General features: G+C 44.4%; 2 protein-coding genes across 2 annotated transcripts; one reads left to right on the top strand and one right to left on the bottom strand.

Annotated features, from left to right (window-relative positions):
* Nucleotides 1-8,986: 8,986 nt before the first annotated feature.
* Nucleotides 8,987-11,221, bottom strand: LOC141171649 (uncharacterized). Its single transcript, XM_073655315.1, has one exon. The coding sequence runs from the start codon at nt 11,219-11,221 to the stop codon at nt 8,987-8,989; it is 2,235 nt and encodes a 744-aa protein (XP_073511416.1).
* A 29,021-nt stretch (nt 11,222-40,242) lies between these two features.
* On the top strand, nt 40,243-132,784 carry LOC141172985 (B-cell receptor CD22-like). The gene is made up of 9 exons (XM_073657595.1): nt 40,243-40,392; nt 41,105-41,210; nt 77,077-77,430; nt 79,786-80,076; nt 84,092-84,179; nt 106,722-106,758; nt 115,265-115,309; nt 129,967-130,023; nt 132,117-132,784. The coding sequence occupies exons 2-9, from the start codon at nt 41,168-41,170 to the stop codon at nt 132,216-132,218; spliced, it is 1,017 nt and encodes a 338-aa protein (XP_073513696.1). The 5' UTR covers nt 40,243-40,392; nt 41,105-41,167; the 3' UTR covers nt 132,219-132,784.
* The last annotated feature ends 11,395 nt before the right edge of the window (nt 132,785-144,179 follow it).

Below are 144,179 nucleotides of genomic sequence, written 5' to 3'. Positions count from 1 at the left end.
ACACAGCTGAGGAGTTGTGGTCAGCTCTGGAGAACCAATTTCATGAATGGTTGTCTCCACTGGACCTGAAACCAGGGAAGGCCGTGTGCAACAATGCTGCAAACCTGGGTGCGGCCCTTCGCCGGGGCAATGTCACACACGTGCCTTGTATGGCTCACGTGTTGAATCTGGTTGTCCAGCAATTTTTAGCCCACTATCCCAGACTAGATGGCCTTCTGCAGAGGGCACGGTCGCTGTGTGCTCACTTCCGCCGTTCGCATCCCGCAGCTCAGCGACTTACATCTCTACAGAAGTCGTTGGGCCTGCCACTTCACCGGCTAAAATGCGATGTGCCTACCCGGTGGAATTCAACTCTGCACATGTTGCAGCGACTGTGGCAGCACCGACAAGCCCTGGTGCAATACGTTCTGACGTATAGCCTGGGCCAACGAGATTCAGAGGTGGGGCAAATCACGCTGGAGGAGTGGTCTCAGATCAGGGACCTATGCACCCTTCTGCACAGTTTTGAAATGGCGACGAAGATGTTTAGTGCTGACGATGCCATTATCAGCATGACTATTCCGGTGATTTACATGCTGGAGCACATGTTAAACAGAATTCGGAGTCAGGTGGTGGCACAAGAGGAGGTGGAGGAAGTAGAGGAGGAGGAGTTGTATGCGGAAGGGCTAACATCTGCAAGGTCCAGACGGTCGGCAGCACCAAGGCGGCAGGCATGTGAGGGTCGGGGAGATGATTTTACCAGGGCGCATGGTAGCAGCCAAACTAGTGAGGAAGGTGCAGGAGCCCAGGAAGAAGTGGAGGACGAACTGATGGAAGACTCATCAGATGAGGGAGACCTTGATCACATTTCTGTTGTGCGAGGTTGGGGGGAGAGGACAGTGGAAGGAAGCATGATTGCTACCTCGCCACCAATGCAACAGGGACTTGGTGCTCCTGGATGCGCAAGACACATGAGTGCCTTCTTGCTGCACTACCTGCAACATGACCCTCGAATTGTGAGAATTAGAAATAATACTGACTACTGGGTTGCCACACTGTTAGATCCCCGGTACAAAAGTAAATTTGCAGAAATTATTCCTGCCATAGAAAGGGATGCACGCATGCAGGAGTATCAGCAGAGACTGTTGCAGAATCTTACATGTGCTTTTCCACAAAATACCAGTGGTGCACGTAGTGAATCTCACAGTTCCAACTTGCCAACCGTGGGACCGTCAAGTGTTCAGCACTCAAACCGTAACAGAACCACAGTATCTGCTGGTAACATCAATTTTGCGGAATCATTTCACCACTTTTTTAGCCCATCCTTTGCAAGGCCACAGGAGACAAGAAGTCTGACACATAGTCAACGCCTAGAGACGATGGTACAGGAGTATCTCCAAGTAAACATTGAAGCCACGACTGTGTCACTGGACCCTTGCTCTTTTTGGGCTTCCAATCTGGATAAATGGCCGGAGCTAGCCAATTACGCCTTGGAGATCTTGTCATGCCCCGCAGCCAGCGTTCTGTCTGAACGTGTGTTCAGCGCTGCTGGTGGTGTGCTGACAGATAAGCGCACGCGGCTCTCCACTGATAATGTAGACAGACTCACGTTCATAAAGATGAACAAATCATGGATCCGAAACGACTTTTCTACCCCTGTGTCATCCTGGGGAGAGTACAAGCTTGATGATTGGTTAAAATCACCCTACCAACCGTTTTAAGCTTTCAAATTACTAATCATGTTTATCTGTATCTTGACTGGAAAATAATTTGGGCTTTGTAGCAGTGTGCAGCACTGATCCTATTAGGCCATCTATAATAAGCTTCACCAGATTTAAAATTAAAAATAATTTTTAGCTGCATCTAGCCCGGAAAATAATTTTGGGGCTCCGAGATGCGCAAGACACATAAGTGCCTTCTTGCTGCACTACCTGCAGCATGACCCTCATATTGTCAGAATTCGAAGTAATCATGACTACTGGGTTGCCACACTCTTAGATCCCCCAAACTTTTCGATCAACCTTTTCATTTTAATAAAGACCAAAAAAATGGTCATTTTTGAAATTATAAGCATTAGCAGGTTGTTAGAAACTGAAATCAAACAGTTTTCAACTCAAAACTTTATTCTAGGTGATGTTACATTTTCACATAGGACCCCTTGTTCGAAAGGAGCTTCTGAACTCTCTCGTCCATTGAATTTGTCAGGTTTTGGATGGTTTCTGCTTCAATTGTTTTGCATGAGGACAGAATACCCTCCCAGAGCTGTTGCTTAGATGTGAACTGCCTCCCGCCATCATAGACACTCCTTTTAATGATGCTCCAAAGGTTCTGAATGGGGTAGAGGTCAGGGGAGCATGGGGGTCACACCATAAGTTTGTCCCCTTTTATGCCCATATCAGCCAGAGATGCAGATGTTTTATGTGCAGCATGAGATGGTGCATTATCATGCAGAAAAATGATCTTGCTGTGAAATACACGGTTCTTCTTCTTGAACCATGGCAGGAAGTGCTGTTTGAGAAAATCCACATACATTATGGAGTTCATCTTTAGCGCCTTCAGGGATCCTAAAGGGGCCGACAATCTCTCTCCCCATGATTCCAGCCCAAAACATTACTCCACCTCCTCCTTGTTGGCGCTGTAGCCGTGTTTGCGTGGGGTGTCCATCAACCAGCCATCCTCCACTCCATTCATCTGGACCATCGAGCGCTGCACGGCACTCATCCGTGAACAAAACAGTTTTGAAATCAGTCTTCATGTAATGTTTGGCCCACTGGAGCCGTTTCTGCTTGTGTGAAGTGGATAGAGGAGGTCGACAGGATGGCATATGCACAGCTGCAAACCTCTGAAGGACCCTGCATCTTGTTGTTCGGGGGACGTTGGAGGCACAAGCAGCTTCAAAAACTTGTCTGCTGCTATGACAAGGCTTTTTTGCCGCTGCTGTTTCAACCTGACGTAATTGCCTGTAGGAAAGAGTCCTCAATTTGCCCTTATCAGCACGCACACGTGTGTACTGTGAATCAGCTACATACTTCTTGATTGCCAAGACACTTCATCCTGATCATCGCACAATGTTGATTGTAGTCATGCCTTGACCTAAACACTCCACAATTTGTTGCTTCTCAGCAGCCGACACATCCTTTTTCTTTCCCATTTTGGCAGAAAATGTAGGCTGCTTAATAATGTGAGAGAGCCTTCTTAAGTAGTCTTGCCTTTCATTGGACACACCTGCCAAACTAATTAGCACAGGTGTCTGCAATTGCTTACAGTGATATAAAGAGCCCTGACACACATCACCATCAATGAGTTTAACTGACAAACAAACAAATTCTTCCCTTATCACTCCTAAACACTTTTTGCATAATAATTTGGAACGCGGTGTACATGTGCTTTTCCACAAAACACCAGTGGTTCACGTAGTGAATCTTACAGTTCTAACTTGCCAACCGTGGTCTGTATGGAATTGTTCAATAAAGGGCCCAAAATTAAGATAACATAGATGGGAGAGGTCTCTATGAATAGGAATTCCTAAGTATTTGATACCCTGTGAGGGCCAGGCAAAGGGAAAGTTGGACTGGATGGAATCCTATATGGATTTAGGGAGGGAGACATCGAGGGCCTCAGACTTCGCTGCATTGATTTTAAAATTTTACCATGTAACAAAGTGATCTATTTCAGCCATAACAGCAGGGATGGATATATGTGATTGAGTGATATATACTAGGACATCATCAGCAAATAGAGAGCACTTGTACTCGGTGCCTCCCACCTCAATCCACCTAATATTGGGGTTATGGCGAATTGATGAGAGCAGGTGCTCCGTCACTAGGATGTATAAGAGAGGGGACAGAGGACATCCCTGCCTTGTCCCATTGGTGATTGTGAAAGGTGATGAAAATGTTCTGACGCACCCCCTGGGCCTTGGGACACCCGGAGCCGGACCCTTTTTGGTGGATGCTGGTGGTTGTAGTCTTCGTGGCGGCGATCCGGTTCCGTGGCTCAGGGCGGTCAAACCAGTGGCGGAACTATTTATGTGGTTTTGATGTTTAAATGTCTGACTACGCCACCCGTGGATTGCGGTCAGAGTGAACCGCCGCTACAGGGCAGACCGCTAAGGCTGGTGTTGTGGGTGCAGCAGAGCGTAGCATAACTCCCCACGGGAGGAGTATAGCCTCAGGGCAGTGTATGCGGAGGATGGGGGTGATGGTGCAGGGCAGCAGCAGTAACGACACGGAGTCAGTGATGCAGTTCAGGGCCTTTACTCACAGTTCTTATTATCCAGACCACGTCTGCAGGTAACGGCTGCCCACGTCGTACTGTGCTCACCAGGTGAGGGGCTCAGACAACTCCCAGATAACTTTGGAGCGCTTCACAGGACCCCCTTTGTGTGTCCTTTGTCTGGCCTTTCTTACCAACACTTCTGTCCGGCTGCCTCGGGCCTCCTCTTGGTAAACTTGGCGCCAGTTTCCCTGACCCTATGTGGTGCCTTCCTAGCGGGTGGAGCAAGGGGCTGCGCCACATAAAATGTCAGAGCCTCCGGTTTCTAGCTGAGGGTCGTTTCCTGCCTCCACTAGTTCGGGGACCGGTCTCCCCCTTTGGCCTGACCCCTCCACGCAGGTGGATTCGGGCGTGCGGTGGCGACTCGCCCGTCCGCACCCCTGGGATCCCTTCATTCCTCGTTCCTGGAGCCTTCTCCGCTCCTCTTCCTTCCTTCTCCCTCTTGCAGGCCTGGGCCTCTGTTACTAGGCCCGCCTCCGGAGCAGAGCTCATGCAGAGCCCCTGCTCCCTGCCACTTCTGCTCAGACTTCTCTGCACTGAACTAAGATGGTGCCCACCTTTTATACTCCTTCTCAATGCACCCATCAACTGCTTCCTCCCTGCTCCTGCACTGCAGGGTTCCCCTTCCTCAGTGTTCCCTCCCCCCACTCCAGCCAGGGACAGGGACTGTCGTGCCCATCTCAGGGGCATATTGGTCGCCCTGCCCCACGGCAATGTGGTGTAATGCATGCAGGTGTCGGGTCCTGATCCACACTCCATCCTTATCTGAGAGTGAGATATCACACCTCTGGGTGAGGTGCAATACGTCTGTAGCAACCGAGCCCTCGGTGCTACAGTTCCATTTATCTTCAGCCTAGGTGACGTATTGTGATACAGGGCCGTGATTTTGGCTATAAAAGGGTCCCCTAGACCCCTACCCCAAGCTTTTTAATAGAATCATATATGGCGTGCCAGGAGACTCTATGGAATGCTTTCTCAGCATCCAACGAGAGTATCTACTTACAAATTTTTAACTGCATCTAGCCCAGGAAATACTTTGTGCCTAGTAGCAGTGTCTGCTAGTCAGCGGATTATCCCGGCTGTTAAGCAAGCTACACCACCTGTAGTTTGGACACTTAATTTTTTCAAAGGAAATGCTTCGGGACCACGGGATACTTAGTGAAGAGCATCAGGAGGCACCCCAAGGCATAGGGGCTGGGACTGGCACTAGGATGCCTTGCGGTGGACAGCCGAGCTCGATCCTTATAAAAGCTTTTTAACTGCAGCAGCTTTAGTGGACGCTACTGGAGCTGGAATTACGCGGCTGCTGGCATGAGACTTGCCCTCCAATAGATCCTTGTAAATGGATTTAAAGTGTATTCATTTAAATTAGAGGGACAATTTAAATTAAAAAGCTTAGAGCTGCCTCCACCACAGGGGGGCTCTCTCGACCCACCAGCGGACAGGCACCAGTATTGGGAGAGGGGGGCTGGCCGTCAGGGTTCACCGCGGCTCTGGCACAAACCCGGCGACACGGAGGTGGCACGGGCAGGAGCGGACTGGCCGTCTCGGCTTCTCACTTTTTGGATTTTAGAAGGGCATGACATGCCTATATCTGTGTCTCCCCCTCCTTTTACTCCTCCACCTCTTTTCTTTTCGCATGACTATATGTACTTGTCACTTTTCCATGTGTTAGTTGTGTCTTCTGAGCAGTTTGTCAGCTTTTGGACACCTTTGAAGGTGTTTTCTATGTGTTTCTATGTGTTTTTGTTTGCCTGCCATTGGTTTTAACGGTGTTCGAAGGTGTTCGACGAACAGTTCGACGAACAGTTCGGCGAACACACGGGTGTTCGACGAACCGAACCGAACTCGAACACTACGGGGGTGGCTCAACACTAATCCTGACATACTGGTCCTTCCTGGTCTTATTCTCAATTTCATACTTCTCTGCTCCCCACTTCTTCAGACACCTGAGACCATATTCCAGATACTGGGGGAGGTGGTCACCTGTCCATCTCCTCCTCTTGAGACTGCCGCCTCGCACCCAAGACTCTGCAAAAGGCAATATCCAATCCCTGATACTATTTACCCACAGGGCACTTGAATCCAGGTTACCAAAATTAACTTTCAGAAACATGGAGTCAAAGAAGACCCTCGGATTTAGCATATCCAGCCCACCCTCTCTCCGCTGCAGGTAAGTAATCCCTCTTTTTACTGGGTTCAACCTATTCCCCCACAAGAGTTGGAAGAACAGGCTGAGGAGCCTCGCTGAGAAAGATTCTGGCAAAGGAAAAATAACAGAGACGTACAAGAAGACGGGAACCAAGTAAGTCTTCAACATAGCGACCCTTTCTCTGTAGGTCAGTTTCTCTGTAGGTCAGCCTCCAGTTCTTCCATCGCTGAACCTTTGCATTTCCGGTTTCCAATTTCTCTTCCCAATTTAGCTTGCCATTATCATCCCTCCCAAATTTAACCCCTAGGATCTTAATATGGGTGGAGGCTTTGGCAAACTGTGGCAGATCAAAGCCTGGTTCAGAATCCAATGTCCACAGAGCTTGACTCTTTTCAAGATTGACCAGAGACCCAGAGGCCTCCGAGTAGCTTCTGATTGCCGCCGATAACATCCGCACCTCATGAGGATCAGATATCACCAACGTCACATCATCCGCGTAGGCGACAACAGTCAGAGGCAAGCAGTGGGGGACCGGCACCCCCTGAAAGTCACACTCCTGTAGTGACCTCAAAAACGGGTCTATGGCAAAAACATACAGGAGCGGACTGAGCGGGCAGCCCTGTCTCACTCCTGCCTCAACTCCAAAAGTATCACCCTGCCAACCATTAATCAGAGGAAAGCTCACCGCCTCTCTATACAAAGTCTTCAGCCAATCCACGAATTGTCCCGGAACACCGTACTTTGACAAAGTGGCCCACAGATAATCGTGATCAACCCTGTCAAAGGCTTTAGCCTGGTCCAGACTGACAACATATCTCCCACACCGCAGAACTTTACATCTCTCAAACATCTCCCGTATCGAGATGACTGCTCCAGAGATATTCCGCCCTTTTACTGTGCCAAACTGAGAGCCTGCCAACAATGCCGGGGACAAACAAACTAACCTAGAAAACAGGATCTTTGCCAGAATCTTCCTGTCTACATTCAAGAGGGCAATCGGCCTCCAGTTCTTGATATCGCTTGGCTCTTTACCTTTAGACAGGAGAATTAACGAAGACACTCTCATGGATGGAGGCATCAGGTGATTTTCTAGACAATTTTCGTAAACATCCACAAGAATTGGAGCCAGGAGGTCTCTGAATTTCTTATAGAATTCTGCTGTTAAACCATCTGGACCTGGTGCCTTCTTCAGATGTAACTTATTAATGGCCTCCTTAACTTCCTGCACCGTTAATTCTGCTGTCAAAGGAGAAAAGTCCAGATCGTTAGTGTCAGGCATTGGAGTTGCCTCCAAGAATTGAGCCATCTTGTCTTTATCCAAAACTTTCCTCTGAAACAAGTCAGTATAATAAGATCTCACGACCCCCAGGATACCCTCCCGAGATTCCTGCAATACACCCTGGGAGTTGGTGAGACCTGTGACCAATTTATTAGCCACCCGCTCCCGGCAATTCTCAAAGGGATCAGGTGCACCCAAGGTCCCATAATCCCGCTCAAGAACCAGGGAGGTATACCTGCTGTACTGATACTGCCTTATCTCAGATTTCAGCTGGTCAATCCTCTCTTTGTCATCCCCGCCCGCCGAATAGAGTGACTCCAATTCCTTACGCAGTCTTAGGTACTGGCTGTACTTGTTCCTCCCTTTATTAACTGACAGTCTCTTCAAGAGGGATCTGATATCATCCTTGACGTCCTCCCACCAGTCGGCCATGTTGTCATAGAAATTTACCCTCTGTAAATGACCCTGAAAAAGGACGCGGACACAACTCCGAACATGCATGTCATCCAGGAGGCTGGAGTTTAGCTTCCACAACCCTCTACCGATGTCAGGACGGTTAGTGGCCCCCAGGCAGAAACACAAGGCAAGGTGATCAGAGAAAGGAACGGTTTTCTCACTGATGGCACTGACAACTTCAGTAGGACTCACAAAAGCCAAATCTATCCTACTACTTCTGTTGGAACATGAGTAAGTAAATTTTGGCGTCCGACCTCTTTGCGTAAAAGCGTCAGTCAGTCCGGTCTGCAAAATTATGTTTTTTAAGACCTTGCCATCCCTGGTCACTGTCCTGCCTGAGATACTGTTACCAGATGTCATTATGGCATTAAAGTCACCCGCCATCACCACTGGGAGAGAGGTGAAGATATATGGCTTCACATTATTGAACAGCTGGATCCTGTCAGTCACTGTCTGAGGCCCATAGATGTTAATAAGCCGGAGCCGTCTACCCTGAACAGTGGCTTCCAGGACCAGACACCTTCCCATAACCACCTCCGTCATTCTATGTAAAGTCACATTATTGGTGTTAAACAGGATAGCGACCCCGGCATAAGGCTCCACAGCCAGTGACCAGAATGACGGACCAGATCTCCATTCCCTCTCAGCCTCTCTCATAAGCCCCAGAGATGTCAATCTTGTTTCCTGTAGGAAAAAGACATCTGCATCAAGGTATCTCAGATGGTCATACACCGCATGTCTCGTCCTCCTCACCTTAATGCTGTTCACATTACTTGATGTAAATTTTAGGGAAAATCCGGCCATAAGAACACAGTATAAGAGGAGCAGAGAAGTAGAACCCGTCATCATAACTCAGAGGTGTTCTGTCCACTACTGGTCTCCATGTCTGACGCTACATTAGAGTCTATAGGTAAGGGTTTCCGCTTTGTAGGCGAAGGGTCCTCTGTTTCCCTCTCACACTCGGCCTCTATTCTTTTCAATTCCTGATCAAAATCTCCATCTGACTCAGATAGAACTTCATATCTGTTAGATACGACCATCACACCAACACCACTGCTGACTTTTTTCTTGGCTTTATGGTCAGCATCATATTGTTCCTCGGGTTTACGGGAGGACGTGTCTTTTTTCCTCCTTTTGGTCTGCTTGCTGTTACTATTATCAGGTAGAGATGGTGATACAGATGTGCAGGCCTCTTGGGGCGGCTGGCCTTGAAGGACAACCTCCATGCTCCCCTGTGCACCCTCTTCACACTGCTGCTCTGGTGTTACATGGTCTGACCCTTGGTGGACCTCTGATCTAGTGAGTATCTCCCCTGACATTAAGGCCTCCTCCTCCTGAGCCTCTGCTCCTACCACCAAATCCTCATCAGGAAAGTCCCTGCAGATGTTATGCCAAGCATCGGGACAGTCCTTGTGAGGGTGGCCGATCTTCCCACACAGGTTACACCTTATATTCTGGCAGTCTGCAGCTACATGGCCTACTTCCCCGCACAGACTGCACTTGACCACAGTACAGGAATTTGCCAGGTGACCCGCTTTGCCACATTTAAAACACTTACGAGGCTGCCCAGGATAGAAGCAAACACCTTTCTCCCGCCCAATGAAGAAGGAGTTGGGTAAGTGGGCAGTGACATTGTTACACTGGCGCAGCTTCACCAGGACCTTCCACCCTCCCGTCCAGATACCATCAACGTCACGATTCTTGGTGAGGTCAGAGACGAGGTCACAATGCCTCCGGAGCCACACCACAATGTCCTGCGGGGGAACAGCCTCATTCCAGAAGATGATATTTACAGTGACTGTATCTGGCCTGGAAATGGGAACAAAGATAAATTTGTTCCATCCATCCGCGTCCCTGAACTTAGGGAAATTAGCCCAGAATCTGTCCAGATCAGGCAAGATTTTAAAACTGACATCATATCCCTGTCTGTCTGGAAGATTAATTACTGCCAAGATATTTAATGGCGCAAACCCCATCTGACGGCACAGTAGCTCCCTGACCACAAACCTCCTGTCCGGCAGATCCTCCTTGAGACCTCTATGCTTAAATCGCACCACGTTCCTTCTTTTGAAGGCCTGGCCGGTATAGTTGGTGCCAGAGGTGAAGGACGGAGCACCACGGCTCCAGGCATTACTGTGGGGAACCTGTGGGGTCACACTGGGCTGACTAACAGGGGGAGGGTCCGCTGCAGGGGGACCTGTCACCTCTTGTGCATTAGGTATCAAAGGGGGAAAATCACACACATTATTATCAACCACAATATCTTTATGAGGCAATGTGACATCCACCACAGACTGCGAGCCCCCTCCAGCCTCAGAGCCCCTGGGTACAGTGGGGTCATCCCCAGCCTGTGCATCAGCATTAGGACTGTGCTGTGCACCATCAATACACACAGTCATACATGCAATGTCCTGCTCTTGTGTTGAGCATTCTGGGACTTGTGGTGCCTCTACTGGATTCTGAGGTACATGTTGCTGCTCAGGCTCAGCTACAGTCTGCTGCTGCTGCAGTATTTGTCCCTCCTGGAAACAGAAACATGCAGCTTGTAACACAGGTCGTGTCTGCTGCTTCAGGGGTTCATCCTGTACAGTCTCTGACCCTAATCCAGCATCAGAGGTCCTGGACTCCACAACAAAGTCCTGCTTGTGAGAGGAGAACCGCTCCTGGTTTCTGTAGGTCTCTGCCAGGGGCCCCATCCTCTCCAGGATACAGTCTATGTCCCTGACCACATTCGCCAGCTCCACACCCAGTGAGTAAAGTCTCTGGTCACACATAGCATTACTGTCAGGATTAGCAGCCTTCAGTTTATAGATAACATCAATCTCCATTTGCAGCATTTGTTTTTGCTGCTGTAACTCACCCATCTTCTTTACCAGGCCAGGTATCTCCTCTGCCAGCTGCAGCTCGGGTGCACGCGCCGTCTCCTTCTGAGGCTTGGACAATGGCTCTGGGTTTTTGAACACAGAGGTCTCCTTTGGTTTTACCACAGATGACTTTATGGTACCACTGCTGGCTCCGGGCTCCACAGCACTCTTATTGCTGCCACTCGACTGTGCCCTTGTGCGTCCTGAGCGCGCCATGCTGGTCACCGTGTCTTGCTGCTGCAGGTTTTCCTGCAATGTCTGCCTCTCCAGAGATGTCCGTCTCTGCCTGTGTGGGGGAGTGAGCTGCACACCTGAGGCCGGTGATGGGAGCTGCCTCACCTTCTCTGCACCAGGCTGCCTCTGTTTGCTGACAGAAGATTCCTTTGGGGAATTACTTGTTTTTGGACTTTGCTGCATTTCTTTACTTACTGACAGTTTCACTTCAGGTTTCTTTGCTGTAACTGCAGCTGCTGTTCCTTCCATAACTTTACTCACATTCACTCTGATTTCTTCCTTCTTGGAAACAGTGGAGCTTTGGCTTGTTGCTTTGCATTGCTTAACGATGACTCTGGGATTTGTATTCCCATTAGAAGAAGCCTGGGAGTTGTCTCCCAGTGTAGGCCGGGAAGCCTGGGCCTTGCTTGGGGAGCTTCCCCGCCCAGGGTGGCCCCTCCCCGGGCTTGCTCCAGACATCAGGAGAGCTACTCAGACACGTCTTCACAGCTAGGAGGCAGTATTATAGTAGTTCTATTTTTGTACATGGGGCAGTATTATAATATTTATATTCTTGAACATAAGGAGCAGTATTAGTGTAGTTATGTTCCTGAACATAAGGTCAGTATTATTGTAGTTTAATTCTGGCACATGTGGGGCAGTATTATAGTACTTATATACCTATATAAGGGGCATTATTATAGTAGTTTTATTCCTGTACATAGGAGCAGTATCATAGTAGCTATATTTCTGTACATAGGCGGCACTATAATAGTAGTTATGTTCTTGTACATAAAGAACAATAGTATGGTAGTTATATTCTTGTGCATAAAGAACAATAGTATGGTAGTTATATTCTTGTACATATGGGCAGTATTATATTAGTTATTTTCTATTACATAGGAGCAGTATTATAGTAGTTATGTACTTGTACATATGGGGCAGTATTATACTAGTTTTATTCTTGTACATAGGGGCAGTATTATAGTAGTTATATTCTTGTACATAAGGAGGAGTATTATAGTAGTTATAATCTTGGACGTAGGAGCAGTATTATAGGAGTTATATTCTTGTACCTAGGGGCAGACTTATAGTAGATATATTCTTGTACACAGGGGCAGTATTATAGTTGTTATTTTCTTGTACATAGGAGCTGTATTGTAGTAGTTATATTTTTGTACATAGGGGCAGTATTAGAATAGTTATGTTTTTGTACATAAGGAGCAGTATTAATGTTGTTATGTTCGTGTACATAGGGGCAGTATTATTGTAATTTTATTCTGGTGCATAGGGGGCAGTATTATAGTAGTTTTATGATTGTACATAGGAGCAGTATTATATTAGTTATATTATTGTACATAGAGGCAGTATTAAAGTAGTTATATTCTTGTACATAGAGAACAATAGTATGGTAGTTATATTCTTGTACATATGGGCAGTATTATAGTAATTATTTTCTTGTGCATAGGAGAAGTATTATAGTAGTTATATTCTTGTACTTAAGGCCAGTATTATACTAGCTTTATTCTTGTACATAGAGAGCATTATTATAGTAATTATATTATTGTACATAGGGAGCAGTATTATAGTAGTTTTATTCTTGTACATAGGAACAGTTTTACACTGGTTATATTGTTTTACATGGGGGCAGTATTATAGTAATTATATTCTTGTACATAGGATCAGTATTATAGTAGCTCTATTTCTGTACATAGGCAGCACTATAATAATAGTTATATTCTTGTAAATAGGAGCAGTATTATAGTATTTATATTATTGTACCTATAGACAGTATTATAGTATTTATATTCTTGTACATAAAGAACAATAGTATGGTAGTTATATTCTTGTACATAAATAACAATAGTATTGTAGTTATATTCTTGTACATATGGGCAGTATTATAGCAGTTATTTTCTTGTACATAGGAGAAGTATTATACTAGTTATATTGATGTACATAAGGGCAGTATTATAGTAGTTATATTCTTGTACATAGGAGCAGTATTATAGTAGTTATATTCTTATACATAGGAGCAGTATTCTAGTAGTTATATTCTTGTACAAAGGAGCAGTATTGTAGTAGTTGTATTCCTGTACATAGGAGCAGTATTATAGCAGTATATTTTTCTATATAGGAGCAGTATTCTACTGGTTATATTCTTGTTTACAGAGGGCAGTATTATAGTATTTCTATTCTTGTACATAGGAGCAGTAATATAGTAGTTTAATTCTTGAACATTGGAGCAGTATTATATTACCTATATTCTTGTACATAGAGGCAGTAATATAGTAGTTATATTCTTGTACATAGGAGCAGTATTATAGTAGTTATATTCTTGTATATAGGGGCAGTATTATACTAGTTATTTTCTTGTACATAGGAGCAGTATTATATTAGTTATATTCTTGTACACAGGGGGAAGTATTATCGTAGTTATATTCTTGTACATGAGGGCAGTATTATAGTTGTTGTATTCTTGCACATAGGGGGCAGTATTATAGTAGTTATATTCCTATACATAGGGGCAGTATTATAGTAGTTATATTCTTGTACATAGGGGGAAGTATTATCATAGTTATATTCTTGCACATGAGGGCCGTATTATAGTTGTTGTATTCTTGCACATAGGGGGCAGTATTATAGTAATTATTTTCTTGTATATAGGAGCAATATTATAGTAGTTATATTCTTGTACATAGGAGCAGTATTATAGTAGTTTCATTCTTGTACATAGGAGCAGTATTATAGTAGTTATGTTCTTGTATATAGTTGGCAGTATTATAATAGTTATATTCTTGTACATAGGGAGCAGTATTATAATAGTTATATTCTTGTACATAGGGGCAGTATTATGGCAGTTATATTTTTGTACATTGAAGCAGTGTTTTTGTAGTTTTATGTTAGTATATAGAAATTATATCTTTCTCCACATGTGAAAACAGGGAGGGATGCAGTCGAAAATAAATACTAAACAATGTTTTCACTTTTCCTGTTCAGTTGTAATTCTGATATCTTTCTGATGGGATATAAGAAAGCTAGCAAAAGTATGAAAACCCAATATTACAATATTTGCAACTGCCAGCGATTATGTCCATTGTATGGGAGTTATGTTTAATGTTGCATTTAGGGAGGCATAAGGAAAAGATCCCCAGCTTGACTAGTATAGTGGAAATGATCCTACTGCAGACTTATTTTGATTATTTTGCATGTAAGATGCAGGACCTAACCTAAAAGGTAACTTTATTTAAAAGATAAAAGTGTTTATTTGTCGCATAAAGACTTGGTTGTAATAGAATCATAGGCCTATTTAGTTTTATGGTGACGATTTTGGAGGCATAGGGACCTGACAAGTTACCTTTAATTTCATTCTGTATAGTAAAATTTAAATTTTGCAACACAAAGTGCAAATTGTTAAATGATTGTAGATTCTAGTACCAAAAGTATTCTAAATAACTAATATAAACTTTGAATATTTTTTTGTTACATATCCATTTTTTATACAACTTTTCACATATTTTTTAAGTTGTATAAAAAATGGATATGTAACAAAAATATATTCAAAGTTTATATTTTTCCCCTCATTTCACAATTTCAAATTGAGAATAAGAAAAAACATATATGATATTTTTGCATGTGTTTAAATCTAATCTATGAAAATTAAATAATATGTAACCATTGTGGCAAACTATGCAGAGCAAAAAAAGGAATCATCAGAATTGCCTTCACTGGGTCACTACACCAACCGTATAAATGTAATAAAAAATGATCAAAATGTCTTACACCCACATGCAGCTCAACTGCCAGAAGATGGAAAGAGTCATGAGTCACAAAAAATAGAGAAACAATCCATTTTTTTGTTTTATTCAATTCCTAATTTTTAAACCGTTAAAATATAAATATAATTTATACTTTTTCTATATTAAAGTTTTTTCTTAAAATGTTTTTAAGAATCATATTGTCAGGCAACCCAACAAACAGAACAATTGCATTTTTTTAACCATTTTACCGCATATTAATTTTTTTTCTGATTTTTAGCACATTATATGGAAAAGTGAATATTTTCATTCAAAGCTGCAAAAAAAAAAAAATTAGCCAAAATAAGGAAATAGTGATAAAAAAGTAAAAAAGTTAGAAAAAATTAAGGATCTTGGAAAATTGGAAAAAAAATAACTAAAGCAGAAAAATTAAACATAACTCCAACGAGAATGTTTTAAAACCTTCACCCCTTTCTAAGCATATACAGTTGCACAGCAATTTTTTTTTTAATAGGGACAGCCAGTAGGAAGAATTTTAATTCTAATGGATATGGATATAATTTGGAGCTACTTATCAGAAAAATTAGTTTTCAGTCACAAGCAGAAAAAGAAAAATAAGAGATCAATTGTCAGGCAAAAGGTATTTTTGCCCGAGTTTTAAAAAACGAGAGATGTCTCAAAGAAAAAGAAACACCCCCACCCCCTATCCATTTGTAGAGAGTACATAGAACTCACTTTTGCTTTCCCCCAACCCAGGAATCTTTATGACCCACCATAAAACCTCAGTCCAGGGCAAGAACTGGTACAAACCGGAAAGTCCCTCCAAAAAACCCCATTGTTTAATTGTACAAGCGTTTTATGTCAATTTGAATAACGCACAGGTCGGTCAGAAACACTGGGACCACATTTTTGGAACGCTCACCTTTTTCCCATTACAATAGTATAACTTGCATAACTGAGGACTAACCGGGAACTGAGATAATGAATTCTGAGCTTCTGAGCATTATAGAGGTTTCATATTTAATATCAATCTTCATGAATATTGGTGACGGCCAACATGATGTCTCTATCTTGGATGTGGGACCCCCCCACACCATAATATGAAATCTGAAGGTTTCTATGTTCTATGCAGCTGGGTGGTTTCACAAAACCGAGCCCCCGTGTGAGGTAGACAATATATGTGGTTCCTAATAATTTGGCCCTGTTACTAAAAAGCAAATCGACAATTTTCAAGTCATTCCACCCAGGGACGTCAGACGCATGCACTACACGCTGCGTGGAGGAATCAAATCTAATTTCCGGGGAGCCGTCCCCCCCACAGAATCTGAGACCATCACATTGTGAAGCAGGTTTTGCTATTACTTATCCCTTTTATTTTAATAACTGTTTATGCATATATGTAAATTGTCTCCTTTATAATATCTTGTATATATTTTGTAAACACTGCCCCCCTTTTGGGAGTAAATCATTAATTATTTACCAGTTTCGTCCTTCTTGTCCTATGTCGAGCAAACACGTTTCTCACCCGCTAATTCACGTTACCTACCAGGTACCCGATCCACCTGTTAAGCGATCGGTGGTGGCAGCATACCAGTATTTATGTGATATTGTGGTTTGAGGGTGGCTGGTCGGAGGTATATATACGTTCCTGGAAGGAACTGGAGGTATGTGTGCGTCCTGTCACATCACGTGCCGCAATAGTCAACATAAATTAGAGCAGCTGCACCAGTGCTTATCCTCGGTCAATACCGTGTTTGACCAGCAGGATAAGGGGGCGCCAGAGCTGCAAGGTCTGACCCAAAAGTGGGTGTCGCTTTCCTGACAAATTGGTGGCAAGCGGTGGGATCATAGGACATTAGTGATCGGGTTTGAGCAATCATTCCTCTCACTAAAAACTTGCACGGTTCTTACCTGGACCCTGCATAAAAGTTTTGAAGATCGAACTCAGTGTTTATTAGATCTGGGACAATACTGTATGTGTAGCAGTTACCCCTACCCTTCTTCGTTTTTTCTTTTCTATTTTTATTTTGGTGATCATGGTCGTAGTTGGGGAGTCCTGGTACAACCAGCAGATAAAGGACACTCTTATTGGAATATGTATTTCCAGAGACATTGACCCCCACGGCAAAAACAGAGAACAAATGATTGCTGAACTGTTACAAGATGCTGCAGAGCCCGTCCGACAGCAGAGCCCTGATGATAGGGCGGCCAGCCAAGGCCCGGATGGCGCTGCTGCAGGGGTCCCACCTGTGATTGCCAGCCATACCCGCAACCAGGGTAGTGTGGACCCCCACCTGCAGATAGCCTTGGAGGAGTTTGCCGCAGACGATCGTGATGGACGACTGCAGCTGATCCTGAGATTCCAGGAGCGAGCAGAGCAACAGGCCCAAGCGGAGCGACAAGCCCAATCTGACCGATAGGCTGCTGAGTGACAAGCTGACTGACAACACCAGCTGGAGCTAGCCCGGATTCAGAAGGAGTCGCCCTCTATGCAGACCCGTGAGTCCAACAGTGCCAGCTGCTTTAAACCTCGTACTGAGCACTTCCCTGTGATGGAAAAGGATGGGGACTTGGACACATTTCTGTGAGGCTTTGAAAAGGCCTGCAGGCAGTATCAGCTGCCAACAGACGAGTGGGCAAAATATTTAACCCCAGGACTCCGAGGAAAAGCTTTGGAGGTGTTTGCTTCCCTCCCTCGAGAGCAAGATGGAGACTATGAGGCCGTCAAGCAGGCCCTTATAAAAAAGCATCAGCTGACTCCGGAGGTTTACCGGAAAAAGTTCAGAGCCCTCCAACGTGGACCACATGACACCTACAGCAATGTGGTAGACGGGCTCCGAACGAACTTTGAGCAGTGGATCCAAGGACTTACAGCGACCACCTTTGAGCAGCTAAAGGATCTGATGGTAAAAGACCAGTTCCTGCGTCTGTGTCCGACTGAGGTACGGCAGTTCGTGATGGATCGGGAGCCACCAGATGCCAATAAAGCAGCGCAGATCGCAGACACCTACGAGGCCAATGGGAGACCTGAGGTGCGGAAGCCGGTCGTCGCCAGCTGGAAAGGGGGTAAGCCGTCAACCACCATCCCTGCCCCTGCCATACGACCTTCCAGAGGCCTGTTCCGCGTTACCAGGCCCTGCCTGCATCTGATGCCCACAGGTGTTATTTCTGCTACCAGACTGGTCATCAGAGTGCCACTTGCCAAGAGAAGCAGAGGAAGAACCCCCCATCCAAGGCCCCAGGGCCTAAGGCATCAGTTCTTTTGGTGGGTGGGCTGGTTGGGAGGGCCTGTGAAAACTTGCAGTCTGTCAGGGTGGGGAACACTCTCACTGTAGGCCTCAAGGACACTGGGGCCGAACGAACCCTCATCCGACCCGAACTGGTGTCCACTGAAGAACTTATTCCGGGAAAGACCCTGACTGTCACCGGGATTGGGGGCGTCCGATGCCCCTTGCCCATGGCCCGGGTTTTTATTGATTGGGGTGCGGGGAGTGGGGTGAAGGAAGTGGGAGTATCCAAAAACCTACCGGCAAATGTTTTGTTGGGAACTGATTTGGGGAGGATGTTTGCTTATTATGTCCCTGACCCACCTCCCAGATCTGATGCGGTTGGTAAGGTTAATGCTGATAATGGGAACGTCAATGCTTTACATGATGATGATGATGATGATGATGTTGTATTGGAAGGTGCAGGAGAACTCAGCCATGTCACTCTGCGGGGTGATGTTGCTGAGGATCCCCTAGCAGGAGCAAAGGTCAGTGCCAAGGGTAATGGGGAGAGGCACGAGGACCATGAAGCAGGTGGTGCTGTGCCAGCGACCAGTGTCAGAACAGAAGCTGACCTGGCTGATAGTCGCTGTCCCATACGGAGCACTGTGCCTGAGGTAATGGAGGATGATGGAGAAGTAGTTCTCATGATCTCGCAGGCTAATGAGACGGTGTTATTCCCCGGTGAGATGGCCTATATAGCCACTGTTATCCGCAGTCAGAGTGCCCAGAACGCAAGTAACGCCCTGCCTTCTGGACCCTCCTCGGACAGAGGAATAACAGGATCATGTATGGACCCAGAGCCGGTCCCAGAGGGTCCCAGTGAGGACCTGGCCTTAACCTCACTTCTGGCTTCCTCCAACCAGGAGTTTCAGGCAGCTCTGCACTCAGATGCTAGCCTGGAGATGTTAAGGAGCCTCGCTGAGAAACCCACCTCCGAGTCGGATAAGTAGAGGGTATTCTGGCACCAAGGGAGGTTGTACCGGGAGACAGTTCCCTGTACACCCCAACAGGAGTGGCTGAGGGAAAGACAGCTGGTCGTCCTCTACCAATTCAGGGATGAGTTGTTGCGGATCGCCCATGAAATTCCACTCGCTGGACTCTTGGGGGTCAGCAAAACCAAGGCCCGGCTGTCTCATCACTTTATTGGCCCAAAATGACGACAGATGTGGTGAACTACTGTCGCTCCTGTTCCACGTGCCAAAGAGTGGGAAAGTCAGGGCCGGCCCCCAAAGCCCCCCTGATCTCTTCGCCAGTGATAGAGGAGCCTTTCCAGAGGATTGCTGTGGACATTGTGGGACCACTGGCCATGCCCAGCAGCTCTGGAAAACGTTTCATCCTTACCGTGGTAGACTATGCTACCCGGTATCTGGAGGCAGTAGCCCTGTCCTCAATTAGGGCGGATAAGGTGGCGGACGCCCTCTTTGCCATCTTTTCGCGAGTAGGATTTCCCAGGGAGATGCTTACCGACCAGGGGACCCAGTTCATGTCACGCTTAATGGAGGCCCTATGTAAGAAAATGCAGGTGCAGCATTTGGTATCGAGCGCGTATCACCCACAGACCAATGGTTTGTGTGAGCGATTCAACGGTACCCTCAAACAGATGTTAAAAATGCTGGTTGAGACCCAGGGTCGCGACTGGGAGCGTTACCTCCCACACCTGTTATTTGCTTACAGAGAGGTTCCACAGGCCTCGACGGGGTTCTCCCCCTTTGAGCTCCTGTATGGGAGGTGTGTCCGAGGACCCCTTGGGTTGATAAGGGAATTCGGGGAAGAAGAGCCGAGCTCCCCATGAGTGTCCATAGTGGAGTATGTCATGCGCTTCCGTGACAAGATGCAGACCTTGACGCAGTTGGTGCATGACAACATGGCGCAAGCCCAGGCTGACCAGAAGCATTGGTTCGACCAGAACGCCCGAGAACGGACCTACCAGGTGGGTCAGAAGGTGTGGGTGCTGGTCAAAAGGACAAGCTTCAGGCGGCCTGGGAAGGCCCGTACGTCATTCACCAACAGCTCAACCCAGTCACCTACGTGATCACACTTGACCACGAGCAGGGTAGGCGGAAGGCGTTTCACGTTAATATGATGAAGGCTCATCAAGAAGGTGGAACCTGCATCCTACCGGTCTGCAACCTGCCCGAGGATGGGGAGGATGACCCCCTCTTGGACATGCTCACCCAAGCAAAGGCCAGCGGGTCCCTAGAGGATGTAGAGATAAGCGCCTTGCTATCCGCAGACCAGAGGTCTCAGCTGCGAGCAGTGCTGAAACCCTTCCAAGCAGTGTTCACCAACATGCCTGGCAGGACTGAGGCGGCGGTCCATGAAGTGGACAGCGGGAATCATGCCCCACTCCGGCGGACAGCCTATCGAATCTCCGACGAGGTGCAGCATGTCATGCGGCAGGAGGTCGAGGAGATGCTGAAGTTGGGGGTGATTAAGCAGTCCAAAAGCGCGTGGGCCTCACCTGTAGTCCTGGTGCCAAAGAAGGACCGGACCACCCGGTTCTGTGTGGACTACAGGGGGCTCAACGCTATCACCGCCTCTGACGCACAACCAATGCCACGCATTGAGGAGCTGCTGGAGCGGTTAGCCAGTGCGAGCTATCTCTCCATTATGGATTTGAGTCGGGGATATTGGCAGATTCCCCTGAGCCCCGGGGCCCAGGAGAAGTCCGCCTTTATCACCCCCTTCGGATTGTATCAATGCCCCTGCCACTTTCCAGCGAATGGTCAACCACCTGCTCCAGGGACTGGAGAGGTACGCAGTGGCATACCTGGATGACATTGCCATCTTCAGTCCCACCTGGGAGGATCACCTCGAGCATCTGCAGCAGGTGCTCGGGCGCATTCACCAGGCGGGCTTGACCATCAAGACGGGAAAGTGCCAGATGGGCATGAACGAGGTCCACTACCTGGGGCACCGGGTAGGTGGGGGTACTGTGAAGCCAGAGCCTGGAAAGGTGGATGCTATCGTGTCCTGGCCCACCCCCAGGACCAAGAAGCAGGTGCAGTCCTTCTTGGGCACCGCAGGGTACTATAGACGCTTTGTACAAAACTATAGCAGCCTTGCGAAGCCCTTGACAGATCTCACCAGGAGGAGCCTACCCCATTCCGTCAAGTGCACAGATGAATGCGAGGAGGCCTTCCGGGCTTTGAAGACTGCCCTGAGAAGCTCTCCTGTACTAAAGGCGGTCGACGGCACACGACCACTCTTTGTTAGAACTCTCCTGTTAGGTTTTTTCTATCTTGCTGGTCACATGACCTTTTTTGCCAATTTAATCCTGCTCCACCCTCCTGGCCTTGCTGGACTTCATTGTAATTTCTACTCTTAAGTTAGCCTGGTGCTTAGTTACCTTTCTCAGTCAGTTTAGCTAGGTCTTCGGACCTTTATGTTGTATGTTGTGTGTTTGTCTATTACTGCTACAATTTCTGCTGGGAGGTGTCCAACTTTATCCCAGTCCCTAGTTCTTGTAGGGATCCCTCCCTTGCATCTATAGGTCTTCGTACAGACTAGCCGAGGACTTTAGCGCGTCTGATCGCAGGATCAGGTTCCCCGTTACATCGTAGGGATCTAGCTTAGTTCTATTGTAGGGACAGATCTCCTTTCTTTCCTTAGCGCTTGTATCAGATCATAACAGTAAGTCCAGCCCAAAAATTTCTCTAAGGAAAGACTTCCAGTTTCCATCATGGTGTCGGTTCAGGATTTGGCTCAACGCCTGCAGGGACTCTCTCTGGAGGTGGCCGAGCTCCAACAACACGTGAGTAGCTGTTCTGGAGCACATTTTGTGGAGCCAAAGGTACGTTTGCCTGATTTATTTTTTGGTGATCAAGAAGAATTTTTTTCCTTTAAAAATGCTTGTTTGTTGTATTTTCCTTTGAGACCCAGATCCTCTGGTGATGAATCACAGCGCATAGGGTTCATAATGTCACTTTTGTGCAAAGAACCTCAGCGATCGGCCTTTTCTCTCCCACCTAGTGATCCATGCTTTAGATCAGTGGATAGTTTTTTTTCTGCTTTGAGTTTGTTGTATGATGATCCTGATCGTGTCTCATCAGCTGAGACTGAATGGAGACGTTTGAGGCAGGGATCAGGTAATGTGGAAAAATATTGTTCTCACTTCCGTCGGTGGTCTGCCCTGGTTGGGTGGAACGATTCAGCTTTGAAAAGTTTGTTTCTTGCGGGGCTAGGTGAAAGAGTTAAGGATTTGCTGATTGCTTATCCCACACCTGGAAACTTGCAGGAGGCAATGCAATTAGCTATACGAGTGGACAGGAGACTGCGTGCAAGGGTTAATGAGAGTAAATCCTCTGCCATGTCAGCTCCGAGTCTTGAGAGGGTCTGTACTGACATTGGAGAGCCGATGGAGATTGGGGCGAAGGCACCCCGCTCTCAGGAAAAAGACCGCAGATCTTCTGAAGGTTTGTGCTTTTATTGCGGGAAATCTGACCATTTTATTAAGAACTGTGTGATTTGTATGAACAAATAAAAAAAAAAGGTCAGTTACGCCCGTATTGCCTGTTTAAATACTAAGGGGGTATTTCTTTCTGCTACTACTGCTGCTCAGGAAGAATTAATTGAATTTCGGATATTTGTGGATTGTGGTTCTACTCTGAATGTGATTGATGGGGGATTCTTGGAAAAACTTAAATTAAAACCCAAACCTTTGTCATCCCCTATTGCTGTGGTTTCTGTCGATGGCTCCCCCTTGAAGAGTGTTACTCACAAGGTCTGTGAATTTCCCCTCACTATTAATGGTATTCACCAAGAAAATTAGGATTTGATGGTATTAAATAATTTGCCAGTAATTTTGGGGTTACCCTGGTTAAAATTGCACAATCATGTACTGGATTGGTCTACCAATGAAATTAAGTCCTGGAGCCCTAAGTGTTATGACAAGAGTTGTAACGGACGTATTGCTGCGGTGGAGAAAGGGGAATTACCTGTACCTATTCAGGATTTTTGGAGAGTTTTTTCTGAGAAGGAGTCACAAATTTTGCCTCCCCATAGAGACTATGATTGTACCACTGAATTTGTCCCTGGAGCGACTCTTCCTAAAAGTCGTTTATTTAATCTTACTATTCCTGAGAGAAAGGCTTTGGAGGAATACATACAGACAAGCTTGGCCGCCGGTCACATTAGGCCTTCCAAGTCTCCTGTGGCTGTTGGATTTTTTTTTGTTAAAAAAGGACGGCGGTTTACGTCCTTGTCTGGATTTTCGTGAGATTAATAAAATTACTGTACGCAATCCTTACCCACTGCCATTGATTCCTGATTTGTTTAACCAGTTAGTGGGGGCCAAGTGGTTCTCTAAAATTGATCTCCGGGGGGCATACAATTTGTTGCGCATGAAGAAGGGTGATGAATGGAAGACTGCTTATAACACTCCTGTGGGTCATTTTGAGAACCTGGTTATGCCTTTTGGTCTTACCAATGCTCCAGCATTTTTTCAGAATCTTATTAATGACATCCTTAGACCTTTGATCGGCAAAAATGTGGTTGTGTATTTGGATGACATTTTGATTTATTCACCGGATCTGGAGTCTCATTGGCGGAGCGTACGTGAGGTATTACAGTTATTAATTGACAATTCGCTTTTTGTTAAGCTGGAGAAATGTGAGTTCGCTGTACAGAGAATTAGTTTTATGGGCTACATTATCTCCAGCGAGGGCTTTGAGATGGACCCTGTGAAGGTTCAGGCGGTTCAGGAATGGCCTAGGCCTATTGGTTTGAAATCGATACAGAGGTTTTTGGGTTTCGCCAATTATTACAGAAAATTCATTAAAAATGTTTCTATTATTGTCAAACCACTGACCGATCTCACCAGGAAAGGTGCTAATGCGGTTCAGTGGACTACTGAGGCCATTGAAGCTTTTGTGTTTCTAAAGGAGAGGTTCAGCTCTGCTCCCATCATTATGCAGCCTGATGTGACTAAGCCGTTTTTGTTTGAGGTTGATGCTTCTTCGGTGGGGGTCGGTGCGGTGTTGTCTCAGAAAAACAAGGATGGAGTACATCCCTGTGCTTTTTTTTCAAAAAAATTTTCTGAGACTGAACTTAATTACGATATTGGTAATCGGGAATTGCTGGCTATTAAACTCGCATTTGAACACTGGCATCATCTCTTGGAAGGTGCTGAATTTCCCATTCAGGTTTTCACTGATCATAAAAATCTGATCTATCTTGATGCTGCCAAGCGCTTGAATGCCCGTCAGGCTAGGTGGGCGCTTTTTTTCTCGCGGTTTAATTTTTCCGTTACTTACATCCCGGGTACCAAGAATGTTAAAGCTGATGCTTTGTCTCGCAGCTTTTCTCCCATGGTCGGTGCTGAGGAGGAGGGGAGCATTTTACAAGAAGGAGTTGTGATTGCTGCATTGGACTCCGTTTTGGAAGATGAGATTCTTAAAGCACAGGAGAATGCCCCATCTAACACTCTCCATGGGAGGTTGTTTGTGCCTAGGACCTTTAGGAGAGATTTGCTTGTTGAGTGTCATGAGTCTCGGTTGGCAGGTCATCCAGGAATTTCTGAGACCAAGAGACTTGTGGGTCGCAGTTTTTGGTGGCCTGGATGGCAGAAGGAAGTCATTAAGTGGGTGCGTCAATGTACGGTGTGTGCTAGATCTAAGTCTTCACATACTCCTGCAGCGGGGTTGCTTTGCCCTCTGGAGGTTCCTAGTGCACCTTGGACACATCTGGCTATTGACTTTATTACTGACCTTTCCCCCTCTGAGGGTTTCACAGTCATCTGGGTGGTCGTGGACCGTTTTTGCAAGATGTGTCACTTGGTTCCATTCATCAAACTGCCCTGCGCTAAGACACTCGCTAAGGCCTTTGTCAAGGAAATTGTCAGACTACATGGCGTTCCTACTGACATTGTTTCTGATAGGGGACCTCAGTTCGTGGCTCGTTTTTGGCGTGCTTTTTGTGACAGGTTGGGAGTTCATTTGTCGTTTTCACCCGGATATCGTCCTGAGTCTCATGGCCAGACAGAAAGGAAGAATCAGGATGTTGAGCAGTTCTTGCGCTGTTTTGTGGCGGACAATCAGGAGGGGTGGTCTAAGTTTTTGCCACTTGCTGAGTTTGCTCTTAACAACCATACATCCTCTTCCGCAGGTTGTTCACCTTTTTTTTGTTGTTCTGGGAGACATCCGTCTTTTGGGTCATTCTCCAAATTGGTATCGGCTGTGCCTGAGGAGGAGAGTTTTTCCGGTGATTTGGAGAGAGTTTGGACGGATGTGCGTGGTAATCTTCAGGAGGCTAGCAAAAAATCTAAGAGGTACTTTGATAGGAAACAGCAAGAGGTTTTGTTTGCTATTGGTGACATGGTTTGGTTGTCCTCTAAGAATCTGCGGTTGAGGATTCCTTCTAAAAAATTGGGTCCCAAGTTTGTAGGTGCTTCAGGTAGTTAACCAATCTGCTGTTAGGTTGGAGGTTCCTACCTCCTGGAAGAGTAATCCTGTGTTTCATGTTTCTCTGTTGAAAAGAGCTTATGTGTCGGATGGAGACGCCTCTGCCACTGTTCCTCTGGTGGTGGAGGACGGGGAATACGAAATTTCCCGCATCCTAAATTCTAGACTGTATAGAGGGAGTTTGCAGTATCTCGTCGCTTGGAAGGGTTTCGGACCCGAGGATAACTCATGGGTGAGGGCGGATGATGTTTCTGCTTCCAGACTTGTCAGAGCATTTCACAAGAGGTTTCCTGATAAGCCTGGGCCTAGGGGATCCGGAGGATCCTCATAGAAGAGGGGGTACTGTTAGAACTCTCCTGTTAGGTTTTTTCTATCTTGCTGGTCACATGACCTTTTTTGCCTATTTAATCATGCTCCGCCCTCCTGGCATTGCTGGACTTCATTGTAATTTCTACTCTTAAGTTAGCCTGGTGCTTAGTTACCTTTCTCAGTCAGTTTAGCTAGGTCTTCGGACCTTTATATTCTATGTTGCGTTATTGTCTTTTACTGCTACAATTTCTGCTAGGAGGTGTCCAACTTTATCCCAGTCCCTAGTTCTTGTAGGGATCCCTCCCTTGCATCTATAGGTCTTCGTACAGACTAACCGAGAACTTTAGCGGGTCTGATCGCAGGATCAGGTTCCCCATTACATCGTAGGCATCTAGCTTAGTTCTATCGTAGAGACAGATCTCCTTTCTTTCCTTAGTGCTTGTAGCAGATCATAACACTCTTAGTACAGACCAACGCCAGCGAATTTGGACTCGGTGCTGTACTCAGCCAGGTCGACTCGGGGAACCTAAACACCCCGTGTTGTACCTAAGCCGGAAACTGTTGCCGAGGGAAGTGGCCTATTCCACCATAGAGAAGGAGTGCCTGGCCATTGTATGGGCCCTCAACCGCTTACAGCCCTACTTGTACGGGCGCCCCTTCACTGTTGTAACTGACCACAACCCCCTGAGTTGGCTGCACACCATGTCCGGTGCCAACGGAAGGTTGTTACGCTGGAGCCTCACCCTCCAGCAGTACGACTTTACCGTTCAACACCGCAAAGGCAGCGAGCATGGCAATGCCGATGGGTTGTCCCGGCGAGGGGAGCCTCCAGACATCAGACATACGCTTGGAGGAGTACCAGAAGGTCCTACCTCCATAGCGCAGTCTAAAAGGGAGAGGTGTCAGGCAAAAGGTATTTTTGCCCGAGTTTTAAAAAACGAGAGATGTCTCAAAGAAAAAGAAACACCCCCACCCCCTATCCGTTTGTAGAGAGTACATAGAAATCACTTTAGCTTTCCCCCAACCCAGGAATCGTTATGACCCGCCATAAAACCTCAGTCCAGGGCAAGCACTGGAACAAACCGGAAAGTCCCTCCAAAAAACCCCATTGCTTAATTTTACAAACAATAATGTCAATTTGAATAACGCACAGGTCTGTCAGAAACATCGGGACCACATTTTTGGAACGCTCACCTTTTTCCCATTATAATAGTATAACTTGCATAACTGAGGAATGACCGGGAACTGAGATAATGGATTCTGAGCTTCTGAGCATCATAGAGGTTTCATATTTAATATCAATCTTCATGAATATTGGTGACGGCCAACATGATGTCTCCATCTTGGATGTGGGACCCCCCCACACCAAGATATGAAATCTGAAGGTTTCTATGTTCTATGCAGCTGGGTGGTTTCACAAAACCGAGCCCCCGTGTGAGGAAGACAATATGTGTGGTTCCTAATAATTTGGCCCTGTTACTAAAAAGCAAATCGGCCATTTTCAAGTCATTCCACCCAGGGACGTCAGACGCATGCACTACACGCTGCGTGGAGGAATCAAATCTAATTTCCGGGGAGCCGTCCCCCCCACAGAATCTGAGACCATCACCTTGTGAAGCAGGTTTTGCTATTATTTATCCCTTTTATTTTAATAACTGTTTATGCATATATGTAAATTGTCTCCTTTATAATATCTTGTATATATTTTTTAAACACTGCCCCCCTTTTGGGAGTAAATCATTAATTATTTACCAGTTTCGTCCTTCTTGTCCTATGCCGAGCAAACACGTTCCTCACCCGCTAATTCACGTTACCTACCAGGTACCCGATCCACCTATTAAGCGATCGGTGGTGGCAGCACACCAGTATTTATGTGATATTGTGGTTTGAGGGTGGCTGGTCGGAGGTATATATACATTCCTGGAAGGAACTGGAGGTATATATACGTCCTGTTACATCACGTGCCGCGATAATCGACATAAATTAGAGCAGCTGCACCCGTGCTTATTCTCGGTCAATACCGTGTTTGACCAGCAGGATAAGGGGACGCCAGAGAGCTGCAAGGTCTGACCCAAAAGTGGGTGTCGTTTTCCTGACATCAATCATATCACAATGTCTAGATAAAAAGGCTTAGGGCTATCCATTGATACAAAAATTGTGCTGGTGAAGCAAATAACACTATCTACAAGTATTATTTCTGATAAGATTTTTTTTTTATTGAACCTTACTTCATTATTGGTGATGATTGAGCGCTACAATGTACTCGTTACCCGAATCAAGCGAGTAGGATGCTTGGACGGGCTTGTCTCGTGTAAAGAATATAAGAGAAGTCAATGGGGAACTCAAGACTTTTTCCAAAAGATCATAACAGGAGGGCTGTGGGGGGGGTCGGAAAATCGCTGATATGGAAGGAAACAGCACTCAAATGGCACGGGAATAGCATGGGGAAGATGCCTGGATGCATCTCTGACTACTATGTTTCTGATTCGAACAACGTTGTCAGCGTATTAGTGACGTGCTTGTGTGTAGTTTATTGTATATGGATAAAATGAATCAATAAATAAATGAAAAAAATGACGTGGGGTTATTTTTGATAACCAGCCAAGGTAAAGCAGACAGCTGAGGACTTATATTATCAGGATTTTAAGGTCCCTGGTTATTGAGCCCATCCCAGCCTAAAAATACTAGCCTGCAGCTGACCAAGAATTGGCGCATTACATTTTATGCACCAATGTTGGCGCTTTGCCTGGCTCTTTACAAATGCCCTGGTATATTGGCAATCGGGGTAATAAATTTTGGGGTTGATGTCAGCTGTGTAGTGTCAGCTGGCATCAAGCCCAGGGGTTAGTAATGGCCAGGTGTCTATCAGGCACCCCTATTACTAATCTAGTAAGTGTAAAGAGAAAAGAACACACATAAAAATATTTTTATTTAAAAAAAACACTCCCCTACTCCCTAGCTCACCAATTTATTAATAAAAAAAAAAAGCCTTGCAGGTCCGCCATAGTCCTGGGAATCCAACGTAGTCTTTAAAAGGGAACCTGAAAGACATAAAAAGAGAGAATTAAAGAAATAAAGACAAGACTAGAGATGAGCGTTGTTCTACTCGAACTGTTCGCCAATCTCAAATTCGAGCTGTTTTGGGCGGTGTTCGAGCCGTTCGGCGAACACGAACAATTTGAGAAAAATTCGGCTGTTCGAGGTTATGTTCGATAACTGTTCGTGCACCAAAATCATAACTGGATTTTTTCTCAGTAATGATGAAAATTAATGTTAATATGCAGTTTGAGTGTACAGCGGGGTGGGGGGAGGGGCAGGGGATGGATCTCTGCAGGAACAATGAAGATCTCCATTTTTTTTCTCTTTCCCACATTTACAGTGGGGAGGTGCAATCTGTCAGCCTATCAGCAGCGCACACACGGAGCGAAGTGCTTTTTTTCACACAAGCAAGGGCATGTGTCATTGGCAGTGTATGTCACATGTCCTTGCCCTATAAGACCAAGCCATTTTCCCCGTCGCCACCATTTTCTCACTGCTGCAGCTGCGTGTTAGACGGCACCGCTGTTGCTGTGTGCACTATACCTTGTTAATTTCAAGCCAATTTTCGCACAAATCTACAGATAGCTTGGGAGTAGGGAATAGTTGTGATTGCAGTCCTTTTAAGGACTAGGTTACAGCATTTCCTACGACTTTTATCAGGGAGGTCTGTGCTCTTAAATAGATAGATTGTGGGAGTAAAGACTAATTGTAATTGGAGTCCTTTTCAGGACTAGGTTACATCAGTTCCTATCAGTTTTTGCCAGGCAGGTCTGTGCCAGTGCTGTGCAAGTTTTTTTCACAGCATTTGGCTGAATCTAGCAAAGCTAATCCTTTTTGGCTTATTGCAGAGTGTGTTAGTCAGTGGAGTAGCCTATCTGTGTTGCAAGATATACCACCTGTGTATAGAATACCAATTTTTTTACTGCACCTAGTGAAGTAAAATCTTTTGGGTATAGCATCATTCTATTAGTCCATCTATACTGACCTCCATCAGGTTGCAAATTGAATATAATTTTTTTCTGCATCTAGCTCTGAAAAAATATTGGGCTTCTAGCTGTGTGTGGGACTTGTTGTATTAGTCCATCTATACTGACCTCCATCAGGTTGCAAACTGAATATATTTTTTTCTGCATATACCTCTGAAAAAATATTGGGCTTCTAGCTGTGTGTGGGACTTGTTCTATTAATCCATCTATACAGACCTCCATCAGGTTGCAAACTGAATATATTTTTTTCTGCATCTACCTCTGAAAAAATATTGGGCTTCTAGCTGTGTGTGGGACTTGTTCTATTAATCCATCTATACAGACCTCCATCAGGTTGCAAACTGAATATATTTTTTCTGCATCTACCTCTGAAAAAATATTGGGCTTCTAGCTGTGTGTGGGACTTGTTGTATTAGTCCATCTATACTGACCTCCATCAGGTTGCAAACTGAATATATTTTTTTCTGCATCTACCTCTGAAAAAATATTGGGCTTCTAGCTGTGTGTGGGACTTGTTCTATTAATCCATCTATACAGACCTCCATCAGGTTGCAAACTGAATATATTTTTTTCTGCATCTACCTCTGAAAAAATATGTGGCCTTCTAGCAGTGTGTGGGACTTTCTCTATTAGTCCATCTATACTGACCTCCATCAGGTTGCAAATTAAAAATAATTTTTATCTGCATCTACAGTACCTCTGAAAAAATATTTGGGCTTCTAGCTGTGTGTGGGACTTTTTCTATTAGTCCATCTATACTGACCTCCATCAGGTTGAAAATTGAATATAATTTTTATCTGCATCTAGCTCTGAAAAAATATTTGGCCTTCTAGCAGTGTGTGGGACTTTCTCTATTAGTCCATCTATACTGACCTCCATCAGGTTACAAATTGAATATAATTTTTATCTGCATCTAGCTCTGAAAAAATATTTGGCCTTCTAGCAGTGTGTGGGACTTTCTCTAATAGTCCATCTATACTGACCTCCATCAGGTTGCAAATTAAAAATAATTTTTATCTGCATCTAGCTCTGAAAAAATATTTGGCCTTCTAGCAGTGTGTGGGACTTTCTCTATTAGTCCATCTATACTGACCTCCATCAGGTTGCAAATTAAAAATAATTTTTATCTGCATCTACCTCTGAAAAAATATTTTCGGCTTCTAGCTGTGTTTGGGACTTGTTCTATTAATCCATCTATACAGACCTCCATCAGGTTGCAAACTGAATATAATTTTTTTCTGCATCTAGCTCTGAAAAAATATTTGGCCTTCTAGCAGTGTGTGGGACTTTCTCTATTAGTCCATCTATACTGACCTCCATCAGGTTGCAAACTGAATATATTTTTTTTCTACATCTACCTCTGAAAAAATATTGGGCTTGTAGCTGTGTGTGGGATTTGTTCTATTAATCCATCTATACAGACCTCCATCAGGTTGCAAACTGAATAAATTTTTTTTCTGCATCTACCTCTGAAAAAATATTTGGGCTTCTAGCTGTGTGTGGGACTTGTTCTATTAGTCCATCTATACTGACCTCCATCAGGTTGCAAATTGAATATAATTTTTTTCTGCATCTAACCCAGCCAATAGTTTTGGCCTAATACCACAGTTTGGCCACTCAGCTCTGCTCGGTTCCCATCCATTGTTTTTTTTGTGCAAACAACTCCAGAGTTGTGAATTAGTTAACCACCAAAATGAGTGGAAAAAGGCCTGCTGCTGGTGGAAAGGGGAATAGGCGTGTTGGGAAGGGGAAAAAAGGTTGTGTCCGTGGGGTAGGTGTTAAAGCAACAGTAACATCTGCAGAAGAAAGACCATCTTCCAGCCAAACTAAAATGTCTACTTCTTTTAGCGGACAATGTGATAAGATCCCTTTCTTACGGCCACGCCAATCGCTACCAATTCCAGATGAGGCACAAAAACAGCAGGTGCTTCAACGGATATCAAGTGCTCCTTTAAATGGGCTCTCCTCCACATCAACTTCAACATCACAAATACTCCAGTCCTCAAAGGTGTCACCCCAATCGCACTTGCTTCCTCACAGCTCCCAAATCTCCAGCTGCCCGTCTGAGTATGAGGTAGAACAGATGGTTGAGTCTGCAGAGCTGTTTACTCATACTCTAGCCTGGGAATCAGAGGTCGAATCCAGCGCTTCTGTGAATCCAGACGAGGAAATGATCTGCTCTGATGCCCAGAATCTTTATCAGTCGGATCCAGGACCAGATGCAGAAGGTTCTGACCATAATGTAGACCCTCATTCCCAAACTGTAACTCCTGTTGGTGGAGACAATGAGGAAGATGATGATAAGACTCAAATACCTGATTGGAGCGACAACTTTAGTTTTTTGTCAGGGCAGGAACAGGTTGGCTCTGAGGACGACGGGTGTGATAACGCACAGGGTGATGATGATGAGGTTGGAGATCCCAATTACTGTCAACCCACAGTCAGCCAAGAGATGAGGTCAGCAGAGGAGGTGGAGGAAGATGCTAGTGACGACGAGGTCAGGTTGCGCCTTCCTGGACAGAGACGTAGTACTGGAAGCACGTCAACAACTGCATCCTCAAACACAACTCTGCCTCTCACCACAAGTCGTGGTGGCTCTTCAGGTAACATGGGTGTTAAGCCTTGCATAGCCTGGGCATTTATTCAGATCGATAAAGATGACCCAACTCGTGTTATCTGTAACATTTGTCAGCAAAAGCTAAGTAGAGGCCAAAAAATACATAGTTTGAGTACTTCATGCATGAACCGGCAAATGGACATGAAGCATAAGTTGCAGTGGGACGCTCAGTGTGCTACAATGCGGCCTAGCCGGCCGGCCACCCACCGTCTGCCATATCTTGTGCATCCGCGGCCTCTTCATCCTCTGTGACTGGGTGGACAGCAGTCACACCTGTTTTGGGGCGCAGACCTGCCACCTCTTTACCCGCAACAGCCAGCGTGATTGGCAGGTCATCATTTTCTTTGGAGGTGGTAACACCAGCTGGTGTTGAGCGCTGTCCAACATCGATAGCACCACCTTTGGATCAAGGCAACCTAACATGTACGCCTGCATCTTCCTCACAGACCGGCAGTTTGCCGGGGACACCCTTATCAACCCCGTCTAAGCTCAATAGCCAGCCCTCGGTCCTTCAGATGTGGACAAGTAAAAGACCATTTCCTCCTAGCCACGAGAAAGCTAAGAGGTTGAATTTCACCATCTGCAAGCTCTTGGCTACAGAAATGCTGCCTTTCCGCCTGGTGGACACAGAGGATTTTCGAGACCTTATGTCCGTCGCAGTGCCCCAGTACCAGATGCCCAGTCGGCACTACTTCTCAAAGAAAGGTGTGCCTGCGCTCCACCAGCATGTCGCACACAACATCACCGCTTCTTTGAGAAACTCTGTGTGTGACAGAGTGCATTTCACCACAGACACTTGGACGAGTAGGCATGGACAGGGGCGTTACATGTCGCTGACTGGGCACTGGGTAACTATGGTGACAGCAGGACAAGGGGCTGCTGTCCAAGTCTTGCCGTCCCCACGAGTTGTGCGTCAATCCTCTTTATGTCAAAGTTCCTCCACTGCTTCTGCCTCCTCAACCTCCTCTCGGTCTTCCACCTGCACCCAAAGCCTGTCTGGTCATGCCACAAGCTTTCTAACTGCGCAGAAGGGATCCTGCACACCTCGTTACTATGCTGGCAGTAGGGCTCAACGTCATCAGGCGGTTTTTACATTGAAATGTCTGGGAAATGTGAGTCACACAGCTGAGGAGTTGTGGTCAGCTCTGGAGAACCAATTTCATGAATGGTTGTCTCCACTGGACTTGAAACAGGGAAGGCCGTGTGCGACAATGCTGCAAACCTGGGTGCGGCACTTCGCCGGGGCAATGTCACACACGTGCCTTGTATGGCTCACGTGTTGAACCTGGTTGTCCAGCAATTTTTAGCCCACTATTCCAGACTAGATGGCCTTCTGCAGAGGGCACGGTCGCTGTGTGCTCACTTCCGCCGTTCGCATCCCGCAGCTCAGCGACTTACATCTCTACAGAAGTCGTTGGGCCTGCCACTTCACCGGCTAAAATGCGAAGTGCCTACCCGGTGGAATTCAACTCTGCACATGTTGCAGCGACTGTGGCAGCACCGACAAGCCCTGGTGCAATACGTTCTGACGTATAGCCTGGGCCAACGAGAACCAGAGGTGGGGCAAATCACGCTGGAGGAGTGGTCTCAGATCAGGGACCTATGCACCCTTCTGCACAGTTTTGAAATGGCGACGAAGATGTTTAGTGCTGACGATGCCATTATCAGCATGACTATTCCGGTGATTTACATGCTGGAGCACATGTTAAACAGAATTCGGAGTCAGGTGGTGGCACAAGAGGAGGTGGAGGAAGTAGAGGAGGAGGAGTTGTATGCGGAAGGACTAACATCTGCAAGGTCCAAACGGTTGGCAGCACCAAGGCGGCAGGCATGTGAGGGTGGGGGAGATGGTTTTACCAGGGCGCATGGTAGCAGCCAAACTAGTGAGGAAGGTGCAGGAGCCCAGGAAGAAGTGGAGGACGAACTGATGGAAGACTCATCAGATGAGGGAGACCTTGATCACATTTCTGTTGTGCGAGGTTGGGGGGAGAGGACAGAGGAAGGAAGCATGATTGTTACCTCGCCACCAACACAACAGGGACTTGGTGCTCCTGGATGCGCAAGACACATGAGTGCCTTCTTGCTGCACTACCTGCAACATGACCCTCGAATTGTGAGAATTAGAAATAATCCTGACTACTGGGTTGCCACACTGTTAGATCCCCGGTACAAAAGTAAATTTGCAGAAATTATTCCTGCCATAGAAAGGGATGCACGCATGCAGGAGTATCAGCAGAGACTGTTGCAGAATCTTCCATGTGCTTTTCGACAAAATACCAGTGGTGCACGTAGTGAATCTCACAGTTCCAACTTGCCAACCGTGGGACCGTCAAGTGTTCAGCACTCAAACCGTAACAGAACCACAGTATCTGCTGGTAACATCAATTTTGCGGAATCATTTCACCACTTTTTTAGCCCATCCTTTGCAAGGCCACAGGAGACAAGAAGTCTGACACATAGTCAACGCCTAGAGACGATGGTACAGGAGTATCTCCAAGTAAACATTGAAGCCATGACTGTGTCACTGGACCCTTGCTCTTTTTGGGCTTCCAATCTGGATAAATGGCCGGAGCTAGCCACTTACGCCTTGGAGATCTTGTCATGCCCCGCAGCCAGCGTTCTGTCTGAACGTGTGTTCAGCGCTGCTAGTGGTGTGCTGACAGATAAGCGCACGCGGCTCTCCACTGATAATGTAGACAGACTCACGTTCATAAAGATGAACAAATCATGGATTCGAAACGACTTTTCTACCCCTGTGTCATCCTGGGGAGAGTAAAAGCTTGATGATTGGTTAAAATCACCCTACCAACCGTTTTAAGCTTTCAAATTACTTATCATGTTTATCTGTATCTTGGCTGGAAAATAATTTGGGCTTTGTAGCAGTGTGCAGCACTGATTCTATTAGGCCATCTATAATAAGCTCCACCAGATTTAAAATTACTAATCATGTTTATCTGTATCTTGACTGGAAAATAATTTGGGCTTTGTAGCAGTGTGCAGCACTGATCCTATTAGGCCATCTATACTAAAGCTTCACCAGATTTAAAATTAATAATAATTTTTAGCTGCACCTAGCCCGGAAAATAATTTTGGGGCTCCGAGATGCGCAAGACACATAAGTGCCTTCTTGCTGCACTACCTGCAGCATGACCCTCATATTGTCAGAATTCGAAGAAATCATGACTACTGGGTTGCCACTCTCTTAGATCCCCCAAACTTTTCGATCAACCTTTTCATTTTAATAAAGACCAAAAAAATGTTCATTTTTGAAATTATAAGCATTAGCAGGTTGTTAGAAACTGAAATCAAACAGTTTTCAACTCAAAACTTTATTCTGGGTGATGTTACATTTTCACATAGGACCCCTTGTTCGAAAGGAGCTTCTGAACTCTCTCGTCCATTGAATTTGTCAGGTTTTGGATGGTTTCTGCTTCAATTGTTTTGCATGAGGACAGAATACCCTCTCAGAGCTGTTGCTTAGATGTGAACTGCCTCCCGCCATCATAGACACTCCTTTTAATGATGCTCCAAAGGTTCTGAATGGGGTAGAGGTCAGGGGAGCATGGGGGTCACACCATAAGTTTGTCCCCTTTTATGCCCATATCAGCCAGAGATGCAGATGTTTTATGTGCAGCATGAGATGGTGAATTATCATGCAAAAAAATGATCTTGCTGTGAAATACATGGTTCTTCTTCTTGAACCATGGCAGGTAGTGCTGTTTGAGAAAATCCACATACATTATGGAGTTCATCTTTAGCGCCTTCAGGGATCCTAAAGGGGCCGACAATCTCTCTCCCCATGATTCTAGCCCAAAACATTACTCCACCTCCTCCTTGTTGGCGCTGTAGCCGTGTTTGCGTGGGGTGTCCATCAATCAGCCATCCTCCACTCCATCCATCTGGACCATCGAGCGCTGCACGGCACTCATCCGTGAACAAAACAGTTTTGAAATCAGTCTTCATGTAATGTTTGGCCCACTGGAGCCGTTTCTGCTTGTGTGAAGTGGATAGAGGAGGTCGACAGGATGGCGTATGCACAGCTGCAAACCTCTGAAGGACCCTGCATCTTGTTCGGGGGACGTTGGAGGCACCAGCAGCTTCAAAAACTTGTCTGCTGCTATGACAAGGCTTTTTTGCCGCTGCTCTTTCAACCTGACGTAATTGCCTGTAGGAAAGAGTCCTCAATTTGCCCTTATCAGCACGCACACGTGTGTACTGTGAATCAGCTACATACTTCTTGATTGCCAAGACACTTCATCCTGATCATCGCACAATGTTGATTGTAGTCATGCCTTGACCTAAACACTCCACAATTTGTTGCTTCTCAGCAGCCGACACATCCTTTTTCTTTCCCATTTTGGCAGAAAATGTAGGCTGCTTAATAATGTGAGACAGCCTTCTTAAGTAGTCTTGCCTTTCATTGGACACACCTGCCAAACTAATTAGCACAGGTGTCTGCAATTGCTTACAGTGATATAAAGAGCCCTGACACACATCACCATCAATGAGTTTAACTGTCAAACAAACAAATTCTTCCCTTATCACTCCTAAACACTTTTTGCATAATAATTTGTTACACAGTGTACATGTGCTTTTCCACAAAACACCAGTGGTTCACGTAGTGAATCTTACAGTTCTAACTTGCCAACCGTGGTCTGTATGGAGTTGTTCAATAAAGGGCCCAAAATTAAGATAACATAGATGGGAGAGGTCTCTATGAATAGGAATTCCTAAGTATTTGATACCCTGTGAGGGCCAGGCAAAGGGAAAGTTGGACTGGATGGAATCCTATATGGATTTGGGGAGGGAGACATCGAGGGCCTCAGACTTCGCTGCATTGATTTTAAAATTTGACCATGTAACAAAGTGATCTATTTCAGCCATAACAGCATGGATGGATATATGTGATTGAGTGATATATACTAGGACATCATCAGCAAATAGAGAGCACTTGTACTCGGTGCCTCCCACCTCAATCCACCTAATATTGGGGTTATGGCGAATTGATGAGAGCAGGTGCTCCGTCACTAGGATGTATAAGAGAGGGGACAGAGAACATCCCTGCCTTGTCCCATTGATGATTGTGAAAGGTGATGAAAATGTTCTGACGCGCCCCCTGGGCCTTGGGACACCCGGAGCCGGACCCTTTTTGGTGGATGCTGGTGGTTGTAGTCTCCGTGGCGGCGACCCGGTTCCGTGGCTCAGGGCGGTCAAACCAGTGGCGGAACTATTTATGTGGATTTGATGTTTAAATGTCCGACTACGCCACCCGTGGATTGCGGTCAGAGTGAACCGCCGCTCCAGGGCAGACCGCTGAGGCTGGTGTTGTGGGTGCAGCAGAGCGTAGCATAACTCCCCACGGGAGGAGTATAGCCTCAGGGCAGTGTATGCGGAGGATGGGGGTGATGGTGCAGGGCAGCAGCAGTAACGACACGGAGTCAGTGATGCAGTCCAGGGCCTTTACTCACAGTTCTTATTATCCAGACCACGTCTGCAGGTAACGGCTGCCCACGTCGTACTGTGCTCACCAGGTGAGGGGCTCAGACAACTCCCAGATAACTTTGGAGCGCTTCACAGGACCCCCTTTGTGTGTCCTTTGTCTGGCCTTTCTTACCAACCCTTCTGTCCGGCTGCCTCGGGCCTCCTCTTGGTAAACTTGGCACCAGTTTCCCTGACCCTATGTGGTGCCTTCCTAGCGGGTGTAGCGAGGGGCTGCGCCACATAAAATGTCACAGCCTCCTGTTTCTAGCTGAGGGTCATTTCCTGCCTCCACTAGTTTCGGGGATCAGTCTCCCCCTTTGGCCTGACCCCTCCACGCAGGTGGATTCGGGCGTGCGGTGGCGACTCGCCCGTCCGCACCCCTGGGATCCCTTCGTTCCTCGTTCCTGGAGCCTTCTCCGCTCCTCTTCCTTCCTTCTCCCTCTTCCAGGCCTGGGTCTCTGTTACTAGGCCCGCCTCCGGAGCAGAGCTCATGCAGAGCCCCTGCTCCCTGCCACTTCTGCTCAGACTTCTCTGCACTGAACTGAGATGGTGCCCACCTTTTATACTCCCTTCTCAATGCACCCAGGAACTGCTTCCTCCCTGCTCCTGCACTACAGGGTTCTCCTTCCTCAGTGTTCCCTCCCCCCACTCCAGCCAGGGACAGGGACTGTCGTGCCCATCTCAGGGGCATATTGGTCGCCTTGCCCCACGGCAATGTGGTGGAATGCATGCAGGTGTCGGGTCCTGATCCACACTACATCCTTACCTGAGAGTGAGATATCATACCTCTGGGTGAGGTGCAATACCTCTGTAGCAACCGAGCCCTCAGGGTGCTACAGTTCCATTTATGTTCAGCCTAGGTGACGTATTGCGATACAGGGTTGTGATTTTGGCTATAAAAGGGTCCCCTAGACCCCTACCCCAAGCTTTTTAAGAGAATCATATATGGCGTGCCAGGAGACTCTATGGAATGCTTTCTCAGCATCCAACAAGAGTATCTAATTACAAATTTTTAACTGCATCTAGCCCAGGAAATACTTTGTGCCTAGTAGCAGTGTCTGCTAGTCAGCGGATTATCCCGGCTGTTAAGCAAGCTACACCACCTGTAGTTTGGACACTTAATTTTTTCAAAGGAAATGCTTCGGGACCACGGGATACTCAGTGAAGAGCATCAGGAGGCACCCCAAGGCATAGGGGCTGGGACTGGCAGTAGGATGCCTTGCGGTGGACAGCCGAGCTCGATCCTTATAAAAGCTTTTTAACTGCAGCAGCTTTAGTGGACGCTACTGGAGCTGGAATTACGCGGCTGCTGGCATGAGACTTGCCCTCCAATAGATCCTTGTAAATGGATTTAAAGTGTATTCATTCAAATTAGAGAGACAATTTAAATTAAAAAGCTTAGAGCTGCCTCCACCACAGGGGGGCTCGCTCGACCCACCAGCGGACAGGCACCAGTATTGGGAGAGGGGGGCTGGCCATCAGGGTTCACCGCGGCTCTGGCACAAACCCGGCGACGCGGAGGTGGCACGGGCAGGAGCGGACTGAACGTGTCGGCTTCTCACTTTTTGGATTTTAGAAGGGCATGACATGCCTATATCTGTTTCTCCCCCTCCTTTTACTCCTCCACCTCTTTTCTTTTCGCATGACTATATGTACTTGTCACTTTTCCATGTGTTAGTTGTGTCTTCTGAGCAGTTTGTCAGCTTTTGGACACCTTTGAAGGTGTTTTCTATGTGTTTCTATGTGTTTTTGTTTGCCTGCCATTGGTTTTAACGGTGTTCGAAGGTGTTCGACGAACAGTTCGACGAACAGTTCGGCGAACACACGGGTGTTCGACGAACCGAACCGAACTCGAACACTACGGGGGTGGCTCAACACTAGACAAGACACAGCCTCTTGTTCATCAATGTATTAGATCCATAAAAAAACTTCAGCTCCATTGCAATCCATGGCGTTCCCACAATGTCCTCCGATTCTGTAGTAAAACCTATGGAGCCTTGTTCTGAGAATGACACTTCATAGGTCACACCTGGTCAGACTGCTCTCAGCAAGACGAGTGGATGCACTCCGGTGCTGGATCGAGTATGGAGCAGTGCCGAGCACACTCGCTCATTACTATTCATTATATTTAATTTAGTTACTTTAAATTCCTTCTTTTGCTTTGTGACCGTCTATTTTTTCTACTTTTTGTGCTGTGTAAGGACCCATCCTTGATGCGATATTAGCACATAAGGGAAGTGAAGCAAGAGCAAAATAAATAGCAGATGTGTTTCATAAGGCTTAAAGGATCGACAGACTTATACTGGCAGAAAGTGGTAAGTGTATTCTATAGACGTATTTGTATCTGCAGCTAATTTACTTATATTTGATTGAATATTATATCCAAAGGAAATTCAGTAAAGTGAAGAACTGATGTAAAGCTATCTATGATCTATCTATGTATCTATTATCTATCATCTATCTATCTATCCATCTATTATATATCTCTCTATATAATATCTATTTATTATCTATTATCTATATATTATCTATTTATTATCTATTATCTATCTATTATCTATGCATCATATATCCACTGAATCTCATGTCTACCTATTTTAGTTCATTATTTTAATGTTATTATTGCTGTAGCTTACATATATGTTCTTTCTTTCTTTCTTTTTTCCTTTTCCTTTCTTTCTTTTTTTCCTTTCTTTCTTTTTTCTTTTTCTTTTTCTTCCTTTCCCTTTCATTCTTTATTTATTTATCTTTCCCTTTCTTTCTTTTTGTTCTTTCCTCCTATCTTTTTTCCTTTTCCTTTTCCTTTCTTTCTTTCCTTCCTTTCTATTTTCCTTTTCTTTTACTTCTTTCCTTCTTTCATTCTTTTTTTCCCTTTTCTTTTGTTTCTCTTTCTCTTTTCCATTCTTTCTTATGTATTCTTGCTCTTTATTATATTTTACATTTCTCTTGATATGTTTTAATCACTTGTAACAGTGTCTGAGACTTGGAACATGTCAGATATATTGTTATTTTATTTTTTAATTTTAGGTATGATACTGAGTTTTTAGACAAATAAAGCAGTGAAGTCTCAAAGTTTCTCAAAAATCTATCATGAGAGAAACATTTGCATTTCTAATTTCCATGATTTTACAAGGTAAACATTTTTACTTTCTCATTGTGATATAGACAGTAAGTGATGATACGGATTGTCTGTGACATTTATAGAATTTCAAACTGATTCTAACATGTGGAACCCTAATGATACATAATATACATATTATTAGGATTCCCCTTTTTCCCTATGTGAATACTCTGCATGCAACTTGCAAACTTAACATCACAAGTAGACTCCTTTTTCTTTTGCTTCTCTCAACGTTGTTTACTGGGAGAAGTGGAAGAAAAAGAAGTTGACAAGTTTATATGCCGTGCTCATGTGATGATATGTGTAATCCTAAAAGTAATCCCATGACTTCTGCAAGAGATAGCCCTTGTTAAATTATATAAAGGCCCCAAACAGCCCTGTTAAGTATGGGGCATATCTTTGAATATTAATTATGGATATTTTTTTTTAAAGTCTCCGCATTTCAAAATCCATAACATTTTCTTTTGTCATAGTGCTCATTCCCTGCAAGACAAGCATATTTCTTAGAGTGCCATATTCTAGAGTAAAAATGTTATTCGATTCTTTGAGAGAACAGTGTTAATACTGCAACTGATTTTTGTGCTTTATGGTGGTCTCCAAAAATTACTTCAATCAGGAGTAGAGAAGAGCAAACATGAACTTAAATGTTTGGTGTTCATACTGGGCAGTTAGTGTCCCATGCTAAACGCTGAACATGGATTTCTCCTGGAAGTCCGCTGCAATTTTCCGAGTTCCGGGGTAAGACCGTTGGAGAGAGCAAGAGAGATAATTTTACACTTAAAGATTGGGCTTTCTATTGTTTTCAATGAGGTTTGGGTTCTGCTTCAAGTTCGGGTACCGTTCTGGTACTGGAACTGAACTTTAGAATAACATTCAGGTTGGGTACCAGAATCCGAACTTCTACAAGTCCGCTCATCCCTACTCAGGAGGCGATTTAAAATAAAAATAAAATATATAAACTTTACTCTTCAAAATCAATATTTTTTCAACAATTTTTTTTATTTTACCTGCTGTATTGAAATACCAAGTAAATTGTAGCTTTTCCTTTCACAAAACTGATCGATGTCTAATTCTTGTTAGAATCTATTTTGGTTTACTATCAGCCATCTTGTTGTGGTTTACTGGCTTCTAGTCTTTTCCTCTGATGCTGGGTTTCTTGGTCACATGATCTCTGCACTCTTTATTACTCAGCACCTCGCTTCCATTTCCCGCTGGAGATCAGTATTGTAACACTCGTGCTCTGGCTAAGTAGCCTTGTTCAGTTCTTCTTGCTTTGGACAATTGTTATCCTGGGACTTCTTGTTACACCAGTTTTGTTTCCTTTAATTTTCGTTTTTGCAACTAACTTTTCTGTTAGGACTAGGAGGTCTCCTGCTTTTTCTACCAGTCCTTAGATATTTCAGGGACCCCTTTCCTCATCCTACAGGTCTTCGTTTGAGTTTAGTGCAGGAGTTTCGGTGAAGCTATTCATAAGGAATAGGGCACCCTCTCCAGCGTAGGGTTAAGCTGAGTCTCAGTGCAGGGACAGCTTTCCCCCCCCATTCCATAATTCTAAGTTGCAGAACATAGCAGTATGTCCATCCACGTTTAAAAAAAAAAGGTGTTTTTTTGTTTGTTTTTTTTCTTCTCCTCTCCTCTTTTTGGATTTTCTTCAGTATGGTTACCATGCAGGAGCCTGCTCAAAGCTTGCAAGGGTTGACTCTGGAGGTTGCCAATCTTCAGCAGTATGTGAGTAAATACCCTGCAGAACGCTATGAAAAACCTAAGGTATGATTACCTGATTGTGTCTCAGGGAAACAACAGGATTTTTTTAAATTTAAAAATGCTTGTTTGTTGTATTTTTGGCTCAGTCCTAGGTCTTCTGGTAGTGAACTACAGCATGTAGGAATTATTATGTCTCTATTGCGTAAGGAACCTAAAATCTGGGCGTTTTCCTTGTCTCATGATGATCATTGTTTGAGTTCTGCGGAGGCATTTTTTGATGCCATGGGTTTGCTATATGATGATCCTGATCGGGTTACATCAGCTGAGGCAGAGCTCAGACATCTCAAACAGGGTTCTTTTGATGCTAAGAGTTATTTCACCCTGTTCAGACGATGGTCTGCAGAGGTCAGGTGGAACGACCCTGCACTCAAGTTTCAGTTTCTGGCAGGCTTGAGTGAAAGGGTTAAAGATTTGCTCATTGCATTCCCTGCACCTGATACTCTGCATGTTGCCATGCAGTTAGCTATCCATGTGGATAGAAGGTTGAGGGCTAGACAAAATGAGAAGTTTTTTTTATTGCTGGATTCTGTTTCTCACGATATTCCTGCCGACACTGGGGAACTTATGCAGGTCGGGGCAATGTCATCCCATTCCAAGGAGAGGTACAGGAGGTTCTCTGAGGGACTTTGCTTGTATTGCGGTAAGACTGATCATTTTTTAAAGTGATGTGAGGTTCGCCTAAGGAAAGAAAAATAAATGGTCAGTAGAAATAACACTCCCGTTCGCATTGCGTTTTTACATTCTGCTGGGGTGTTTTTTCCTGGTAATACCACCTGTCAGGGTAGTTCGATTGAGTTTCAGGTTATGGTGGATTGTGGTTTTGCACTTAATTTAATTGATCAACAATTTCTTGAAAAGTGTACGTTTCATTCTGAACCTTTGTCGTCTCCTTTTCCTGTGGTGGCGATTGATAATACTCCCCTGGAGCATGGGAGCATTCTTCGAAACGTCACTGGGTTTCCGCTTACTATGAATATGGAACATCAGTAGCAGATTGACTTATTTGTACTTGCCAAGTTGCCTTCCCCAGTCGTCCTGGGGTTGCTCTGGTTAAAAGTGCATAATCCTTTGATGGACTGATCGTCTGGTTCCATAAGATCCTGGGGTCAGGGGTGTTATGGTAAGTGTTGTAATGTTCACATTGCGGCTGTTGTGAAGGGGGAGTTACCTGAACCCATTCAGGATTTTTGGAGGGTTCTTTGGGAGGTGGAGTCGAAAGCTTTACCACCTCATATAGATTACGATTGCACTATTGAGTTCATCCCTGATGCTAAGCTATCGAAAAGTCGGTTGTTTAATCTGACAATTCCCGAGTGGGAGGCTTTGAAGGAGTACCTTCAGACTAGTTTAGCTGCAGGTCACATAAGACCCTCTAAGTCTCTTGTGGCAGTTGGGTTCTTTTTTGTCAAAAAGAAGGATGGGAGTCTTAGGCCATGTCTGGATTTTCGGGAGATTAATAAGACTACTGTGAGCAATCCTTACCACTTATTCCGGATTTGTTTAACCAATTGACTGGAGCTAAATGGTTTTCTAAGATTGACCTTTGTGGGGCATGTAATTTGCTGTGGGTGAAGGACGGAGATGAATGAAAGACAGCTTTTACCACCCCGGAAGGACATTTCGAGTGTTTGGTGATGCCTTTTGGGCTTAATAACGCCCCTGCATTTTTTCAAAATTTCATCAATGACATTCTGAGACCCTTGATCAGTAGGAGTGTCATTGTTTATCTGGATGACATTTTGATTTATTCATTAGATCTTGAGTCTCATTGGCAGAGACTCCAAGGAGTTCTTCAGATTCTGAGAGATAACACATTCTTTGCTAAATTGGAGAAGTGTCAGTTTGCTGTCCAGAAAATTTGTTTTTTGGGTTACTTTGTCTCTTGTGATGGTTTTGAGATGGACCCAGTGAAAGTTCAGGCTGTGTTGGAGTGGCCGAGGCCTGAGGGTTTGAAGTCCATACAGAGGTTTTTGTGGTTTGCCAATTATTACAGGAAATTCATAAAGAATTTCTCTGTCATCGCTAAACCCAATACTGATCTCACCAGAAGGGTGCCAATACAGTTCAATGGTCCACTGAGGCTAATGAAGCTTTTGAGTATCTCAAGGGGAGGTTCAGCTCTGCTCCTGTTCTTATCCAGATGGATTAGACCAAGCCATTTTTGGTTGAGGTGAATGCCTCATCTATAGGTGTAGGGGCAGTTCTGTCCCAGGAGTGTGAGGATGGGGTGCATCTCTGTGCTTTCTTTTCAAAAAAAAATTCTGAGAAAGAGCTCAACTATGATGTTGGGAATTGTGAGTTGTTGGCTATTAGTGTTGAACGAGCACTAAAATGCTCGGGTGCTCGAAGCTCGGGCCGAGCTCACCCTGATACTAGAGTGCTCGACCCGAGCAACGAGCCCAATGTTAGTCTATGGGAGACCCGAGAATTTTTGCGGCGGCACCCGCGGCAGTCTGTAGAAAGCCTAAAAAGTGCCCAAAACGATAGTGACAGTGCTCAAATGACATGGGGACAGCATGGGGATCGCCCCAGGAAGCATTTAAGGTCACTACTGTCAACAACGTGCTCAGAGGTATTAAGCCACTTTTATGGGCTCACAATAAAATGTTCAAAAACGAAACTGAAATGGTTTTCCTGTTAAATATGCTAAGGAACTTCCTTTCCAGGGTAAAGACTTGTGTATAAGGTAAAATAAATAACCAAAAATACTCCTCCACACCTTGGGCTATGTTCACAAGTAGCATTTCTTATGTGTTTTTTCACTTTTGTATTGCTTTCAACCGTGACAAATGCATTCACCGGGAAATGTCATTTTAACATTTCATATTCTTATCTGGCCATGTGCAGTGTGACACATGCATACAGTGCTGAAAAGACATGGGAACAGCATGGGGAAGACCCCTGGAAGCATCTCTGACACCCAGGTCACTGCTTAAAAGTGTGCCCATCATAAGTGATCCTTGCCGCATCAGAAGATGCAAACTTGCAACTATCCCCATGGAAGTCCTTGTCCCAGGGCAATGTTCAATTGTACCTCTCCCATTCCTTGCAATGCAAGCACAAGTATGCAGCCTTAAACCCACCCATCCCCAGGCTGCAATACCATACTGCTTGCTTGCACTTCAAATTGGGCCTTTTATGCATGTGGAGGCGGAATCTGGCCAACACATCATGGCTGTGTCGGCGGCCTAGTATCCGCCAGGGGGCGGCCGGGTGTCTATACTCGGTCCCCAGCCGCCCCGCGGCCAGTTGTCCATTCTCAGTCCCCAGCCGCCCCCCGGCCGGGTGCACACACATGGTGCCCAGCCGCCTGTGGGCGGCCGGGTGTCCATAAACGGTCTCCAGCCGCCCCTATTTGTCCGTTGCGCCTTATACACAAGCGAGCAAACCAAAACATTACCTGTACCCTCACCAGTGCATTTAGTGGGAAGGACAGCCTAAACACAAACACTTGGACAGTGAATGTGGCCAGGGATGGTCCATCTCACTGACACCTTCACACTGGGTTAATATTGTGGAAGCCGGGACACATTTGGACACTGGGATGCAACACGTCCTCCAGACATAGAGGATTGTGGGTCCTGGGTCAATTAGGCTTCAACACAAGGTTCAGAAGGTAGACATCAGCAGTGGTCGGTCTCCTACACAAAGAGTAAATTATTCATGATCATTCATGAGGCATTCCATCCCCTTAGCTTTCTGTTCCTTGGAATGCAAGCGCATGTATGCAGTAGTGGCTAGGCCTGAGGTGGTCAGTATTTTGGCACATATCCTACCTCCTCAGAGGATTGCTGGATATTTTCCTGCTACTATCCCAGTTCTATGACTCCCATTAAAACAAAGCTTCAGGTGATGAATGATTGATGAGGTGGTGGCAAAGGAGAAAGAGCAGGAGGAACAGGGACCATTCACATCAATATCAGGCCAGTCAACCACACATGTCTTGTAAGATATGTTTCTGCAACAAAAGGAGCGGTTCGGCTACACAGTTATAGGGCATACAGTGAATGCTATGCCTACCAAAAATTTTGAGGAACTCCAATGCCCCTTGGAAGTGACATGGAGGTCAGAGGGCCTTAACTAAACCGTTTTTTCCATTTATAGCAACTGGGTCTCCTGTACACTGTTGGCCTAAGAAGGGCATGGAAGTATTTCCAAAAATTATGAGGAATTGCCATGCCCCTTGAAACAGACGTGGATTACAGTGTACTAAAAGCCTTCTACCCATTATTGGGGAGTGGGTCTATTTAGTGTTCGCCTATGCATTGAAAAGCAAAAGCTGACTAAAATTAGGAGGAAATGCAATACCCGTTGGAATATTCGTGGAGATTAGAGGTAATTAAAAACAACATTTCAATGCCCCTTGGAAAAGCTGTGAAGATCAGGGTGATGTTACAAGATGGTTTTAATGCCACTTGGAAAAGTGGTGGAGGTCGCAGTGGAATAAAAAGACAACATCAATGCCACTTGGAAGAGCTGTGGAGTTCAGAGTGGTTTAACAAGACGGTTTTAATGCCCCTTGGGAGGGTGGTGGAGGTCGCAGAGGAATAAAAAGACAATATCAATGAACCTTGGAAGAGCTGTGGAGTTCAGTGTGGTATAACAAGACGGTTTTAATGCCCCTTGGAAGAGTGGTGGAGGTCGCAGTGTAATAAAAAGACAATACTAATGCCCCTTGGAAGAGCTGTGGTGTTCAGAGTGGTTTATCAAAACAGTTTTAATGCCCCTTGGAAGAGTGGTGGAGGTCGCAGTGAAATAAAAAGACAATGTCAATGCCCCTTGGAAAAACTGTGGAGTACAGAGTCGTTTAACAAGACTCCTTTAATGCCTCTTGGAAGAGTGTTGGAGGTCGCAGTGGAATAAAAAGACAATATCAATGCCCCTTGGAAGTGTCGTGGACATTAGAGGTAATTAAAAACAACATTTCAATGTCCATTGGAAGAGCTGTGGAGTTCAGAATGGTTTAACAAGACGGTTTTAATGCCCCTTGAAAGAGCTGTGGAGTTTAGTGTGGTTTAACAAGACGGTTTTAATGCACCTTGGAAAAGTGGTGGAGGTCGCAGTGGAATAAAAAGACAATATCCATGCCCCTTGGAAGAGCTTTGTAGTTTTGGGTGGTTTAACAAGACGGTTTTAATGCCCCTTGAATGAGTGGTGGAGGTCGCAGTGGAATAAAAATACAATATCAATGCCAGTTGGAAGAGCTGTGGAGTTAAGGGTGGTCTAACAAGACGGTTTTAATGCCCTTTGGGAGAGTGGTGGAGGTCGCAGTGGAATAAAAAGACCTTATCAATGCCCCTTGGAAGAGCTGTGGAGTTCAGAGTGGTTTAACAAGATGGTTTTAATGCCCCTTTGGAAAGTGGTGGAGGTCGCAGTGGAATAAAAATACAATATCAATGCCCCTTGGAAGAGCTGTGGAGTTAAGGGTGGTTTAACGAGATGGTTTTAATGACCCTTGGGAGAGTGGTGGAGCTCGCAGTGCAATGAAAAGACCATATCAATGCCCCTTGGAAGAGCTGTGGTGTTCAGAGTGGTTTAATAATACGGTTTTAATGCCCCTTGGAAGAGTAGTGGAGGTCGCAGTGGAATAAAAAGACAATATCAATGCCCCTTGGAAGAGCTGTGGAGTTCAGAGTCATTTAATAAGATGGTCTTAATGCCCCTTGGAGGAGTGGTGGAGGTCGAAGTGAAATATAAAGACAATATCAATGCCACTTGGAAGAGCTGTGGAGTTCAGAGTGTTTAACAAGATGGTTTTAATGCCCCTTGGAAGAGTCATGGAGGTCGCAGTGGAACAAAAAGACAATATCAATGCCCCTCGGAAGAGCTATGGAGTTCAGAGTGGATTAACAAGATAGCTTTAATGCCCCTTGGAAGAGTAATGGAGGTTGCAGTGGAATAAAAAGACAATATCAATGCCCCTTGGATGAGCTGTGGAGTGCAGAGTAGTTTTACAAGATGGTTTTAATTCCCCTTGGAAAAGTGGTGGAGGTTGCAGTGGAACAAAAAGACAATATCAATGCCACTTGGAGGAGCTGTGGAGTTCAGAGTGGTCTAACAAGACGGTTTTAATGCCCCTTGGAAGATTGGTGGAGGTCGCAGTGGAATTAAAAACGACATCAATGCCCCTTGGAAGAGCGGTGGAGTTCTGAGTGGTTTAACAAGACGGTTTTAATGCCCCTTGGAGGAGTGGTGAACGTTGCAGTGGAATTAAAAGGCAAGATCAATGCCCCTTGGAAGAGCTGTGGAGTTCAGAGCGGTTTAAGAAGATGGTTTTAATTCCCCTTGCAAAAGTGGTGGAGGTTGCAGTATAATAAAAAGACAATATCAATGCCCCTTGGAAGAGCTGTGGAGTTCAGAGTGGTTTAACAAGATGGTTTTAATGCCCCTTGGAAGAGTGGTGGAGGTAGCAGTGGAATAAAAAGACAATATCAATGCCCCTTGGAAGAGCTGTGGAGTTCAGTGTGGTTTAACAAGTCGGTTTTAATGCCCCTTGGAAGAGTGGCGGAGGTCCCAGTGGAATAGAAACACAATACCGACGCCCCTTGGAAGAGCTGTGGAGTTCAGAGTTGTTTAACAAGACGGTTTTAATGCCCATTGGAAGAGTGTTGGAGGTCGCAGTGAATTAAAAAGTCAATATCAATGCCCCTTGGAAGAACTGTGGAGTTCAGAGTGGTTTAACAAGACGGTTTTAATGCCCCTTGGAGGAGTGGTGGAGGTCGCAGTGGAATAAAGAGACAATATCAATGCCCCTTGGAAGAGCTGTGCAGTTAAGAGTGGTTTAACAAGATGATTTTAATGCCCCTTGGAAGAGTGGTGGAGGTCGCAGTGAATTAAAAAGACAATATCAATGCCCCTTGGAAGAACTGTGGAGTTCAGAGTGGTTTAACAAGACGGGTTTAATGCCCCTTGGAAGAGTGGTGGAGGTCGCAGTGGAATAAAAAGACAATATCAATGCCCCTTGGAAGTGTCGTGGAGATTAGAGGCAATTAAAAACAACATTTCAATGCCCCTTGGAAGAGCTGTAGAGTTCAGAGTGGTTTAACAAGATGGTTTTAATGCCCATTAGAAAAGTGATGGAGGTCGCAATGGAATAAAAAGACATTATCAATGCCCCTTGGAAGAGCTTTGCAGTAATGGGTGGTTTAACAAGAGCGTTTTAATGCCCCTTGCATGAGTGGTGGAGGTCGCAGTGGAATAAAAAGACAATATCAATGCCCCTTGTAAGAGCTGTGGAGTTCAGGTTGGTTTAACAAGACGGTTTTAATGCCCCTTGGAAAAGTGGTGGAGGCCGCAGTGAAATAAAAAGACAATATCAATGCCCCTTGGAAGAGCTGTGGAGTTCAGAGTGGTTTAACAAGACGGTTTTAATGCCCCTTGGAGAAGTGGTGGAGGTCGCAGTGGAATAAAAAGACAATATCAATTCCCCTTGGAAGAGCTGTGGAGTTCATAGTGGTTTAACAAGACGGTTTTAAAGCCCCTTGGAAGAGTGGTGGAGGTCGCAGCGGAATAAATAGACGATATCAATGCCCCTTGCAAGAGCTGTGGAGTTCAGAGTGGTTTAACAAGACGGTTTTAATGACCCTTTGAAGGGTGGTGGAGGTCGCAGTGGAATAAAAAAAAATATCAATGCCCCTTGGAAAAGCTGTGGAGTTCAGAGTGGTTTAACAAGACGGTTTTGATGCCCCTTGGAAGAGTGGTGGAGGTCGCAGTGGAATAAGAAGACAATATCAATACCCCTTGGAAGAGCTGTGGAGTTCAGTGTGGTGAACAAGATGGTTTTAATGCCCCTTGAAAGAACTGTGGAGTTCAGAGTGGTTTAACAAGATGGTTTTAATGCCCATTGAATAAGTGATGGAGATCGCAGTGGAATAAAAATACATTATCAATGCCCCTTGGAAAAGCTTTGTAGTAATAGGTAGTTTAACAAGAGCGTTTTAATGCCCCTTGCATGAGTGGTGGAGGTCGCAGTGGAATAAAAAGACAATATCAATGCCCCTTGTAAGAGCTGTGGAGTTCAGGTTGGTTTAACAAGACGGTTTTAATGCCCCTTGGGAGAGCGGTGGAGGCCGCAGTGAAATAAAAAGACAATATCAATGCCCCTTGGAAGAGCTGTGGAGTTCAGAGTGGTTTAACAAGATGGTTTTACTGCCCCTTGGAAGAGTGGTGGAGGTTGCAGTGGAATAAAAAGACAATATCAATGCCCTTTGGAAGAGCTGTGGAGTTCAGAGTGGTTTAACAAGATGGTTTTAATGCCCCTTGGAAGAGTGGTGGAGGTAGCAGTGGAATAAAAAGACAATATCAATGCCCCTTGGAAGAGCTGTGGAGTTCAGTGTGGTTTAACAATTCGGTTTTAATGCCCCTTGGAAGAGTGGCGGAGGTCCCAGTGGAATAGAAACACAATACCGACGCCCCTTGGAAGAGCTGTGGAGTTCAGAGTTGTTTAACAAGACGGTTTTAATGCCCATTGGAAGAGTATTGGAGGTCGCAGTGAATTAAAAAGACAATATCAATGCCCCTTGGAAGAACTGTGGAGTTCAGAGTGGTTTAACAAGACGGTTTTAATGCCCCTTGGAGGAGTGGTGGAGGTCGCAGTGGAATAAAAAGACAATATCAATGCCCCTTGGAAGAGCTGTGGAGTTCAGAGTGGTTTAACTAAACAGTTTTAATCCCCCATGGAAGAGTGGTGGAGGTCGCAGTGGAATAAAGAGACAATATCAATGCCCCTGGGAAGAGCTGTGCAGTTAAGAGTGGTTTAACAAGATGATTTTAATGCCCTTTGGAAGAGTGGTGGAGGTCGCAGTGAATTAAAAAGACAATATCAATGCCCCTTGGAAGAACTGTGGAGTTCAAAGTGGTTTAACAAGACGGGTTTAATGCCCCTTGGAAGAGTGGTGGAGGTCGCAGTGGAATAAAAAGACAATATCATTGCCCCTTGGAAGTGTCGTGGAGATTAGAGGCAATTAAAAACAACATTTCAATGCCCCTTGGAAGAGCTGTAGAGTTCAGAGTGGTTTAACAAGATGGTTTTAATGCCCATTAGAAAAGTGATGGAGGTCGCAATGGAATAAAAAGACATTATCAATGCCCTTTGGAAGAGCTTTGCAGTAATGTGTGGTTTAACAAGAGCTTTTTAATGCCCCTTGCATGAGTGGTGGAGGTCGCAGTGGAATAAAAAGACAATATCAATGCCCCTTGTAAGAGCTGTGGAGTTCAGGTTGGTTTAACAAGACGGTTTTAATGCCCCTTGGAAAAGTGGTGGAGGCCGCAGTGAAATAAAAAGACAATATCAATGCCCCTTGGAAGAGCTGTGGAGTTCAGAGTGGTTTAACAAGACGGTTTTAATGCCCCTTGGAGAAGTGGTGTAGGTCGCAGTGGAATAAAAAGACAATATCAATTCCCCTTGGAAGAGCTGTGGAGTTCATAGTGGTTTAACAAGACGGTTTTAAAGCCCTTTGGAAGAGTGGTGGAGGTCGCAGCGGAATAAATAGACGATATCAATGCCCCTTGCAAGAGCTGTGGAGTTCAGAGTGGTTTAACAAGACGGTTTTAATGACCCTTTGAAGGGTGGTGGAGGTCGCAGTGGAATAAAAAAAATATCAATGCCCCTTGGAAAAGCTGTGGAGTTCAGAGTGGTTTAACAAGACGGTTTTGATGCCCCTTGGAAGAGTGGTGGAGGTCGCAGTGGAATAAGAAGACAATATCAATACCCTTTGGAAGAGCTGTGGAGTTCAGTGTGGTGAACAAGATGGTTTTAATGCCCCTTGAAAGAACTGTGGAGTTCAGAGTGGTTTAACAAGATGGTTTTAATGCCCATTGAAAAAGTGATGGAGATCGCAGTGGAATAAAAATACATTATCAATGCCCCTTGGAAAAGCTTTGTAGTAATAGGTGGTTTAACAAGAGCGTTTTAATGCCCCTTGCATGAGTGGTGGAGGTCGCAGTGGAATAAAAAGACAATATCAATGCGCCTTGTAAGAGCTGTGGAGTTCAGGTTGGTTTAACAAGACGGTTTTAATGCCCCTTGGGAGAGCGGTGGAGGCCGCAGTGAAATAAAAAGACAATATCAATGCCCCTTGGAAGAGCTGTGGAGTTCAGAGTGGTTTAACAAGATGGTTTTACTGCCCCTTGGAAGAGTGGTGGAGGTTGCAGTGGAATAAAAAGACAATATCAATGCCCTTTGGAAGAGCTGTGGAGTTCATAGTGGTTTAACAAGACGGTTTCAAAGCCCCTTGGAAGAGTGGTGGAGGTCGCAGTGGAATAAACAGACGATATCAATGCCCCTTGCAAGAGCTGTGGAGTTCAGAGTGGTTTAACAAGACGGTTTTAATGACCCTTTGAAGGGTGGTGGAGGTCGCAGTGGAATAAAAAAAATATCAATGCCCCTTGGAAGAGCTGTGGAGTTCAGAGTGGTTTAACAAGACGGTTTTAATGCCCCTTAGAAGAGTGGTGGAGGTCGCAGTGGAATAAGAAGACAATATCAATACCCCTTGGAAGAGCTGTGGAGTTCAGTGTGGTTTAACAAGATGGTTTTAATGCCCATTGGAAGAGTGGTGGAGGTTGCAGTGGAATAAAAAGACAATATCAATGCCCCTTGGAAGAGCTATGGAGTTCAGAGTGATTTAACATGATGGTTTTAATGCCCCTTGGAAGAGTGGTGGAGGTCGCAATGGAATAAAAAGACAATATCAATGACCCTTGGAAGAGCTGTGGAGTTCAGAGTGGTTTAACAAGACTTTTTTAATGCCCCTTGAATGAGTGGTGGAGGTCACAGTGGAATAAAAAACAATATCAATGCCCCTTCGAAGAGCTGTGAAGTTCGAGGGGTGAAACAAGATAGATTTAATGACCCTTGGAAGAGTGATGGAGGTCGCAGTGAAATAAAAAGACAATATCAATGCCCCTTGGAAGAGCTGTGGAGTTCAGAGTGGTTTAATAAGATGGTTTTAATGCCCCTTGTAAGAGTGGTGGAGGTCGCAGTGGAATAAAAAGACAATAGCAATGCCCCTTGGAAGAGCTGTGGAGTTCAGAGTGGTGTAACAAGACGGTTTTAATGCCCCTTGAAAGAGTGGTGGAGGTCACAGTGGAATAAAAAACAGTATCAATGCCCCTTCGAAGAGCTGTGAAGTTCAGAGTGGTTTAACAAGACAGATTTAATGACTCTTGGAAGAGTGGTGGAGGTCGCAGTGAAATAAAAAGAGAATATCAATGCCCCTTGGAAGAGCTGTGAAGTTCAGAGTGGTTTAATAAGATGGTTTTAATGCCCCTTGTAAGAGTGGTGGAGGTCGCAGTGGAATAAAAAGACAAAATCAATGCCCATTGGAAAAGATGTGGAGTTTAGAGTGCTTTATCAATACAGTTTTAATGCCTCTTGGGAGAGTGGTGGAGGTCGCATTGGAATAAAAAGACAATAGCAATGACCCTTGGAAGAGCTGTGGAGTTCAGAGTGGTTTAACAAGACGGTTTTAATGCCCCTTGGTAGAGTGGTGGAGGTCGCAGTGGAATAAAAAGACAATATCAATGCCCCTTGGAAGAGCTGTGGAGTTCAAAGTGGTTTAACAAAACGGTTTTAATGACCCTTGGAAGAGTGGTGGAGGTTGCAGTGGAATAAAAAGACAATATCATTGCCCCTTGGAAGAGATGTGGAGGTCACAGTAGCTTAACAAGATGGTTTTAATGCCCCTTACAAGAGCAATGGAGTACAGCATATAAAAAACCTAATTCCCATTATTGGGGAGTGGGTCTCCCATAGTCTTTGCCTATGCCTTCCAAGCAATAGCTGCCAAAAATTAGGACAGAGGAACTTGCTATGCTGGCAAACAAGAGCCATGCAGTACAGCATATTAAAAACATTATTCCCATTATTGGGGAGTGGGTCTCCCATAGTCTTTGCCTATGCCTTCCAAGCAAAACCTGCCAAAAATTAGAACGGAGGAACTTACAATGCAGACAAACCAGAGCCATGCAGTATAGCATATTAGAAACCTTATTCCCATTATTGGGGAGTGGGTCTTCCATAGTCTTTGCCTATGCCTTCCAAGCAAAAGCTGCCAAAAATTAGGACAGATGAACTTGCAATGCTGGCAAACAAGAGACATGCAGTACAGCATATTAGAAACCTTATACCCTTTATTGGGGAGTGGGTCTCCCATAGCTTAGCCTATGCCTTCCAAGCAAAAGCTGCCAAAAATTAGGACGGAGGAATTGCAATGCTGGCAAACAAGAGACATGAAGTACAGCATATTAAAAACATTATTCCCATTATTGGGGAGTGGGTCTCGCATAGTCTTTGCCTGTGCCTTCCAAGCAAAAGCTGCCAAAAATTAGGATGGAGGAACTTGCAATGCTGGCAACACAGACCATGGTCACTCTGGTGGTATAGTGTTGGTGGAGGCTGAGGATAAGGAGAAGAGCAAAATACAGCCAAAATTAGGAAGTGTATACCCATGTGTGGGTGTGAAGCAGTGCATGGGAATACACCTCACGAAATAACACAGTGGATTTAACTTTATGTTACTCTGCTGTCATTTGGTGCTGATGAGAAGTCTGGCCCAGTCCAGCCCTTGTTCATTTTGATAAGGGTCAGCTGGTCAGCATTGTCAGTTGACAGGCGAGTGCGCTTATCAGCTATAATTCCCCCAGCGGCATTAAAACCCGCTCCAATAACACGCTAGCGGCAGGTCATGCCAGGACCTCCAAGGCGTACAGAGCGAGTTCATTCCAAGTGTCCAGCTTGGATACCCAGTAATTAAAAGGCACAGAGGAATCACGGAGAATGCTGGTCTGGTCGGCAAGGTGCTCCCTCACCAACTTTTGAAACTTTCCACTCCTTGTGAGAGTACCCTGCGCCTCAGGGCCTGTAAGCTGGGCAGGTCTCAGAAAATTGTCCCAGAACATTGACAGTCTTCCCCTGCCTCTGCTGGATTTGAGTTGCATCTCTCTCGCCTGTACGCCTTGGTTGGGCAACGAACTGTGACCTCTGCTGCTAGAGTGTTCAGATGGGAATTTTTTTAACAGTTCTGCAGCAAGAACCGTCTGGTACTGCCCCATTTTTGTAGACCTCTCCACCTCAGGAATAAGAGAGTGAAAGTTTTCCTTGTAGTGGGGGTCTAAAAGTGTCACCAACCAGTAATGAGTTTCACCCAACATTTTGACAACGCGAGAGTCACGGTTAAGGCAGCGTAACATTAAATCAGCCATGCGTGCCAGACTGGTAACGGGCAAGACTTCCGTGTCCTCACCAAGATAACGACTGACCATGCTCTCCTCCTCCTCCTCCTCCCCCCTGTCCTCAGGCCACTCACGCTGAACCGACGGTATGACAGTTGTACCTGTACTACCGTCTACAGTGCATGATACCAGCTCCTGATCTTCCTCCTCCTCTCCCTCATTTTCCCCCAATGCACGTTGGGATGAGATGAGGCTGGGCTGTGTGCCCGCTACTGCTACTTGATCCATCTCATCATACTCTGGCTGCAATGCCTCCTCTTTAATTCTCTGCAGAGAACATTGCAAAAGACAGACAAGTGGGATGCTGACGCTGATGATGGAGTCATCGCTACTCACCATCTTGGTGGACTCCTCAAAGTTTGTCAAGATGCTACATATGTCAGACATCCAGGTCCACTCCTGAGGTCTTATGTGTGGAGTCTGACCTGAATATTGATGGCCTTGTTGCAGCTGGTATTCCACAACTTCTTTCTTCTGCTCACAAATCCTTTGCAACATGTGGAGGGTATAGTTCCAATGTTTAGGGACATCACACACCAGTCTGTGTGCCAGACTGCAAACACTGCTGCAACATAGCAAGGGCGGCAGAAGCTGTAGCCGACTTCCTAAAATGAGCTGACAGGCGGCGTACTTTGACGAGCAGATCTGGCAACTCGGGGTACGATTTAAGAAACCGCTGAACCACGAGGTTAAGCACATGAGCCAGGCATGGTACGTGTGTGATCTCGCCTCACCTCAGAGCCGCCACCAGGTTACGGCCATTGTCACACACGACCATGCCTGGATGTAGGTTCAGCGGTCTCAGCCACAGATCTACCTGCTCTTTCACAGCTGTCCACAACTCACAAGCAGTGTGAGGTTTATCACCTAAGCTTATGAGTTTCAGCCCAGCCTGTTGCCGCTTGGCGGAGGCAGTACTGCAGTGCTTCCAGCTTGTAACTGATGTGGTGATATCTGAGATGGAGACTGAACATGAGGAGGAGGAGGAGGATGATGCGCAGGAGCTGTACACTGTGGGGGCAACTCTGACTGACATAGAACCCGCAATCCTCGGTGTGGGGAAGATGTGTCCCGTCCCAACGTCCGATTGGGTCCCGGCTTCCACTATGTTTACCCAGGATGCCGTCAGGGAGATGTACCGTCCCTGGCCACAAGCACTTGTCCACGTGTCCGCTGTCAGGTGGACTCTCCCAGTAACTGCGTTTTTGTGGGCACGGCAGATGTTTTGGGACACGTGCTTGTGTAGTGCGGGGATGGCACACCGGGCAAAATAGTGTCGGCTGTGGACCGAGTACCGAGGGATGGCCACCGCCATAAGGTTGCGGAAGGATTCAGTTTCCACCAGCCTAAAAGACAGCATTTCCAACGTAAGCAGTCGTGAAATGTGCGAATTTAGGACTGTGGCCTGTGGGGCATTGGCTGCGAACTTGCGCTTTCGTTCAAATGTCTGGGATATAGACAATTGAACGCTGCGGTGGGACGTGGACATGGACGTTGATGCTGTTTCTTGAGAAACTGCCATAACAAGTGAAGACTGAGAGGAGGGGGCATCTTAGCATGCAGTATGGAAAAGGGATTGCCCTGCATGCACAACAGGGGGTTCTCTTACACGCACAACAGCGGAAAAAGCAGTGGTGACATCCGTTGACACTGGTCGTGGACCCTGGGTTTGCCCCACAAAGTCGGGTGCTTTTCTGACATGTTCCTGATCACGCTGTTGGTGGTCAGGCTGGTGCTTTTGTCACCCCTGCTGATGCTGGCATGGCAGGTGGTACAAATGGCCTTTTTGGGGTTATTAGCAGAGTCTTTAAAAAAATTCCAGACTCTGGAAGACCTACCGGTTGTAATGGCAACGTCCCTCGTGCTGGTGTTACGGGGAACGCTTGCCCGCCTTCTGTGTGTGGCCACCACACTGCTTCTTCCTGCCTGTTGGGGTATTCTGCCTCCCTCCCCGTGTGTGCTGCTGGCCTCGCTCTGCGTGCCCTCCAGCCACATTGGGTCAGTTACTAGATCATCCACCACCTCCTCCTCTTCCACTTCCACTTCCACACCACGATCCTCCTCCTCACTTTGTGGCAATTGTTTCTCATCATCGTTCACCTCTTGTGACAAATTGCCAGCATCGCCATCCTGTGACCTTGGCTGTTCAAATATTTTGGCATCGCTACTTGGGATCTCCTCTTCCACCACTCCTAGCGGAGCGGAGCAGGCGAGGAGCCCAAATATGGAAATGGACCAGTGAACAGCTCTTCAGAGTGTCCAAGTGTGGGATCAGTTGCTGTCTGACGACACTCGGCATGGTGGGAGGGAGTGGCATCAGGGTGAGGAGGAGTATGCGTTCGAGACTCACGTATACTGAAACTTGACCGTGTGGAAGACAGACCAGAGTTGGTGGTGCCCAGGTAACTGAAAGTATTATCTGCTATGCAATTAATAACCTGTTCACACTGATCAGTTCACAATACTGGTGTTGTTGTCTGCTTCCCTAGTAATTCGGTCAGGAAGTGGGAGCGAGAAGATGTGGCTGCTGGTTGTGGCACATTTTCACCTTGGCCACGGCCCCGTCCTCTGCACACACCATCACCAGAACGTCCAGTTCCACGTCCCTTGCCACGCGCCACGCCCATTGTAAATGAAGTAAAATAGCTTACACTCGCACTATCAATGGAAAAAGGGTAATAAAAAGGAGATTAGAACCGTGGAAGAAGAAAACCACAGTTCTATTTCTTTGGCCTACACCAGAATCTTTTAGACAGATATATTTGTGTGTGAAGAGTGAGCGAGACACTCAAATTTTTTTCTTTTATGTAAAAAAGGCCAAAAAGTGGATAACACAGAGATTTTAACCGTGGAACTGCAAAACCACAGTTCTAATTTACTGGCGTATACCAGACTTTTTAAATAGATATATTTGTGTCTGAACAGTGAGTGAGACACTCAAAGTGTTTTTTTTAATGTAAAAAGGCCAAAAGCTGGATAATACAGAGATTTGAACCGGTGAACTGCAAAACCACAGTTATAGTTATGTGGCGTAAACCAGAATCTTTTAAACAGATATATTTGTGTCTTAACAGTCAGGGAGACACTATTACTGTTTTTTTTATTGAAAATAGGCCAAAAGCTGGATAATACAGAGATTTGAACCGTGGAAAAAAACACAGTTCTAATTTAATGGCATATACCAGACTTTTTTAAATAGATATATTTGTGGATGAACAGTGATCGAGACACTCAAACTGTTTTTTTTATGTAAAAAAGGCCAAAAGTGGATAATACAGAGGTTTGAACTGTGGAACTGCAAAACCACAGTTCTAATTTACTGGTGTACACCAGACTTTTTTAAATAGATATATTTGTGTCTGAACAGTCAGGGAGACACTATTACTGTTTTCTTTATGTAAAAAAGGCCAAAAGCTGGATAATAAAGAGATTTGAACCGGGGAACTGCAAAACCACAGTTCTAATTTACTGGCATATAACAGTCTTTTTTAAATAGATATATTTGTGGCTGAACAGTGAGCGAGACACTATTACTGTTTTTTTTATGTAAAAAAGGCCAAAAAGTGGATAATACAGAGATTTGAACAGGGGATCTGCAAAACCACAGTTATAGTTATGTGGTGTACATCAGAATCTTTTAAACAGATATATTTGTGTCTGAACAGACAGGGAGACACTATTACTGTTTTTTTTACAGAAAAAAGGCCAAAAGCTGGATAATACAGAGATTTGAACCGTGGAACTGCAAACCCACAGTTATAGTTATGTGGCCTACACCAGAATCTTTTAAACAGATATATTTGTGTCTGAGCACTCACAGACACACTCTTTTTTTTGGGGGGGGGGGGGACACCAAAAGGTTAATAAGACAGGTATTTGTACAGTCTGAAGGAGGAAAACAACAAAAAAAGAGGATTTAGATAAAAAAAAAAGGATTTTTCCTGGCCCCTGAGACCTGGAGCTACGTCTAGCAATTTGAGCAGTAGGAACACACAGGACTGTAATGCAGCATTTGTTGGTATAACCACTGCGTCTCCTATACCGCCTGCCTCCCTGACATCTGGGATGGATATTAGTCCTGAGAAGAACTGTTTGTTTGATTTGGCAGGCTTTAGAGACCCTACACTAACTATTTCGCACTATATATCTCTGCCAAAATCAGCAGCACTTTCCCTACACTGTCTGATCCCGGTCGACTGTGTCTAAGATGGAGGCACCCGGTTTTAAATACTCGAGGTGACGCTGTGCGGCCTGCCAATCAATGTAATGCTCACAACCAACATGGCTGCAGCATTACAGTGACTGGCTGGCAATCCCTGCATGTTCATTGGCTCTGTAAATAGCGCCAAACATGCAGGGCGGAGACCCGAGCTCCCGCCCGAGTAACCCGGAAATGCTCAGTGCTCGCCAAACATCCCGAGTAGCGAGATGCTCGGGCGAGTACCGAGCAGTGTCGAGCATGCTCTCTCAACACTATTGTCTATTAAACTCGCGTTCGAGCATTGGCGACGTTTTTTGGAGGGGGCTCGACATCCTATACAGGTTTTCACTGATCATAAGAATTTGATTCATCTGGACGCAGCTAAACGTTTGAATGTCCGTTAGGCTAGATGGGCACTGTTTTTTGCCCGGTTCAATTTTTCCATAACCTTTGTCTCAGGGACAAAGAATGTTAAGGCTGACGCTTTGTCTCATAGTTTCTCTTCAGCGGTGAGTGCTGAGAAGGAGGAGTTTATTTTGCAGAGAGGGGTGGTGTTGGCCGCATTGGATTCTGAGTTGGAGAATAGCATCCTAGGAGCTCAGAGTGTGGCATCAACTAACAATCTGTGTGGTAAATTGTTTGTGCCTAGAGCCTTGAGGGGAGCGTTGTTTGTTGAATGTCATGAGTCTTGATTGGCAGGTCACCCAAGGATTTCGGACACTAGGAAGTCTATCGGTTGGAGTTTCTGGTGGCCAGGGTGGCAAAGGTAAGTCATCAAGAGGGTGCGTCAGTGTTCTGTGTGCACTAGGTTGAAGGCCTCTCACACTCCGGATGCAGGATTGCTATGCCCCTTGGAAGTTCCTAGTTCGCCATGGACGCACCTTGCCATGGATTTTATCACGATCTGCCTTTATCGGAGGGTTTTTCTGTCACCTGGGTTGTTGTGAACCGCTTTAGTAAAATGTGTCATCTGGTTCCATTCAACAAGTTACTTTGCGCCAAGACTCTTGCTAAGGCTTTTGTGAAGGAGATTGCTAGGCTCCATTGTGTTCCCACGGACATTGTTTCCAATAGAGGACCTCAGTTTGTGGCTCGCTTTTGGCGTGCTTTTTGTGACAGATTGAAAATTCATTTGTCATTCTCGTCGGGGTATCATTGAGAGTACAATGGACAGACTGAAAGGAAGAAACAGGATGTCGAGCAGTTTTTGAGATGTTTTGAAGTAGGCAATCAGGAAATGTGGTCAGAATTTCTACCACTTGTGGAGTTTGCCCTTAATAATCATACTTCTTCCTTGGCTGGTTGTTCTCCTTTTTGTGTTGTACTGGCAGGTATCCATCTTTTGGTCCATTTTCCAAAGTTGGGGCTGTTGTACCAGAGGAGGACAATTTTTCTGGTGAATTGGAGAAGGTTTGGACCAGTGTACGTCTGAACTTTAAAGAGGCTAACAGGAGATCAAAAAGGTATTTTGACAAAAAAAAGAAAGGAGTCCTTGTTTGCTGTTGGGGATATGGTTTGGTTGTCCTCTAGGAATCTTCATTTGAAGATTCCTTCTAAAAAGCTGGGGCCTAAATTTGTGGGTCCTTTCAAAGTGGTTCAGACTGTCAACTCGGCAGCGGTGAGGTTGGGCATTCCCTTGTCCTGGAGGATTAATTCTGTGTTTCATGTTTCGTTACTTAAGAAGGCAGACATACCTGATAAGCAGGCGAATCCTACTGTTCCTCCTGTTGATGAGGACGGTGAATTTGAGATTTCTCGCATTTTGGATTCCAGGTGGCATAGAGGAAGATTACAGTATCTTGTGTCCAGGAGAGGTTTCGACCTCGAGGATAATTCCTGGGTGAAGGCTGAGGATGTCTCGACCTCATGGCTAGTTAAGGCTTTTCACAGGAGATTTCCTGGTAAGGCTCTGCCTAGAGGATCCGGAGGATCCTAGTAAAAGGGTAGGTACTGTTAGAATCTATTTTGTTTTACTATCGGCCATCTTTTTGTGGTTTGCTGGCTTCTAGTATTTTCCTCTGGTGCTGGGTTTCTTGGTCACGTGATCTCTGCACTCTTTATTACTCAGCACCTGGATTCCATTCCCCGCTAGACATCAGTGTTGTAACGCTCGTGCTCTGGCTAAGTAGCCTTGTTTAGTTCTTCTTGCTTTGGACAATTGTTATCCTGGGACTTCTTGTTCCACTAGTTTTGTTTCCTTTAATTTTCATTTTTGCAATTAACTTTTCTGTTAGGAGTTCTCCTGCTTTTACTCCTAGTCCTAAGATGTTTTAGGGACCCCTTTCACCATCATACAGGTCTTTGTTTGAGTTCAGTGCAGGAGTTTCGGTGGGGCTATTCATAACGAATAGGACACCCACCCCAGCATAGGGTTAAGCTAAGTCTCAGTGCAGGTACAGCTTTTCCCTCCTATTCCTTAGTTCTAAGTTGCTAAACATAACATTTTTAGTGGGATAACTTGTAGCTCTTATGAACATAATCTTGAGATACAGACAAGTTTTTGATTGTTTTTTTTTATTTTTTGGGGGGGAGGAGAAGTGAACAAAATCAGCATGCTTTGTCTATCTGTCTAGGTTTGTTAGAGATGAGCAAATTTGCCAAAATTTGAGTTTTGTCAGATTCCATCCAATTTGTCCTAGAAATTTGATCCAATTTTTTTATGCCTATATAAACCCCCATTGATGTAAATAAAAAATGAAAAATGATTGTGCTTTGAGTTTCCAGACCACAAAGCTCAATAAATGTGGTCCGGAATTGGGGCTAAAGAACAATAGAAAATTATACTCAGCCCCTCACTTGTTCTCATAGGTCCTTCACTGGATTCTTAGAGCTCCCTCTCTGCTCTGGTTTTGGTTTACTCTTCTTTTTTTCATCTTTGGTGACATCAAGAACATGCGTCACCCCATGAAGTCAAATTGTGTGGTGCATGCCATAATGTCAGAACATGATTATAGGCTTAGCCGCCACCGGAAATACCAGTAAAGAGCAAAGATGGGACCAGCGTCGGAGCTAAGAAGTAGAGATGAGCGTTGTTCTACTCGAACTGTTCGCCAATCTCAAATTCGAGCTGTTTTGGGCGGTGTTCGAGCCGTTCGGCGAACACGAACAATTTGAGAAAAATTCGGCTGTTCGAGGTTATGTTCGATAACTGTTCGTGCACCAAAATCATAACTGGATTTTTTCTCAGTAATGATGAAAATTAATGTTAATACGCAGTTTGAGTGTACAGCGGGGTGGGGGGAGGGGCAGGGGATGGATCTCTGCAGGAACAATGAAGATCTCCATTTTTTTTTCTCTTTCCCACATTTGCAGTGGGGAGGTGCAATCTGTCAGCCTATCAGCAGCGCACACACGGAGCGATGTGCTTTTTTTCACACAAGCAAGGGCATGTGTCATTGGCAGTGTATGTCACATGTCCTTGCCCTATAAGACCAAGCCATTTTCCCCGTCGCCACCATTTTCTCACTGCTGCAGCTGCGTGTTAGACGGCACCGCTGTTGCTGTGTGCGCTATACCTTGTTAATTTCAAGCCAATATTCGCACAAATCTACAGATAGCTTGGGACTAGGGAATAGTTGTGATTGCAGTCCTTTTAAGGACTAGGTTACAGCATTTCCTACGACTTTTATCAGGCAGGTCTGTGCTCTTAAATAGATAGATTGTGGGAGTAAAGACTAATTGTAATTGGAGTCCTTTTCAGAACTAGGTTACATCAGTTCCTATCAGTTTTTGCCAGGCAGGTCTGTGCCAGTGCTGTGCAAGTTTTTTTCACAGCATTTGGCTGAATCTAGTAAAGCTAATCCTTTTTGGCCTATTGCAGAGTGTGTTAGTCAGTGGAGTAGCCTATCTGTGTTGCAAGATATACCACCTGTGTATAGAATACCAATTTTTTTACTGCACCTAGTGAAGTAAAATCTTTTGGGCATAGCATCATTCTATTAGTCCATCTATACTGACCTCCATCAGGTTGCAAATTGAATATAAATTTTTTCTGCATCTAGCTCTGAAAAAATATTGGGCTTCTAGCTGTGTGTGGGACTTGTTCTATTAATCCATCTATACAGACCTCCATCAGGTTGCAAACTGAATAGATTTTTTTCTGCATCTACCTCTGAAAAAATATTGGGCTTCTAGCTGTGTGTGGGACTTGTTCTATTAATCCATCTATACAGACCTCCATCAGGTTGCAAACTGAATATATTTTTTTCTGCATCTACCTTTGAAAAAATATTGGGCTTCTAGCTGTGTGTGGGAATTGTTGTATTAGTCCATCTATACTGACCTCCATCAGGTTGCAAACTAAATATATTTTTTTCTGCATCTACCTCTGAAAAAATATTGGGCTTCTAGCTGTGTGTGGGACTTGTTGTATTAGTCCATCTATACTGACCTCCATCAGGTTGCAAACTGAATATATTTTTTTCTGCATCTACCTCTGAAAAAATATTGGGCTTCTAGCTGTGTGTGGGACTTGTTCTATTAATCCATCTATACAGACCTCCATCAGGTTGCAAACTGAATATATTTTTTTCTGCATCTACCTCTGAAAAAATATTGGGCTTCTAGCTGTGTGTGGGACTGGTTCTATTAATTCATCTATACAGACCTCCATCAGGTTGCAAACTGAATATATTTTTTTCTGCATCTACCTCTGAAAAAATATTCGGCTTCTAGCTGTGTGTGGGACTTGTTGTATTAGTCCATCTATACTGACCTCCATCAGGTTGCAAACTGAATATATTTTTTCTGCATCTACCTCTGAAAAAATATTGGGCTTCTAGCTGTGTGTGGGACTTGTTGTATTAGTCCATCTATACTGACCTCCATCAGGTTGCAAACTGAATATATTTTTTTCTGCATCTACCTCTGAAAAAATATTGGGCTTCTAGCTGTGTGTGGGACTTGTTCTATTAATCCATCTATACAGACCTCCATCAGGTTGCAAACTGAATATATTTTTTTCTGCATCTACCTCTGAAAAAATATTGGGCTTCTAGCTGTGTGTGGGACTTGTTCTATTAATCCATCTATACAGACCTCCATCAGGTTGCAAACTGAATATATTTTTTTCTGCATCTACCTCTGAAAAAATATTGGGCTTCTAGCTGTGTGTGGGACTTGTTCTATTAATCCATCTATACAGACCTCCATCAGGTTGCAAACTGAATATATTTTTTTCTGCATCTACCTCTGAAAAAATATTGGGCTTCTAGCTGTGTGTGGGACTTGTTCTATTAATCCATCTATACAGACCTCCATCAGGTTGCAAACTGAATATATTTTTTTCTGCATCTACCTCTGAAAAAATATTGGGCTTCTAGCTGTGTGTGGGACTTGTTGTATTAGTCCATCTATACTGACCTCCATCAGGTTGCAAACTGAATATATTTTTTTCTGCATCTACGTCTGAAAAAATATTGGGCTTCTAGCTGTGTGTGGGACTTGTTCTATTAATCCATCTATACTGACCTCCATCAGGTTGCAAATTGAATATAATTTTTTTCTGCATCTAACCCAGCCAATAGTTTTGGCCTAATACCACAGTTTGGCCACTCAGCTCTGCTCGGTTCCCATCCATTGTTTTTTTGTGCAAACAAATCCAGAGTTGTGAATTAATTAACCACCAAAATGAGTGGAAAAAGGCCTGCTGCTGGTGGAAAGGGGAATAGGCGTGTTGGGAAGGGGAAAAAAGGTTGTGTCCGTGGGGTAGGTGTTAAATCAACAGTAACATCTGCAGAAGAAAGACCATCTTCCAGCCAAACTAAAATGTCTACTTCTTTTAGCGGACAATGTGATAAGATCCCTTTCTTACGGCCATGCCAATCGCTACAAAATCCAGATGAGGCACAAAAACAGCAGGTGCTTCAACGGATATCAAGTGCTCCTTTAAGTGGGCTCTCCTCCACATCAACTTCAACATCACAAACTCTCCAGTCCTCAAAGGTGTCATCCCAATCGCACTTGCTTCCTCACAGCTCCCAAATCTCCAGCTGCCCGTCTGAGTATGAGGTAGAACAGATGGTTGAGTCTGCAGAGCTGTTTACTCATACTATAGCCTGGGAATCAGAGGTCGACTCCAGCGCTTCTGTGAATCCAGACGAGGAAATGATCTGCACTGATGCCCAGAATCTTTATGAGTCGGATCCAGGACCAGACGCAGAAGGTTCTGACCATAATGTAGACCCTCATTCCCAAACTGTAACTCCTGTTGGTGGAGACAATGAGGAAGACGATGATAAGACTCAAATACCTGATTGGAGCGACAACTTTAGTTTTTTGTCAGGGCAGGAACAGGTTGGCTCTGAGGACGACGGGTGTGATAACGCACAGGGTGATGATGATGAGGTTGGAGATCCCACTTACTGTCAACCCACAGTCAGCCAAGAGATGAGGTCAGCAGAGGAGGTGGAGGAAGATGCTAGTGACGACGAGGTCAGGTTGCGCCTTCCTGGACAGAGACGTAGTACTGGAAGCACGTCAACAACTGCATCCTCAAACACAACTCTGCCTCTCACCACAAGTCGTGGTGGCTCTTCAGGTCGCATGGGTGCTAAGCCTTGCATAGCCTGGGCATTTTTTCAGATCGATAAAGATGACCCAGCTGGTGTTATCTGTAACATTTGTCAGCAAAAGCTAAGTAGAGGCCAAAAAATACATAGTTTGAGTACTTCATGCATGAACCGGCACATGGACATGAAGCATAAGTTGCAGTGGGAAGCTCAGTGTGCTACAATGCGGCCTAGCCGGCCGGGCCAACCACCGTCTGCCATATCTTGTGCATCCACGGCCTCTTCATCCTCTGTGACTGGGGGGACAGCAGTCACACCTGTTTTGGGGCGCAGACCTGCCACCTCTTTACCCGCAACAGCCAGCGTGATTGGCAGGTCATCATTTTCTTTGGAGGTGGTAACACCAGCTGGTGTTGAGCGCTGTCCGACATCGATAGCACCACCTTTGGATCAAGGCAACCTAACATGTCCGCCTGCATCTTCCTCACAGACCGGCAGTTTGCCGGGGACACCCTTATCAACCCCGTCTAAGCACAATAGCCAGCCCTCGGTCCCTCAGATGTGGACAAATAAAAGACCATTTCCTCCTAGCCATGAGAAAGCTAAGAGGTTGAATTTCACCATCTGCAAGCTCTTGGCTACAGAAATGCTGCCTTTCCGCCTGGTGGACACAGAGGATTTTCGAGACCTTATGTCCGTCGCAGTGCCCCAGTACCAGATGCCCAGTCGGCACTACTTCTCAAAGAAAGGTGTGCCTGCTCTCCACCAGCATGTCGCACAACATCACCGCTTGTTTGAGAAACTCTGTGTGTGACAGGGTGCATTTCACCACAGACACTTGGACGAGTAGGCATGGACAGGGGCGTTACATGTCGCTGACTGGGCACTGGGTAACTATGGTGACAGCAGGACAAGGGGCTGCTGTCCAAGTCTTGCCGTCCCCACGAGTTGTGAGTCAATCCTCTTTATGTCAAAGTTCCTCCACTGCTTCTGCCTCCTCAACCTCCTCTCGGTCTTCCACCTGCACCCAAAGCCTGTCTGGTCATGCCACAAGCTTTCTAACTGCGCAGAAGGGATCCTGCACACCTCCTTACTATGCTGGCAGTAGGGCTCAATGTCATCAGGCGGTTTTTACATTGAAATGTCTGGGAAATGTGAGTCACACAGCTGAGGAGTTGTGGTCAGCTCTGGAGAACCAATTTCATGAATGGTTGTCTCCACTGGACCTGAAACCAGGGAAGGCCGTGTGCGACAATGCTGCAAACCTGGGTGCGGCCCTTCGCCGGGGCAATGTCACACACGTGCCTTGTATGGCTCACATGTTAAACCTGGTTGTCCAGCAATTTTTAGCCCACTATCCCAAACTAGATGGCCTTCTGCAGAGGGCACGGTCGCTGTGTGCTCACTTCCGCCGTTCGCATCCCGCAGCTCAGCGACTTACATCTCTACAGAAGTCGTTGGGCCTGCCACTTCACCGGCTAAAATGCGATGTGCCTACCCGGTGGAATTCAACTCTGCACATGTTGCAGCGACTGTGGCAGCACCGATAAGCCCTGGTGCAATACGTTCTGATGTATAGCCTGGGCCAACGAGATTCAGAGGTGGGGCAAATAACGCTGGTGGAGTGGTCTCAGATCAGGGACCTATGCACCTTTCTGCACAGTTTTGAAATGGCGACAAAGATGTTTAGTGCTGACGATGCCATTATCAGCATGACTATTCCGGTGATTTACATGCTGGAGCACATGTTAAACAGAATTCGGAGTCAGGTGGTGGCACAAGAGGAGGTGGAGGAAGTAGAGCAGGAGGAGTTGTATGCGGAAGGGCTAACATCTGCAAGGTCCAGACGGTCGGCAGCACCAAGGCGGCAGGCATGTGAGGGTGGGGGAGATGGTTTTACCAGGGCGCATGGTAGCAGCCAAACTAGTGAGGAAGGTGCAGGAGCCCAGGAAGAAGTGGAGGACGAACTGATGGAAGACTCATCAGATGAGGGAGACCTTGATCACATTTCTGTTGTGCGAGGTTGGGGGGAGAGGACAGAGGAAGGAAGCATGATTGTTACCTCGCCACCAACACAACAGGGACTTGGTGCTCCTGGATGCGCAACACACATGAGTGCCTTCTTGCAGCAGTACCTGCAACATGACCCTCGAATTGTGAGAATTAGAAATAATCCTGACTACTGGGTTGCCACACTGTTAGATCCCCGGTACAAAAGTAAATTTGCAGAAATTATTCCTGCCATAGAAAGGGATGCACGCATGCAGGAGTATCAGCAGAGACTGTTGCAGAATCTTACATGTGCTTTTCCACAAAATACCAGTGGTGCACGTAGTAAATCTCTCAGTTCCAACTTGCCAACCGTGGGGCCGTCAAGTGTTCAGCACTCAAACCGTAACAGAACCACAGTATCTGCTGGTAACATCAATTTTGCGGAATCATTTCACCACTTTTTTAGCCCATCCTTTGCAAGGCCACAGGAGACAAGAAGTCTGACACATAGTCAACGCCTAGAGACGATGGTACAGGAGTATCTCCAAGTAAACATTGAAGCCACGACTGTGTCACTGGACCCTTGCTCTTTTTGGGCTTCCAATCTGGATAAATGGCCGGAGCTAGCCACTTACGCCTTGGAGATCTTGTCATGCCCCGCAGCCAGCGTTCTGTCTGAACGTGTGTTCAGCGCTGCTGGTAGTGTGCTGACAGATAAGCGCACGCGGCTCTCCACTGACAATGTAGACAGACTCACGTTCATAAAGAAGAACAAATCATGGATCCGAAACGACTTTTCTACCCCTGTGTCATCCTGGGGAGAGTAAAAGCTTGATGATTGGTTAAAATCACCCTACCAACCGTTTTAAGCTTTCAAATTACTAATCATGTTTATCTGTATCTTGGCTGGAAAATAATTTGGGCTTTGTAGCAGTGTGCAGCACTGATCCTATTAGGCCATCTATACTAAAGCTTCACCAGATTTAAAATTAATAATAATTTTTAGCTGCATCTAGCCCGGAAAATAATTTTGGGGCTCCGAGATGCGCAAGACACATAAGTGCCTTCTTGCTGCACTACCTGCAGCATGACCCTCATATTGTCAGAATTCGAAGTAATCATGACTACTGGGTTGCCACACTCTTAGATCCCCCAAACTTTTCGATCAACCTTTTCATTTTAATAAAGACCAAAAAAATGGTCATTTTTGAAATTATAAGCATTAGCAGGTTGTTAGAAACTGAAATCAAACAGTTTTCAACTCAAAACTTATTCTAGGTGATGTTACATTTTCACATAGGACCCCTTATTCGAAAGGAGCTTCTGAACTCTCTCGTCCATTGAATTTGTCAGGTTTTGGATGGTTTCTGCTTCAATTGTTTTGCATGAGGACAGAATACCCTCCCAGAGCTGTTGCTTAGATGTGAACTGCCTCCCGCCATCATAGACACTCCTTTTAATGATGCTCCAAAGGTTCTGAATGGGGTACAGGTCAGGGGAGCATGGGGGTCACACCATAAGTTTGTCCCCTTTTATGCCCATATCAGCCAGAGATGCAGATGTTTTATGTGCAGCATGAGATGGTGCATTATCATGCAGAAAAATGATCTTGGTTCTTCTTCTTGAACCATGGCAGGAAGTGCTGTTTGAGAAAATCCACATACATTATGGAGTTCATCTTTAGCGCCTTCAGGGATCCTAAAGGGGCCGACAATCTCTCTCCCCATGATTCCAGCCCAAAACATTACTCCACCTCCTCCTTGTTGGCGCTGTAGCCGTGTTTGCGTGGGGTGTCCATCAACCAGCCATCCTCCACTCCATCCATCTGGACCATCGAGCGCTGCACGGCACTCATCCGTGAACAAAACAGTTTTGAAATCAGTCTTCATGTAATGTTTGGCCCACTGGAGCCGTTTCTGCTTGTTTGAAGTGGATAGAGGAGGTCAACAGGATGGCGTATGCACAGCTGCAAACCTCTGAAGGACCCTGCATCTTGTTGTTCGGGGGACGTTGGAGGCACAAGCAGCTTCATAAACTTGTCTGCTGCTATGACAAGGCTTTTTTGCCGCTGCTCTTTCAACCTGATGTAATTGCCTGTAGGAAAGAGTCCTCAATTTGCCCTTATCAGCACGCACACGTGTGTACTGTGAATCAGCTACATACTTCTTGATTGCCAAAACACTTCATCCTGATCATCGCACAATGTTGATTGTAGTCATGCCTTGACCTAAACACTCCACAATTTGTTGCTTCTCAGCAGCCGACACATCCTTTTTCTTTCCCATTTTGGCAGAAAATGTAGGCTGCTTAATAATGTGAGACAGCCTTCTTAAGTAGTCTTGCCTTTCATTGGACACACCTGCCAAACTAATTAGCACAGGTGTCTGCAATTGCTTACAGTGATATAAAGAGCCCTGACACACATCACCATCAATGAGTTTAACTGACAAACAAACAAATTCTTCCCTTATCACTCCTAAAACCTTTTTGCATAATAATTTGGAACGCAGTGTACATGTGCTTTTCCACAAAACACCAGTGGTTCACGTAGTGAATCTTACAGTTCTAACTTGCCAACCGTGGTCTGTATGGAGTTGTTCAATAAAGGGCCCAAAATTAAGATAACATAGATGGGAGAGGTCTCTATGAATAGGAATTCCTAAGTATTTGATACCCTGTGAGGGCCAGGCAAAGGGAAAGTTGGACTGGATGGAATCCTATATGGATTTGGGGAGGGAGACATCGAGGGCCTCAGACTTCGCTGCATTGATTTTAAAATTTGACCATGTAACAAAGTGATCTATTTCAGCCATAACAGCATGGATGGATATATGTGATTGAGTGATATATACTAGGACATCATCAGCAAATAGAGAGCACTTGTACTCGGTGCCTCCCACCTCAATCCACCTAATATTGGGGTTATGGCGAATCGATGAGAGCAGGTGCTCCGTCACTAGGATGTATAAGAGAGGGGACAGAGGACATCCCTGCCTTGTCCCATTGGTGATTGTGAAAGGTGATGAAAATGTTCTGATGCACCCCCTGGGCCTTGGGACACCCGGAGCCGGACCCTTTTTGGTGGATGCTGGTGGTTGTAGTCTTCGTGGCAGCGACCCGGTTCCGTGGCTCAGGGTGGTCAAACCAGTGGCGGAACTATTTATGTGGTTTTGATGTTTAAATGTCTGACTACGCCACCCGTGGATTGCGGTCAGAGTGAACCGCCGCTGCAGGGCAGACCGCTGAGGCAGGTGTTGTGGGTGCAGCAGAGCGTAGCATAACTCCCCACGGGAGGAGTATAGCCTCAGGGCAGTGTATGCGGAGGATGGGGGTGATGGTGCAGGGCAGCAACAGTAACGACACGGAGTCAGTGATGCAGTCCAGGGCCTTTACTCACAGTTCTTATTATCCAGACCACGTCTGCAGGTAACGGCTGCCCACGTCGTACTGTGCTCACCAGGTGAGGGGCTCAGACAACTCCCAGATAACTTTGGAGCGCTTCACAGGACCCCCTTTGTGTGTCCTTTGTCTGGCCTTTCTTACCAACCCTTCTGTCCGGCTGCCTCGGGCCTCCTCTTGGTAAACTTGGCGCCAGTTTCCCTGACCCTATGTGGTGCCTTCCTAGCGGGTGTAGCGAGGGGCTGCGCCACATAAAATGTCACAGCCTCCGGTTTCTAGCTGAGGGTCGTTTCCTGCCTCCACTAGTTTCGGGGACCGGTCTCCCCCTTTGGCCTGACCCCTCCACGCAGGTGGATTCGGGCGTGCGGTGGCGACTCGCCCGTCCGCACCCCTGGGATCCCTTCATTCCTCGTTCCTGGAGCCTTCTCCACTCCTCTTCCTTCCTTCTCCCTCTTCCAGGCCTGGGCCTCTGTTACTAGGCCCGCCTCCGGAGCAGAGCTCATGCAGAGCTCCTGCTCCCTGCCACTTCTGCTCAGACTTCTCTGCACTGAACTAAGATGGTGCCCACCTTTTATACTCCCTTCTCAATGCACCCAGGAACTGCTTCCTCCCTGCTCCTGCACTACAGGGTTCCCATTCCTCAGTGTTCCCTCCCCCCACTCCAGCCAGGGACAGGGACTGTCGTGCCCATCTCAGAGGCATATTGGTCGCCCTGCCCCACGGCAATGTGGTGTAATGCATGCAGGTGTCGGGTCCTGATCCACACTCCATCCTTACCTGAGAGTGAGATATCACAGCTCTGGGTGAGGTGCAATACCTCTGTAGCAACCGAGCCCTCAGGGTGCTACAATTCCATTTATCTTCAGCCTAGGTGACGTATTGTGATACAGGGCCGTGATTTTGGCTATAAAAGGGTCCCCTAGACCCCTACCCCAAGCTTTTTAAGAGAATCATATATGGCGTGCCAGGAGACTCTATGGAATGCTTTCTCAGCATCCAACGAGTGTATCTAATTACAAATTTTTAATTGCATCTAGCCCAGGAAATACTTTGTGCCTAGTAGCAGTGTCTGCTAGTCAGCGGATTATCCCGGCTGTTAAGCAAGCTACACCACCTGTAGTTTAGACACTTAATTTTTTCAAAGGAAATGCTTCGGGACCATGGGATACTCAGTGAAGAGCATCAGGAGGCACCCCAAGGCATAGGGGCTGGGACTGGCAGTAGGATGCCTTGCGGTGGACAGCCAAGCTAGATCCTTATAAAAGCTTTTTAACTGCAGCAGCTTTAGTGGACGCTACTGGAGCTGGAATTACGCGGCTGCTGGCATGAGACTTGCCCTCCAATAGATCCTTGTAAATGGATTTAAAGTGTATTCATTCAAATTAGAGAGACAATTTAAATTAAAAAGCTTAGAGCTGCCTCCACCACAGGGGGGCTCGCTCGACCCACCAGCAGACAGGCACCAGTATTGGGAGAGGGGGGCTGGCCATCAGGGTTCACCGCGGCTCTGGCACAAACCCGGCGACACGGAGGTGGCACGGGCAGGAGCGGACTGGCCGTGTCGGCTTCTCACTTTTTGTATTTTAGAAGGGGATGACATGCCTATATCTGTGTCTCCCCCTCCTTTTACTCCTCCACCTCTTTTATTTTCGCATGACTATATGTACTTGTCACTTTTCCATGTGTTAGTTATGTCTTATGAGCAGTTTGTCAGCTTTTGGACACCTTTGAAGGCGTTTTCTATGTGTTTCTATGTGTTTTTGTTTGCCTGCCATTGGTTTTAACGGTGTTCGAAGGTGTTCGACGAACAGTTCGACGAACAGTTCGGCGAACACACGGGTGTTCGACGAACCGAACCGAACTCGAACACTACGGGGGTGGCTCAACACTACTAAGAAGGTACCTCAGGGAGCGAGTTGAGGACCAGCCCAGTGATAAATAGGCAGAGACGAGTGAGGAGTTATATATGACTTTTACTGTTTTCCTATTCCTGGCGCATAAGAATCAAGCCAAATGGTAACCAACTGGCCATCATTTTGCTGAAGGTGGGAAAAATCAAATTCACTCAAAAATGTTAGAAAACACTAAATACATTTTATTGGTTTAGAATCAATTCTCTCATCCTTCTCTTCTAAATGTCAATCCTAATCCCTACAAAATATACCCTAAAATACCGTCCATCTCTTAGTTGAAACGTCTTTAACGGATCGAAATATGCAGGTTTTATAGTAAATCTACTTCTAGGACTGCTAAGTCTTGTTTATTAGTGCTAACAATAGGTTTATAAGGTCTCATAAACTGATAATTTATTTATATAAGGATATAATCTAATAGTTGGTATATCTATTTTAATAATTTATTATTTAACAGTTGCAATAATTATTAATGAAATTAATATTTATTTAATAATAATTATTTCATATTTAGTTAATCGTTTATATAGATATTTATTTGCTGTATTATCATTCTTAATAGCAATTAATATTTTTTGAATAATTAATATTCATATTCATAGTACAATATTATATAATTTAAAATGATATGATTTAAAATCAATATTTAGCATTAATAATACATTTACTATTTGATTAATAATTAATTGAATTCATGTTTAATATGTCATATATCTATTTACAATTAATAAATATTAATATAAATGTGATGTTATATTAATAATACTAACATTGATACTATTGGTATCATAATATATAATATAATATTATATTATATTGTTGTTTAATATTAATATTTAATGATGTAAATAATAATACATGTAATATTCAATTAATAATTAAATAATCATAGAATGGTAGAGTTGGAGGGGAACTCCTGGGTCATCTGGTCCAACACCCTGCTCAAAGCAGGATTCTCTAAATCATCTCAGACAGATATCTGTAAAGCCTCTGTTTGAAGACGTCCATTGAAGGGGAACTCACCACCTTTCTTGGCAGCCTGTTCCACTCATTGATCACCCTCACTGTCAAAAAGTTTTTTCTAATATCTAATCTGTATCTCCTCCCATTCAGTTTCATCCCATTGCTTCTAGTCTTTCCTTGTGCAAATGAGAATAAAGATGATCCTTCTACAATGTGACAGCCCTTGAGATACTTGTAGACAGCTATTAAGTCTCCTCTCAGTCTTCTTTTTTGCAAGCTAAACATTCCCAAATCCTGCAACCGTTCCTCATAGGACAGGGTTTACAGACCGGTCACCATTCTGGTCGCTCTTCTCTGAACTTGCTCCAGTTTGTCAATGTCTTTTTTAAAATGTGGTGCCCAGAACTGGACGCAGTATTCCAGATGAGGTCTGACCAAAGAGGAGTAAAGACCGATAATGACTTCACGTGATCTAGACTGTATGCTTCTGTTAATACATCCCAGAATTGTATTTGCCTTTTTTGCTGCTGCATCACACTGTTAACTCATGTTCAGTCTATGATCTATTAGTATACCTAAGTCTTTTTCATATGTACTGTTGCTTAGCTTTACTCCTCCCATTTTGTATATGCTTTTTTCATTTTTATTGCCCAGATGTAGCACTTTGCATTTTTCCCTGTTAAAAACCATTCTGTTAGTTACTGCCCACTGCTCCAGTTTATTTAGGTCTTTTTGAATCCTCTCTCTCTCTTCTCTAGTATTAGCTATCCCTCCTAGCTTTGTGTCATCAGCAAATTTAATCAGTTTACCCTCAATTCCTTCATCTTAATCATTGATAAAGATGTTGAACAATACAGGTCCCTGGACAGAGCCCTGTGGTACCCCACTTGAGACATTCATCCAACTGGATGTGAAGCCATTTACGACCACTCTTTGATTCCGATCACTAAGCCAGTTATGAATCCACCTAACAGTTGCCTTGTCCATTCCATACTTGGTAATTTTTTCAATAAGGATGGTGTGAGATACTTTGTCAAATGCTTTGCTGAAGTCAAGATATACTATATCTACAGAATTTCCCTGATCCACCCAGTCAATGATTCTGTCATAGAAGGAAATTAAGTTTGTCTGACATGACTTGTTAGTTACAAACCCATGCTGACTCTGGTTAATCACTTCATTCTTATCCAGGTACTTACATACATGTTGTTTAATAATTTGTTCAAAAATATTTCCTGGTATAGAAGCCAGACTTAACGGCCTATAGATCCCTGGGTCCACCTTCTTCCCCGTTTTGAAGATAGGAACAACATTTTCTCTTCTCCAGTCTTCTGGGACTTCTCCTGTTCTCCAAGAATTTTCAAAGATTATGGAGAGTGGTTCTAAAATTTCTTCTACGATCTCCTTCAGTACTCTGGGGTGTAATTCATCTGGACCATTAATAAATATTAATATGTATTTGATGTTATATTAATAATACTAATATTTATATTATTAGTATCATATTATATAAAATTATATTACATTTTTGTTTAATATTAATGTTTAATGATGTTAATAATAATACATGTAATATTCAATTATTAATTAATGTTCAATATTTAACATATCTATTTAGAATTAATAAATATTAATATGTATTTGATGTTATATTAATATTGATACTATTGGTACTATAATATATTATATTATATTATTGTTTAATATTAATATTTAATTAGCATATCTATTTATAATTAGATATATTTATATAATCTATCAATTTATATAAGGCTTCGTAAATTGATACTCTATTTATATAGCACCAATATATATTTCAGTGCTGTACTAAAAAGGAATTAATGCACATTCTGTAATATGCTGTAACTTATACGTACAATAATAAATTATGTGTTTCTATCAAACAGTGTGTATGGGAGAAGAAAACAAGTTTATCTTCCCAAGAAACATTCAGGGATTACTCGGCTCTTGTGTGGAGATTCCCTGCTACAAGAAAACGTCTCCCGCAGAAGCCCAAACCAATAAGGTGGTATGGCACGTGCAAGGGGCCCGACGTGGAGAGAGGATCATATATAGTACAGATGCGTCAAAAATATCCTCAAATTACAAAAACCGCGCGGTACTTGTTAGAAACACAACAGAGAATTGTACTCTTCGAATTCACAATGTGGACAGACAAGATAAACGCTCTTATTTTCCAGAAGAAGACAAAGTACCTTTTTTTCGACGTGTCTCCCAGTATGTTCAACTAGAAATCACAGGTAAACGAGACCATCATACTCCTTGTACCTCTTATTTTGTTTCCAACCTTCTTTCCTCCTTCCGTCATTACCCTTTCTTCATCATGCTCACAAACTTTGAGGATCTGTTGCTCTTTTTTGGATCCCCTTTTGCTTCCTTCCGTCTTTTGCTCTTCTGCCCTTCCTCCTTTCACCTCTATTACTTTCTAGGGATGAGAAAATCTGCCAATACTTGAATTCAGAAGATTTACTAAAATTTGGACAAGAAATTCATTTTGAATCAAATGTATTTAATTGGCATTTATGAGGCTAGATGCACACTAGTGTATATTCTCTCGTCTGAGAGAATTGGGTCGATTTATGCAAATGACAGTCTGATCAAACTCTGAACATAGAGTGATCATAGTGTGATCCGGGTCTCTCAGATGAGGAGAAGATGCGGAAAAAAATCTCAGTCTTCTCTATTCTGTCGGTTACTTAGCTACAACCTGCTTAAACTTACGGGAGCAAATGACCTCAATATTGACAATACAAGGGAGGCATTATTTTGTGGGGTAATAGATACACTTGGGTACTGCCCTTGTTAGGGAGGGAGCAAATATCAGGGGCACGACAGGGTAGATTTTACTCTCAGTGAAACAAAATAACTGAATTGGAGTTAAAAAACCCTGGAGGATGTCCACAGACAAGAGAATGGGTGGGATCCACACATATTGTTAAAGTTTTAATATCACTTTGTTTAAGTCATATATGGACCAGGACTGGATTAATACTGCTGGTTCTCTCCAACATGCTATATAAGAGGTTATCCATTGTCTTCTGATTTCATGCTTTGTGTCCTTAGCAAAGATTGCTATATAAACACATCTATCAGGACCAAATCAGTTTTGTTGTCCCTCTCTATTTTACTATATGAGAGGTTTGCTGTGATTTTTTGACTACAGTAGGGGTGTATGAGTAGTTTATATTGGACAGTGGAGGTATAAAATAATTTTGGAGATTTAATAAAAGTTATATTTTAAGAGTTTCCTCTTGGCTGATTTATATATTCATTCTGTCAGTCCATAAAAATCGAACCGCACTCAGAGTGCAGTCCGATGGTTTCCATGGACTCATTGACATGCATGGCCAAGTGCAAACCAAATATTGAATAAAATTTGGGTATGCAGCGATTTTTTACTTCGACCACTTTTGTCCAAGGAAAGATTCTGACATGTGCACGGCCTCATAGAATAACATTGGTATGAGTACAATCTAATGTTTGCTTGACTTTCACTCGGACCGAAAATATGGCCATGTGCACAAGTCCTTTGCTTTGAGGTTTCGTAACGACAAATCATATCAAATGGTTTGGCAGGGCAGAAGCTAAAAATTGATAGAGAAATCATACTTACCTAGTTTCTCACCTCTCCCTGCCATTATGCCACTACAGCTCTTTGTGGGTCCTCCACTGGCTTCTTAGGCACACATTCTAGCATGGATCCACTAGTTATTCCATTGCTAGCTAGATCTTACTACTGTTTCTGATTTCATAATGTCAGAATGTGCATGACTCCACTTGGTCTCATGAGTTGACACATGTCATGACATCAAAACCTGTGCTAAAGTGTTTGCAGCACCGAGAGGATGATCAAAAGTGAAGAGGGGACCGGCACAATGGTAGGGGTCTAGAAAGCCGGCGGAAGATCAATAAGTAGCTGCGATAGCAGGAAAAGGTGAAGGTCCTAGGTGATTATTTTTCATATTATTTTTTAACACCTTCTTCGTTCATAAGAATGAACCATTTTGCTGGATTCAAACTAATTACATTTCCAAAAAAATGGATTTTCTTGAATCTGCAAATTTTAGAAAATTCGAAATGGGTTTGATTATTTTAGAATTTATTCTCTCATCATTTTTAAGTTTCTTTCTTTTTCCTTTCCTTTCTTTCAGTCTCTCTGGAGTTTTTAGAGCAGAAACTCTCCAATTCTCCATTTAAAGCTGATGTTTTTTTTTCTTCAATTCTTTGTGATTTTTAAAGAGTTCCTGCTTCAAAAACTCCTGAAAAAAATTCAGCGTGAACATACACTTATTCTATTTTTTTCCATTTCCTTTTTTCTTACTTTCCTCCCACTTCTGTTCTTCTTTCTTATACTTTTTTTTGCAACTCTCATTTTTTTATCCTTCGTCTTCCCTAATTTCCATCCTTCTTTCATTTTTTGTTTACTTCTTCCCTGTTAATGCCTTGTCGTCAGGTAGATGCAAAGTCTGGTTTATAAGCGAAGACTAATAATATTAACAGCAGATGAAGTGTAATAATCGTAAATTATAACGTTTTCACATTGAACATCTCAATTTTAAAACAATAAGTATACCATTCTTTAAATCTCCCAACAGATCAACCACCGGTCCCGATATTATCCATGCCCAGTGAAATGGCCGTGGGTGAAAACACAGCTATCTCATGTACAGCAAATTACACTTGCGCTTCCAGCCCACCTACCATTACCTGGAACCTCATAGGTCCTTATGTTTCTGAAAGATCAGACCTTGGAAATGGGAAGTGGAGCGCTACATCCAAACTCATCTACAAACCCTCAGAAGCAGAGAACGGGTCTACAATTCAGTGCACAGTTACATATTTTGGTGGGCAAATAATGAAGATAGTGAACACAATAAACATTAAAGGTAAGTAGTATGTCCAGACCATGTCATTTTTGTTGCGGTGTGGTATCTGCCGCTGCCCTGATGTATAATCGAGACAGTACCGGCAAAGTTGGTGAAATATTATTAATGTGGTTATTGTGTCGATGACATCTGGCAAGGAGTAAAAAAAATGTTAATGAACAGTTCTTGATATTGATGTGTTGCAATTAGGCAATCAGAGGGATTTCAGCAATTTTGAAAAGGGCCAAATTGTTATACACTAAAATAGGGTGAAAGCAACTCCAACAACACTCTTGTTGATTTCATGAGTGTTGTGTTTAGGAACTAACTAATATGGTCCAAAAAATAACAACTAGAAGCTCCATGGTACACATTCTGTACAGGGTCGGCACTTTGATATTATTTTTTTTCTGACCACATATCAAAAAATCACGGACAGCTGGATACATAAAAATCATAATAAATCAGTAAGATTATACGTGATACATGGCCCGTGAGCATATTAACTGTATGCCTTATGGACTTTAAAATGCTGAAAATTACAGTAATAATAATATGTACAAGTTTCTCCAAACTGAAAAAAAAACAGTCCAAATGATGGTCAGCACTCACATATTATTAAAAGAATTGCTTTATTGATCCAGTAATATCAAAGGCCCAAAATATAGTTGAATACAACAGCACAACAATTTTTAAAGAACGAAAATAAATATCCTCTGAGCTCCCAGGCAACATGTTTCAGACCTACATGGTCTTTTGTCAAGCAAAAAAGTGCCTTCTTTTACTGACTCTCCATGTATTTTTGGGTGGTACGCAACGCTGATTCTGTAGAGGGCATGCACTAGCCAATTTGGTTTAATAATACAGAATTATTACTGTATCATTAATTCTGAAGAAGGTTACTGCTAACTATGATAGTCCCATACACTTCAGACTGCTGTGTAGGCACTGCGTATTGGAAGACCAGTAAGAGTGCCAATATTTACTATGTTCAACCCGACATAGCATCAGAACTGGACCGTCAAGCAATGGAAGATGGTGGACTGGTCTTATGAAATATGTGTTCTTTTACAGCACATAGATGGCTTATGGATGCATTATAGGAGGAATGCAAACTAGCACAGGCAGTGTGATGCTCTGGGTCCTTATTCTTTGGAGAAACTTTGAAACCTGGCATTTATGTCAATGTGGCATGAACCACCTACCTAAACAATGTACTGTTTCAAATGCACTCCCTTCATGGAAGTGGCAATTCTTAGTAGCGGTGGCCTCTTTCAGAAGTATAGCAGCACCTCCAGCCAAACTGCAAATATTGGAATGGTGCATGAAAAAAAGGTCATGGCCTTGATGACTTGTCTTCAAATTCCCAGACCTCAAATAGATTGAACTTAAAGAATCATCTTCCATTATCTTTGTTCAAGATACCACAGAACACTTAGAGTTCTTGTAAAGTGTGAAGTCCAAACCTCAACAGGTCAGGGCTGTTTTGACAGAAATATAGGGACCTGCACCATATTAATGTAGATAGTCTATTAGTTTTGCTTTTTGGTTGATCCACATAATTCCGAATGCAAACTGCAAATTTACTTAAAACCCAATTAATCTCTATTTCCTTTCTTTTAACTAAATCCTACTTGGTTTTTGATCTAGCTCTGAGATTTTGCATAACAGGAATCTATCAAGGCAAAATGATGTTATGAAGTAAGAGCATGTCAACATAGATAAGCTTTTCCTTTGAAGGAGCATACCTCTGATTCCAAAATACACTGGCTACTTTTTGAGAAAATGATACTTCATGTAATATGCAAATTAGTCGCTCAGTTCACTGTGGGCGGTCTACAGCACTATCCTTCAGTGAATATGGATACCTTGCTCCTCCCTCTGCTTCATTTCTTAACAGCTTTGGTCTAAGTAAAAATTTGAATAAATTAAAAGGAGAGATACTGAGTCATTGCTCACAGACAAGCCATGAGACAGGGTAGTCAGGCGGTCTGTGGTCAGAAACTATTAGGCTTCATAGTACAGAGGGGCAAGACAAAGACGTGTTCAAGTAACAGTTCAGATTCAAATGCTAGGAGGGTATACCAAGATAAGGGGATAAGACAAACGAATGATCAGAGGCCAAGTCAGGGGTCAGGTACCTTAGGTCAAATGGCATCAAGAGAAAAAGGGATAACATACATGAATAGTCAAAACAAATCCTTGGCCGGCAACAAGATCAGGGAATCAAACATAGAGCAAAGAACACACATAACTGAGCAAAACTACAGCTGACAATGGTCTTCTCATAGCTAGCCAGCCAAATACCTAGCAAATAACTAAGGACGGTAGGCACCTGGAGAAACATTCGCAGGCTAAACCAGATTAAGCAGCAGGGCTATCAATCAAAATGCTGACCGCCCAATACACTCCAGCATTAGATTGGACAATCACTCACAATACTGACAGTCCAGCACACTCCAGATACTTTAGGGCGGAGGAGCTGTCAGTCACAGCGTCACTAGACCACAGTAGGTGATGAAACCATGACAAAAGACTTGTTCACTACTATGATATTGATGACCTTTTCTTGGATAAGATATGAATGTCAGATGGGTGGGGGTATGTAATCCGCCACCCCCATCAGTTAACAGTTACCTACTCCAGCAGTGGCCAGATATAAACAGTGTATGGCGCTAAACCCCACAACTTTGTAAACTGTTTAGTGGCTGCTCCCCAATGCTGAAAGCCACTAAACATTATGCCATTATTGTATAATAGTAATGTTTTTCACTGCATACTGTTTACATCTGGCTGCTGCCGGATCACTTAACAGATGATCAATTAGGGTGCCAAGTGTTGGATCCCTACTGATCTGATAGACATCCATTCTAACCTAATGGAAAAATATCCCCTCCCCAAAGGAGCTATCTGATCTGATAGACATCCATTCAAACCTAATGAAAAAATATCCCCTCCCCAGAGGAGCTATCTGATCTGATAGACATCCATTCTAACCTAATTGAAAAATATCCCCTCCCCAGAGGAGCTATCTGATCTCAAGAGGCGCCTCTTGAGAAAGGTAGCCGAAACACGCGTCGGGGCGTGTTGTCATCTTCACCATGACTGCTAGGAGGTCACAGTGGCATGAGGACTTTACTGCTCTAACTTTTGAGTGAGTGTTGCCTACGATGTTATCAGGCCAGGGGGGGTCTGTCATATGGGAAGTGGGATTACCTACATACCCTGGCTCAACAGGTTTCCATTAGCACTGTGCAGCATAATTTGAAATGGTGATTCCCATGGTACATATCCTCACACTCACCATTAACTCCTGTATAGAGCCATATTTATATGTGTATACTTGTTATGATCCACCATTGATGACCCTCACTTGTATGGCACCTTGCACTTTATAACTCTCATCCTCCAAATGTGATTTTTGTATAGGTTGTTATGTAATCGTTATCAAATAAAATAATGTTTTTTATGCTATACTCATGTTTTCTCCTTTTTCATTATGGCATTATGGTAGAATAGTAATGTTTTGCACTGCACACTGTTTACATCGGGCTGCTGCTGGATCACTTAACAGCTGATCAATTAGGGTGCCAAGTGTTGGACCCTGACTGATCTGATAGACATCCATTCTAACCTAATGGAAAAATATCCCCTCCCCAGAAGAGCTATCTGATCTGATAGACATCCATTCTAACCTAATGGAAAAATATCCCCTCCCCAGAAGAGCTATCTGATCTGATAGACATCCATTCTAACCTAATTGAAAAATATCCCCTCCCCAGAGGAGCTATCTGATCTGATAGATATCGACTCTAACCTAATTGAAAAATATCCCCTCCCTAGTGGAGCTCACTGTTTGGAAATAAGATCACATGAGATAATAATGTTAATGGTGAGGAAGAAAATACTGCTAATGATAAATATAAAGGTGCCAATAATTTCGACAGTGGTAATATTAATACTGGTGGTAGTTATGCAAATGATGAGGATTGTAACAATTATAATAAAAAGAGAACATATTCCTATATTTTTACAGCTGATCAGAAGACAAATGATTTTATAGGACCAGTTATCGGAGTAATTTGCATCATTCTTCTTTCGGCAATAGTTTTCATCATCTGGAGGTATAGTACAAGGAGATTTAAATTACTAATAAAGAGTAAAGCAAATCTGAGAATTATATTCTTTGTTGCATTTTATGACAGTTTACTACTCACATTTGTACTTAAGGATGACTACATTTCTTTTATTGATATTTATAAAGCCGATTGCAGCCTGAAGCTGGTGATAATATTATTAGAGTGCTGAAAATCTTTTTTCCTTTCTCTGCTCTCAGTTAAGTCTGAGAACCAGGTTACTTAGAACATATTTCCTAAAACCAAAGGTTGTGATTCATAGCGAAAGGATAGTTGTGATTCTGTATCTGTTAAAAAATAGGACTTTTTTTCAGAAATAGTACAACCCTTTCAATGACTTTTTTTGACTCTTTATGTCGTCTTTTTCACCTTTCGATTTTGAAAGAAAATATCTGCATAATCATTTTTATTACCTTAGTGTATACATTTTATTTATGGCCTTACAGAACATCTAAGGAGGAATTAAAGATATTTTGCAACATGTAGGCAAAAAATAAATACCAACTTTTCATCATTTCCTCTTTAAGCAGAAATCACTTGTTTACCTCTTGGACAAAGCAAAGAACTTCTGCTTTTTTACAACATATTTGTAGGTTTTAATATGTTGCCACATCTAATTAGGGTATGACCCTCCATACGACATAAACAATCGTTTTATTTCAGAGTACATTTTTTGTTACTTGAGCTTTTTTTTTTTTTAATCAATAATGAAACATTTTTCACATCTTTTTAATTTTGTTTATAATTCAGTAACCATAGAAATATATAAAATATTTTACAAAGAGAAAGTTTCATTCCTCTTTCCATCCATTTCCGGAGCCTATAGTCACTTTTTTCCTTGCCCATAGTTTCCATACAAATGGTCAGAAACCCCCTTGGTTTGCAAAAAAAAAACCACCTGCTGTAAAACTGGAAATTTTTAATGTTGAGAAGTGAAGTTCCTGAATTAAACACTTATGGGCACAATTTCAAAGTGTTTCTAATAAAAGCAATACTTCTGACAACATTCAAGATTTTTTTTTAAAGACTAACATTCATTTTCATTTTTATTTCATATTATTATTTATTTTAATATATTATTAAATAGTATTATTTAATAATATTATAATTATTACATATTATTATTATTTAATAATAATATTATTAATATATTATTAATATTATTATTTTTGGTAATATATTTTTATCAGATAAATTTGATTTTTTTTCTCCTCCTGTATTGATATTTCATTCTCAATTTATGGATAAAACCTCAGAATTGTATTAAGTGAGCACAGATTTTACCATTACTGGTATGGCAGATGACAGTTGGCCTTTATGAGATTCTATGGAGAAGGGAGAGGGAAGGAGCTAAAAGCCGACACAGACATGCTGCTGCTGCTAGTTCTCCTGAAATGCACCAACTGTCATCTTCTAACTCAGTAATGGGAAAGTTTTTAGTCACTGAAGACAAATTTTACCCCTGAATTGAGAACTTTGAGAATGAAAAATCAGTCCAGGAAGATAAAGAAGAGGATATCTCTAATAAGATATATTACAACGTTTCTCCTTTTCATATGAACTATTGATTTACAGATTGTGAAATACAGTAAGTATTGAACAAGTCACCAGTTTTATAAGTAAATCTATTTCTAAAGGTCCTATTGACATGAAATTCTCACCAGATGTCGGTAACAATCCATCTAATCCACAGACAAAGAAATCAAACCTTAGATGTCCTTAAATTATGTTTTGTCTAAAGATGAAATATATACAGGGAAAAAGTATTGAAGACATTAAGAAAGAGAGGAGCAAAAAGCCGTGGAAAGTCCTGACACCAGCTGAAATTTATCAGCCAGTAGAAAAAAATTCTGCCACTTAGTGAAAAATAATGTAAGTTGGTTCAACTGATGGCCTATAAATAGGGAAAAAGTATTGAACACACTGAAATTTAATTAATACTTTGTACAAAAGCCTTTGTTGGTGATGCCGGCTTCAAGATGCCTCCTGTATGGAGAAACTAGTCGCACGCATTGCTCAGGTGTGATTTAGATCCATTCGTGCACACAAACACTCTCCAAACCCTGAAGGTCCCGTGGGCTCCTTCTATGAACTATGAGCTTAAGTTCCTTCCACACATTTTCTGTTGGATTGTGTTCCAGTGATTGGCTTGGACATTCTAGCACCTTTATTTTCTTTTTCTGAAGCAAATTGAAAGTTTCCTTGGCTGTGTGTTTGGTATCATTGTTAGTGTTGAGCCACCCCTGTAGTGTTCGGGTTCGGTTCGGTTCGTCGAACACCGGCATGTTCGCTGAACTGTTCGTCAAACGGTTCGTCGAACACCGTCGAAAACCGTTAAAACCAATTGCAGGCAAACAAAAACACATAGAAACACATAGAAAACACATAGAAAACACCTTCAAAGGTGTTCAAAAACTGACAAACTGCTCAGAAGACACAACTAACACATGGAAAAGTGACAAGTACATATAGTCATGCGAAAAGAAAAGAGGTGGAGGAGTAAAAGGAGGAGGAGACACAGATATAGGCATGTCATGCCCTTCTAAAATCAAGAAAGGCAGGAGTAAAAATCTAAAATCAGCCTACCAACACCCAGACGTCGTGACAAGAAAATTAAAAAAAGAAATATCTTTAGGTAGAATGATGGTTCCATTCAGAACACTTTCCTTACAAGATGTAGTGGTATCCCCGTTGTGAGTTGTGCCTAAAACGGAACCCAATACATTCGGACTAATCCACCATTTGTCATATCCAAGGGGCAGGTCAGTAAACGACAATATCGACGCGGAACCAAGTACAGTAGTATATACTGTACATCCTTTGACAAGGCAACCAGGCAGGTCAAGAAGTTGGGAAGGGGCACCCTAATGGCCAAAACAGACATTGAGGGGGTGTTCCGGTTACTTACTACCTGTGCCTCTGAATAGTGTCCGCCTATTGGGCTGCTTCTGGGAAGGAGCATACTGTTTGCCCATGGGGTGCTCCAGATCCTGCTCCCTATTTGAGGTGTTAAGTTGCTTCCTCGAATGGGTCGTCATGGACGTTTCTAAGGGGGCACATATTATCCATTACCTCGATGACTTTTTATGCCTGGGCCCAAAAGATTCACCACAGTGTGAATACACGTGGTAGTCCACTTGTGAGAAGGAGAGAGCTGGAGGGAGAGCGGACACCACAGAGCCGAGGGGTTAGATGGAGAACAGAAGAAGGAAAGAGGGCGAGGGAGGTAAGGGAGTACGGTGGAAGGCCGACCTGAGCTCCCCCAAGTTCCTGCTGGGCGTGGAACAGCACTGGGAAGAAAAGCCGCTTGCGCATGTCTTTAAGGTTACGGGCGCGAGCGGGCAGAGGGACTACGTTGGAGTGCGAAGCCGACATGGCCAGGCCATTCCTGCCCGTGGGCACTGGGTAACTATGGTGACAGCAGGACAAGGGGCTGCTGTCCAAGTCTTTCTGTCCCCACGAGTTGTGCGTCAATCCTCTTTATCTAGAAGTTCCTCCACTGCTTCTGCCTCCTCAACCTCCTCTCGGTCCTACACTTGCACCCAAAGCCTGTCTGCTAATGCCACCCGCGTTCCAACTGCGCAGAAGGAATCCTGCATACCTCCGTACTATGCTGGCAGAAGGGCTCAACGGCATCAGGTGGTGTTTACTTTGAAATGTCTTGGAAATGTGAGTCACACAGCTGAGGAGTTGTGGTCAGCTCTGGAGACCGAGTTTCATGAATGGTTGTCTCCACTGAACCTGCAGCCAGGGAAGGCCGTGTGCAACAATACTGCAAACCTGGGTGCGGCCCTTTGCTGGGTCAAAGTCACACACGTGCCTTGTATGGCTCACGTATTGAACCTGGTTGTCCAGCAAATTTTAGCCCACTATCCCGGTGGGAGAGCGGACACCACAGAGCCGAGGGTTTAGATAGAGAACGGAAGAAGGAAAGAGGTCGAGGGAGGTAAGGGAGTACAGTGGAAGGCCGCCCTGAGCTCCCCCACATTCTTGCTGGACGTGGAACAGCCCTGGGAAGAAAAGCCACTTGTGGATCCCTTTGAGGTTACGGGCGCGAGCGGCAGAGGGAACTACGCTGGAGTGCGCAGCCGACACGGCCAGGCCATTCCTGTCCGTTCGACCTCCGTGTTTGTGCCAGAGCCGCGGTGAACTCTGATGGCCAGCCCCCCCTCTCCCAATACTGGTGCCTGTCCGCTGATTGGCTGAGACCCCCCGCGGTGGAGGCAGGTCTAAGCTCTGTAATTTGAACGAGTACACTTTAAACTCTTTTATAAGGATCTATTGGAGGGCAAGTCTGGTGCCAGCAGCCACGGTAATTCCAGCTCCAGTAGCGTCCACTAAAGCTGCTGCAGTTAGAAAGTTTTTATAAGGATCGAGCTTGGCGGTCCGCTGCAAGGCGTGCTACTGCCAGTCCCAGCCCCTTTGCCTTGGGGCGCCTCCCCAATGCTCTTCACTGAGTATCCCGGGGGCCAAAAGCATTTCCTTTGAAAAAATTAAGCGTCCAAGGCACAGGTGGTGTAGCTTGCTTAACAGCTGGGCTACTCTGCTGACTAGCAGGCACTGCTACTAGGCCCAAAGTATTGCCTGGGCTAGATTCAGTTAAAAAATTTTAATTAGATCTGCAGGCAGTGTAGCTTGCAAAACAGCTGGGCTACTCCGCTGACTAGCAGACACTGCTACTATGCCCAAAGTATTGCCTGGGCTAGATGCAGTTAAAAATTGTTAATTAGATCTACAGGCAGTGTAGCTCGCAAAACAGCTGGGCTACTCCGCTGACTAGCAGACACTGCTACTAGGCCCAAAATATTGCCTGGGCTAGATGCAGTTAAAAATTGTTATTAGATACAAAGGCGGTGTAGCTTGCTTCAGATGGGCTATTCCGCTGACTAGGAGACACTGCTACTTGCCCAAAATGATTGGCTGGGTTAGATGCAGTAAAAAAATTTTATTAGATACAAAGGGGGTGTAGCTTGCTTCAAATGGGCTACTCCACAGACTATGAGACACTGCTACTAGCCCAAAATGATTGGCTGGGTCAGATGCAGTAAAAAATTGTTATTAGATAAACAAGCGGTGTAGCTTGCTTCACAGCTGGGCTACTACGCTGATTAGCAGACACTGAAACTTTGGAGTAGACCTCTGATTCCCAGGCTATAGTATGAGTAACCAGCCCTTCAGACTCAACCATCTGTGTTACCCCAAGCCATATTGTATGTAGTTTCTTACGGTTAAAAGGGGGGGGTGACCCGACCCACCTGGAGTTGACGATGCCAACGTCATGTAAAACACAGCAAGGGGACTCCAAAAAGAGTCTCCATTTTTTCCAAAAATTGTGGCACAGACACCACTTAAGTGGCATCAATTGCCCCAGAATTGCTTAAAATGGTTGGTGAGGTGATTTTCCCAAATCCTCAAGCTTTTAGTCTCCCGAGGATGACACATGGGTAGAAAAGTCCTTGCGGATCCATAATTTGTTCATCTTTATGAACGTGAGTATGTCTACATTGTCAGTGGACAGCCACGTGCGCTTATCTGTTAGCACACTACCAGCAGCGCTGAATACACGTTCAGAGAGAATGCTGGCAGCGGGGCACGACAAGGTCTCCAAAGCATGAGTGGCGAGCTCAGGCCATTTTTCCAGATGGGAAGCCCAAAATGAGCAAGGGTTCAGTGACACAGTCATGGCTTAGATGTTCACTTGGAGATACTCCGTTACCATCCTCTCTAGGCGTTGACTATGTGTAAGACTTCTTGTCTCCTGTGGCCTTGCAAAGGATGGTCTAAAAAAATTGGTGAAACGATTCCACAAAATTGCTGTTACCAGCAGATACGGTGTTACTGTTACGGTTTGAGTGATGAAGACTCGACAGTCCCACGGTTGGCAAGTTAGAACTGTGAGATTCACTACGTGCACCACTGGTGTTTTGTGGAAAAGCACATGTAAGATTTTGTAACAGCCTCTGCTGATACTCCTGCATGCGTGAATCCCTTTCTATGGCAGGAATTATTTCGGCAAATTTATTTTTGGACCGGGGATCTAAGAGTGTGGCAACCCAGTATTCGGGATTACTTCGAATTATGAAAATCAGAGGGTCATGTTGGAGGTAGTGCAGCAAGAAGGCACTCATGTGTCTTGCGCATCCAGGAGGACCAAGTCCTTGTTGTGTTGGTGGCGAGGTAAGAATCATTCTTCCTTCCTCTGCCCTCTCCCCCCAAAATCGCACAACAGAAATTTTATCAAGTTCTCCCTTATCTGTTGAGTCTTCTATTCCATCGCCAGTTCATCCTCCACTTCTTCTTCGGCTCCTGCACCTTCCTCAACAGTTTGGCTGCTACAATGCGCCCTCGTTAATCCCTCTCCCCCACCCTCCCATGTCTGCCGCCTTGGTGCTGCCGACCGTCCGGACATTGGAGATGTTATCCCTTCCGCACATGACTCCTCCCTACTTCCTCCCCCTCCTCTTGTCCTACCACCTGACTCTGAAATCTGTTTAAAGTGTGCTCCAGCATGTAAATCACCGGAATAGTCATGTTGATAATGGCATCTTCAGCACTAAACATCTTCGTCGCCATTTCAAAACTGTGCAGAAGGGTGCATAGGTCCCTGATCTGAGACCACTCCTGCAGCGTGATTTGCCCCACCTTTGGATCTCATTGGCCCAGGCTATACGTCAGAACGTATTGCACCAGGGTTCGTCGGTGGTGCCACAGTGGCTGCAACATGTGCAGAGTTGAATTCCACCGTGTCGGCACATCGCATTTCATCCGGTGAACTGGCAGGCCCAACAACTTATGTAGAGATGTAAGTCGTTGAGCTGCGGGATGCAAACAGCAGAAGTGAGCACACAGCGACGGTGCCCTCTGCAGAAGGCCATCTAGTCTGGGACAGTGGGCTAAAAATTGCTGGACAACCAGATTCAACACGTAAGCCATACAAGGCACGTGTGTAACATTGCCCCAGCGAAGGGCCGCACACAGGTTTGCAGCATTGTCGCACATGGCCTTCCCTGGCTGCTGGTCCAGTGGAGACAACCATTCATGAAACTCCGTCTCCAGAGCTGACCACAACTCCTCAGCTGTGTGACTCTCATTTCCCAGACATTTCAAAGTAAACACCGCCTGATGCCATTGAGCCCTGCTGCCAGCATAGTAAGGAGGTGTGCAGGATTCCTTCTGCGCTGTTAGAACGTGGGTGGCATTACCAGACAGGCTTTTGGTGCAGGTGGAGGACTGAGAGGAGATTGAGGAGGCAGAAGCAGTGGAGGAACTTCTAGATAAAGAGGATTGACGCACAACTCATGGGGACGGCAAGACTTGGACAGCAGCCTCTTGTCCTGCTGTCACCATAGTTACCCAGTGCCCAGTCAGCGACATGTAACGCCCCTGTCCATGCCTACTCGTCCAAGTGTCTGTGGTGAAATGCATCATGTCACACACAGAGTTTCTCAAGGAAGCGGTGATGTTGTGTGCAACATGCAGGTGTAGCGCAGGCACACATTTCTTTGAGAAGTAGAGGCGAATGGGCATCTGGTACTGGGACACTGCGACGGACATAAGGTCTCGAAAATCCTCTGTGTCCACCAGGTGTAAAGGCAGCATTTCTGTAGCCAACAGCTTGCAGATGGTGAAATTCAACCTCTTAGCTTTGTCATGGCTAGGAGGAAATGGTCTTTTACTTGTCCACGTCTGAGGAACCGAGGGCTGGCTGTTGTGCTTAGACGGGGTTGAGTAGGGTGTCCCCGGCAAACTGCCGGCCTGTGAGGAAGATGCAGGCGGACATGTTATGTTGCCTTGATTCAAAGGTGGTGCTCTCGATGTCAGAGAGCGCTCAACACCAGCAGGTGTTTCCACTTCCAAATGAACTGATGACCTGCCAATCACACTGGCTGTTGCGGGTAAAGAGGTGGCTGGTCTGCGTCCAAAAACATGTGTGACTGCTGTCCCCCCAGTCACAGAGGATGAAGAGGCCGCGGATGCACAAGATGGGGCAGACGGTGGTTGGCCCGGCCCGCTAGGCCGCATTGTAGCACAGTGAGCTTCCCACTGCAACTTATGCTTCATATCCATGTGACGGTTCATGCTTGAAGTACTCAAACTATGGATTTTTTGGCCTCTACTTAGCTTTTGGTGACAAATGTTACAGATAACATGAGTTTGGTCTTCCCTATCGATCTCAAAAATGCCCAGGCTATGCAAGGCTTAGAGCCCATGCGACCAGAAGAGCGACCACGACTTGTGGTCAGAGGCAGAGTTGTTGTTGAGGATGCAGTTGTTGACGTGCTACCAGTACTCCATCTCTGTCCAGGAAGGTGCAACCTAACCTCGTCGTCAATAGCATCCTCCTCCACCTCCTCTGCTGACCTCATCGACTGGCTGACTGTGGGTTGACAGTAAGTGGGATCTCCAACCTCTTCATTAGTGTTGAGCCACCCCCATAGTGTTCGGGTTCGGTTCGGTTCGTCGAACACCGGGATGTTCGAGGAACTGTTCGTCGAACTGTTCGTTGAACACCTTAGAACACCGTCGAACACCATTAAAACCAATGACAGGCAAAAAAAAACACATAAAAAACACCTTCAAAGGTGTCCAAAAGCTGACAAACTGCTCAGAAGACACTCTCTTTAAAAACCCGGCCGGCAAATTCAGCAGCAGCATACACCGGTACCCGACAATTTAGACAAGAAGGAATAGAGCATCACACATAGATTAGATAGATAGAAACATGTCAGTCACACATATAAGAAGCACAGTGACAGTGTTGGTTACTGCACTTGTCATTTAGTGTAAAGGATTTATTAAAAAAAATATTAGTGTTTTCATGCACCTTCTCTTTAAAAAAGCCGGCCGGCAATTCAGCAGCGGTATCCGACAATTTAGAACAGAAAGAATAGAGCTTCACACATAGATTAGATAGATAGAAACATGTCAGTCACATATAAAATAAGTACAGTGACAGTGTTGCTTACTGTACTTGTCATTTAGTGTAAAGGATTTATTTAAAAAAATAATAGTGTTTTCATGCACTGTCTCTTTGAAAAAGCCGGCCGGCAATTCAGCATCTGTACTCGACAATTTAGAACAGAAAGATAGAGCATCACACATAGATTAGATAGATAGAAACATGTCAGTCAGATATATAATAAGTACAGTGATAGTGTTGGTTACTGTACTTGTCATTTAGTGTTAAAATAAAGGATTTATTAAAAAAAAAATTGGCGTGGGGTTCCCCGTAATTTTAGTCTCTAGCGGAGTTTAAGCAGACGGCTGGGGCAGATGTTTGAAGCCTGGGAAGGGGGTAATACCCACGGAGCTTCCCAGGCAACTAATATCAGCCCCCAGCTGAATACCTAGCCTTTACTAGCTATTAAAATGGGGGACCCCCCAAAATAATGACGTGGGGTCCCCCCTATTTTAATAGCTAGCAAAGGCTAGGCAGACAGCTGGGGGCTGATATTAATAGCTCAGGAAGGGTGCCATGAATATTGGCCCCCTTCCAGGCTAGAAACACCAGCCGTCAGCCGCCCCAGAAATGGCGCATCCATAGGATGCGCCAATTCTGGCACTTAGCCTCGCTCTTCCCACTGCCCTGTAGCGGTGGCAGTGGGGTAATAGGGCTGGGGTTGATGTCAGCTTATAATGCCAGCTGACATCAATCCCAGGTTAGTAATGGAGAAGCGTCTATAAGACACCCCCATTACTAACCCCATAGTGAAAGTTAAAAAAAACACAAACACCCAGAATAAAGTCCTTTAATTGAAATAAACACACAATTCTTTATTGTTCTAAATTAAACCATACTTACCGTCACGCCCATTCCAGCTGAAGCCAACGATCTCCTGCAATAAAAATAAAATAATAAACCAACATCATCCTTACCTTTCGATGGTTCCCAGGACAGCTCCAGCTCTGCTACATCGAGATGACAGGCTGGACCGCAGCAGAACGCTGCCATCCAGCCTGTCAACCCGCAGACACTGAGAAGAGCAGGCTTGCTTCGCTCCTCAGTGTCTCGCTGTAACGGCATCCAGATGGACATGACCTCGGCTCACCTCATGCACGTCACTGACAGCGTGGGAAAATTCTCCTGCACTCAGCACTTCAGCGTGGGAGAATTTTCACGCTGAAGCGCTGAGTGCAGGAGAATTTTCCCACGCTGTCAGTGACGTGCATGAGGTGAGCTGAGATCATTGGACATGAACTCACCTCATGCACGTCACTGACAGCATGGGAAAATTCTCCTGCACTCAGCGCTTCAGCGTGAGAATTTTCCCACGCTGTCAGTGACGTGCATGAGGTGAGTTCATGTCCAATAATCTCAGCTCACCTCATGCACGTCACTTACAGCGTGGGAGAATTCTCACGCTGAAGCGCTGAGTGCAGGAGAATTTTCCCACGCTGTCAGTGACGTGCATGGGGTGAGCTGAGTTCATTGGACATGAGCTCACCTCATGCACGTCACTGACAGCGTGGGAGAATTCTCCTGCACTCAGCGCTTCAGCGTGAGAATTTTCCCATGCTGTCAGTGACGTGCATGAGGTGAGCCGAGTTCATTGGACATGAACTCGTCTCATCTTTATGCCGTCACAGAGAGACACTGAGGAGCGCAAGCATGCCTGCTCTTCTCAGTGTCTGCGGGATGACAGGCTGGATGGCAGCGTTCTGCAGCGGTCCAGCCTGTCATCTCGATGTAGCAGAGCTGAAGCCGTCCTGGGAACCATGGAAAGGTAAGGATGATGTTGGTTTATTATTTTTCTTTTATTTCAGGAGATCGTTGGCTTCAGCTGGAATGGGCGTGATGGTAAGTATGGTTTAATTTAGAACAATAAAGAATTGTGTGTTTATTTCAATTAAAGGACTTTATTCTGGGTGTTGTGTTTTTTTTTAAATACTTTACTAGAAATTCATGGCGGTCATGTCTAATACTGGCGTGACCCCATGAATTTTGGGCTTAGGGCCAGCTGATAATACCAAGCTGGCCCTAACCCCTTTATTACCCAGTGAGCCACCGCACCAGGGCCCTGGATGAGTTGGGTACAGCGCCAGAAGATGGCGCTTCTATGAACGCGCCATTTTCCGGGGTGGCTGCGGACTGCAATTTGCAGCGGGGGGGGGGGGCAGAAAGCTTGGGTCTCCCTGCGCTGCAGATTCCAGCCCCCGGCTGCCTAGTTGTACCTGGCTGGACACAAAAATAGGGCGAAGCCCCACGTATTTTTTTTTTAATTATTTCATGAAATTCATGAAATAATTAAGAAAAAAAGGCCCTCTCTATATTGTTGTGTCCGGCCATGTACAAATAGGCAGCTGGTGGTTGGGGGCAGCCCGTTCCTGCCTGCTGTACCAGGCTGGACACAAATATAGTGCGAAGCCCCACTTCAATTTTTTTTAATTATTTCAGGAAATTCATGAAATAATTAAGAAAAAAAGGCCTTCCCTATATTGTTGTGTCCGGCCAGGTACAAATAGGCAGCTGGTGGTTGGAGGCAGCCCGTTCCTGCCTGCTGTACCTGGCTGGACACAAATATAGTGCGAAGCCCCACTTCAATTTTTTTTAATTATTTCAGGAAATTCATGAAATAATTAAAAAAAAATTGACGTGGGGCTTCGCACTATATTTGTGTCCAGCCAGGTACAGCAGGCAGGAACGGGCTGCCCCCAACCAACAGCTGCCTATTTGTACCTGGCCGGACACAACAATGTAGGGAAGCCCTTTTTTTCTTAATTATTTCATGAAATAATTTAAAGAAAATTGACGTGGGGCTTCGCCCTGTTTTTGTGTCCAGCCAGGTATAACTAGGCAGCTGGGGGCTGGAATCCGCAGCGCAGGGAGGACCAAGCTTTCTGGGCCACCCCAGCTTCAAATTGCAGTCCGCAGCCACCCCGGAAAATGGCGCGTTCATAGAAGCGCCATCTTCTGGCGCTGTACCCAACTCATCCAGGGCCCTGGTGCGGTGGCTCACTGGGTAATAAAGGGGTTAGGGCCAGCTTGGCATTATCAGCTGGCCCTAAGCCCGAAATTCATGGGGTCACGCCAATATTAGACATGACCACCATGAATTTCTAGTAAAGTATTTAAAAAAAACACAACACCAAGAAAAAAGTCCTTTAATTGAAATAAACACACAATTCTTTATTGTTCTAAATTAAACCATACTTACCGTCACGCCCATTCCAGCTGAAGCCAACGATCTCCTGAACTAAAAGAAAAATAATAAAGCAACATCATCCTTATCTTTCCATGGTTCCCACGACAGCTTCAGCTCTGCTACATCGAGATGACAGGCTGGACCGCAGCAAAACGCTGCCATCCAGCCTGTCATCCCGAAGACACTGAGAAGCGCAGGCTTGCTTGCGCTCCACAGTATCTCTCTGTGAGGGTATCCAGATGAGCCGAGTTCATGTCCAATGAACTCGGCTCACCTCATGCACGTCACTGACAGCGTGGGAATATTCTCCTGCACTCAGCGCTTCAGCGTGGGAGAATTCTCACGCTGAAGCGCTGAGAGCAGGAGAATTTTCCCACGCTGTCAGTGACGTGCATGAGGTGAACTGAGTTCATTGAACATGAGCTCACCTCATGCTCGTCACTGACAGCGTGGAAGAATTCTCCTGCACTCAGCGCTTCAGCGTGAGAATTTTCCCACGCTGTCAGTGACGTGCATGAGGTGTGCCGAGTTCATTGGACATGAACTCGGCTCATCTGGATGCCGTCACAGAGAGACGCTGAGGAGCGCAACAAGCCTGCGCTTCTCAGTGTCTGCGGGATGACAGGCTGGATGGCAGCTTTCTGCTGCGGTCCAGCCTGTCATCTCGATGTAGCAGAGCTGAGGCTGTCGTGGGAACCATGGAAAGATAAGGATTATGTTGCTTTATTATTTTTCTTTTATTGCAGGGGATCGTTGGCTTCAGCTGGAATGGGCGTGATTGTAAGTTTGGTTTAATTTAGAACAATAAAGAATTGTGTCTTTATTTCAATTAAAGGACATTATTCTGGGTGTTTGTGTTTTTTTTTAACTTTGACTATGGGGTTTGTAATGGGGGTGTCTTATAGACGACTCTCCATTACTAACCTGGGCTTGATGTCAGCTGGCATTATAAGCTGACATCAACCCCAGCCCTATTACCCCACTGCCACCGTTACAGGGCAGTGGGAAGAGCGAGGCTAAGTGCCAGAATTGGCGCATCCTATGGATGTGCCATTTCTGGGGCGGCTGATGGCTGGTGTTTCGAGCCTGGGAGGGGGCCAATATTCATGGCACCCTTCCTGGGCTATTAATATCAGCCCCCAGCTGTCTGCCTAGCCTTTGCTAGCTATTAAAATAGGGGGGACCCCACGTCAATTTTTTGGGGGGTCCCCCATTTTAATAGCTAGTAAAGGCTAGGCATTCAGCTGGGGGCTGATATTAGTAGCCTGGGAAGCTCCGTGGGTATTACCCCTTCCCAGGCTTCAAACATCTGCCCCAGCTGTCTGCTTAACCTCCGCTAGAGCCTAAAATTACGGGGAACCCCACGCCAATTTTTTTTTAAATAAATCCTTTATTTTAACACTAAATGACAAGTACAGTAACCAACACTATCACTGTACTTATTATATATCTGACTGACATGTTTCTATCTATCTAATCTAAGTGTGATGCTCTATTCCTTCCATTCTAAATTGTCGGGTACCCTGCTGAATTGCCGGCCGGCTTTTTTAAAGAGACGGTGCATGAAAACACTAATATTTTTTTTAATAAATCCTTTACACTAAATGGCAAGTACAGTAATCAACACTGTCACTGTACTTCTTATATGTGTGACTGACATGTTTCTATCTATCTAATCTATGTGTGGTTCTCTATTCCTTCCATTCTAAATTGTCGGGTACCGCTGCTGAATTGCCGGCCGGCTTTTTTAAAGAGACGGTGCATGAAAACACTAATATATTTTTTTAATAAATCCTTTACACAATGAATGACAAGTACAGTAAGCAACACTGTCACTGTACTTCTTATATATGTGACTGACATGTTTCTATCTATCTAATCTATGTGTGAAGCTCTATTCTTTCGGTTCTAAATTGTCGGGTACCGGTGTACGCCGCTGCTGAATTGCCGGCTTTTCATGTTTCACTGTGCGCACAGTTCCCATCGATTTGGGCAATCACTTTAATGCCACAACCACCATGGCTGTGGCATTACAGTGAGTGGCAGACAATCCCTGCATGATTGGTGCTCTATATAGCGCCAGACATGCAGGACATGCTTTTGGTGCACGAACAGTTATCGAACATAACCTCGAACAGCCGAATTTTTTGCAAATCGTTCGGGTTCGTCGTACAACTCGAACACCGCCCAAAACAGCTCGAATTTGAGATTGGCGAACAGTTCTAGTCGAACACCGCTCATCTCTACTCTTCATCATCACCCTGTGTGTTCTCACACCCGTCGTCCTCAGCGCCAACCTCTTCCTGCCCTGACCGAAAAGTCAAGTTGACGCTCCAATGAGGTATCTGAGTCTCATCATCGTCTTCCTCATTGTCTCCACCAACAGGAGTTACAGTTTGAGAACGATGGTCTACATTATGCTCAGAACCTTCTTCATCTGTGCCTGGATCGGACTCATAAACATTCTGGGCATCAGTGCAGATCATTTCCTATTCTGGATTCACAGAAGCTCTGGAGCAGACCTCTGATTCACAGGCTATTATATGAGTAAACAGCTCTGCAGACTCAACCATCTGTGTTACCCCATACTCAGATGGGCAGCTGGAGACTTGAGAGCTGTGAGGAAGCAAGTGCGATTGGGGTGACACCTCTGAGGACTGGAGTATATGTGATGTTGAAGTTGAGGTGGAGGAGAGCCCACTTGAAGGAGCACTTGATATCCGTTGAAGCACCTGCTGTTTTTGTGCCTCATTTGGAATTTGTAGCAATGGGCGTGTCCGTAAGAAAGGGATCATATCACATTGTCCACGAAAAGAAGTAGACATTTTAGTTTGGCTGGAAGATGGTCTTTCTTCTGCAAATGTTACTGATGCTTTACCACCTACCTCAAGGACACAACCTTTTTTCCCTTTCCAACAAGCCTATTCCCCTTTCCACCAGCAGCAGGCCTTTTGCCACTCATTTTAGTGGTTAACTAATTGGCAACTCTGTAGTTGTTTGCACAAAAAACGATATATGGAAACCGAGCAGAGCTGAGTGGCCAAACTGTGGTACTAGCCCAAAAGGATTGGCTGGGTTAGATGCAGTAAAACAATTTTATTAGATACACAGGCGGTGTAGCTTGGTTCAGATGGGCTACTCCAATGACTAACAGACACTGCTACAGGCCCAAAAGGATTTACTTGGCTAGATACATTAAAAAATTGTTATTAGATACACAGGTGGTGTAGCTTTGTTCAGATGGGCTACTCCAATGACTAACAGACACTTCTTCAGGCCCAAAAGGATTTACTGGGCTAGATGCAGTAAAAAAAATTTATTAGATGCACAGGTGGTGTAGCTTGCTTCAGATGGGCTTCTCCAATGACTAACAGACACTGCTACAGGCCCAAAAGGATTTGCTGGGCTAGATGCAGTAAAAAATTGTTATTAGATACACAGGTGGTGTAGCTTGGTTCAGAAGGGATACTCCAATTACTAACAGACACTGCTTCAGGCCCAAAATTATTTACTGGGCTAGATGCAGTAAAAAATTGTTATTAGATACACAGGCGGTGTAGCTTGGTTCAGATGGGCTACTCCAATGACTAACAGACAATGCTACAGGCCCAAAAGGATTTACTGGGCTAGAAGCAGTAAAAAATTGTTATTAGAAACAAAGGTGGTGTAGCTTGGTTGAGATAGGCTACTCCAATGACTAACAGACACTGCTGCAGGCCCAAAAGGATTTACTGGGCTAGATGCAGTAAAAAAATTGTTATTGGATACACAGGTGGTGTAGCTTGGTACAGATAGGCTACTCCAATGTATAACAGACACTGTTACAGGCCCAAAAGGATTTAATGGGCTAGATGCAGTAAAAAATTGTTATTAGATACACAGGTGGTGTAGCTTAGTTCAGATGGGCTACTCCAATGAGTAACAGACACTGCTACAGGCCCAAAAGGATTTACTGGGCTTGATGCAGTAAAAAATTGTTATTAGATACACAGGTGGTGTAGCTTTGTTCAGATGGACAACTCCAATGACTAACAGACAATGCTACAGGCCCAAAAGGATTTACTGGGCTAGATGCAGTAAAAAATTGTTATTAGGTGCAAAGGTGGTGTAGCTTGGTTCCGATGGGCTACTCCATAACTAACAGACACTGCTTCAAGCCCAAAAGGATTTACTGGGCTAGATGCAGTAAAAAAATGCTATTAGATACACAGGTGGTGTAGCTTGGTTCAGATAGGCTACTCCAATGTCTAATAGACACTGCTACACGCCCAAAGGTATTTAATGGGCTAGATGCAGTGCAAAATTGTTATTAGATACACAGGTGGTGTAGCTTAGTTCAAATGGGCTACTCCAATGACTAACAGACACTGCTACAGGCCCAAAAGGATTTACTTGGCTAGATGCATTAAAAAATTGTTATTAGATACACAGGTGGTGTATCTTGGTTCAGATGGGCTACTCCAATTACTAACAGACACTGCTTCAGGCCCAAAAGGATTTACTGGGCTAGATGCAGTAAAAAAATGTTATTAGATACACAGTTGGTTTAGCTTGCTTCAGATGGGCTTCTCCAATGACTAACAGACACTGCTACAGGCCCAAAAGGATTTGCTATTCTAGATGCAGTAAAAAATTGTTATTAGATACACTGGTGGTGTAGCTTGGTTCAGATGGGATACTCCAATTACTAACAGACACTGCTTCAGGCCCAAAAGTATTTACTGGGCTAGATGCAGTTCAAAATTGTTATTAGATACACAGGCGGTGTAGTTTGGTTCAGATGGGCTACTCCAATGACTAATAGACAATGCTACAGGCCCAAAAGGATTTACTGGGCTAGAAGCAGTAAAAAAATGTTATTAGAAACACAGGTGGTGTAGCTTGGTTGAGATAGGCTACTCCAATGACTAACAGACACTGCTGCAGGCCCAAAAGGATTTACTTGGCTAGATGCAGTAAAAAAATTGTTATTGGATACACAGGTGGTGTAGCTTGGTACAGATAGGCTACTCCAATGTATAACAGACATTGTTACAGGCCCAAAAGGATTTAATGGGCTAGATGCAGTAAAAAATTGTTATTAGATACACAGGTGGTGTAGCTTAGTTCAGATGGGCTACTCCAATGACAAACAGACACTGCTACAGGCCCAAAAGGATTTACTGGGCTAGATGCAGTAAAAAATTGTTATTTGATACACAGGTGGTGTAGCTTGGTTCAGATGGACAACTTCAATGACTAACAGACACTGCTACAGGCCCAAATGGATTTACTGGGCTAGATGCAGTAAAAAATTGTTATTAGGTACACAGGTGGTGTAGGTTGGTTCCGATGGGCTACTCCAATGACTAACAGACACTGCTTCAAGCCCAAAAGGATTTACTGGGCTAGATACAGTAAAAAAATGCTATTAGATACACGTGGTGTAGCTTGGTTCAGATAGGCTACTCCAATGTCTAACAGACACTGCTACAAGCCCAAAGGTATTTAATGGGCTAGATGCAGTAAAAAATTGTTATTAGATACACAGGTGGTGTAGCTTAGTTCAGATGGGCTACTCCAATGACTAACAGACACTGCTACAGGCCCAAAAGGATTTACTGGGCTAGATACAGTAAAAAATTGTTATTAGATACACAGGTGGTGTAGCTTAGTTCAGATGGGCTACTCCAATGACTAACAGACACTGCTACAGGCCCAAAAGGATTTACTGGGCTAGATGCAGTAAAAAATTGTTATTTGATACACAGGTGGTGTAGCTTGGTTCAGATGGACAACTCCAATGACTAACAGACACTGCTACAGGCCCAAATGGATTTACTGGGCTAGATGCAGTAAAAAATTGTTATTAGGTACACAGGTGGTGTAGGTTGGTTCCGATGGGCTACTCCAATGACTAACAGACACTGCTTCAAGCCCAAAAGGATTTACTGGGCTAGATACAGTAAAAAAATGCTATTAGATACACAGGTGTTGTAGCTTGGTTCAGATAGGCTACTCCAATGTCTAACAGACACTGCTACAAGCCCAAAGGTATTTAATGGGCTAGATGCAGTAAAAAATTGTTATTAGATACACAGGTGGTGTAGCTTAGTTCAAATGGGCTACTCCAATGACTAACAGACACTGCTACAGGCCCAAAAGGATTTACTGGGCTAGATACAGTAAAAAATTGTTATTAGATACACAGGTGGTGTACCTTGGTTCAGATGGACAACTCCAATGACTAACAGACACTACTACAAGCCCAAAAGGATTTACTGGGCTAGATGCAGTAAAAAATTGTTATTAGATACACAGGTGGTGTAGCTTGGTTCAGATGGGCTACTCCAATGACTTACAGAAACTGCTATAGGCCCAAAAGGACTTACTGGGCTAGATGCAGTAAAAAAAAATTATTACATACACAGGTGGTGTAGCTTGGTTCAGATAGGCTACTCCAATGACTAACAGACGCTGCTACAGGCCCAAAAGGATTTACTGGGCTAGATGCAGTGCAAAATTGTTATTAGATACACAGGTGGTGTAGCTTGGTTCAGATGGGCTACTCCAATGACTAACAGACACTGCTACAGGCCCAAAAGGATTTACTGGGCTAGATGCAGTAAAAAATTGTTATTAGATACACAGGTGGTGTAGCTTGGTTCAGATGGGTTACTCCAATGACTAACAGACACTGCTACAGGCCCAAAAGGATTGGCTTAGCTACATTTAGCCAAATGCTGTGAAAAACACTTGCACAGCACTGGCACAGACCTGTCTGGCAAAAAGTGCTAGGAACTGCTGTAACCTAGCCCTCAAAAGAGCTGCAATTACAACTAGTCACTGCTCCCTAAACCTATCTATTTAACAGCAAATCCGCTCGCAATTCACACAGTTATACTGTATAGCGCCCACAGCAGCAGCGGTGCCGTCTAACACTCAGCTGTAGTAGTAAGAAAATGGTGGCGAAGGGGAAAATGGCTGGGTCTTATAGGGCAAGGACATGTGACATACACAGCCAATGACACATGCCCTTGCTTGTGTGAGAAAAAAGCACTTTGCTGCGTGTGTGCACTGCTGATAGGCTGACAGACAGCACCTCTCCACTATAAATGCGGGAAAGAAAAAAAAATGGAGATCGGCATTATTTCTGCAGAGATCCATCCCCTGCCCCTCCCAGCGCCCACTCTACACTGAAACTGTCTATTAACATTGATTAACAGTATTACTGTGAAAAAATCCAGTTACACTTTTGGTGCACTAACAGTTATCGAACATAACCTCGAACAGCCGAATTTTTTGCAAATTGTTCGGGTTCGTCAAACAGCTCGAACACCGCCCAAAACAGCTCGAATTTGAGATTGGCGAACAGTTTGAGTCTAACACCGCTCATCTCTAATCATTGTCTTTTGAAATGTCCACCACCATTTCATCTTCATCATCTTGCTAAATGGCAGCAAATTTTTATCAAAAATGTCTCGGTACATTTGTCCATTTATCTTTCTTTCAATTACATGAAGTTTACCAGTGCCGTATGCTGAAAAACAATCCCATGCCAAGCTGTTCCCACCTCCAAACTACACTGTTGGTATGGTGTTTTTAGGGTGATATGCAATGTTTTTTTTACTTACAAACGTGTGTATTATGGCATTCAAAGGGTTCAATTTTGGTCTCATCTGACTAGACTATATTCTCTCAGTATTTAACAGGCTTTTCTAAATGTTGTTGAGCAAACTATAAATGCGCTTCAACATGCTTTTTGTTTAGCAATGGAGTCTTATGTGCTAAACTTACATAAAGGCCATGGAGGTTGAGTGCATTTCTTATAGTTTTCTTTGATGCAATTGTACCTGCTGATTTAAAGTTTTTCTATAGCTCTCCACATGTTTTCTTGGCAATAGGACAACTTTCCTGATAATTATTTTCACTCCTCTATCTGAAATCTTGTGGTGAGCACCTGTTTGTGTCCTGTTTATGGTGAAATGATGTTCTTTCCACTTGCGGATTATGGCCCCAATACTGCTCACTGGTACCTTTAGTAGTTTAGAAATTCTTCTGTATCCAATGCTATCAGTATGTTTTGCAACAAAAAGGTTGCAAAGGTCTTGAGACAGCTTACTGGTTTCACCATCATGAGATGTTTCTTGTGTGGTACCTTGGTAATGAGACACCTTTTTATAGGCCATCAGTTGAACCAGCTGATATTATTTTTCACTAAGTGGCAGGATTGCTTTCTAATTACTGATTGGTTTTAGCTGGTGCCATGTTTTTCCATTGCTTTTTGCACCTCTCTTTCTTCATGTGTTCAATATTTTTTCCCTATGTCATTTCTCATTATTACACACTAGCTATTGAGCCCATTCTAAGCCCGGGTGGCGAGCATTTTCATTGGTATATGGTCTCCCATGCTGGTATGTGCTGCCCCCATCATGGTATTTGTGCTGCCCCCCCATACTGGTATTTGTGCTCCCCAATCCTGTTCCCCCATCCTGTTATGTGCTGCCCTCTTCCCTATCCTGGTAAGCATGGCACGCCTCATTCCTATCCTGGCATGCATGGCACCCCACACACTCCAGACTGGTACGCATGGCATCCCTCACTCTCAATCCTGGTATGCATGGCATCCCTCACCCCCAATCCTGGTACGCATGGCACCCCTCACCCCCAATCCTGGTACGCATGGAACCCCTCACCCTCAATTCTGGTATGCATGGTGCCCCTCATCCCTATCCTGGTATACATGGTGCCCCTCATCCCTATCCTGGTATGGATGGCCCCTCATCCGAATCCTGGTATGCATGCCCCCCAGATCCCTATCCTGGTATGCATGGTACCCCTCATCCCCCAATCCTGGTATGCATGGTACCCCTCACCCCTGGAATGCATGATACCCCTCAGCCCTCAATCCTGGTATGCATGGCACCCCTCTTCCCCCAATCCTGGTATGCATGGCACTCCTCATCCCCAATCCTGGTATGCATGGCACCCCACCATCCCCAATCCTGGTATGCATGTCACCCCCATCCCCAATCCTGGTATGCATGGCGCCACTCATTTCAAATCTGGTATACATGGCACCGCTCATCCCAATCCTGGCATGCATGGCACCCTATCTCTCATCCTGATATGCATGGAACCCCTCATCCCAAATTTGATATACATGGCATCCCTCATCCCAATCCTGGTATGTATGGCACCCCTCATCCCCCAATCCTGGTATGCATGGCACCCCCTATCCTCCAATCCTGGTATGTATGGTACCCAATCCCTCATCCTGGTATGCATGTCTTTCTCATCCCCAATCCTGGTATGTATGGCCCCCTCATCCTTATCCTGGTATGCATGGCACTCTTCATCCCCCAATCCTGGTATGCATGGAACCTCTCATCCCCCAATCCTGGTATGCATGGTACCCCCATCCCCCAATCCTGGTATGCATGGTACCCCTCATCCCCCAATCATGGTATGCGTGCTACCCCTCATCCCTCAATCCTGGTATGTGTGGCCCCCTCACCCCCCAATCCTGGTATGCATGGCACCCCTCATCCCTTTCACGCTGCACACATACAAAAAAACAAACACTAATACTCACCTTTCTTCCCTGTGCTCCAGCGCTGCTGTGTCCTGTTCTGCCGTAGGCCAGGGGAGGAGTGTGGCGCCGGAGCGCCATGCTGTCTGGTGCCATTTTGCTGAAGACACACTGTAAATGTGTCTTCAGTAAAATGGCACCAGATAGCGCTATGCGCATGCGCCGATTACGACACCTACACTCCACCCCCGTTCTCCGGCCAGAAGAGGGGTGCCGCGGCAATGCTCCTCCCAGTCAGGTAAGTATGTAAGTATGGCGCTGGAGACCGCGGTATGCGTTCAGTGTCTCCGCATACCACGATCTCTGGCGCCATACACTCCTCTTACCTGTAATGGCTCCAAGTGTTCTTCTGTCTGGAGCCAGACTGCGCATCGTGCATGCACAGTCTAAAGAGGCTTCAGACAGAGGAAAGCTTGGCCAATTGTATTATAGATAACTTAATTTATGGACATATATAGATGATTTGCTTGTCTTTGTGGATTGGAGGGGTTGTTACCAACATCTGGTGAGAATTTCAAGTCAATAGCACCTTTAGAAATATATTTACTTAGAAAATTGGTGACGTGTTCAATACTTATTTCACTCGTATGAAAAAGAAATCAAACAAAGATTACTCTTTAATCAAATAGAGTGGTTTGACTACTGAACTACCTGTAACTGTGTTGATAAATTTCAAATAACTGATCTAATTATCCAAAAACATGTCAACAGTGTTATAGGGTAATTGTTATTGTGTACAGAGAGGGAGTGACATTTCACTATTATGAAATATTATTATTTACTGCATGTTAAAACTTTTTTTTTGTATCATATCAGAAAGCGAGACTCTTGTTTTTGGAGTAAGAAAATAGAGGTAAGACTTACCCATTTAATTTAAAACTTGAATTATTTATAAAGTAATCCGGTCCAAGATAATAACTATAGGTGAGATTCAATCATAGGATTAAATAAGCTAAACCCAGCCATAGTAATATAAGAGCCACCAATAGAATAAGAACAAAGGACCTCCTTTGTCTGTGCCTCGATGCATTTCTCCATCCATCAGGTTCATCAGGAGGCTTGATATACAGTGCTGGCCAAAAGTATTGGCACCCCTGCAATTCTGTCAGATAATACTCAGTTTCTTCCTGAAAATGATTGCAATCACAAATTCTTTGGTCTTATTATCTTCATTTAATTTGCTTGCAAGGAAAAAACACAAAAGAGAATGAAGCAAAAATCAAATCATTGATCATTTCACACAAAACTCAAAGAAAGGGCCAGACAAAAGTAACATAGTAACATAGTTTGTAAAGCCGAATAAAGACTTGCATCCATCAAGTTCGACCTGTTAGTTCTGTAATTGCTAAAGTTGATCCAGAGGAGGGCAAAAACCCCAAATGATTTGGCCAATCTTCACCTGAGGAAAAATTCCCTCCCGACTCTGAAACCAGCAGTCAGAATAAATCCCTGTATCAACCTACTATTTTATTTTTAAGTATATGCTGAAATCCGGCGTCACTTTTCGCTCCCTTTTTGAATATTGGCACTACATTCGCCTGTCGCCAATCAAGTGGCACAGACCCAGTCTCAACAGAGTCCTTAAATATAAGATATAACGGTCTGTCTATCACATTACTTAGTTCCCTTAGTACCCGTGGGTGTATGCCATCAGGTCCTGGTGATTTGTTTATTTTAATGTTACTGAGGCGTTTCTGTACCCCAGCTTGGGTTAGATTAGTCATACTTAGTGGAGGATTAACACTAGGACTACTGGACTCGTGACCCCGCCTAGAACTACTGAAAGGAGTCATTTTGACTCCTTGCTTGTTTTCGTTTATTTTTAGAGTTTCATTTGTGGTTATTTATTAATAATTATATTTTTTGTAATGTATTATTATTGTGAGATCCAACAGTAATGCTTTTGATTGTTTTTTTTCTGCTTTTCTTATTTTTCTACAGAAAATAACAATAATTATAATAGACGTTTTTCAAGCATTTTTTTTTATTCAAGTGCACACATATAAGCAACAACTGAAGAACAAAAAGCAGAGAAAATGTAGGTGGAGGAGCATAAAAATGAAAATATGGCGCAGAATTCACCTTCTAAACATTTGGTGTTTCGCATTTTAGGCATTGCCTTTGATTTATGGCAGTACATTGCCCACACAAAGACTTACCACAAGTCTTACAATTTCCGACAGATCTATTTTCTTGCACTTTTCTTTGATCTGGCAAAATTTTGTTTGAACCATCACTTCTGAGCATGTAGAAACTTGGGACGTGGAACCCTTTTCCCTATCTGTGACATAAGGACCACTCAACTCTCTCACAAGCGTTTGCAAAAATGCCTTGCGTGACATTTTTTGGTGGGTAATCTCCTTGAATATTATCCATGCATTTATACCCGCAAAGTCTAAGGCTGTGTTCACACGATGCGTATTTCATGCGTTTCCGCGGCGTTTTTGCAGTTGCGTAAACGCCGCGGAAACGCATGAAAAACGCATGGTAGAAGGGCAGCAATGTTCCCCAATGGAAATCCGCATGTGTTGTGCCCATGATGCGGATTTTTCCGCAGCGTTAACGCTGCGGTCAAAAATCCGCAGCATGTCAATTAATTTTGCGGAAACGCGGCGATTTCGCCGCCTTTGACTTGCATTAGAACGCGCCAATTCCGCAAGACAGCATTTGTACTTGCGTAATTGGTGCGTTCTAATGTGCGGATGGTACCCGGGTGTGGAGGAGAGGAGAGTCTCATCCACACCCAGGTACCATTGAAAAAGCTGTAAAAAGAAGAATAAAATAAAAAATAAATGTATTCTTACCTTCTGTCGGCCCGCGCAGCGCTCCTGCTTGGTTCCCGGCACTTGCAGTGAGTTGTAGGACCTGCGGTGACGTCAGAGTCATGTGACGGGTCACGTGACGCTGACGTCGGCAGGTCTTTCAATTCAAAGTTGCCGGCAGCCGGGAGAACGGAGTGAGCAGGACAGCGCGGGCCATCGGAGGTAAGTATATACACTCTCTCGGTTCACACTGTATAAATCCATGCTGTTTGCATGGATTTATACAGTGTGACCTAGTTATCAAGCACTTTCCAGGTGATGCTAACATTGCCTGGAAAGCGCTTGTCAATCTGCATGCGGAAACGCATGTGAATCTGCATGTGGATCCGCATGTATTCTGCAGGAAAAACGCATGCACAATCTGCATGCGTTTTTTCTGCCAGGGAGATGCAGAAATGATGCAGAAATTTTCTGCTTCATTTCTGCATCGTGTGCACATACCCTAAGGCATTTTCAAATGCATGAACAGGCCATCTCCTTGTGCATGTTCGTGTGGTATATTTTCGTGCCATCTGATCCACTACATCTACTCCATATTTTGTTTCATTGTAAAACTTTACCGTTTCTGGAGTTTTTTTAGCGGAATCAGACGCAACAACAACATCTGGATGGACGGAACTCAAAATGACAACATTTTTGTTGGGCTTTCCTTGATATACTGTAAGTGTAAAATTGTCTTCATTTCTAAACACTTTAGTGTTGTACAATTCCTCTTTCATGGATTTTATTTCTTTAGGCACTTCTCGCCTTATCTTGTTCAGTGTTCCCACGATGGTTGTTCCTTTGCTTTTTAGCTGTTTAGCTAATTTTACTGAAGTAAAATAATTATCGGTTGTAACATTGCGACCTTTTTTCAAAAACGGGTCCAATAACTTCATTACCACATGGTCAGCTAAACGGTCCTCAGCACGGCGTGTGTCATCTTTGCCTAGATAAGGGAAGCCATTTGCCAGATATTTGCTCCTCTTATCAACAGCTAGCCAATATTTGTGGCCATATTTATCTGGTTTGGAAGGCATGTACTGCGTGAATGGACACCTAGTTTTGCTTGGGAAAAGTTGCTCATCCACCGTTATGTATGGGCCAGGTTTGTAACACGCAATACAATTTTCAATAAACCTGTCCCACACAGTAGAAAATAGAGCAAACTTGTCCGTTTGCAGTCTCTCCGATCGAGTAGATTTCTCATCAAATCTGAGAAACCTCATAATTTCAACAAAGCGGTCCCTAGACATTGTCGCTTTGCAAAACGGTATTCCCCAGTCATTACACCAAATACTGCTAATCGAGTGACGGTTCGTGCCAGATATTCCACGAGCATAGAATATCGCAATGAATGCATCTAGCTCCTCATCAGATAGAGTAAACTGTAAATTATTGTTCCTGCATGCTTCTGCAAGCGTACAGTTCTTTATATGTGTCAATATATATGAATCAAAAAATAAACGCCATGCGCTCAAAGGACTATCGATAATGATATTTCTTCTGGCGTATCCTGTAGGGCCAGGTGCTTCTCGAAGAATATTTTGGCTGTCACGCCTACCAGGCAAGTGTTCTCCAATTTCAACAGGTTTCCATTGAATACCATCCGCTGAAATTAGTATTCCTTCAGATTCGCCTTCTCTGGTGTTTGTTGTTGCATTACCTTCGCCGCCATCGTTATCTGTTGTTCTTTCATTTCTGGGATGTTTTGCTGATTTTTTCTGTCCACGACCAGGAGGATGGTCACGAGGCAACATAACAGCATGAGCCCGATCCCCAGTTGATGTGCTTGGAATATCTGTAAAAAAGTTGATGAATATTTAGAATTTTTGTTTTGTAAGGGTCCGTGCACACTGGCTGGATTAGCGGCGGAATATCCGACCTGATATTCTCACCACAATCCGGCCCGTACCTGCCCGCTCAGGTACAGAGCGGAGTTTCATACCTGAAGCTCCGCTCCGAACCCCGGGCTGGAGCCGCTGTCTGGGACGGAGCCGTGCTCGCGGGTAAGCAAGGGCTGCTCTGTCCCTGACAGCGGCTCCAGCCCGGGGTTCGGAGCGGAGCTTCAGGCATGAGCGGGCAGGTACGGCCTGTATTGCGGCAAGAATATCCAGATGGCTATTCAGCCAGAATTCTGCTAGTGTGCACAGGCCCTAACTCAGTGTGTGGAAGAACAAATAAATACACATAACTACTTACCTTCTGGATTTGTTCCTTCTGAGTCTTCAGATTCACTTGATATGTTCTGAGGAATGAAATCTTCATCACTGTCAGAATCAAATACATGTTCCTGCAATTCAGATTCCGATTCATCCTCCGGTATGGATTGCAAAGTAGCCAGAATATCCTGAGGCTTTATCAAACGTCTTCTCTCCATATTCCTCACAAATTCCATAATTCCATATAGTTCCCTGCTGAAAAATAGAAATGAAATGAAAACTAAAAGAAATAATAACTGTTCTGCCACCTTCAAAAGTAGGTGGGCTGAATCAGTTGACAGACAGCTAAACTATTTCATAACAATTCATACCTGTATGAGTCTTCAGAGCTCGTATGTCTGTGTCTGTTCTCTTTGTCTCTTCAGCTGAACTGAAAGTAAAGTTACTATCCAGAATACTGTCTCCTGCTAGGACCTTAGAAAAACACCACCCTTCATTAGCATAAGATAAGAGCCTAGAGTAAACAAGCTATTTTGTTCAGCATTACACAGTAATACAAGCAGGTAAAACACAAGGAAAATGTGAAAAGTTGACATGTAAATTGAACTACATCTATATGAACATCAGGGTAAATAAGACAGAGTGAAAAAATTATGCACAAAACTTTATAGCAACATTTAGTGACAAAAGGATCTCAAAATATAGTAGGGAGTCAAAATGACTCCCTTCAGTAGTTCTTGGTAAATTTTGAAAAAAACGCGCAAATTTTTCACCAAAATTATTTATTCTCACAAAATCTTTTTTCACATCATATTTGAGGAAAAGTCACCGAGTGTCAAGCCGGAATTCTGAAAAATGTAGTCACAGAAGAGAAATAAAAAACGAAAGGAGTCAAAATGACTCCATCAGTAGTTCTAGTGTTAAGCTTGTCACTTCTCATTTCTCCTGTTAGTTTGATTTCCTTTGTGAAAGTTGTCGAAAAAAAATTATTTAATAGATTAGCTTTATCCTCATCTTTCTCTATGATTTTGCCTTTCTCACTTTTTATTGGTCCAATATTATCCGATTTAATCCTTTTACTATTTATATACGTAAAGAACAGTTTGGGATTTGATCTACTTTCCCTAGCAATACGTCTCTCTGTTTCCTCCTTCGCTATTTTTATTTGTTTTTTACAGGTTCTCGTTTTTTCCTTGTAACACATTAGTGCCTCCTTACTGTTTTCCTGTTTTAATCTCTTGAATGCCTCTTTTTTGCTATTTAACGCCCCTTTTACGTTCTTGTTCAACCATATTGGTTTCCTCTTATTTCTGGCCCTTTTATTCCCATACGGTATATACCTCTCGCACTGAGTATTCAGAATTCTTTTGAAGGTTTCCCATTTACTATTCGCATTCCTTTGATTAAGAACTTTGTCCCAGTCAATAAGTTGAAGGCTTTCTTTCAGCTGATCAAACTTCGCCCTCCTAAAGTTTAATGTTTTTGTTGCTCCCTTATTGATAACCCTACTGAAGGGCATTTTGAAGTCGATAATATTATGGTCGCTATTACCTAGGTGCCCCCCTATCTGTACCTCAGTTATTCTATCAGGCCTATTAGTCAATATTAAGTCCAACACGGCCTTCCCTCTCGTTGGTTCCTGCACTAGTTGGGAGAGATAATTATCCTTAATATTTGTCAAGAACCTTTTTCCTTTCTGAGATCTACAGGTTTCTGTTTCCCAGTCAATATCCGGGTAGTTGAAATCCCCCATTACAATCACTTCATTATGTTTTGCTACTTTGTCTATTTGTCCTAATAGCAGATTCTCATTCTCCTCTGTTATATTTGGTGGCTTATAGCAGACCTCCAGTAATATTTTATTATTATTTTTAGTTCCCTCTATCTCTACCCACATGGACTCGACCCCCTCTTCTCCCTCTCCTATATCTTCCCTTAGTCTGGGTTTTAGACATGACTTTACATATAAGCAGACTCCTCCGCCTTTCCCCTGTTTCCGGTCCCTTCTAAATAAACTATAATTTAATAAATTTACCGCCCAGTCGTAGCTATTGTCTAGCCAAGTCTCTGTTATACCTACGATGTCATGCCTCTCCTCCGATATAAGCCCCCGCAGCTCATCCGCCTTATTGGTCAGGCTTCTTGCGTTGGTCAGCATGCAAGATAAAACTTTGGGGTTATTTAGCATCCTATTCTTCTCTAACGATCTAACTGTACTATCCCCACCCCCCTCTCCACTCTCATTATATTCACTTCTCCCCTTCCCCCTTGCTTGCCTCACATCCCACCTATTTCCTTGGTTCCCCCCCGTCTCTAGTTTAAAAACTCCTCCAACCTATTAGCCATCTTCTTCCCCATCACCGCTGCACCCTCCCCATTGAGGTGCAGCCCGTCCCTACGGTAGAGCCTGTAGCCGACCGCGAAGTCGGCCCAGTTCTCCATGAACCCAAACCCTTCTGCCTTGCACCAACTCTTTAGCCACTTATTCACCTCCGTAACTTCCCGTTGGCGCTCCTGTGTGGCTCGCGGGATTGGTAGTATTTATGAGAAAACTACCTTGGAGGTCTTGCCCTAAGCTTCCTACCTAGGTCCCTGAAATCATTTTTAAGGACCCTCCATCTACCACTCACTTTGTCATTGGTGCCGATGTGGACCATGACCGCTGGGTCTTCGCCAGCCCCACCCAGTAACCTGTCAACCCGATCCGCGATGTGCCGGACTCGAGCGCCAGGGAGGCAGCACACCGTTCGGCGATCCCGGTCTTTGTGACAGATTGCCCTGTCTGTCCCCCTAATAATAGAGTCATCCACTACCAGAACCTGTATTGCCTGCCCTACACTTACCCCCTCCCCCTCATTACTGGAGCATACACTGCCCCGGCGGTCAGAGGATCTGTCGTGCTCCAATAATGCCGGTTCTGAACCAGCCTTCCTATACTTCTTCGCTCTATCCCTCCTAACTGTTATCCAGCTCCCTGCCTGTTCAGCCTGCACTTCCCCTCTATGCTCCACCCCCAGTATTGACCCATTGAGTATTGGCACCCTCAGCCTAATACTTGGTTGCACAACCTTTAGCCAAAATAACTGCGAACAACCGCTTCAGGTAACCATCAATGAGTTTCTTACAATGCTCTGCTGGAATTGTAGACCATTCTTCTTTGGCAAACTGCTCCAGGTCCCTGATAGTTGAAGGGTGCCTTCTCCAAACTACCATTTTGAGATCTCTCCACAGGGGTTCTATGGGATTCAGGTCTGGACTCATTGCTGGCCACCTTAGAAGTCTCCAGTGCTTTCTCTCAAACCATTTTATAGTGCTTTTGGAAGTGTGTTTTGGGTCATTGTCCTGCTGGAAGACCCATGACCTCTGAGGGAGACCCTGCTTTCTCACACTGGGCCCTACATTATGCTGCAAAATTTGTTGGCAGTCTTCAGACTTCATAATGCCATCAACACGGTCAAGCAGTCCAATGCCAGAGGCAGCAAAGCAACCCCAAAACATCAGGGAACCTCCGCCATGTTTGACTGTAGGGACCGTGTTCTTTTCTTTGAATGCCGCTTTTTTTTTCCTGTACACTCTATGTTGATGCTTTTTCCCAAAAAGCTCTACTTTTGTCTCATCTGACCAGAGAACATTCTTCCAAAACGTTTTAGGCTTTCTCAGGTAAGTTTTGGCAAACTCCAGCCTGGCTTTTTTTTGTCTCGGGGTAAGAAGTGGGGTCTTCCTGGGTATCCTACCATACAGTCCCTTTTCATTCAGACGCCGACGGATAGTATGGGTTGACACTGTTGTGTATCATTTACACCTTTAGCACTGTCAAGAGTATCACATGGTCAAAACTTCTCCAAGACTTAGTATTACCAATTTTCAAAGACAAAATTTATTATTAAACAGTTACAACACACCATGTAATGTGTTTGCTATGACTTTCTAGTGTTATCTTCTTGCTTATGTCAATTAAATTACATAACTTCCTTTTTTAAATGACAATGAGGTTCAAACACGTAACAGTTACTAATTGTTGGTCACAGGGAGAAATGGAGAAGTTAAAAAACTGGGACGTAACAGAGCAGTAAGACTGCTTTACGAATATGGAAAGTGGTCCTTAGTCTGGGTGGGTTGTGGTTGAGTGAGAAATGAAAAGATAGAATGTAGAAAACCGGAAAAATAGAAAAGGTTTCATTAGGTTGGTGAGAGAAAATTTTTGCAGTGGAAATAGATGTTACTAGTTACTATAAATTAGATTAAAAGATGAATAATAAAGTGAAACAGTTCTAACAAAAGTAAACACAACCATTTGGAAAACTAGATTTCTGAGCGTTGGCATTATTGTAGATGTAACATTGTTGTTTTCCTAAAGTTTTGGTATACTTCAGTTTCTGTCATTTCTTTTTTGCAGAGCAACAGAAAGTTAGACCCAATGCAAAGTACCTTATCTAAAAATGTAAGTTGCCTTTTTACAATTGAGGGTTTTAATTAAAAGTAATATTTCCGCTTCATGTGCTTTTTTTTTTATCAAGGCAATAATTATCAATAATCTTATTATTATTTTGACCTCTAATTATTTATATACCCTTTTGCACAGACAGGCTAAAATTAAAATGTAAAAAGTTAAAAATATTGGAACAATATTACATCCAGTGAATGCTGCAAACCTAAAGTACGTTTTACAATCCTTAGATTAATGATCATGACAACATGATAAGATAACAGATTTTTGCTTCCTTTAGAAATATATGTTAACTAGCTATTGAGCCCGTTCTATGCCCAGGTGGCGAGCATTTTTATTGGTATATGGTCTCCCATGCTAGTATTTGTGCTGTCCCCATCCTGGTATTTGTGCTGGCCCCATCCTATTCCCCCATTCTGTTATGTGCTGCCCTCATCCCTATCCTGGTATGCATGGCACACCTCACCCCCAATCCTGGTATGCATGGCACTCTTACCCCCAATCCTGGTATGCATTGCACCTCTGACCACTAATCCTGGTATGCATGGCACCCCTCATCCCTATCCTGATATGCATGGCACTCCTCATCCTTATCCTGGTATGCATGGCACCCCTCAACCCCAATCCTGGTATGCATGGCACCCTCACCCCCATTACTGGTATGCATGGCACCTCTCACCACTAATCCTGGTATGCATGGCACCCCTCATCCCTATCCTGATATGCATGGCACGCCTCATCCTTATCCTGGTATGCATGGCACCCCTCACCCCCAATCCTGGTATGCATGGCACCTCTCACCACTAATGCTGGTATGCATGCCACCCCTCATCCCTATTCTGATATGCATAGCACGCCTCATTCTTATCCTGGTATGCATGGCACCCTCACCCCCAATCTTGGTATGCATGGCACCTCTCACCACTAATCCTGGTATGCATGGAACCTCTCATCCCTATCCTGATATGCATGGCATGACTCATCCTTATCCTGGTATGCATGGCACCCTTCACCCCCAATCCAGGCATGCATAGCACCCCTCGCCCCCAATCCTGGCATGCATGGCACTCCTCATCCCAATCCTGGCATGAATGGCGCCCCTCATCCCTATTCTGGTATGCATGGCACCCCATACCTCATCCTGGTATGCATGGTACCCCTCATCCCTATCCTGGTATGCATGGCACCCCTCATCCCCAATCCTGGTATGCATGGCACCCCTCATCCTGGTATGTATGGTACCTCTAATCCTGGTATGCATGGCACCCTCATCCCTATCCTGATATACATGGCACGCCTCATCCTTATCCTGATATGCATGGCACCCCTCACCCCCAAACCTGGTATGCATGGCACCTGTCATCACTAATCCTGGTATGCATGGAACCCCTCATACCTATCCTGATATGCATGGCACGCCTCATCCTTATCCTGGTATGCATGGCACCCCTCACCCCCAATCCTGGCATGCATGCATCCCTCATCCAAATATTGGCATGCATGGCACCCTTCATCCCAATCCTGGCATGCATGGTGCCCTTCATCCCTATCCTGGTATGCATAGCACCCCATCCCTCATCTTGGTATGCATGGTACCCCTCATCCCTATCCTGGTATGCATGGCACCCCTCATCCCCAATCCTGGTATGCATGGCATCCCTCATCCCTCATCCTGGTATGTATGGTACCCATCATCCTAGTATGCATTGTACCCCTCATCTCTATCCCGGTATGCATGGCAACCCATCCCTCATCCTGGTATGTATGGTACCCCTCATCCCTATCCTGGTATACATGGTACCCCTCATCCCGATCCTGGTATGCATGGCCCACCAAGTAGAGATGAGCGTTGTTCTACTCGAACTGTTCGCCAATCTCAAATTCGAGCTGTTTTGGGCGGTGTTCGAGCCGTTCGGCGAACACGAACAATTTGATAAAAATTCGGCTGTTCGAGGTTATGTTCGATAACTGTTCGTGCACCAAAATCATAACTGGATTTTTTCTCAGTAATGATGAAAATTAATGTTAATACGCAGTTTGAGTGTACAGTGGGGTGGGGGGAGGGGCAGGGGATGGATCTCTGCAGGAACAATGAAGATCTCCATTTTTTTTTCTCTTTCCCGCATTTGCAGTGGGGAGGTGCAATCTGTCAGCCTATCAGCAACGCACACACGGAGCGAAGTGCTTTTTTTCACACAAGCAAGGGCATGTGTCATTGGCAGTGTATGTCACATGTCCTTGCCCTATAAGACCAAGCCATTTTCCCCGTCGCCACCATTTTCTCACTGCTGCAGCTGCGTGTTAGACGGCACCGCTGTTGCTGTGTGCGCTATACCTTGTTAATTTCAAGCCAATTTTCGCACAAATATACAGATAGCTTGGGAGTAGGGAATAGTTGTGATTGCAGTCCTTTTAAGGACTAGGTTACAGCATTTCCTACGACTTTTATCAGGGAGGTCTGTGCTCTTAAATAGATAGGTTGTGGGAGTAAAGACTAATTGTAATTGGAGTCCTTTTCAGGACTAGGTTACATCAGTTCCTATCAGTTTTTGCCAGGCAGGTCTGTGCCAGTGCTGTGCAAGTTTTTTTCACAGCATTTGGCTGAATCTAGCAAAGCTAATCCTTTTTGGCCTATTGCAGAGTGTGTTAGTCAGTGGAGTAGCCTATCTGTGTTGCAAGATATACCACCTGTGTATAGAATACCAATTTTTTTACTGCACCTAGTGAAGTAAAATCTTTTGGGCATAGCATCATTCTATTAGTCCATCTATACTGACCTCCATCAGGTTGCAAATTAAAACTAATTTTTATCTGCATCTACAGTACCTCTGAAAAAATATTTGGGCTTCTAGCTGTGTGTGGGACTTGTTGTATTAGTCCATCTATACTGACCTCCATCAGGTTGCAAACTGAATATATTTTTTTCTGCATCTACCTCTGAAAAAATATTTGGGCTTCTAGCTGTGTGTAGGTCTTGTTCTATTAATCCATCTATACTGACCTCCATCAGGTTGCAAACTGAATATAATTTTTTTCTGCATCTAGCTCTGAAAAAATATTTGGCCTTCTAGCAGTGTGTAGGACTTTCTCTATTAGTCCATCTATACTGACCTCCATCAGGTTGCAAATTAAAAATAATTTTTATCTGCATCTACAGTACCTCTGAAAAAATATTTGGGCTTCTAGCTGTGTGTGGGACTTGTTGTATTAGTCCATCTATACTGACCTCCATCAGGTTGCAAATTAAAAATAATTTGTATCTGCATCTACAGTACCTCTGAAAAAATATTTGGGCTTCTAGCTGTGTGTGGGACTTGTTGTATTAGTCCATCTATACTGACCTCCATCAGGTTGCAAACTGAATATATTTTTTTCTGCATCTACCTCTGAAAAAATATTTGGGCTTCTAGCTGTATGTGGGACTTGTTGTATTAGTCCATCTATACTGACCTCCATCAGGTTGCAAATTAAAAATAATTTGTATCTGCATCTACAGTACCTCTGAAAAAATATTTGGGCTTCTAGCTGTGTGTGGGACTTGTTGTATTAGTCCATCTATACTGACCTCCATCAGGTTGCAAATTAAAAATAATTTTTATCTGCATCTACAGTACCTCTGAAAAAATATTTGGGCTTCTAGCTGTATGTGGGACTTGTTGTATTAGTCCATCTATGCTGACCTCCATCAGGTTGCAAATTAAAAATAATTTTTATCTGCATCTAGCTCTGAAAAAATATTTGGCCTTCTAGCAGTGTGTGGGACTTGTTGTATTAGTCCATCTATACTGACCTCCATCAGGTTGCAAATTAAAAATAATTTGTATCTGCATCTACAGTACCTCTGAAAAAATATTTGGGCTTCTAGCTGTGTGTGGGACTTGTTGTATTTGTCCATCTATACTGACCTCCATCAGGTTGCAAACTGAATATATTTTTTTCTGCATCTACCTCTGAAAAAATATTTGGGCTTCTAGCTGTGTGTGGGACTTGTTGTATTAGTCCATCTATACTGACCTCCATCAGGTTGCAAATTAAAAATAATTTGTATCTGCATCTACAGTACCTCTGAAAAAATATTTGGACTTCTAGCTGTGTGTGGGACTTGTTGTATTAGTCCATCTATACTGACCTCCATCAGGTTGCAAATTAAAAATAATTTTTATCTGCATCTACAGTACCTCTGAAAAAATATTTGGGCTTCTAGCTGTGTGTGAGACTTGTTGTATTAGTCCATCTATACTGACCTCCATCAGGTTGCAAACTGAATATATTTTTTTCTGCATCTACCTCTGAAAAAATATTGGGCTTCTAGCTGTGTGTGGGTCTTGTTCTATTAATCCATCTATACTGACCTCCATCAGGTTGCAAACTGAATATAATTTTTTTCTGCATCTAGCTCTGAAAAAATATTTGGCCTTCTAGCAGTGTGTCGGACTTTCTCTATTAGTCCATCTATACTGACCTCCATCAGGTTGCAAATTAAAAATAATTTTTATCTGCATCTACAGTACCTCTGAAAAAATATTTGGGCTTCTAGCTGTGTGTGGGACTTGTTGTATTAGTCCATCTATACTGACCTCCATCAGGTTGCAAATTAAAAATAATTTGTATCTGCATCTACAGTACCTCTGAAAAAATATTTGGGCTTCGAGCTGTGTGTGGGACTTGTTGTATTAGTCCATCTATACTGACCTCCATCAGGTTGCAAACTGAATATATTTTTTTCTGCATCTAATCCAGCCAATAGTTTTGGCCTAATACCACAGTTTGGCCACTCAGCTCTGCTCGGTTACCATCCATTGTTTTTTTGTGCAAACAACTCCAGAGTTGTGAATTAGTTAACCACCAAAATGAGTGGAAAAAGGCCTGCTGCTGGTGGAAAGGGGAATAAGCGTGTTGGGAAGGGGAAAAAAGGTTGTGTCCGTGGGGTAGGTGTTAAAGAAACAGTAACATCTGCAGAAGAAAGACCATCTTCCAGCCAAACTAAAATGTCTACTTCTTTTAGCGGACAATGTGATAAGATCCCTTTCTTACGGCCACGCCAATCGCTACAAATTCCAGATGAGGCACAAAAACAGCAGGTGCTTCAACGGATATCAAGTGCTCCTTTAAGTGGGCTCTCCTCCACATCAACTTCAACATCACAAATACTCCAGTCCTCAAAGGTGTCACCCAAATCGCACTTGCTTCCTCACAGCTCCCAAAACTCCAGCTGCCCGTCTGAGTATGAGGTAGAACAGATGGTTGAGTCTGCAGAGCTGTTTACTCATACTATAGCCTGGGAATCAGAGGTCGACTCCAGCGCTTCTGTGAATCCAGACGAGGAAATGATCTGCACTGATGCCCAGAATCTTTATGAGTCGGATCCAGGACCAGACGCAGAAGGTTCTGACCATAATGTAGACCCTCATTCCCAAACTGTAACTCCTGTTGGTGGAGACAATGAGGAAGACGATGATAAGACTCAAATACCTGATTGGAGCGACAACTTTAGTTTTTTGTCAGGGCAGGAACAGGTTGGCTCTGAGGACGACGGGTGTGATAACACACAGGGTGATGATGATGAGGTTGGAGATCCCACTTACTGTCAACCCACAGTCAGCCAAGAGATGAGGTCAGCAGAGGAGGTGGAGGAAGATGCTAGTGACGACGAGGTCAGGTTGCGCCTTCCTGGACAGAGACGTAGTACTGGAAGCACGTCAACAACTGCATCCTCAAACACAACTCTGCCTCTCACCACAAGTCGTGGTGGCTCTTCAGGTCGCATGGGTGCTAAGCCTTGCATAGCCTGGGCATTTTTTCAGATCGATAAAGATGACCCAACTCGTGTTATCTGTAACATTTGTCAGCAAAAGCTAAGTAGAGGCCAAAAAATACATAGTTTGAGTACTTCATGCATGAACCGGCACATGGACATGAAGCATAAGTTGCAGTGGGAAGCTCAGTGTGCTACAATGCGGCCTAGCCGGCCGGGCCAACCACCGTCTGCCATATCTTGTGCATCCGCGGCCTCTTCATCCTCTGTGACTGGGGGGACAGCAGTCACACCTGTTTTGGGGCGCAGACCTGCCACCTCTTTACCCGCAACAGCCAGCGTGATTGGCAGGTCATCATTTTCTTTGGAGGTGGTAACAGCAGCTGGTGTTGAGCGCTGTCCGACATCGATAGCACCACCTTTGGATCAAGGCAACCTAACATGTCCGCCTGCATCTTCCTCACAGACCGGCAGTTTGCCGGGGACACCCTTATCAACCCCGTCTAAGCACAATAGCCAGCCCTCGGTCCCTCAGATGTGGACAAGTAAAAGACCATTTCCTCCTAGCCATGAGAAAGCTAAGAGGTTGAATTTCACCATCTGCAAGCTCTTGGCTACAGAAATGCTGCCTTTCCGCCTGGTGGACACAGAGGATTTTCGAGACCTTATGTCCGTCGCAGTGCCCCAGTACCAGATGCCCAGTCGGCACTAATTCTCAAAGAAAGGTGTGCCTGCGCTCCACCAGCATGTCGCACACAACATCACCGCTTCTTTGAGAAACTCTGTGTGTGACAGGGTGCATTTCACCACAGACACTTGGACGAGTAGGCATGGACAGGGGCATTACATGTCGCTGACTGGGCACTGGGTAACTATGGTGACAGCAGGACAAGGGGCTGCTGTCCAAGTCTTGCCGTCCCCACGTGTTGTGCGTCAATCCTCTTTATGTCAAAGTTCATCCACTGCTTCTGCCTCCTCAACCTCCTCTCGGTCTTCCACCTGCACACAAAGCCTGTCTGGTCATGCCACAAGCTTTCTAACTGCGCAGAAGGGATCCTGCACACCTTCTTACTATGCTGGCAGTAGGGCTCAACGTCATCAGGCGGTTTTTACATTGAAATGTCTGGGAAATGTGAGTCACACAGCTGAGGAGTTGTGGTCAGCTCTGGAGAACCAATTTCATGAATGGTTGTCTCCACTGGACCTGAAACCAGGGAAGGCCGTGTGCGACAATGCTGCAAACCTGGGTGCGGCCCTTCGCCGGGGCAATGTCACACACGTGCCTTGTATGGCTCACGTGTTGAACCTGGTTGTCCAGCAATTTTTAGCCCACTATCCCAGACTAGATGGCCTTCTGCAGAGGGCACGGTCGCTGTGTGCTCACTTCCGCCGTTCGCATCCCGCAGCTCAGCGACTTACATCTCTACAGAAGTCGTTGGGCCTGCCACTTCACCGGCTAAAATGCGATGTGCCTACCCGGTGGAATTCAACTCTGCACATGTTGCAGCGACTGTGGCAGCACCGACAAGCCCTGGTGCAATACGTTCTGACGTATAGCCTGGGCCAACGAGATTCAGAGGTGGGGCAAATCACGCTGGAGGAGTGGTCTCAGATCAGGGACCTATGCACCCTTCTGCACAGTTTTGAAATGGAGACGAAGATGTTTAGTGCTGACGATGCCATTATCAGCATGACTATTCCGGTGATTTACATGCTGGAGCACATGTTAAACAGAATTCGGAGTCAGGTGGTGGCACAAGAGGAGGTGGAGGAAGTAGAGGAGGAGGAGTTGTATGCGGAAGGGCTAACATCTGCAAGGTCCAGACGGTCGGCAGCACCAAGGCGGCAGGCATGTGAGGGTGGGGGAGATGGTTTTACCAGGGCGCATGGTAGCAGCCAAACTAGTGAGGAAGGTGCAGGAGCCCAGGAAGAAGTGGAGGACGAACTGATGGAAGACTCATCAGATGAGGGAGACCTTGATCACATTTCTGTTGTGCGAGGTTGGGGGGAGAGGATAGAGGAAGGAAGCATGATTGTTACCTCGCCACCAACACAACAGGGACTTGGTGCTCCTGGATGCGCAACACACATGAGTGCCTTCTTGCTGCACTACCTGCAACATGACCCTCGAATTGTGAGAATTAGAAATAATCCTGACTACTGGGTTGCCACACTGTTAGATCCCCGGTACAAAAGTAAATTTGCAGAAATTATTCCTGCCATAGAAAGGGATGCACGCATGCAGGAGTATCAGCAGAGACTGTTGCAGAATCTTACATGTGCTTTTCCACAAAATACCAGTGGTGCACGCAGTGAATCTCACAGTTCCAACTTGCCAACCGTGGGACCGTCAAGTGTTCAGCACTCAAACCGTAACAGAACCACAGTATCTGGTGGTAACATCAATTTTGCGGAATCATTTCACCACTTTTTTAGCCCATCCTTTGCAAGGCCACAGGAGACAAGAAGTCTGACACATAGTCAACGCCTAGAGACGATGGTACAGGAGTATCTCCAAGTAAACATTGAAGCCACGACTGTGTCACTGGACCCTTGCTCTTTTTGGGCTTCCAATCTGGATAAATGGCCGGAGCTAGCCACTTACGCCTTGGAGATCTTGTCATGCCCCGCAGCCAGCGTTCTGTCTGAACGTGTGTTCAGCGCTGCTGGTGGTGTGCTGACAGATAAGCACACGCGGCTCTCCACTGATAATGTAGACAGACTCACGTTCATAAAGATGAACAAATCATGGATCCGAAACGACTTTTCTACCCCTGTGTCATCCTGGGGAGAGTAAAAGCTTGATGATTGTTTAAAATCACCCTACCAGCCGTTTTAAGCTTTCAAATTACTAATCATGTTTATCTGTATCTTGACTGGAAAATAATTTGGGCTTTGTAGCAGTGTGCAGCACTGATCCTATTAGGCCATCTATAATAAGCTCCACCAGATTTAAAATTAAAAATAATTTTTAGCTGCATCTAGCCCGGAAAATAATTTTGGGGCTCCGAGATGCGCAAGACACATAAGTGCCTTCTTGCTGCACTACCTGCAGCATGACCCTCATATTGTCAGAATTCGAAGTAATCATGACTACTGGGTTGCCACACTCTTAGATCCCCCAAACTTTTCGATCAACCTTTTCATTTTAATAAAGACCAAAAAAATGGTCATTTTTGAAATTATAAGCATTAGCAGGTTGTTAGAAACTGAAATCAAACAGTTTTCAACTCAAAACTTTATTCTAGGAAGGTTACATTTTCACATAGGACCCCTTGTTCGAAAGGAGCTTCTGAACTCTCTCGTCCATTGAATTTGTCAGGTTTTGGATGGTTTCTGCTTCAATTGTTTTGCATGAGTGCAGAATACCCTCCCAGAGCTGTTGCTTAGATGTGAACTGCCTCCCGCCATCATAGACACTCCTTTTAATGATGCTCCAAAGGTTCTGAATGGGGTACAGGTCAGGGGAGCATGGGGGTCACACCATAAGTTTGTCCCCTTTTATGCCCAGATCAGCCAGAGATGCAGATGTTTTATGTGCAGCATGAGATGGTGCATTATCATGCAGAAAAATGATCTTGCTGTGAAATACACGGTTCTTCTTCTTGAACCATGGCAGGAAGTGCTGTTTGAGAAAATCCACATACATTATGGAGTTCATCTTTAGCGCCTTCAGGGATCCTAAAGGGGCCGACAATCTCTCTCCCCATGATTCCAGCCCAAAACATTACTCCACCTCCTCCTTGTTGGCGCTGTAGCCGTGTTTGCGTGGAGTGTCCATCAACCAGCCATCCTCCACTCCATCCATCTGGACCATCGAGCGCTGCACGGCACTCATCCGTGAACAAAACAGTTTTGAAATCAGTCTTCATGTAATGTTTGGCCCACTGGAGCCGTTTCTGCTTGTGTGAAGTGGATAGAGGAGGTCGACAGGATGGCGTATGCACAGCTGCAAACCTCTGAAGGACCCTGCATCTTGTTGTTCGGGGGACGTTGGAGGCACAAGCAGCTTCAAAAACTTGTCTGCTGCTATGACAAGGCTTTTTTGCCGCTGCTCTTTCAACCTGACGTAATTGCCTGTAGGAAAGAGTCCTCAATTTGCCCTTATCAGCACGCACACGTGTGTACTGTGAGTCAGCTACATACTTCTTGATTGCCAAGACACTTCATCCTGATCATCGCACAATGTTGATTGTAGTCATGCCTTGACCTAAACACTCCACAATTTGTTGCTTCTCAGCAGCCGACACATCCTTTTTCTTTCCCATTTTGGCAGAAAATGTAGGCTGCTGAATAATGTGAGAGAGCCTTCTTAAATAGTCTTGCCTTTCATTGGACACACCTGACAAACTAATTAGCACTGGTGTCTGCAATTGCTTACAGTGATATAAAGAGCCCTGACACACATCACCATCAATGAGTTTAACTGACAAACAAACAAATTCTTCCCTTATCACTCCTAAACACTTTTTGCATAATAATTTGGAACACAGTGTACATGTGCTTTTCCACAAAACACCAGTGGTTCACGTAGTGAATCTTACAGTTCTAACTTGCCAACCATGGTCTGTATGGAGTTGTTCAATAAAGGGCCCAAAATTAAGATAACATAGATGGGAGAGGTCTCTATGAATAGGAATTCCTAAGTATTTGATACCCTGTGAGGGCCAGGCAAAGGGAAAGTTGGACTGGATGGAATCCTATATGGATTTGGGGAGGGAGACATCGAGGGCCTCAGACTTCGCTGCATTGATTTTAAAATTTGACCATGTAACAAAGTGATCTATTTCAGCCATAACAGCATGGATGGATATATGTGATTGAGTGATATATACTAGGACATCATCAGCAAATAGAGAGCACTTGTACTCGGTGCCTCCCACCTCAATCCACCTAATATTGGGGTTATGGCGAATTGATGAGAGCAGGTGCTCCGTCACTAGGATGTATAAGAGAGGGGACAGAGAACATCCCTGCCTTGTCCCATTGGTGATTGTGAAAGGTGATGAAAATGTTCTGACGCGCCCCCTGGGCCTTGGGACACCCGGAGCCGGACCCTTTATGGTGGATGCTGGTGGTTGTAGTCTCCGTGGCGGCAACCCGGTTCCGTGGCTCAGGGCGGTCAAACCAGTGGCGGAACTATTTATGTGGTTTTGATGTTTAAATGTCCGACTACGCCACCCGTGGATTGCGGTCAGAGTGAACCGCCGCTCCAGGGCAGAACGCTGAGGCTGGTATTGTGGGTGCAGCAGAGCGTAGCATAACTCCCCACGGGAGGAGTATAGCCTCAGGGCAGTGTATGCGGAGGATGGGGGTGATGGTGCAGGGCAGCAGCAGTAATGACACGGAGTCAGTGATGCAGTCCAGGGCCTTTACTAACAGTTCTTATTATCCAGACCACGTCTGCAGGTAACGGCTGCCCACGTCGTACTGTGCTCACCAGGTGAGGGGCTCAGACAACTCCCAGATAACTTTGGAGCGCTTCACAGGACCCCCTTTGTGTGTCCTTTGTCTGGCCTTTCTTACCAATCCTTCTGTCCGGCTGCCTCGGGCCTCCTCTTGGTAAACTTGGCGCCAGTTTCCCTGACCCTATGTGGTGCCTTCCTAGCGGGTGTAGCGAGGGGCTGCGCCACATAAAATGTCACAGCCTCCTGTTTCTAGCTGAGGGTCGTTTCCTGCCTCCACTAGTTTCGGGGACCGGTCTCCCCCTTTGGCCTGACCCCTCCACGCAGGTGGATTCTGGCGTGCGGTGGCGATTCGCCCGTCCGCACCCCTGAGATCCCTTCGTTCCTCATTCCTGGAGCCTTCTCCGCTCCTCTTCCTTCCTTCTCCCTCTTCCAGGCCTGGGCCTCTGTTACTAGGCCCACCTCCGGAGCAGAGCTCATGCAGAGCCCCTGCTCCCTGCCACTTCTGCTCAGACTTCTCTGCACTGAACTAAGATGGTGCCCACCTTTTATACTCCCTTCTCAATGCACCCAGGAACTGCTTCCTCCCTGCTCCTGCACTACAGGGTTCCCCTTCCTCAGTGTTCCCTCCCCCCACTCCAGCCAGGGACAGGGACTGTCGTGCCCATCTCAGGGGCATATTGGTCGCCCTGCCCCACGGCAATGTGGTGTAATGCATGCAGGTGTCGGGTCCTGATCCACACTACATCCTTACCTGAGAGTGAGATATCACACCTCTGAGTGAGGTGCAATACCTCTGTAGCAACCGAGCCCTCAGGGTGCTACAGTTCCATTTATCTTCAGCCTAGGTGACGTATTGCGATACAGGGCCGTGATTTTGGCTATAAAAGGGTCCCCTAGACCCCTACCCCAAGCTTTTTAAGAGAATCATATATGGCATGCCAGGAGACTCTTTGGAATGCTTTCTCAGCATCCAACGAGAGTATCTAATTACAAATTTTTAACTGCATCTAGCCTAGGAAATACTTTGTGCCTAGTAGCAGGGTCTGCTAGTCAGCGGATTATCCCAGCTGTTAAGCAAGCTACGCCACCTGTAGTTTGGACACTTCATTTTTTCAAAGGAAATGCTTCGGGACCACGGGATACTCAGTGAAGAGCATCAGGAGGCACCCCAAGGCATAGGGGCTGGGACTGGCAGTAGGATGCCTTGTGGTGGACAGCCGAGCTCGATCCTTATAAAAGCTTTTTAACTGCAGCAGCTTTAGTGGACGCTACTGGAGCTGGAATTACGCGGCTGCTGGCATGAGACTTGCCCTCCAATAGATCCTTGTAAATGGATTTAAAGTGTATTCATTCAAATTAGAGAGACAATTTAAATTAAAAAGCTTAGAGCTGCCTCCACCACAGGGGGGCTCGCTCGACCCACCAGCGGACAGGCACCAGTATTGGGAGAGGGGGGCTGGCCATCAGGGTTCACCGCGGCTCTGGCACAAACCCGGCGACACGGAGGTGGCACGGGCAGGAGCGGACTGGCCGTGTCGGCTTCTCACTTTTTGGATTTTAGAAGGGCATGACATGCCTATATCTGTGTCTCCTCCTCCTTTTACTCCTCCACCTCTTTTATTTTCGCATGACTATATGTACTTGTCACTTTTCCATGTGTTAGTTATGTCTTCTGAGCAGTTTGTCAGCTTTTGGACACCTTTGAAGGTGTTTTCTATGTGTTTCTATGTGTTTTTGTTTGCCTGCCATTTGTTTTAACGGTGTTCGAATGTGTTCGACGAACAGTTCGACGAACAGTTCGGCGAACACACGGGTGTTCGACGAACCGAACCGAACTCGAACACTACGGGGGTGGCTCAACACTACCCCCAAGTCCCTATCTTGGTATGCATGGTACACCTCATCCCCCAATCTTAGTATGCATGGCACCCCTCATACCTATCCTGGTATGCAAGCACTCCTCATCCCTATCCTAGTATGCATGGCACTCCTCATCCCCCAATCCTGGTATGCATGGTACCCCTCATCCCCCAATCCTGGTATGCATGGTACCCCTCATCCCCCAATCCTAGTATGCATGGTCCCTTCATGCCCCAATGATGCTATGCATCGCACCCCTCACCACCCAATTCTGGTATGTGTGGTCCTCTCACCCCGAATCCTGGTATGCATGGTCCCCTCAACCCCAATCCTGGTATGCATGGTCCCCTCATCCACTAATCCTGGTATGTATGGTACCCCTGATCCCACAATCCTGGTATGTGTGACCCCCTCAACCCCAATCCTGGCATTCATGGTACCCCTCACCCCTCAATCCTGGTATGCATGGTCTCCTCATTACCCAATCCTGGTATGCATGGTACCCCTCACCCTCCAATCCTACTATGCATGGTACCCCTCATCTCCCAATTCTGGTACGTGGGGCCCTCTCATCCCTTAATCCTGGTATGCATGGTCCTCTCACCCCCCAATCTTTGTATGCATGGTACCACTCATCCCCCATTCCTGGTATGCATGGTCCCCTCATTCCCAAATCCTGGTATGCATGGTCTCCTCATCCTCCAATCCTGGTATACATGGTCCCCTCACCCCCAATCCTGGTATGTGTGGCCCCCTCATTCCCCAATCCTGGTATGTGTGGCCCCGTCATCCCCCAATCCTGGTATGTGTGGCCCCCTCATCCCCCAATCCTGGTATGTGTGGCCCTCTCATCCTCCAATCCTGGTATGTGTGGTCCCCTCATCCCCCAATCCTGGTATGCATGGTACCCCTCATCCTTTTCACGCTGCACACATACAAAAAAAAAATAAACACTTATACTCACCTTTCTTCCCTGTGCTCCAGCGCTGCGGTGTCCTGTTCAGCCGGAGGCCGAGGGAGGAGTGTGGCACCGGAGTATGCGCGTGCCCATACCGCGATGTCCGGCGCCATTTTGCTGAAGACTCACTGCAAATGTGTCTTCAGTAAAATGGCACCAGATAGCGCTATGCGCATGCACTGATTCCAACGCCTTCACTCCACCTCTGGTCTCTAGCGAGAATAGAGGCGACGCGGCAACACTCCTCCCTGTCAGGTAAGTATGTAAGTATGGCAACGGAGATCTCGGTATGTGTTCAGTGTCTACGCATACCGTGGTCTCCGGCGCCCGTTATATTATAGATATCAGTTGAGATAATAATCTGAGAAGAATAGTCAGTAACCCTACAAGAACCAATGATGAGGGAACCTGTTAATTAGGCAATCGGTTTCAAGTGCAATACCATTCAAAACCACATGGTGTACTATTAAGACATGGGTTTGAGTTAAAATTTGGTTTCAAACATCTGAATTTGGACAACCTGATGCCATCAAGCTGGTAGACAGCAAAAGATTCCTGAACATAATTCTAGTTAATAGTAAGTTGTGACTTTTCCTTCATGGATGCCCCATTTACAAAAGTAGTAAATGTTCTACGTATATTTACTTGGTCATTTTGTTTATATTTTTAGAGTACCCGATACACAGATCTAACAGAAAGACAAACAACATCGTACTACACGCTAGAGGTAAGATTAAGAAAATGGGTTTAGTCTTACTTAGTAATGACAGAGGATAGGAGAACCACCGAATGTCCAGTCCAGAATACAAGAAACATAAACAAATATAAATATAAAAGGACCTTTATTAAACAGTGGTCAAAAGTGGTGCTGCAAACACATGCAATCCCACCATATCATAAATCATAAAATGCAATGTACTAGTAGAAATAACATACATAGACCCATACAATGAGTAAGGTATATTGCAGATCCATGCATAAATGATCGAGAAGTATGTCAGAGAAAATCACAACATGAAGGACACGTGTTTATATATTTCCAAGAAAAAATCACAAATTCATGTGCCAATGTGACTATACCATAGCAGTAATACATCTGTACAAATTAAATGTGCCCAATATAAGGCAAAAGGCCTGACATACCTATATATAGGAGATGGAGGGATCACACAGGAAGAGCCCCGACGCGCGTTTCGGACTGTAGTGTCCTTCGTCAGGGGGTAATGAGCTGTGATGGAAAATAAGAAGTCACTATTAGTATTGAACACCCAAACCAATGTAAACAGTCCACATAACCTGTTAGTAAATGTGGGCAAAAGAAAGTATCAAGATCATACGTCTACATAGCCCCCATAAAACATCAACAAATTAAAGCCTTGTGTATATAAAAATTGCCAAAATGCAACCCAAAATTGGAAATGTTAATAATTTTTCAACTTACTCTGTTTTAGAACCCTATTGATAAGGCCAACCCAAAATTGGAAATAATATTAATTTTTAATTTTACTTTGTTATAGGAACCTATTAAAAAGACCAAACCAAAACTGGAAGTATTATACATTTTTCATCTTACTTTGTTATAGGACCCTATTAAAAAAGCCAACCCAAAATTGGAAATATTATTAATTGTTTATCTTACTTTGCTATAGAACCCTATTAAAAAGCCAACCCAAACTTGGAAATATTATTAATTTTTCATTTTACTTTGTTATAGGAACCTATTAAAAAGGCCAAACCAAAACTGGAAGTATTATAAATTTTTCATCTTTGTTATAGGACCCTATTAAAAAAAGGCCAATCCAAAATTGGAAATATTATTAATTTTTCATATTACTTTGTTTTGGGACCCTATTAAAAAGGCTAACCCAAAATTGGAAATATCAATAATTTTCAATCTTGTTTTATCCTTTTGTTTCTTTAAGTATATAAGGTCTACGATACCCATTTTCCATGGCACTAAAAGGGATGGCATAAGTTAGATTGCTCATCTAAATTCCCAAAACAGTACCACGCCTGTCGACAGGTTTTGTCTAATATTGCAACTTAGCCCCATTCCCATGAATACAAGAAACAATACCATATACAAACATGTAAAACATCGCAACTATTCCTGGGGGAAAAAGTTGCCTATTTTTTAACCTATTTTAAGCAATATTTTTCCTAACAATAGAATACAAAAAACAGTCATTAGATCCAATGGTCTACTGGCCAATCTTCGAGCCAACTTATAATCTTTGAAGTATTAGGCAACTATTTAATTCTTAGACATCATCTAGTATCTCTTTGTAAATTTTTCTACCCAAAGTTGAAAATGAAGGAGACACCAAGCGCAATAGGGTCTCACCAAAGGAGGAAAATAATGTTAGGTGAAAGAGGGAACTGCTCACCTATCGGGGTTGTATTAACCCGCTACAAAAAATTTGAGATGGATCAGCTGCTGCACCACCTACAGAATGGAGTTCCCATTGTAATTAACTAGGGGTGAGAGAATGAGAGTGGCAGTTTGTGCTGCCAATGTGGATGCCAAGAAACCAGGAAATAACAATATGGGTTCATTCAGTTTAACCTCTTATCCTCTACACGTTTTGAAGTTCGACCAACTTCTTCCTCAGTCAATACTGAGCTTCTTCTGACAAAGAAGTTAGTCCGACTTCGAAATGCGTAGAGAATAAGATGTTAAACCGAATGAACGTTTATTGTTGTTTCCAGGTTTCTTGGCATCAACATCAGCAGTGTGGACTACCACCCTCATCCTCCCACCACTAGTTTATCCTTGAAAATGAACAAATTGATAAATTTGTAACTCATTTTCTTTTACAGCCAACAGCTCATTGCCACTTGCCTAAAAAAGGACAAAATGGGATGCAGTCCTGTGAAAATGAAACTGTATATGAAGACATGTCTATAAAACGAACTAAGTAAAGGAAGAGATAAAGAAGAGGGGTAGATCAGAATGTGATGTAAATTAGGGGAAAAATAATGTAAATATAATGTTAAAATATAATTTGAAATGTGAAAAAAATATATGAATTTTAATGAAAAATGTGAAAACATTTTAAGAACAAAATTTGAAATAACAACTAGAACATTTTGTTATTATGTATTGATTTTAAAAATAAAGATTTTTCCTAGAGGATCTCTCAAAATATATTGGGATGTACTATCTATCTGATACATGATAGATTTTTATCTTTTAGAAAAATAAAGATCTCAGATATTACATTTTAAACTGTGAGGTTCTTTTGCCTCATGCAGTATGATAAATTTGAGGGATCTTCAGACAATTTTGTCAAACATTATACTACCTCTCAGCTGGATAACTTTAGACTATTTTTTTTTACCAAAATGTTGTTACAATTTGATGTATCTTAAACCATACTCTCCCCACTCCCCCTACCAAGCTATGCCTTTTCAAAGAATGTTAAAAAACAATAATACATTTGCTGCCAACTATATACAGCAGAATTCTTCTATCTCAGTTCAATTTGAAATTCGGTAGTATTTTGATTGGTAAAATGTCTACAATATTTCTCTTCCAATTAATTACAGTGCTGGCCAAAAGTATTGGCACCCCTGCAATTCTGTCAGATAATACTCAGTTTCTTCCTGAAAATGATTGCAATCACATATTCGTTGGTCTTATTATCTTCATTTAATTTGCTTACAAGGAAAAAACACAAAAGAGAATGAAGCAAAAATCAAATCATTGATCATTTCACACAAAATTCCAAAAATGGGCCAGACAAAAGTATTGGCACCCTCAGTCTAATACTTGGTTGCACAACCTTTAGCCAAAATAACTGCGAACAACCGCTTCCGGTAACCATCAATGAGTTTCTTACAATGCTCTGCTGGAATTGAAGACCATTCTTCTTTGGCAAACTGCTCCAGGTCCCTGATATTTGAAGGGTGCCTTCTCCAAACTGCCATTTTGAGATCTCTCCACAGGTGTTCTATGGGATTCAGGTCTGGACTCATTGCTGACCACCTTAGAAGTCTCCAGTGCTTTCTCTCAAACCATTTTATAGTGCTTTTGGATGTGTGTTTTGGGTCATTGTCCTGCTGGAAGACCCATGACCTCTGAGGTAGACCCAGCTTTCTCACACTGGGCCCTACATTATGCTGTAAAATTTGTTGGTAGTCTTCAGACTTCATAATGTCATGCACACGGTCAAGAAGTCTAGTGCCAGAGGCAGCAAAGCAACCCCAAAACATCAGGGAACCTCCGCCATGTTTGACTGTAGGGACCGTGTTCTTTTCTTTGAATGCCTCTTTTTTTTCCTGTACACTCTATGTGGATGCTTTTTGCCAAAAAGCTCTACTTTTGTCTCATCTGACCAGAGAACATTCTTCCAAAACGTTTTAGGCTTTCTCAGGTAAGTTTTGGCAAACTCCAGCATGGCTTTTTTATGTCTCAGGGTAAGAAGTGGGGTCTTCCTGGGTATCCTACCATACAGTCCCTTTTCATTCCGACGCCGACGGATAGTATGGGTTGACACTGTTGTACCCTCAGACTGCAGGGCAGCATGAACTTGTTTGGATGTTAGTCGAGGTTCTTTATCCACCATCCGCACAATCTTGCGTTGAAATCTCTCGTCAATTTTTCTTTTCTGTCCACATCTAGGGAGGTTAGCCACAGTGCCATGGGCTTTACACTTCTTAATGACACTGCGCACGGAAGACACAGGAACATTCAGGTCTTTGGAGATGGACTTGTAGCCTTGAGATTGCTCATGCTTCCTCACAATTTGGTTTCTCAAGTCCTCAGACAGTTCTTTGGTCTTCTTTCTTTTCTCCATGCTCAATGTGGTACACACAAGGACACAGGACAGAGGTTGAGTACACTTTAATCCATGTTAACTGGCTGCAAGTGTGATTTATTTATTGCCAACACCTGTTAGGTGCCACAGGTAAGTTACAGGTGCTGTTAATTACACGAATTAGAGAAGCATCACATGATTTTTCAAACAGTGCCAATACTTTTGTCCACCCGCTTTTTTAGGTTTGGTTTGGAATTATATCCAATTTGGCTTTAGGACAATTCTTTTTGTGTTTTTTCATTGAAGACAAATTAAATGAAGATAATAATACCAAAGAATTTGTGATTGCAATCAATTTCAGGAAGAAACTGAGTATTATCTGACAGAATTGCAGGGGTGCCAATACTTTTGGCCAGGTATTTTGAGGTACTGATTGGCAGATATTAAATATACATATTTAATATTAATTAGCTCCCACTCATTTCTAAATATGATTGCTCATGGTACTAGTATTTATGTCAGTAAATTAAAATGCACCACAGGAGAAAAAATGCTTATATTAGGACCTTTCATTGGCCAGTAAGACTAAGTTGTGTATATAAACTGCTCAAAAGAATAAAGGGAACACTTAAACAACAGAATATAACTCCAAGTAAATCTAACTTCTGGGAAATCAAACTGTCCACTTAGGAAGCAACACTGATTGACAATCAATTTCACATGCTGTGGTGCAAATGGAATATACAATAGATGGAAATTATTGACAATTATCAAGACACCATCAATAAAGGAGTGGTTCTGCAGGTGGGGACTAGAGATGAGCGTTGTTCGACTCGAACTGTTCGCCAATCTCAAATTCGAGCTGTTTTGGGCGGTGTTCGAGCAGTTCGGCGAACACGAACGATTTGAAAAAATTCGGCTGTTCGAGGTTATGTTCGATAACTGTTCGTGCACCAAAATCATAACTGGATTTTTTCTCAGTAATGATGAAAATTAATGTTAATACGCAGTTTGAGTGTACAGCGGGGCGGGGGGAGGGGCAGGGGATGGATCTCTGCAGGAATAATGAAGATCTCCATTTTTTTTTCTCTTTCCCGCATTTACAGTGGGGAAGTGCAATCTGTTAGCCTATTAGCAGCGCACACACGGAGCAAAGTGCTTTTTTTCACACAAGCAAGGGCATGTGTCATTGGCAGTGTATGTCACATGTCCTTGCCCTATAAGACCCAGCCATTTTCCCCGTCGCCACCATTTTCTCACTGCTGCAGCTGAGTGTTAGACGGCACCGCTGTTGCTGTGTGCGCTATACCTTGTTAATTTCAAGCCAATTTTCGCACAAATCTACAGATAGCTTCGGAGTAGGGAATAGTTGTGATTGCAGTCCTTTTAAGGACTAGGTTACAGCATTTCCTACGACTTTTATCAGGCAGGTCTGTGCTCTTAAATAGATAGGTTGTGGGAGTAAAGACTAATTGTAATTGCAGTCCTTTTCAGGACTAAGTTACATCAGTTCCTATCAGTTTTTGCCAGGCAGGTCTGTGCCAGTGCTGTGCAAGTTTTTTTCACAGCATTTGGATAAATCTAGCAAAGCTAATCCTTTTTGGCCTATTGCAGAGTGTGTTAGTCAGTGGAGTAGCCTGTCTGTGTTGCAAGCTACACCACCTGTGTATAGAATACCAATTTTTTTACTGCACCTAGTGAAGTAAAACCTTTTGGGCACAGCATTATTCTATTAGTCCATCTATACTGACCTCCATCAGGTTGCAAATTTAATATAATTTTTTTCTGCATCTAGCTCTGAAAAAATATTTGGCCTTCTAGCTGTGTGTGGGACTTGTTCTATTAGTCCATCTATACTGACCTCCATCAGGTTGCAAATTGAATATAATTTTTATCTGCATCTAGCTCTGAAAAAATATTTGGGCTTCTAGCAGCGTGTGGGACTTGTTCTATTAGTCCATCTATACTGACCTCCATCAGGTTGCAAATTGAATATAATTTTTTTCTGCATCTAGCTCTGAAAAAATATTTGCCCTTCTAGCAGTGTGTGGGACTTGTTCAATCAGTCCATCTATGCTGACCTCCATCAGGTTGCAAACTGAATATAATTTTTTTCTGCATCTACCTCTGAAAAAATATTTGGGCTTCTAGCAGTGTGTGGGACTTGTTCTATTAGTCCATCTATACTGACCTCCATCAGGTTGCAAACTGAATATAATTTTTTTCTGCATCTAGCTCTGAAAAAATATTTGGCCTTCTAGCAGTGTGTGGGACTTGTTCTATTAGTCCATCTATACTGACCTCCATCAGGTTGCAAATTGAATATAATTTTTTTCTGCATCTAGCTCTGAAAAAATATTTGACCTCCTAGCAGTGGGTGGGACTTGTTCTATTAGTCCATCTATACTGACCTCCATCAGGTTGCTAATTGAATATAATTTTTTTCTGCATCTAGCTCTGAAAAAATATTTGGCCTTCTAGCAGTGTGTGTGACTTGTTCTATTAGTCCATCTATACTGACCTCCATCAGGTTGCAAATTGAATATAATTTTTTTCTGCATCTAGCTCTGAAAAAATATTTGGCCTTCTAGCAGTGTGTGGGACTTGTTCTATTAGTCCATCTATACTGACCTCCATCAGGTTGCAAATTGAATATAATTTTTTTCTGCATCTAGCTCTGAAAAAATATTTGGCCTTCTAGCAGAGTGTGGGACTTGTTCTATCAGTCCATCTATACTGACCTCCATCAGGTTGCAAACTGAATATAATATTTTTCTGCATCAAGCTCTGAAAAAATATTTTGCCTTCTAGCAGTGTGTGGGACTTGTTCTATTAGTCCATCTATACTGACCTCCATCAGGTTGCAAACTGAATATAATTTTTTTCTGCATCTACCTGTGAAAAAATATTTTGGCTTCTAGCAGTGTGTGGGACTTTTTCTATTAGTCCATCTATACTGACCTCCATCAGGTTGCAAACTGAATATAATTTTTTTCTGCATCTAGCTCTGAAAAAATATTTGGCCTTCTAGCAGTGTGTGGGACTTGTTCTATTAGTCTATCTATACTGACCTCCATCAGGTTGCAAACTGAATAAAATATTTTTCTGCATTTAGCTCTGAAAAAATATTTGAGCTTCTAGCAGTGTGTGGGACTTGTTCTATTAGTCCATATCTACTGACCTCCACCAGGTTGCAAATTGAATATAATTTTTTTCTGCATCTAGCTCTGAAAAAATATTTGGCCTTCTAGCAGTGTGTGGGACTTGTTCTATTAGTCCATCTATACTGACCTCCATCAGGTTGCAAATTGAATATAATTTTTTTCTAATTCTAGCTCAGAAAAAATATTTGGCCTTCTAGCAGTGTGTGGGACTTGTTCTATTAGTCCATCTATCCTGACCTCCATAAGGTTGCAAATTGAATATAATTTTTTTCTGCATCTAGCTCTGAAAAAATATTTGGGCTTCTAGCAGTGTGTGGGACTTGTTCTATTAGTCCATCTATACTGACCTCCATCAGGTTTCAAATTGAATATAATTTTTTTCTGCATCTAGCTCTGAAAAAATATTTGGCCTTCTAGCAGTGTGTGGGACTTGTTCTATTAGTTCATCTATACTGACCTCCATCAGGTTGCAAATTGAATATAATTTTTTTCTGCATCTGGCTCTGAAAATATATTTGGCCTTCTAGCAGTGTGTGGGACTTGTTCTATTAGTCCATCTATGCTGACCTCCATCAGGTTGCAAATTGAATATAATTTTTTTCTGCATCTAGCTCTGAAAAAATATTTGGCCTTCTAGCAGTGTGTGGGACTTGTTCTATTAGTCCATCTATACTGACCTCCATCACGTTGCAAACTGAATATAATTTTTTTCTGCATCTAACCCAGACAATAGTTTTGGCCTAATACCACAGTTTGGCCACTCGGCTCTGCTCGGTTCACATCCATTGTTTTTTTGTGCAAACAACTCCAGAGTTGTGAATTAGTTAACCACCAAAATGAGTGGAAAAAGGCCTGCTGCTGGTGGAAAGGGGAATAGGCGTGTTGGGAAGGGGAAAAAAGGTTGTGTCCGTGGAGTAGGTGTTAAAGCAACAGTAACATCTGCAGAAGAAAGACCATCTTCCAGCAAAGCTAAAATGTCTACTTCTTTTAGCGGACAATGTGATAAGATCCCTTTCTTACGGCCACGACAATCGCTACAAATTCCAGATGAGGCACAAAAACAGCAGGTGCTTCAACGGATATCAAGTGCTCCTTTAAGTGGGCTCTCCTCCACATTAACTTCAACATCACAAATACTCCAGTCCTCAGAAGTGTCACCCCAATCGCACTTGCTTCCTCACAGCTCCCAAATCTCCAGCTGCCCATCTGAGTATGAGGTAGAACAGATGGTTGAGTCTGCAGAGCTGTTTACTCATACTATAGCCTTGGAATCAGAGGTCAGCTCCAGCGCTTCTGTGAATCAAGACGAGGAAATGATCTGCACTGATGCCCAGAATCTTTATGAGTCGGATCCAGGACCAGACGCAGAAGATTCTGACCATAATGTAGACCCTCATTCACAAACTGTAACTCCTGTTGGTGGAGACAATGAGGAAGACGATAATGAGACTCAAATACTTGATTGGAGCGACAACTTTAGTTTTTTGTCAGGGCAGGAACAGGTTGGCTCTGAGGACGACGGGTGTGATAACACATAGGGTGATGATGATGAGGTTGGAGATCCCACTTACTGTCAACCCACAGTCAGCCAAGAGATGAGGTCAGCAGAGGAGGTGGAGTAGGATGCTAGTGACGACAAGGTCAGGTTGCGCCTTCCTGGACAGTGACGTAGTACTGGAAGCATATCAACAACTGCATCCTCAAACACAACTCTGCCTCTGACCACAAGTCGTGGTGGCTCTTCTCGTCGCATGGGTGCTAAGCCTTGCATAGCCTGGGCATTTTTTCAGATCGATAAAGATGACCCAACTCGTGTTATCTGTAACATTTGTCAACAAAAGCTAAGTAGAGGCCAAAAAATACATAGTTTGAGTACTTCATGCATGAACCGTCACATGGATATGAAGCATAAGTTGCAGTGGGAAGCTCACTGTGCTACAATGCGGCCTAGCCGGCCGGGCCAACCACCGTCTGCCCCATCTTGTGCATCTGTGGCCTCTTCATCCTCTGTGACTGGGGGGACAGCAGTCACACCTGTTTTGGGACACAGACCTGCCACCGCTTTACCCATAACAGCCAGCGTGATTGGCAGGTCATCATTTTCTTTGGAGGTGGTATCACCAGATGGTGTTGAGCGCTGTCCGACATCGATAGCACCACCTTTGGATCAAGGCAACCTAACATGTCCGCCTGCATATTCCTCACAAACCGGCAGTTTGCCGAGGACACCCTTATCAACCCCGTCTAAGCACAACAGCCAGCCCTCAGTCCATCAGATGTGGACTAGTAAAAGGCCATTTCGTCCTAGCCTTGAGAAAGCTAAGAGGTTGAATTTCACCATCTGCAAGCTCTTGGCTACAGAAATGCTGCCTTTCCGCCTGGTGGACACAGAGGATTTTCGAGACCTTAGTTCCATTGCAGTGCCCCAGTACCAGATGCGCAGTCGGCAATACTTCTCAAAGAAAGGTGTGCCTGGGCTCCACCAGCATGTCGCACACAACATCACGGCTTCTTTGAGAAACTCTGTGTGTGACAGGGTGCATTTCACCACAGACACTTGGATGAGTAGGCATGGACAGGGGCGTTACATGTCGCTGACTGGGCACTGGGTAACTATGGTGACAGCAGGACAAGGGGCTGCTGTCCAAGTCTTGCCGTCCCCACAAGTTGTGCGTCAATCCTCTTTATGTCAAAGTTCCTCCACTGCTTCTGCCTCCTCAACCTCCTCTCGGTCCTCCACCTGCACCCAAAGCCTGTTTGGTCATGCCACAAGCTTTCTAACTGCACAGAAGGGATCCTGCACACCTCCTTACTATGCTGGCAGTAGGGCTTAACGTCATCAGGCGGTTTTTACTTTGAAATGTCTGGGAAATGTGAGTCACACAGCTGAGGAGTTGTGGTCAGCTCTGGAGAACCAATTTCATGAATGGTTGTCTCCACTGGACCTGAAACCAGGGAAGGCCATGTGCGACAATGCTGCAAACCTGGGTGCAGCCCTTCGACGGGGCAATGTCACACACGTGCCTTGTATGGCTCACGTGTTGAACCTGGTTGTCCAGCAATTTTTAGCCCACTATCCCTGACTAGATGGCCTTCTGCAGAGGGCACGGTCACTGTGCTCTCACTTCCGCCGTTCACATCCCGCAGCTCAGCGACTTACATCTCTACAGAAGTCGTTGGGCCTGCCACTTCACCGGCTAAAATGCGATGTGCCTACCCGGTGGAATTCAACTCTGCACATGTTGCAGCGACTGTGGCAGCACCGACAAGCCCTGGTGCAATACGTTCTGACGTATAGCCTGGCCAACGGGATCCAGAGGAGGGGGAAATCACGCTGGAGGAGTGGTCTCAGATCAGGGACCTATGCACCCTTCTGCACAGTTTTGAAATGGCGACGAAGATGTTTAGTGCTGACGATGCCATTATCAGCATGACTATTCTGGTGATTTACATGCTGGAGCACACGTTAAACAGAATTTGGAGTCAGGTGGTGGCACAAGAGGAGGTGGAAGAAGTAGAGGAGGAAGAGTTGTATGCGGAAGGGCTAACATCTGCAAGGTCCAGACGGTCGGCAGCACCAAGGCGGTAGGCATGTGAGGGTGGGGGAGACGGTTTTACCAGGGCGCATGGTAGCAGCCAAACTAGTGAGGAAGGTGCAGGAGCCCAGGAAGAAGTGGAGGACGAACTGATGGAAGACTCATCAGATGAGGGAGACCTTGATCACATTTCTGTTGTGCGAGGTTGGGGGGAGAGGACAGAGGAAGGAAGCATGATTGTTACCTCGCCACCAACACAACAGGGACTTGGTGCTCCTGGATGCGCAAGACACATGAGAGCCTTCTTGCTGCACTACCTGCAACGTGACACTCGAATTGGGAGAATTAGAAATAATCATGACTACTGGGTGGCCACACTGTTAGATCCCCAGTGCAAAAGTAAATTTGCAGAAATAATTCCTGCCATAGAAAGGGATGCACACATGCAGGAGTATCATTAGAGACTGTTGCAGAATCTTACATGTGCTTTTCCACAAAACACCAGTGGTGCACGTAGTGAATCTCACAGTTCCAACTTGCCAACCGTGGGACCGTCGAGTGTTCAGCACTCAAACCGTAACAGAAACACAGTATCTGCTGGTAGCATCAATTTTGCGGAATCATTTCACCACTTTTTTAGCTCATCCTTTGCAAGGCCACAGGAGACAAGAAGTCTGACACATAGTCAACGCCTAGAGACGATGGTACAGGAGTATCTCCAAGTAAACATTGAAGCCATGACTGTGTCACTGGACCCTTGCTCTTTTTGGGCTTCCAATCTGGATAAATGACCGGAGCTCGCCACTTACGCCTTGGAGATCTTGTCATGCCCCGCAGCCAGCGTTCTGTCTGAACGTGTGTTCAGCGCTGCTGGTGGTGTGTTGACAAATAAGCGCACGCGGCTCTCCACTGATAATGTAGACAGACTCACGTTCATAAAGATGAACAAATCATGGATCCGAAACGACTTTTCTACCCCTGTGTCATCCTGAGGAGAGTAAAAGCTTGATGATTGGTTAAAATCACCTCACCAACCGTTTTAAGCTTTCAAATTACTAATCATGTTTATCTGTATATTGGCTGGAAAATAATTTGGGCTTTGTAGCAGTGTGCAGTAATGATTCTATTAGGCCATCTATACTAAGCTCCACCAGATTTAAAATTACTAATCATGTTTATCTGTATCTTGGCTGGAAAATTATTTGGGCTTTGTAGCAGTGTGCAGTAATGATTCTATTAGGCCATCTATACTAAGCTCCACCAGATTTAAAATTACTAATCATGTTTATCTGTATCTTGGCTGGAAAAAAATTTGGGCTTTGTAGCAGTGTGCAGTACTGATTCTATTAGGCCATCTATACTAAGCTCCACCAGATTTAAAATTAATAATAATTTTTAGCTGCATTAAGCCAGGAAAATAATTTTGGGGCTCCGAGATGCACAAGACACATAAGTGCCTTCTTGCTGCACTACCTGCAACATGACCCTCAGATTGTCAGAATTCGAAGTAATCCTGACTACTGGGTTGACACACTCTTAGATCCCCCACACTCTTCGATCAACCTTTTCATTTTAATAAAGAACAAAAAAATGGTCATTTTTGAAATTATAAGCATTAGCAGGTTATTAGAAACTGAAATCAAACAGTTTTCAACTCAAAACTTTATTCTAGGTGATGTTACATTTGCACATAGGACCCCTTGTTCGAAAGGAGCTTCTGAACTCTCTCGTCCATTGAATTTGTCAGGTTTTGGATGGTTTCTGCTTCAATTGTTTTGCATGAGTGCAGAATACCCTCCCAGAGCTGTTGCTTAGATGTGAACTGCCTCCCGCCATCATAGACACTCCTTTTGATGATGATCCAGATGTTCTGAATGGGGTAGAGGTCAGAGGAGCATGGGGGTCACACCATAAGTTTGTCCCCTTTTATGCCCAGATCAGCCAGAGATGCAGATGTGTTATGTGCAGCATGAGACGGTGCATTATCATGCATGAAAATGATCTTGCTGTGGAATACACGGTTCTTCTTCTTGAACCATGGCAGGAAGTGCTGTTTGAGAAACTCCACATACATTATGGAGTTCATCTTTACCCCTTCAGGGATCGTAAAGGGGCTGACATTCTCTCTCCATGATTCCAGCCCAAAGCATTACTCCACCTCCTACTTGTTGGCGCTGTAGCCGTGTTTGCGTGGGGTGTCCACCAACAAGCCATCCTCCACTCCATCCATCTGGACCATCGAGCGTTGCATGGCACTCATCCGTGAACAAAACAGTTTTGAAATCAGTCTTCATGTATTGTTTGGCCCACTGGAGCCGTTTCTGCTTGTGTGCAGTGGATAGAGGAGGTCGACAGGATGGCGTACGCACATCTGCAAACCTCTGAAGGACCCTGCATCTTATTGTTCGGGGGACGTTGGAGGCACCAGCAGCTTCAAAAACTTGTCTGCTGCTATGACAAGGCTTTTATGCCGCTGCTCTTTTAACCTGACGTAATTGCCTGTAGGAAAGAGTCCTCAATTTGCCCTTATCAGCACGCACACGTGTGTACTGTGAATCAGCTACATACTTCTTGATTGCCAAGACACTTCATCCTGATCATCGCACAATGTTGATTTTAGTCATGCCTTGACCTAAACACTCCACAATTTGTTGCTTCTCAGCAGCCGACACATCCTTTTTCTTTCCCATTTTGGCAGAAAATGTAGGCTGCTTAATAATGTGGGACAGCCTTCTTAAGTAGTCTTGCCTTTCATTGGACACACCTGCCAAACTAATTAGCACAGGTGTCTGCAATTGCTTACAGTGATATAAAGAGCACTGACACACATCACCATCAATGAGTTTAACTGACAAACAAACAAATTCTTCCCTTATCACTCCTAAACACTTTTTGCATAATAATTTGGAACACAGTGTACATGTGCTTTTCCACAAAACACCAGTGGTTCACGTAGTGAATCTTACAGTTCTAACTTGCCAACCGTGGTCTGTATGGAGTTGTTCAATAAAGGGCCCAAAATTAAGATAACATAGACGGGAGAGGTCTCTATGAATAGGAATTGATAAGAATTTGATACCCTGTGAGGGCCAGGCAAAGGGAAAGTTGGACTGGATGGAATCCTGTATGGATTTGGGGAGGGAGACATCGAGGGCCTCAGACTTCGCTGTATTGATTTTAAAATTTGACCATGTAACAAAGTGATCTATTTCAGCCATAACAGCCTGCTGATGGATATACGTGATTGACATCATCAGCAAATGCAGAGCACTTGTACTCGGTGCCTCCCACCTCAATCCACCTAATATTGTGGTTATGGCGAATTGATGAGAGCAGGTGCTTCGCCACTAGGATGTATAAGAGAGGAGACAGAGGACATCCCTGCCTTGTCCCATTGGTGATTATGAAAGGTGTTGAAAATGT

This window comes from Phyllobates terribilis, unplaced genomic scaffold (assembly GCF_046119375.1).
Source record: "Phyllobates terribilis strain yellow unplaced genomic scaffold, ASM4611937v1 Scaffold_12__6_contigs__length_324123572, whole genome shotgun sequence".
In the NCBI taxonomy this organism is placed as follows: domain Eukaryota; kingdom Metazoa; phylum Chordata; class Amphibia; order Anura; family Dendrobatidae; genus Phyllobates; species Phyllobates terribilis.
The sequence above is the reverse complement of the archived record's forward strand: the minus strand, read 5'-3'. Positions and strand labels throughout refer to the sequence as shown.

Excerpts from the sequence above, each read along its gene's own strand:
- LOC141172985 (XM_073657595.1), top strand. The coding sequence starts at position 41,168 with ATGAGAGAAACATTTGCATTTCTAATTTCCATGATTTTACAAG. Across the intron at positions 115,310-129,966 it reads AAAGTACCTTATCTAAAAAT|AGTACCCGATACACAGATCT; the intron begins GTAAGTTGCCTT and ends TTATATTTTTAG. Across the intron at positions 130,024-132,116 it reads CATCGTACTACACGCTAGAG|CCAACAGCTCATTGCCACTT; the intron begins GTAAGATTAAGA and ends TTTCTTTTACAG.
- LOC141171649 (XM_073655315.1), bottom strand. The coding sequence starts at position 11,221 with ATGGCGCGCTCAGGACGCACAAGGGCACAGTCGAGTGGCAGCAATAAG.